At 42.4% G+C, this 144,179-nt stretch overlaps 5 protein-coding genes and 2 long non-coding RNA genes across 15 annotated transcripts in view; 3 read left to right on the top strand and 4 right to left on the bottom strand.

Annotated features, from left to right (window-relative positions):
- The window catches only part of LOC118358155 (spermatid perinuclear RNA-binding protein-like), a 59,762-nt gene extending 14,243 nt beyond the window's left edge, over nucleotides 1-45,519 (bottom strand). For 3 of the 6 annotated variants that reach the window (XM_035735645.2, XM_035735650.2, XM_035735648.2), the window contains exons 1-15: nucleotides 45,226-45,519; nucleotides 27,524-27,584; nucleotides 26,402-26,572; nucleotides 18,340-18,581; nucleotides 17,832-17,997; nucleotides 15,807-15,951; nucleotides 10,357-10,451; nucleotides 10,064-10,159; nucleotides 7,499-7,610; nucleotides 7,242-7,339; nucleotides 3,622-3,724; nucleotides 3,457-3,540; nucleotides 1,816-2,024; nucleotides 1,297-1,464; nucleotides 885-1,019 (exon numbers count right to left, since the gene is read on the bottom strand). In XM_035735645.2, coding sequence (XP_035591538.1) covers nucleotides 885-1,019; nucleotides 1,297-1,464; nucleotides 1,816-2,024; nucleotides 3,457-3,540; nucleotides 3,622-3,724; nucleotides 7,242-7,339; nucleotides 7,499-7,610; nucleotides 10,064-10,159; nucleotides 10,357-10,451; nucleotides 15,807-15,951; nucleotides 17,832-17,997; nucleotides 18,340-18,581; nucleotides 26,402-26,404 — 1,656 coding nt within the window. In that variant the 5' untranslated portion in view covers nucleotides 26,405-26,572; nucleotides 27,524-27,584; nucleotides 45,226-45,519. Of the gene's footprint in view, nucleotides 1-884; nucleotides 1,020-1,296; nucleotides 1,465-1,815; nucleotides 2,025-3,456; nucleotides 3,541-3,621; nucleotides 3,725-7,241; nucleotides 7,340-7,498; nucleotides 7,611-10,063; nucleotides 10,160-10,356; nucleotides 10,452-15,806; nucleotides 15,952-17,831; nucleotides 17,998-18,339; nucleotides 18,582-26,401; nucleotides 26,573-27,345; nucleotides 27,458-27,523; nucleotides 27,585-45,225 lie in introns of all 6 variants that reach the window. The other 3 variants (XM_035735646.2, XM_035735647.2, XM_035735649.2) reach the window with 3 other exon arrangements.
- A 545-nt stretch (nucleotides 45,520-46,064) lies between these two features.
- On the top strand, nucleotides 46,065-47,373 carry LOC127911928 (uncharacterized). The gene is made up of 2 exons (XR_008079817.1): nucleotides 46,065-46,210; nucleotides 47,210-47,373. It is a non-coding gene; the product is annotated as an uncharacterized LOC127911928 (long non-coding RNA).
- Nucleotides 47,374-60,537: 13,164 nt separating this feature from the next.
- On the bottom strand, nucleotides 60,538-67,693 carry LOC118357907 (uncharacterized). Of its 2 annotated transcripts, none has more exons than XR_004820377.2 (5): nucleotides 67,561-67,693; nucleotides 66,814-67,029; nucleotides 66,499-66,643; nucleotides 64,248-64,375; nucleotides 60,538-64,015 (listed from the first exon to the last, which is right to left on the bottom strand). It is a non-coding gene; the product is annotated as an uncharacterized LOC118357907 (long non-coding RNA). The 2 variants fall into 2 exon arrangements; XR_004820378.2 differs by having other exon boundaries at nucleotides 60,538-63,980.
- Nucleotides 67,694-79,605: 11,912 nt separating this feature from the next.
- LOC118358154 (SH2 domain-containing protein 3C-like) lies at nucleotides 79,606-93,514 on the top strand. 2 transcript variants are annotated; one of them, XM_052478614.1, is made up of 12 exons: nucleotides 79,606-79,747; nucleotides 80,903-81,680; nucleotides 85,876-85,915; nucleotides 87,447-87,575; nucleotides 87,689-88,104; nucleotides 88,258-88,376; nucleotides 88,617-89,095; nucleotides 89,179-89,294; nucleotides 89,461-89,632; nucleotides 89,784-89,895; nucleotides 90,107-90,313; nucleotides 92,127-93,514. In XM_052478614.1, the coding sequence occupies exons 1-12, from the start codon at nucleotides 79,729-79,731 to the stop codon at nucleotides 92,294-92,296; spliced, it is 2,757 nt and encodes a 918-aa protein (XP_052334574.1). In that variant the 5' UTR covers nucleotides 79,606-79,728; the 3' UTR covers nucleotides 92,297-93,514. The 2 variants fall into 2 exon arrangements, with proteins under 2 accessions (XP_052334574.1, XP_052334575.1); XM_052478615.1 differs by lacking the exons at nucleotides 79,606-79,747; nucleotides 80,903-81,680 and adding an exon at nucleotides 82,847-83,010.
- An 18,665-nt stretch (nucleotides 93,515-112,179) lies between these two features.
- On the bottom strand, nucleotides 112,180-120,377 carry LOC118358152 (probable peptidyl-tRNA hydrolase). 2 transcript variants are annotated; one of them, XM_035735642.2, is made up of 6 exons: nucleotides 120,294-120,377; nucleotides 119,811-119,939; nucleotides 115,620-115,839; nucleotides 113,244-113,343; nucleotides 113,095-113,140; nucleotides 112,180-112,906 (listed from the first exon to the last, which is right to left on the bottom strand). In XM_035735642.2, the coding sequence occupies exons 1-6, from the start codon at nucleotides 120,357-120,359 to the stop codon at nucleotides 112,637-112,639; spliced, it is 831 nt and encodes a 276-aa protein (XP_035591535.1). In that variant the 5' UTR covers nucleotides 120,360-120,377; the 3' UTR covers nucleotides 112,180-112,636. The 2 variants fall into 2 exon arrangements, with proteins under 2 accessions (XP_035591535.1, XP_035591536.1); XM_035735643.2 differs by having other exon boundaries at nucleotides 120,303-120,376.
- A 2,037-nt stretch (nucleotides 120,378-122,414) lies between these two features.
- Nucleotides 122,415-123,313, bottom strand: LOC118357833 (natterin-3-like). The gene is made up of 2 exons (XM_035735152.2): nucleotides 123,122-123,313; nucleotides 122,415-123,067 (listed from the first exon to the last, which is right to left on the bottom strand). Exons 1-2 carry the CDS (start codon nucleotides 123,311-123,313, stop codon nucleotides 122,555-122,557), a joined length of 705 nt encoding a protein of 234 aa, XP_035591045.1. The 3' UTR covers nucleotides 122,415-122,554.
- A 6,411-nt stretch (nucleotides 123,314-129,724) lies between these two features.
- LOC118358151 (natterin-3-like) lies at nucleotides 129,725-134,358 on the top strand. The gene is made up of 3 exons (XM_035735641.2): nucleotides 129,725-129,846; nucleotides 130,055-130,178; nucleotides 133,064-134,358. Exons 2-3 carry the CDS (start codon nucleotides 130,055-130,057, stop codon nucleotides 134,146-134,148), a joined length of 1,209 nt encoding a protein of 402 aa, XP_035591534.1. The 5' UTR covers nucleotides 129,725-129,846; the 3' UTR covers nucleotides 134,149-134,358.
- The last annotated feature ends 9,821 nt before the right edge of the window (nucleotides 134,359-144,179 follow it).

Here is a 144,179-nt window from a genome sequence, read left to right as displayed (position 1 = left end):
AGAGCATTGAAGATGGGTCGTGGCTGGGTCTTCCAGCATGACAACGACCCGAAACACACAGCCAGGGCAACTAAGGAGTGGCTCCGTAAGAAGCTTCTCAAGGTCCTGGAGTGGCCTAGCCAGTCTCCAGACCTGAACCCAATAGAACATCTTTGGAGGGAGCTGAAAGTCCGTATTGCCCAGCGACAGCCCTGAATCCTGAAGGATCTGGAGAAGGTCTGTATGGAGGAGTGGGCCAAAATCCCTGCTGCAGTGTGTGCAAACCTGGTCAAGAACTTCAGGAAACGTATGATCTCTGTAATTGCAAAAAAAGGTTTCTGTACCAAATATTAAGTTCTGCTTTTCTGATGTATCAAATACTTATGTCCTGCAATAAAATGCAAATTAATTACTTAAATCATACAATGTAATTTTCTGGATTTTTGTTTTAGATTCAGTCTCTCACAGTTTAAGTGTACCTATGATAACAATTACAGACCTCTACATGCTTTGTAAGTAGGAAAACCTGCAAAATCGGCAGTATTTCAAATACTTGTTCTCCCCAAGGTACATATACATATACATATATATACATATATATAACATACACAAAGATATTCGGCCCATATGAACTTGTTTAATTTATGCCAAAAAACAACCATACATGATTTAAAGAAAATCAGCAAACATTTTTTTTTCACATTCTTTAATAAGACTCAAACACAAACACGCAATAGGCTACAGCTCGCTTCACAGCTGCTTCCCAACGAAATACAGGGAAACTCAAGGATTTGTAGCCTATAGTGAGAGTGCACTGAGGGCTCTGTATGCAGAGTTGGGCCCTCCCTGAAGCATTTTGCGCAACAAAAAGCAGCTTAAGCGTGTAAGTGTGCATAAAGACTTGCCTCCATGATGAAGCGTTTGTCGCAGCTGCCGCCGGTCTCTGATAGGAGTTCGTACTTCAGGCCTCTGCGTTTCTCATTCAGCTCCATCACTGGGTTCTTGCCCCCTGCCGTAAGGAGAGGGCCTGGGGTGTGGGACTAGAGATAATAATAGAATGAAATCACTACCTCTCTAGAATTGTAAGAGATGGGATTCAGTCGGTGAATCACACAAAACATATCCATTATGGATGTACACCAGTTTAACAACTAGCGCATATACTGTAGGCAATCACAATGAAAGATTTATAATAGGTTTCCATGTTAGTGTGACAGTTGTGTGGTAACATCATGTGGTCAGTGTGATGGTTGTGTGGTTAGCTAGTGTTCGTGTGACGGTCATGTTGTGTTGGGAGTGTGACTGTTGTGTAGTTACCTCGTGTGCGTCTGTGGAGGAGGTGACAGAGTTTCTGCTGGAGCTGGTGGACATCCTGTCATTTCTATCACTTATATGGTTGCGTCCCTCGCCGTCAGACCTCTCGTCAGCACTCAGGGAGTCCAGGTCCACATCGAAGTCAGCTGGGTAACCTAGTGCCTGTAGGACCTGGAGAACAGGAGCAAGAGGAACAAAGATAGTAAAATAATATATAAGATCAAGAGGAGGAGCACTTCCTTGGACACTGTGTGTTGTCATGGTAGAGTGCACCCAATAGTTGTGTCATATCTACAATGTATCAATGTAATAATAGTGTCTGTGTCACAGTTCTACAATACATGTACAGATTATTCTACATCATCTTTCTTAAAAATCCACTCTACTCCATCAATCCAATACAATGCTTCTCTCATGTTACTGGCCTCTGCCTCTCCTAACTGCTAGTCTTCATCATCTTGTAACATGCATCCCTCCATGTATTCTTCCCATGCCATTTACTGAAATAGGTTTGTTGGGTACCTTAAGTGCTACTTGTAGTTTGGCCGTCTTCTTGGAGGCGCCGGAAGCCTCGTAGACAGTGCCGTGGATGTCCACAGACATGGTGAAGACTGGAGCGTGGACTGGGCCGGAGTGGGACAATAGCTTGTACTGCAGCCCCGGGTGGAACTGGTTCAGTCTTATCACGGCGTTCATGGAGTGGTTGGGGTCCATCCCGTTACTGTCCAGAACTAGGAGGAAACATGGAGACCATACAGGGTTTCAATTACATTAATTAAAAGTATAGTAGATAGATTGTGATTTTGAACAGTACTTTATAAACTCTGCAACAACAACAAAAAAGTCCCTCTTTTCAGGACCGTCATTCAAAGAGAATTTGTAAAAATCCAAATAACTTCACAGATCTTCATTGTAAAGGGTTTAAAACACTGTTTCCCATGCTTGTTCAATGAACCATAAACAATTAATGAACATGCACCTGTGGAACGGTCGATAAGACACTTGGACGGTAGGCAATTAAGGTCACAGTTATGAAAACTTAGGACACTGAAGAAGCCTTTCTACTGACTCTGAAAAACACCAAACGTGAACGTGTCTTAGACATGCTGCTAGGAGGCATGATGACTACTGATGTGGCCAGGGCAATAAATTGCAATGTCCGTACTGTGAGACACCAATTTCGGCGCTACAGGGAGACAGAACGGACAGCTGATCGTCCTCTCAGTGGCAGACCAAATGTAACAACACCTGCACAGGATGGGTACATCCGAACATCACACCTGCGGGACAGGTACAGGATGGCAACAACTGTCTGAGTTACACCAGGTACGCACAATCCCTCCATCAGTGCTCAGACTGTCCGCAATAGGCTGAGGGAGGCTGGACTGAGGGCTGTTGTAAGGCAGGTCCTCACCAGACATCACCAGACATTTCTGTTAGTCACGTCTGTGGAACTTGTTCAGTTTATGTCTCAGTTGTTGAGTCTTGTTATGTTCATACAAATATTTACACATGTTAAGTTTGCTGAAAATAAAACGCAGTTGACAGTGAGAGGACATTTCTTTTTTTGCTGAGTTTAAGTCTAGTTCTATACAGTGGATTCTGAACTAGGTTAGCATGGCAGGTGTCAAGGCATGTCTAATCTAAATGCCCAGGCAGACAAGGAGTGAGATTGAGGAAGGGAGCAGGTGTGTCAGATAGTGGGAGAACGTGGTGGTGCTAATACAAGGACAGCGTCCTATAGTGTAGGTAAGTGTCCTGTGAGAGGTGGCGAGATGTAGAAAGAGAATTGTGTGAGAGACTGCCTGGAGGGGGATTAATCCCTAGTCCATTTCAACCCGCTATCTGTCAGTCACCTGCTTTGAACTGTGGAAGATCAAAGTCCTGTGGGATTGGAGTCACAGTGAGGGGAAATTTAATTACTGTGACACAGACAGCCTTTACTAGCCATGAGGGGTAGATGAGAGATGGTATGGGATGAATACCCCACTCAGAATGCTATTTTTGAGTATTGACATTCTGGAATGTACCTGCATTCTATTATAGAGTTCTCATAAGGGCAATTGGCATCTACAATACATAGTAGTTTTCTAGGCTGAACGGAGAGGAAAGGGATTTCCCTACACTCAGGAAGGATTTAGCCGGAGCAGCAGTGAATCTGACCTCTCATCAGGTTGTGTTTCATCCTCTTGAAGAGCTGTCTGTCGTAAGTGCGTCTGTCTTCATGCTGCCTTTTACGACAGGTTCCTGTGTAATACAAATGATGGTTTCACCTTCAGGAGAGCAGAGACAACCTGAGATCTCGAGCACACACACACACACACACACCTTTGTCCAACCCCGAGAGTCTGTGTGACGGTTTGGTTGGAGTGAGAGGATTCATATTCAGGACCTTATAAAGCTGTCCAAAGGCTAGGAGGCGTAGCGCATGCTGAAACAGACAGACACAGTATGAAACCAGACAGAATGAGGGCACAAAACAAGAGTCAAAAACAACCATAAGCCCTATAGAAATGAGTGATGCTAGAAATGCCTACTAGAACGTAATCAATGGGTGAATTAAATATGGAACTATCGATCAATAGCATGTATTTAATATTCTGCTATTTAAGTCTATATGAAGGAAGTTAGCAGTACTTTCACAAGCCAATGCCAGCATGCGGAATTGAGTTACACATGGTCGCAGTTGGAATTGTACAGGCATTGCTATGCCAAAGTCTAGCAGTACCCCATTAATTTATTTGATTAGTATTTTACTAGGATCCCCAATTAGCTCTTCCTAGTGTCCAAATAGGAAACAAAACAAACAAAATACATAACACTACAATTAATAATGTTATACAAAAAAAAATATTAAAATGTCTCTTTAATACTGTGCATTTCCCAGCCTCTGTTCTGGACCTGGGGAATGTGAAGAGACCTCTGGCTGCATGTCTTGTGAGGTACCGATGAGTATCTGAACTGTGTGTAAACTGCTTCAGTACCAGTTCAGTAGATTTGGCATGGGTCCCCAGATCCCCAAAAAGTTCTACAGCGGCACCATCAAGAGCATCCTGACCGATTGCATCACTGCCTGGTATGGTAACTGCTCGGTATCTGACTACAGAGGAGTGTGTATGGCCCAGTACATCACTGGAGCCAAGCTTTCTGCCATCCAGGACCCATATACTAAGCGGTGTCAGAGGAAGGCCCAAAAAACTGTCAAAGACTCCAGTCACCCAAGTCATATACTGTTCCTCTGCTACCGTACGGCAAGCGATACCGCAGCGCCAAGTCTAGGACTAAAAGGCTCCTTAAAAGCTTCTACCCCCAAACCATAAGACTGATGAACAATTCATAAAATGGCCAACCGGACTATTTACATTGACGACCCCCGCTTTGCTTTTACACTGCTGCTACTCCCCGTTTATTATCTATGCATCGTCACTTTACCCCTACCTACATGTACAAATTACCTCGACTAATCTGTACCACAGCACATTGACTCGGTACCGCTACCCCATCTATAGCCTCTTTATTGTGTTACTTTAAATAAATAAAAATTTACTTCAGTTTTTTTTTGTAAATATTTTCTTAACTCTATTTCTTGAACTGCATTGTTGGTTAAGGGCTTGTAACTAAGCCTTTCACGGTAAGGTCTACACTTGTATTTAGCGCATGTTACAAATCGAATTTGATTTGACCTCTTCCCATTTTAACAACCATAGAGTCTACATGTTTTGACCATAACAGCTTGCTATCTAGGCTTTTACCCCCAGCAGTTTTAACTTTCTCAATCACCACATTATTCAGTAAGAGATTTTGGAAAGAGTTGTTACATTGGGAACATATACACAATTGCAACAACCATGACTTACTGTACAGTGCATATGAACAGAACAGATTTCCTCCTACCTGGAGCGAGAAACCGAGAGATCCTCCTCACCTTCCTCTACCCTCCCAATAGTATTACATTGCATTCTGCTCAGGGACAGGGGCAGTCTAGAAGTGTTTTATGTAAGCAGCATTAAGCAGTGCTGGTGCGCTGGGAATGCTTTCCCACGCTCGTTGGTGGGCTAATTAGGCCTCCATCATGAGTGTCCTCAGCTCCAAGGGGCTGTAGAGGTCGAGTCTGGGGTGCTGTAGCAGCACTGATCTAACTATAGACCTTGACTGGGCCTCTGGAGTGGCCTTGTGCCACTTTAAATAAACCTCATCATCGAATCAAAGTGAGGGAGAAGGTACTATAACGAGGAGAGCAGTGTCATTTCTTTCCCGATGTCTGACTTTACAGCATTGTAGGCATGTAATATACAGTTGAAGTTGGAAGTGTACATACACCTTAGCCAAATACATTTTAACTCAGTTTTTCACAATTCCTGACATTTAATCCTAGTAAAAATTCCCTGTCTAAGGTCAGCTATATCACCAGTTTATTTTAAGAATGTGAAATGTCAGAATAAGCGTAGAGAGAATAATTTATTTCAGCTTTTATTTCATTCCCAGTGGGTCAGAAGTTTACATACACTCAATTAGTATTTGGTAGCATTGCCTTTAAATTGTTTATCTTTGGTCAAACGTTTCAGGTAGCCTTCTACAAGCATCCCACAATAAATTGGGTGAATTTTGGCCCATTCCTCCTGACAGAGCAGTTGTAACAGAGTCAGGTTTGTAGGCCTCCTTGCTCGCACACGCCTTTTCAGTTCTGCCCACAAATTTCTATGGGATTGAGGTCAGGGCTTTGTGATGGCCACTCCAATACCTTGACTTTGTTGTCCTTAAGCCATTTTGACACAACTTTGGAAGTATGCTTGGGGTCATTGTCCATTTGGAGGACCCATCTGTGACCAAGCTTTAACTACCTGACTGATGTCTTGAGATGTTGCTTCAATATATCCACATAATTTTCCATCCTTATGATGCCAACTATTTTGGGAAGTGCACCAGACCCTCCTGCAGCAAAGCACCCCCACAACATGATGCTGCCACCCCCGTGCTTCACGGTTGGGATGGTGTTCTTCGGCTTGCAAGCCTCCCCTTTTTTCCTCCAAATATAACAATGGTCATTATGACCAAAACGTTCTATTTTTGTTTCATCAGACCAGAGAACATTTCTCCAAAAAGTACAATCTTTGTCCCCATGTGCAGTTGCAAACTGTAGTCTGGCTTTTTTATGGCGGTTTTGGAGCAGTCGCTTCTTGCTGAGCGGCCTTCCAGATTATGTAGATATAGGACTCGTTTTACTGTGGATATAGATACTTTTCTACCTGTTTCCTCCAGCATCTTCACAAGGTCCTTAGCTGTTGTTCTGGGATTGATTGGCACTTTTCGCACCAAAGTACATTCATCTCTAGGAGACAAAACGCATCTCCTTCCTGAGCGGTATGACAGCTGTGGGGTCCCTTGGTGTTTATACTTTGTTTGTACAGATGAACGTGGTACCTTCAGGCATTTGGAAATTGCTCCCAAGGATGAACCAGACTTGTGGTCTACAATTATTTTTCTGAGGTCTTGGTTGATTTCTTTGGATTTTCCCATGATGTCAAGCAAAGAGGCACTTAGTTTGAAGGTAGGCCTTGAAATACATCCACAGGTACACCTCCAAGTGACTCAAATGATGTCAATTAGCCTATCAGAAGCTTCTAAAGCCATGACATTTTCTGGAATTTTCCAGGGCTGTTTAAAGGCACAGTCAACTTAGTGTATGTAAACTTCTGACCCACTGGAATTGTGATACAGTGAATTCTAAATTAAATCATCTGTCTGTAAACAATTGTTGGAAAAATTACTTGTGTCATGCACAAAGTAGATATCCTAACTGACTTGCCAAAACTATAGTTTATTAAAAAGAAGACATTTGTGGAGTGGTTGAAAAACTAGTTTTAATGACTTCTACCTAAGTGTATGTAAACTTCCGACTTCAACTGTATGTATTGTAGGTATGTAACTGATGTATTTAAGTGTCTCACCTGTGCATTGTGAGTGATAGCCTGAGCTTGTTGGCCTGTGATCACTGACAAGGTGTCTGTTGGCTCCTTCTCACAGGGGTCGTGAACTCCCGGCCCATCTGGAACCGCAGTAAAAATCCACATACATTATATGGGCTTACTGGGCTAACTCAGCCCATCCACCCCCAGTGAATGGGCACAGTAAGCCCCATTGAGGTCAGCAGACCACTTTCCCAGGGGATACCTGGATAGAAAACCTCATAGTCCCTGTGACTGACCTGGGAGGAGGATCCCTGAGGCGATGCACTCCATGACCCTGCGCAGGGCCTCTCCGGGCCCCAGAGGTCGGTTACAGGTTGCTATGGCCTTCTCACAGATCAGCTCTAGGGGCTAGGGGGAAGAGAATATTAGGTATTTTATTAGGATCCCCATTTGCTACTTCTAAAGCTGTATCCACTCTTCCCGGGGCCCACACAAAGCATTAAATAACCTTAATAGGCAAGTAAATCACAAAAAGGACAGAACTACATACATTTACAATACAAATACACGCTTTCGTACATGTATGCCTTAGCATCCCATGCATTATGTACTCATTACAACAACAATACTGCATTTTCCAATATTTTATAACCCATTGCTCCCTTTTGTTCTACTTTACTGCTTAGACAATTGCTTTGTCTAAGCAGGTCCTGATATCTGAATCTCACAGCACCAGTTCTGTGAACACCAGGAGAGAATCTCACAACATCAAGAACAATCTGTGATTTTTCCATTTTGACGTCAACACTATGCACAATCATGTTATTCAAAGACACTAGTGAACGCAAGCACAACACACAAAAGAGAAACTGCAATAATCACGAGGAGTTTCACGGAAGTCATTAACTCCTATTCAGTTACACCGTGAACAGAGCCACTTTTCACGCAGCAACCTTGAATCGTATGGAGTTGCACCAAAGTATCACTCCTGCTACGTTCCCCTAAAGCAAACGCAGCAACAATGAACAGAATAGCGTCTCACGCACTCAGGTAAATTCCTGACGTGAATAAAGCTACCTTGAGAGGGACAACACCACACACAGAAGATATCTTAACTCAACAGCACCAAATATACAGTGCATTCCTAAAGTAATCAAACCCCTTGAATTTCTTCCACATTTTGTTACGCAAGACTTATTCTAAAATGGATCGTTTTTTTCCTCAATCTACACACAATACCCGATTATGACAAAGCTTTGCAAATGTATTAAGTATTCAAACATCTGCTATCTGAGCAGCTAACCGATGGCTGCAGCTGTACATAGTCTATCGGTAAATAGCCCACCCAATTTACCTACCTACCTCATTTATTTATATTTATATTATACTGTTTATATTTATTTACTTTTCTGCTCTTTCGCACACCAGTATCTCTACCTGTACATAACCATCTGATCATTTATCACTCCAGTGTTAATCTGCAAAATTGTAATTATTCGCCTACCTCCTTATGCACACAATGTATATAGTCTCTTTTATTTTTTTATACTGTGTTATTGACTTGTTAATTGTTTACTCCATGTGTAACTCTGTGTTGTCTGTTCACACTGCTATGCTTTATCTTGGCCAGGTCGCAGTTGTAAATGAGAACTTGTTCTCAACTAGCCTACCTGGTTAAATGTGAAATAAAAAAAAGATGAAAAAAAATTCAGACCCTTCACTCAGTACTTTGTTGAAGCACCTTTGGCAGCAATTACAGCCTAGCATCAATGACGCTACAAGCTTGGCACATCTGTATTTGGGGAGTTACTGTTATTCTTCTCTGTGGATCCTCTCAAGCTCTGTCAGGTTGGATGGGGAGCGTTGCTGCAAATCTATTTTCAGGTTTCTCCAGAGATGTTAGATCGGGTTCAAGTCCGGGCTCTGGTTGGGCCACTCAAGGACATTCAGAGACTTGTCCCGAAGCCACTCCTGCGTGTCTTGGCTGTGTTTTTAGGGTCGCTGTCCTATTGGAAGGCGAATCTTCACCCCAGTCTGATGTCTTGAGCACTGGACCAGGTTTTCATCAAGGATCTCTCTGTACTTTACTCTGTTCATCTTTCTCTTGATCCGGAATAGTTTACCATCCCTGCCACTGAAAAATATCCCCACAGCATGATGCTGCCACCATGCTTCACCGTAGGGAGAGTCCTTTAGGTGTCTTTTAGCAAACTCCAAGCAGGCCGTCGTGTTCTTGGTCACCTCGGTCAGGCTCTTCTCCACCGATTGCTCAGTTTGGCCGGGGGGACAGTTCTAGGAAACGTCTTGGTGGTTCCAAACTTCTTCCATTTAAGAATGTGGCAGTGTGTTTTTGGGGAACCTTCAATGAGTCAGACGTCTTTTGGTACCCTTTCCGAGATATGTGCCTCTCCACAATCCTGTTTTGGAGCCCTACAGGAAATTCCGTCGACCTCGTGGCTTGGTTTTTACTCTGCCCTGCACTGTCAACAGTGGGACTTGATATAGACAGGTGTGTGCCTTTCCAAATCATGTCCAATCAATTGAATTTCATCACAGGTGGCCTATCACAAAATGTTGAAACATCTCAAGGACATCAAGGATGATCAATGGAAACAGGATGCACCTGAGCTCAATTTCGAGTCTCATAGCAAATCGTCTGAATACAAATGTAAATAAGGTATTTGTTTTTTATATAAAATGTAAAATATATATAAAATGTTTTTATTTAATCCATTTTAAAATCAGGCTGTAACATAACAAAATGTGGAAAAGGGGAAGGGGTCTGAATACCTTACGAATGCACTGTACATGATGTGCATACACAAACATACACCTCTTCCTCCTCTCCCTGGACCACTTACCCATCCTTTGAGAGGCTCCCACACAGTTAGTCTGTTGCACATGTCTCTGAAAATACGCATGACGATGACACACGACTTCAGATCGGTCACTCTGGCCTACAATGTGAACAGACAATGTGAACAGACTCACAATTAGAGTCCAGTGATGATAAAACACATGTACAGTCCACCATCAGGATTGCTCAATTCTTCAGTCATACAAAGGATATTAAGCCATTTAATGTTCCCCAAATAACCCTCTAGGGAGCAAACAGTTCTGAATGAGGCATGTGAAATCAGAACAGATGTCCCACCTGGAACCATTTGGTGTGTCTGAGCGTTGCCAGGGCAGCCTGGCACCACCGCCCGTCCAGCACCTCATCAAGCCCCTCCACCTCCACGCCTTCCTCTGGAAAGAGGGACGGGATGAGGACACAGATTGCATTGCCCAGGGGGCCTTCAGACAGACTGCAGCACAAACACAGGCTGCATCTGAAATGGTACCCTATTCCCTATGCAGGTGGTGGTCAAAAGGAGTGCACTTTAGGGAATAGGGTGCCTATTTAGGACGTAACCATAGGCACACAGGCAAGTAGGGTGGCTGGCTATAATTAGCTTCCTACTGGTCAGATAATATTTTTAAAATGGGGAGAATGGAAGGTGATAATATCTGGAGATTAGTTCTGTGACTACTGTCTTGAGGATCTCAAGGACGTTTAGAGAAGTAGTGGGAAAGCATTGGTATTGTGAAGTTGAAAAAATGTAATTGAGTCATAATTCAATTCGTTTGTCAGGCATCGTAGTAGGACCCCATGCTGGTATTTTCTGTCTTGCAGGTCAATCAGATGTTTATGGTTACTAAATCACACAGGCTTACTATGGGATCAAACCTACCCTGTCATGGCTGGAACTGAGCCATGGGAGAAAATAAAAAACAACAGTAGAACAAACAGAGTGAGGACGCCACCATGGAAAGAAAGTGAAGACTCAGTTTCCCGGGAGCAGCTACGGGGTGAATGTTTTCTCATCCCAGAGCAGACCACACTAAAGAACTCTGGGCTTAGTAAAAGAGATATCCTCTTCATCCCCTACAAATAATTAAATGTGGAAAATTGGCAATGGAACCAACATTAAATTACAACATCTACTGTATATAGGCTTACAGCTAGAACCACAACCAATTATGGCTATTTCAAAGTTACAAAAAGATAACCCCGCTCCGCACAATCGAATGCCTTTTTTTGGCATGAATTATAATCGCGAGTACCGCTTATTTTAGAATAGGTAATTGTATTATGTGATGAATAAATGACTCCAAATGTTGGGACAGGTTTTTCACTCAAATATTTATATTACCATCGACTAACCAAATTGGATAGTCATAGCCACTTATTTTTAGGTTTTAAATGTTAATTCCTGGCTTGGTTTATTGAGCGAGTTTGGAAATAAAATTGATTTTATGATTTCTTCAATTGCAAATTCTTGGTCTAAGATTATTCGCTTTTGAATTTAGTGGTCACACTGGCCATTTCAAATGTAAGGATAGTAGCCATGTGCAGCAGCATACTGTATTTACGGAGGGGATAGTAAGAGCAGTCGATGTGTGGTTTTGCAGATCTTTGCCATAGAGACCATTGTGAAAGCTGGACATTATGGAAGAGTTGGAACACAAACAAGGTGAGAAAATGATGCAAATGGGTTAACCCATGTCACACTTCCTAATGCTAGACTGAGGGCCTTCATGGTCTGCCCCAGGGGAGACCTGGGAAAAATAAAGTACAGTCATCTGCTAAGGATCTTGGCCCATGCAAAGACTTAAACAGGACCATAGTGGCACAGAATATACACTACAGTGGCACGAAATAGTATGTGAACCCTTTGGAATTACCTGGACTTCTGCATGAATTTGACATCAAATTTGATCTGATCTTCATCTAAGTCACAACAATAGACAGTGTGCTTAAACTAATAACTCAAATTATTGAATTGTTCTTAATGCAATAAACATTCAAAGTGTAGGTTGGGGAAAAGTATGTGAACCACTACGCTAATGACTTCTCCAAAAGCTAATTGGACTCAGGAGTCAACTAGCCTGGAGTCGAATCAATGAGATTTGGTTAGAGCTGCCCTGCCCCATAAAAAGAAACTCACAAAATTTGAGTTTGCTATTCACAAGAAGCATTGCCTGATGAGAACCATGCTTCGAACAAACAAGATCTCAGAAGACCTAAGATTAAGAATTGTTGCCTTGCATAAAGATGGAAAGGGTTATAAAAGTATCTCTAAAAGTCAGTCCACGATAAGACAAATTGTCTATAAATGGTGAAATTCCAGCACCGTTGCTACTCTCCCTTGGAGTGACCATCCTGCAAAGACGACTGCAAGAGCTCAGCGCAGAATGCTCAGAAGGGTTAAGAAGAATCCTACACTGTCAGCAAAAGACTTACAGAAATCTCTGGAAGATGCTAACATCTCTGTTGATGAGTCTACAATATGTAAAACACTAAACAAGAATAGTGTTCATGGAGGACACCATGGAAGAAGCCACTGCAGGTCTGAAGTTCGCAAAAGAGCATCTGGATGTTCCACAACGCTACTGGCAAAATATTCTGTGGACAGATGAAAGTTGTGTTGTTTGGAAAGAACACACAACACTATGTCTGGTGAAAAAAAGGCACAGCACAGCACACCAACATCGAAACCTCATAACTGTAAAGAGGAAGCAACATGGTTTGGGGCCGCTTTGCTGCCTCGCCTCCGGACAGCTTGCTATCAGACGGAAAAATGAATTCAAGACATTTCGCAGGAGAATGTAAGGCTGTCTCTGTCTGCCAATTGAAGCTCAACAGAAGAAAGTACGCCTTCTGGAGTGGCCCAGTCAGTCCTGACCTCAAACCGATTGAGATGCTGTGGCATGACCTCAAGAGAGCCATTCACACCAGACATCCCAAGAATAATGTGGAACTGAAACAGTTTTGTAAAGAGAAATAGTCCAAAATTCCTCCTGCCTGTTGTGCAGGTCTGATCCGCAACTACAGAAAACATTTGGTTGAGGTTACTGCTGCCAAAAGAGGGTCAACCTGTTATTAAATCCAAGGGTTCACATACTTTCTCCAACCTGCACAGTGAATGACACAGTGTTCGATAAAGACATGAAAAATGATAATATTTTGTGTGTTATTAGTTGAAACAGACTGTCTTTTGTCATGACCAATTTATGCAGAAATTCAGGTAATTCTAAAGGGTTCATACTTTTTCTTTCCACTATATATCTCAGTCCCTCCAGGATTTCGCAGGGATTTTTTGTGATATTTACAGGTAAAAAATATTGATTTTGCTGTGGCAATTCCAGCAATTTGAGAGGCAACATGCAATGATCTTGTCCAATTTGTGGTGAAAATGCACTGACGAGGGAAAATGTTTGTTGGCATGTGGTTTGGTTGAACCATATTATGTGGCGATTGGTTAAAATTGCGAGCACTCTTTTAGTACTGCAGTGATGGGTCTCAGTTTAATGCGATAATATTGCAATGATTTGACTGTTTTCTGCATAAATAGTTCAGTGATTGTTCAAATTTTCAAGCCCTCGCATAAAAAAAAAATGATGAAAAAAAACAGGCGAATGGAGCCTCAAGAGTCTTTCCTACGCAGAATTGTCTCCCCAGTTTCCACCAGCTGCAGGTCATGACGAAGCCATCAATCACAAGGAACACATTCTAAAATGACAACCCCAATTAGAGCTCTCTGCGTCATCAGCTTAGACTTTGATTAGTGACCACAAAACGAAGACAATTAATAACACGTATTAATATCTAGGCAGCAGCTAATGGGGATCCATAATAAATACAAATACAACTGGTTTTACAACATGAAATTATGGTATGTCATTCTGAGCAAATCAACAGTAAAGTTAGAGTCGTCAAATATCAATGGGCAAAGAAGTCTTCAACAAAATATCAAATATGTTGAATATCGGCAATCAAGAAGGCAGTTGGATACCAGTTGCCTGTCTTCTGTCGGCTCTCTCAATTGGACATTGACCAGAACTTCATGGTGTACAGCGACCAGAATTTCATGGTGTACAGCAGGGCTGTTCAATGTTGGCCCTGGCAGGTGAAAATACTTCTGGTTTTCATCCTCTCCTACTAATTCAGACCTGGGACAGCTGGTGAGTGCAATTAACCTACGAAGTAGAAACAAAAAACAGAAAGGTTTCGGCCCTCTAGGAACGGAATTGAACAGCCCTGGTGTAGAGTAACCCAGAGAAGAAAAGTACATTGAACAGAGTGGGGAAGAGGAGCGACGTCTAGGGCTAGGCAGAGAGTGGTTTTATAATGGGAGCCCCTTGTACCCGGGCGTCCTGCGCTGGGTCTCGTCCCTATGCTGGCTGGTTGATAATCCAAACACTGGGCTGGGGTGCTGTGGTAAAATAAAGACATTTGCACACTATATAATACTCCCAAACATTCTATGGAGAGAACCGTTTCCGGGCAATGTGTCTTCCTCAGGGTTGAGGATGCTGTGGTAAGAAATAGATTATATGGATAGAACAAACTTCAGTATAGTCAGTGTTCTACTCATGTTGTTCCCCAGAACTAGAGGTTGCTTGAGAGCTTGTGCTGAAGTGACATTGTGTTGATTACACAATTAAAATGAAACCGTGTAGAATATTTAGAGGCTGAGGGCTAAATCTTTCTCTCCTAGCATTCATCTGCTCATTTTGCCCCAATTTCGTGATATCAAATTTTTAGTTACAGTCTTGTCCCATCGCTGCAACTCCCCTATGGACTTGGGAGAGGCAAAGGCCGAGAGCAATGCGTCCTCCGATGCTTCTTGACACACTGCACGCTTATCCCCAAATGTGTCGGAGGAAACACCGCCCAGCTGGCAACCGGAGTCAGCTTGCAGGGATCCGGCCCGCCACAAGGAGTCGCTAGAGCGCGATGGGACAAGGAAATCCAGGCCGGCCAAACCCTCCCCTAAACCAGACGACGCTGGGCCAGTTGTGCGCCGCCTCATGGGTCTCCCGGTCACGGCCGGCTGTGACACAACCTGGGATTAAAACCCGGGTCACTGCAATGCAGTGCTTTAGACCGCTGCGCCACTCGGGAAGCCCGAGTGTTTCACAACTAACACTCAATGCAACATTTATGCTGCGAGGACCTTTTGTACAGAATGCTTAAAATATTTTATTTCAGGTCTCCCCTAGAAGGGTTGACACACTACAATAGGTTTTACATAATTGCTGCTCTTCCCATCCTTGAAGTCATTTTATTTTCATTCTCTTTTTAAAAAGCACAGCATAAGCACTCCTCTCAGTCTCCAACGCTGCATTTTGCAGTTTCCCACTAACTGGATGTTGGGCAACGATAGGATAAGCACCCTGACACTCTGTTAGACAAAAATAATGAGAGAGCGCTGTACGGAGAAATCGGAGACAGATGATTATTTTCACAACAGACCACCTCCGGTCAGCTTTCAACCCTCCTTTATCACCCTTCTCCATTACCTCTTTTCTCCACACCCCATTCTTGTCATCTTTAACCCCTGCTTTGTACATCACTCATTCCCTCAACCTCTCCTAAATTGTCATTTTCTCAATAAAAATAACAGTTCAGGTTTTACATGTTGATACATTTTAAAAGTTATATTGGCTCCAGCTGGAACAGCTTTATGTTTATTTCAATTTTTCAGATAAAATCATACATTCAAATAATTACATTAACAAATAATCTTATTAGAGGACAGACAGAGGGGTAAATACCTTGGTCTTTGGCAGTGTGTTCATCTCTCATGGCCAGTGAGGACAGGGTGACCTTCAGGGAGAATTTGGGGTCGTTGATGTTGACCACCCAGATGGCGGACTGCGACACGCTGGACCGCACCTCGTACTTGTCCTCCGTCAGTGTCTGTAAGGGCAACCAACGAGGGTTGAGGCAGCTCTGGCATGTACACAATATGTTCAACATATTCCCATTACACACTATTATATTATTACAACTTAAAATTATCAGAACATGTTTGAACGTCATAGGCATAACAAAACTTCCAATTCCATTTCCAATACATCATTTTGTAGTGATTATGTTCACAAGGAGAAATGTGTATTATCTCGTCGAGTAGCTAGTTCCTTCGAAGAATGCATAATGTCTCTCCTTGTGTCAACCTCACTCCACTTCCTTTGCTGAAAAGCCGAGAGGTGCAAATGGAATCGTCCCTTGATGATAGTCTGCATAGCAGACTGGATCGGTAATTAACTGGGTGATAAGGAGGGAGCGAGGAAGCACAGGGAGACCATGTACAGTAGTCAGCTCTGCACTGCACTACAGAAAGCAATGGTAGATGTAGTCATGTCTGCACTGCACTACAGAAAGCAGTGGTGGATGTAGTCACGTCTGCACTGCACTACAGAAAGGAGTGGTGGATGTAGTCATGTCCGCACTGCACTACAGAAAGGAGTGGTGGATGTAGTCATGTCCGCACTGCACTACAGAAAGGAGTGGTGGATGTAGTCATGTCCGCACTGCACTACAGAAAGCAGTGGTGGATGTAGTCACGTCCGCACTGCACTACAGAAAGCAGTGGTGGATGTAGTCACGTCTGCACTGCACTACAGAAAGCAGTGGTGGATGTAGTCACGTCTGCACTGCACTACAGAAAGCAGTGGTGGATGTAGTCACGTCCGCACTACACTACAGAAAGCAGTGGTGGATGTAGTCACGTCCGCACTACACTACAGAAAGCAGTGGAGGATGTAGTCACGTCCGCACTACACTACAGAAAGCAGTGGTGGATGTAGTCACGTCCGCACTACACTACAGAAAGCAGTGGTGGATGTAGTCACGTCCGCACTACACTACAGAAAGCAGTGGTGGATGTAGTCACGTCCGCACTACACTACAGAAAATAGTGGTGGTATGCTCAGGTCTGCACTAGAGGTTGACACGGGAACAGGACTCCCACGGGATTCTGGCAAGAATGGGATTCAAGTTCTAAAGTCAAGTTCAGGAAAGGATCAACAGTCCACAGGAACAGGCAGTACAATAATAGTTATAAACTGAGGTTTGGGGAAGGGAAGGGATAGAAATATGTAACGTGCGGAGCATTTAATAAAAATAACTATTTCATCCTCTCCCCTTCCGTCGACTCGCACTAGCGTGCCTCACTCCAGTCGTAGCTGATCCCTACTTTACCTCAGAAGCTGTTTGTGCACTGCGCAGGCAACTGTCTCGTGAGCATGGAGCAGCAGCCAAACGGAGCATTTGCTATTGGCAACGCATTAGTGGATACTCAGACTGGTCTCAGGGCAGGTTTTGACTAGCAGTGACTTTTTCTAGCATGTTAGGAGAACACCCAGCATGTTAGGATAATTAGGTTAAGGTTAAGAAAAGGGTTAGAGTTAGCTAAAATTGGCCCTCGACACACCTAGCTACAACCAGGCCTGCCCTAAGAACAGTCTCGGTTTTCACTAATGCAATTCTGCATGCAGAGTGGGGGACAGACAGACAAGCAGCTAACGGGGGAAGTTATTTCTGATTTCGGCGCCTAAAAATTAGCACAGGACAGGAGTGATTTTTATCAGGACAGGACAGTTCAGGGGTTATAGAAGAACTGTTGCGGGATCAGGACAGGACAGGAATTCATTTTCTCTCTCGTGTCAACCTCTAGTCTGCATTACGTTACAGAAAGGAGTGGTATTCGAAACTCACAGTTGAATAATGTGACATCCCATTCATTTTAAAATGTTATGGTTAGTTTGCTAATGTAAAATGTTTGAGTACAAACGGACCTGTAGTTGCAAGGGCAGGTTGGCACTAACAGTGTACAGAAGTAATTTGGTGGGTTTGTCTCTGCACATCAGGACCAGCTCCAAATCCATGTCTCCTTTAACCAGGAGGCCCTTAGCCACAAGACCCACCCGCATCACCCCACACAGGATCGACACACTCTGGGTCCTGGTGAAGACAGAGCAGTGCAGTAATCAGCCACATTACACCATAGTTTCTAAGGACGTCATTAAGAAAGGACTGAAGAGTTATAAACTAAAATGTTTTTGTTTTCAGACACTTGTCATATGTCAAAGTTACATTTATGTAGTCTACACATTTTCACCAAAACAGAGGAAGAAATAACTACATAACTGCTTTATTAAAACCTACTACGTAGAGCAACGGAATCAGGTGGATAGTGCTAGGCTAAAAACGAAAATGTGCACCCTTTTGGGTCCCCAGGACCAGGATTAAGAAACACTCAAATGTAAAAGTACCTCAAGCCTGAAATTGTACAAGAGAACTCACTTTGTGCTGCCGTGGGTGCCTGTAGAGTCTCCAGCAGCCTTGATGTCGACGGTGGTGGTGATGGTTGGGGCCTTGCTTAGGGAGGCGTTGAGGTTGTCCATCCAGTCCGACACCTGTTTGAGGGCACATTCCACAGTGGACACCAGCTTCTGGACAGCCTCCAGCTCCTCTGGCGAAGGGTAGATGTCGACATGCTTGGCCATGACGTGGCAGTCGTCGTTGGCGAACGATCGGATGGACCTCTGAGAGGAAGGAAAAACAAATAAAAAACGAGTCATTCAGAACATGTGATCCTTTATCAATATTCTGAAGACAAATGAGTTGGCCAGTTACAGTAAGGTGTTTTCTGGGTGCCCAGACATGCCATCTTACGCCGCATACAGTGCCTTGCGAAAGTATTCGGCCCCCTTGAACTTTGCGACCTTCTGCCACATTTCAGGCTTCAAACATAAAGATATAAAACTGTATTTTTTTGTGAAGAATCAACAACAAGTGGGACAACAATCATGAAGTGGAACAACATTTATCGGATATTTCAAACTTTTTTAACAAATCAAAAACTGAAAAGTTGGGCGTGCAAAATTATTCATCCCCTTTACTTTCAGTGCAGCAAACTCTCTCCAGAAGTTCAGTGAGGATCTCTGAATGATCCAATGTTGACCTAAATGACTAATGATGATAAATACAATCCACCTGTGTGTAATCAAGTCTCCATATAAATGCACCTGCACTGTGATAGTCTCAGAGGTCTGTTAAAAGCGCAGAGAGCATCATGAAGAACAAGGAACACACCAGGCAGGTCCGAGATACTGTTGTGAAGAAGTTTAAAGCCGGATTTGGATACAAAAAGATTTCCCAAGCTTTAAACATCCCAAGGAGCACTGTGCAAGCGATAATATTGAAATGGAAGGAGTGTCAGACCACTGCAAATCTACCAAGACCTGGCCGTCCCTCTAAACTTTCAGCTCATACAAGGAGAAGACTGATCAGAGATGCAGCCAAGAGGCCCATGATCACTCTGGATGAACTGCAGAGATCTACAGCTGAGGTGGGACACTCTGTCCATAGGACAACAATCAGTCATATATTGCACAAATCTGGCCTTTATGGAAGAGTGGCAAGAAGAAAGCCATTTCTTAAAGATATCCATAAAAAGTGTTGTTTAAAGTTTGCCACAAGCCACCTGGGAGACACACCAAACATGTGGAAGAAGGTGCTCTGGTCAGATGAAACCAAAATTGAACTTTTTGGCAACAATGCAAAATGTTATGTTTGGCATAAAAGCAACACAGCTCATCACCCTGAACACATCATCCCCACTGTCAAACATGGTGGTGGCAGCATCATGGTTTGGGCCTGCTTTTCTTCAGCAGGGACAGGGAAGATGGTTAAAATTGATGGGAAGATGGATGGAGCCAAATACAGGACCATTCTGGAAGAAAACCTGATGGAGTCTGCAAAAGACCTGAGACTGGGACGGAGATTTTGTCTTCCATCAAGACAATGATCCAAAACATAAAGCAAAATCTACAATGGAATGGTTCAAAAATAAACATATCCAGGTGTTAGAATGGCCAAGTCAAAGTCCAGACCTGAATCCAATCGAGAATCTGTGGAAAGAACTGAAAACTGCTGTTCACAAATGCTCTCCATCCAACCTCACTGAGCTCGAGCTGAATTGCAAGGAGGAATGGGAAAAAATTTCAGTCTCTCGATGTGCAAAACTGATAGAGACATACCCCAAGCGACTTACAGCTGTAATTGCAGCAAAAGGTGGCGCTACAAAGTATTAACTTAAGGGGGCTGAATAATTTTGCACGCCCAAATTTTCAGTTTTTGATTTGTTAAAAAGTTTGAAATATCCAATAAATGTCGTTCCACTTCATGATTGTGTCCCACTTGTTGTTGATTCTTCACAAAAAATACAGTTTTATATCTTTATGTTTGAAGGCTAAATGTGGCAAAAGGTCGCAAAGTTCAAGGGGGCCGAATACTTGAAGGCACTGAATTTGACAGTGACACCTCCTAGCAACTGGTGCTGCTGTAACGGATGTGAAACGGCTAGCTTAGTTAGCGGTGTGCGCTAAATAGTTTCAATCGGTTACGTCACTTGCTCTGAGACCTTGAAGTAGTAATTCCCCTTGCTCTGCAAGGCCGCGGCTTTTGTGGAGCGATGGGTAACGATGCTTCGAGGGTGACTGTTGTCAGTGACAGAAGGTCCTGGTTCCGCCCGGGTAGGGCAACGGTTTAAAATTATACTGTTACATTGATGCTGTTGACCCGGAACTGGTTGCTGCAAAAGGAGGAAGGTTTGTCCTACTTAGTTAGCAGTGTGCGCTAAGCCAGTGGTTACGTGCTTGCTCTGAGACCTTGAAGTAAATCAGCTGTAGCGATGGGTAAATGTGTGCTGTTGTCGTTTGCAAAGGTCCCATGGGCGACAGCACTGCTGCCAATTTCCATTTGTCCTACTTAGGCCAGTGTTTGCTTTCCTAGAAATCAGCTGTACAGCAAATGTGTTTTGGCCCAACAGCACACAGTACAGGAGACACATGTTCCATGTTCCACTTTCCATCCCTCTCTTTCTCCATCTCTCTCCCGTCGCTCCATCCCTCTCTGTCTGCAGTGTGTAGGCACCACTCATTACAGTGGGTTATTTATGAGAGGGTTGAATAATTCATAGGCTATAGTGTGGAGACTGGGGAGGGGAGGCTCAAGTCCTCAGAGGTGGAGGTGGCGAGGTGGGTAATTTACCACGACCTAGCTAATCTCTTTCAGTACCACCAGGGCATTCACACCTCTATATCAAAAGAGAGCGGAGCACATCAACAACACATACAGTACATCTCCTATATTTCTCTTCCTCCTCTCAAACAACCTGTCTTTATTCAAGATGTGACATACAGACGCATAAAAACAGACAGTCAGACCTGAACATACATTATAGCCACAGAAACATAGCCTACTCAGACAGATCTGGCGTAGCAGTCGGACGTGTGTTTTGTCTTGTCCCGTCCTGTCTAGTGTAAATATAGTTTTCTTCGTTTTTTTTTCTGTATATATTTCGTACATATTTTAATCTCACTTTCAAACTAGAGCTGAATATACTCTCCTGCAACCCGCATCACCCAATGTGGTACGGATCTGCTTTTTCTATACTTTACTTTAGAACCGGAACCACCATCAGAAGCTAGCCAGCTAACTAGCTACTAGCTCGTACTCAGTTAGCCATTGCTAGCGGTCTTCTAAGCTAACTAGGACACCAGCGACATCAACCCAGAGCATATCAGACTGCTCTTTCTCTACCACATCTCCGGATTCCTACCGCAAGCTCTGAACCTTTACACCGGATCATCGCAACTAGCTAGCTGCAATCCGAGTGGCTACTCCTGGCTAACGTCTCTGTCCCAAAACAAGCTACAGTTAGCCTTGAGCTAAGCCCATCTCCTGACTAGCCGAAGAGGCCCAACAATACCTCTTTTGCCAATTGGCCTGGACCCTTTACTGCCGACACGGGCCCCGCCGATCCATCACGACTGGTCCGCCGACATAATCGTCCGAGGTGGTTTCAACAGGCTTTTTGTTGCGACATCGCCAAAGATCCATCTGCTGGCCAAGGCCCGCGAGCTTTCTGAAACGCTGTGTCTCCAGCTCACCCAGCGTACTAGAGCTCCTGTAGCATACTCCTGGGCTACAATTACCCGGGCCCACGACCGGTCTGTCGATATCACCGCAAGAAGAGGAATAAACAGACTCACCCCATCGCGACGTCCCCCAAAGGTTAGCTCTCTAGCCCTCGCTATCTCCCTGCTTGCTAATTCGGCCTGCTAACGGCTAGCTTGTCTAGCCCGGGCCTACGAACTGTTAGCTTGTTAGCACAGGCCTGCTAACCATCTGACTCACTGCATCCCAAACACTCTGAACCCATTTACTTTCTATCTCTCTTTGATTTTTATTTTGTTTATACCTTCTGGAAACCTGCCTCACCCACTGTGATACGGAATCGCTATCACTTTTATCATTTTTATTTTATTTTTATGACACACTCAAGAACCTCCAGACGCTAACCAGCTAACTAGCTACAAGCTATTTAGTCATTGTTAGTTTAAAAAATAAAAATTAAAAAAAAAAACCTGGATAACACTCGCCAGCCCAGCTTCCCTGCCCATCCACCGCTGCCCCCTGGACACTGATCTCTTGGCTACATAGCTGACGCACGCTGGACTGTCCATTAATCACGGTACTCCATTCTGCTTGTTTGTTTTATCTGTCGGCCCAGTTGCCTAGTCAACGCCATTTTACCTGCTGTTTGTTGTGCTAGCTGATTAGCCTCGCCTACTGTTTTTAGCTAGCTTTCCCAATTCAACACCTGTGATTACTGTATGCCTCGCTGTATGTCTCTCCCAAATGTCAATATGCCTTGTATACTGTTGTTCAGGTTAGTTATCATTGTTTTAGTTCACAATGGAGCCCCTAGATCCACTCTGCATACCCCTGTTACCTCCTTTGTCCCACCCCCACACATGCAGTGACCTCACCCATTACAACCAGCATGTCCAGAGATACAACCTCTCTCATCATCACCCAGTGCCTGGGCTTACCTCCGCTGTACCCGCACCCCACCATACCCCTGTCTGCGCATTATGCCCTGAATATATTCTACCATGCCCAGAAACCTGCTCCTCTTATCCTCTGCCCCCAACGCTCTAGGCGACCAGTTTTGATAGCCTTTAGCCGCACCCTCATACTACTCCTTCTCTGTTCCGCGGGTGATGTGGAGGTAAACCCCGGCCCTGCATGTCCCCAGGTACCCTCATTTGTTGACTTCTGTGATCGAAAAAGTCTTGGTTTTATGCATGTCAACATCAGAAGCCTCCTCCCTAAGTTTGTTTTACTCACTGCTTTAGCACACTCTGCTAACCCTGATGTCCTTGCCGTGTCTGAATCCTGGCTCAGGAAGGCCACCAAAATTCAGAGATTTCCATACCCAACTATAACATCTTCCGTCAAGATAGAACTGCCAAAGGGGCGGAGTCGCAGTCTACTGCAGAGATAGCCTGCAAAGTAATGTCATACTTTCCAGGTCCATACCCAAACAGTTTGAACTACTAATTTTGAAAATTACTCTCTCCAGAAACAAGTCTCTCACTGTTGCCGCCTGCTACCGACCCCGCCAGCTCCCAGCTGTGCCCTGGACACCATTTGTGAATTGATCGCCCCCATCTAGCTTCAGAGTTTGTTCTGTTAGGTGACCTAAACTGGGATATGCTTAACACCCCGGCAGTCCTACAATCTAAGCTAGATGCCCTCAATCTCACGCAAATCATCAAGGAACCCACCAGGTACAACCTAACTCTGTAAACAAGGGCACCCTCATAGACGTCATCCTGACCAACTGGCCCTCCAAATATACCTCCGCTGTCTTCAACCAGGATCTCAGCGATCACTGCCTCATCGCCTGTATCCGCCACGGAGCCGCAGTCAAACGACCACCCCTCATCACTGTCAAACGCTCCCTAAAACACTTCTGTGAGCAGGCCTTTCTAATCGACCTGGCCCGTGTATCCTGGAAGGACATTGACCTCATCCCGTCAGTTGAGGATGCCTGGTCATTCTTTAAAAGTAACTTCCTCACCATTTTGGATAAGCATGCTCCGTTCAAAAAATGCAGAACCAAGAACAGATACAGCCCTTGGTTCACTCCAGACCTTGCCCTCGACCAGCACAAAAACATCCTGTGGCGGACTGCAATAGCATCGAATAGCCCCGTGATATGCAACTGTTCAGGGAAGTCAGGAACCAATACACGCAGTCAGTCAGGAAAGCTAAGGCCAGCTTCTTCAGGCAGAAGTTTGCATCCTGTAGCTCCAACTCCAAAAGTTCTGGGACACTGTGAAGTCCATGGAGAACAAGAGCACCTCCTCCCAGCTGCCCACTGCACTGAGGCTAGGAAACACGGTCTCCACCGATAAATCCATGATTATCGAAAAATTCAATAAGCACTTCTCAACGGCTGGCCATGCCTTCCGCCTGGCTACTCAACCTCGGCCAACAGCTCCGCCCCCCGTAGTTCCTCACCCAAGCCTCTCCAGGTTCTCCTTTACTCCAGATAGCAGATGTTCTGAAAGAGCTGCAAAACCTGGACCCGTACAAATCAGCTGGGCTTGACAATCTGGACCCTTATTTCTGAAACTATCTGCCGCCATTGTCGCAACCCCTATTACCAGCCTGTTCAACCTCTCTTTCATATCGTCTGAGATCCCCAAGGATTGGAAAGCTGCCGCAGTCATCCCCCTCTTCAAAGGGGGAGACACCCTGGACCCAAACTGCTATAGACCTATATCCATCCTGCCCTGCCTATCTAAGGTCTTCGAAAGCCAAGTCAACAAACAGGTCACTGACCATCTCGAATCCCACCGTACCTTCTCCGCTGTGCAATCTGGTTTCCGAGCCGGTCACGGGTGCACCTCAGCCACACTCAAGGTACTAAATGATATCATAACCGCCATCGATAAAAGACAGTACTGTGCAGCCGTCTTCATCGACCTCGCCAAGGCTTTCGACTCTGTCAATCACCAAATTCTTATCGGCAGACTCAACAACCTCGGTTTTTCGGATTGACTGCCTTGCCTGGTTCACAAATTACTTTGCAGACAGAGTTCAGTGTGTCAAATCAGAGGGCATGCTGTCCGGTCCTCTGGCAGTCTCTATGGGGGTGCCACAGGGTTCAATTCTCGGGCCGACTCTTTTCTCCGTATATATCAATGATGTTGCTCTTGCTGCGGGCGATTCCCTGATCCACCTCTACGCAGACGACACCATTCTATATACTTTCGGCCCGTCATTGGACACTGTGCTATCAAACCTCCAAACGAGCTTCAATGCCATACAGCACTCATTCCGTGGCCTCCAACTGCTCTTAAACGCGAGTAAAACCAAATGCATGCTTTTCAACCGTCGCTGCCTGCACCCGCATACTAGCATCACCACCCTGGATGGTTCCAACCTTGAATATGTGGACATCTATAAGTACCTAGGTGTCTGGCTAGACTGCAAACTCTCCTTCAGACTCACATCAAACATCTCCAATCAAAAATCAAATCCAGAGTCGGCTTTCTATTCCGCAACAAAGCCTCCTTCACTCACGCTGCCAAGCTTACCCTAGTAAAACTGACTATCCTACATCCTCGACTTATTGTCATCTACAAAATGGCTTCCAACACTCTACTCAGCAAACTGGATGCAGTCTATCACAGTGCCATCCGTTTTGTCACTAAAGCACCTTATACCACCCACCACTGCGACTTGTATGCTCTAGTCGGCTGGCCCTCACTACATATTCGTCACCAGACCCACTGGCTCCAGGTCATCTACAAGTCCATGCTAGGTAAAGCTCCGCCTTATCTCAGTTCACTGGTCACGATGGCAACACCCATCCGTAGCACGAGCAGGTGTATCTCACTGATCATCCTAAAGCCAACACCTCATTTGGCCGCCTTTCGTTCCAGTACTCTGCTGCCTGTGACTGGAACGAATTGCAAAAATCAAGTTGGAGACTTTTATCTCCCTCACCAACTTCAAACATCAGCTATCCGAGCAGCTAACCGATCGCTGCAGCTGTACATAGTCTATAGGTAAATAGCTCACCCTTTTTCACCTACCTCATTCCCATACTGTTTTTATACTGTTTTTATTTATTTACTTTTCTGCTCTTTTGCACACCAATATCTCTACCTGTATATGCCCATCTGATCATTTATCACTCAGTGTTAATCTGCAAAATTGTATTATTCGCCTACCTCCTCATGCCTTTTGCACACATTGTATATAGACTGCCCATTTTTTTCTACTGTGTTATTGACTTGCTAATTGTTTACTCCATGTGTAACTCTGTGTTGTCTGTTCACACTGCTATGCTTTATCTTGGCCAGGTCGCAGTTGCAAATGAGAACTTGTTCTCAACTAGCCTACCTGGTTAAATAAAGGTGAAATAAAATAAAAATAAAAAAGACATCCTCGCACTCAGCCAGGCAGATTCTCTCTCTCACAGACACACACATCTCACCATCTCTAGAGGAGAGGCAAGGTCAACAGACCTCTCTGGTCTAGGAGTGTGACTGGGTTTGGTCTAAGTTCAGACCAGGGTCCCCTAATACCGCCTCCTCATGCAGTCACCTCTGACTCATCAGCTAGCCCTTCTGTCCCACGTGGCAGAGATACAGGTAAATCAGCACAGCTGTGGGAGGAAAAAAGGAGGTGGGATACAAATAATGAGCACTTAGCACACTGGTATATGCCATAACTACAAACAACCCACATCAAACCAAACAAGCAGATGTATGCAATCATTGGCAACCAAGTGTACAGTGCATTCGGCAAGTATTCAGACCCCTTGACTTTTACTAAATGTTGTTACATTACAGCCTTATTCTAAAATGGATTAAATTGTTTTTTTCCCCCTCAATCTACACACAATACCCATACTAACAAACAAAAACAGGTTTAGACATTTCTGCAAATTTATTAAAAATGTTAAAAACTGATATTAAATTAAATGTTGAAAAAAAGGAAGGGGCCTGGATACTTTCCGAATATACTGTATAGCCTTGGTATTACTCCAAAAAGAAAGATAGTGAGTTATTTATTTGTTATTATGGGTAACAAAGATGTCATCATAGATATCTGATATTCTGACCTTGACCCAATATCTAGAATACAAGCTATGCACCTCTATTCATCAGAACATTCCTGTTGAACATTTTCAATTTAGATCCGCTATCACATTATGAGTGTCATTATCTCAACCTGAATTGAGAAGCTAGGTGATTTTATTAGGGATAATTAAAAGTAAGCCACACTGATGACTTTTTAAGCACTTTGAAAACCTCTGCACCAGCAGATGGTTAGCACAGCATGAGACAAAGGGGAAGAGAGACAGAGGCTGACACAACCCTCTTTTAAAAAATGTAAGGTTATGTTCTGACTGAAGTTACGAATGTAAAAACTCACATAGTAAATAGGCAGGCCGGCTGTTTTTACATCCATTGAGAATGACTATAGTTCCTCAATGTAGTCTATTTGAAGAATCTTTCCAGCTCTCTCCCTTCCCATTACCACTCAGCTGAAAGGGGAAGAAAAATATATATAATGCTCTGATCCGGTGGAAACATCATAAAAAAAGGCCTACCTGATATGCGCAAGTAGCCTACAGCTGTGTTGATCTGTCCAGAGTTCACTGGCAAGGAAAACTGAGGGCACAGAATATTTTAGACAATGTTGCAAGTTTGCTAGCAAGAGCATCACACCGGACCAAATTAATAGTTGATACAATGTTAAGTTATTTGCAGACAGGCCATGCATAGCCAATGTGATTTATAGGATATTTATTTTTAAATCAGGATATTTTCTACCTGAAGGCTGCATTGTTTTTATTTGTTGGCTTTATGTAGGCTAGACTTACATATTGGCTATGGCAACAGAAGTTACTTTTAGGTTTCTATCATTTAGATATCAATTTTGATTAACCACATGACATTGATTTTGAGGTAAAGACTTTATTATAAATGAAATGAAACTGTGCATATGAAAATCATAAACTTGCACACAGATCAGCTGAAATGGTAGGATAACTTGGCACTCCAAAAGGAAAGAAAAGGTTGCCGACAGCTGGTGTAGCCTATTACTGGTAACTTCAGAAGCATAATGGCATTAGGTCAGCAGCAGGAGGGTTGGGAACAGGTATTTTATCCTTCTAGTTAGGCTATAATCTCTGGCTCCCTCTTCAGTAATGTGTCTTAATTTTTTTATTTGAGTGTTTAAAAAGAACCAGACAAGCTCAGTAGCCTACATACAGTACAGTTGATTTTATTCAAACATAGGGTGTGTATATGTATATACATGTAAAAACTTTTCAAATTAGTGGATTCAGTCATTTAGGCCACAAAAGCTCACAGAACAGGACCATCGAGTGCTGAAGGGCATAAAAATAGTCTGTCCTCAGTTGCAACACACACTGCAGAGTTCCAAACTGCCTCTGGAAGCAACATTAGCACAAGACGGGTTCGTCGGGAGGGTCATGAAATGGGTTTCCATGTCCGAGCGGCCGCACACAAGCCTAAGATCACCATGCACAATGCCAAGCGTTGGTTGGAGTGGTGTAAAGCTTGCCGTCATTGGAAATTCTACTCCAAAATGAATGAAAATCAAATGATGCCGACACCATCCACCTATAAAGTTAAGAACTGGGACGAGTTGCATAAAACATCTTAATGCCTCAAGTAAGAGTTTCCCTAAAACTGATGTTTCATTACAAATCCAGATGCGTTTGTAATCCCCATCAGGGACTCAATGCCCAGCTTGCCTGACACAGCAGGACACCACAAACACTTGAGGGAACCACAATATTTGAGGGAACCACAATATCCTGTAGGCCAGTTGTTGCATTCAAATCAACACACAAATTGCTGTTAAATTGCTGTAAAACTGTCCTCAAATTGCCTGTAACTGAGCGGACTGGAGATTCCTTGGAAAGATGGTTTAGCCCGTGGAGCCTGAGGCCTCCTGTATCACTCCATCAAGACACTTTACACTGCTTTATCAATCTTGTAGAATAAAAGCAGTTGTTGGCTAACCAAAACAGAGAGCCCTATCCCTTTGCTCGATGCTCAAATTGTGTGTACCATTTAGCCTAATCTTTTGTTTTTAAGCAGCCAATTTCTGACAGCTGTGTCTTTGTTACATAAATTAGGACCAATTTCACAGACCTAGATTAAAGCTTCTCCCTGTACTAAAATTTCACAGACCTAGATTAAAGCTTCTCCCTGTACTAAAATTGCAATGAGTTAGGCTAGGCTACATCAAGAGACGTAAAAAAAAAAAATGGTTTCATGAACATGCATTAGGACCTTAGCTGCAATCTCAAGTCCCGGAATTTGACTAGTCCACTAGTCCAGATGATTTGACAGTTGGATTTCAATAAATATTTTTAGAACAGGGCCCGGTTGCATAAAACAACTTAAGTTAATTTCCCCTCATCTTTAAGTGGGTTGCACAAAACTAATTTCCCTCTTTTATATTAAGTGAAAAAGTTAAGAGCACCCATGGTCCCTTAAGTGCTTCATTCAGTAGGGATATCAATGTAAACAGCATTTGTGGAAATGAATGTTGCTTTTCTCTGCACTGGTTTCAAAAGGAAAACATCCACCGGCTTGCTAGGTAGCTAGCAAGCTCCTTTGCTAAACAATGGAAGGTTCACAATCCATGGATACAAAAGCTCTATGCAACACCTTTAAACAATTAAGATAAGGGGAAATGATTCCTTAACCTGTCTAGGAACCCCTCGCCAACAGCCAATGAAATTGCAGGGTGCCAAATTCAATCAACAGAAATCTCATGATTCAAATTTCTCACACATACAAGTATTAGACACCATTTTAAAGATAACATTCTCGTTAATCCGACCAGTGTCCAGTTTCAAAAAAGCTTTTTGGAGAAACATATCATGTTAGGTCAGCAACTAGTCACAGAAAGCATACAGTGATTTTCCAAGCACAGAGAGGAGTCACAAAAAGCAGAAATAGAGATAAAATTAATCACTAACCTTTGATATTCTTCATCAGATGACACTCCCGGGACAAAATGTTACACAATACATGTATGTTTTGTTCGATCAAGTTCATATTTACAGTGCCTTGCGAAAGTATTCGGCCCCCTTGAACTTTGCGACCTTTTGCCACATTTCAGGCTTCAAACATAAAGATATAAAACTGTATATTTTTGTGAAGAATCAACAACAAGTGGGACACAATCATGAAGTGGAACGACATTTATTGGATATTTCAAACTTTTTTAACAAATCAAAAACTGAAAAATTGGGCGTGCAAAATTATTCAGCCCCTTTACTTTCAGTGCAGCAAACTCTCTCCAGAAGTTCAGTGAGGATCTCTGAATGATCCAATGTTGACCTAAATGACAAATGATGATAAATACAATCCACCTGTGTGTAATCAAGTCTCCGTATAAATGCACCTGCACTGTGATAGTCTCAGAGGTCCGTTAAAAGCGCAGAGAGCATAATGAAGAACAAGGAACACTGTGGAATGCGGCAAAAGGTCGCAAAGTTCAAGGGGGCCGAATACTTTCGGAAGGCACTGTATATCCAAAAACCTCAGTTTATATTTGGCTTTGCCTCAAAAACATCCCGTGAATTTGCAGAGCCACCTCAATTTACAGAAACATTCATAATAAACATTGATAAAAGATACAAGTGTTATTCACAGAATTAAAGATACACTTCTCCTCAATGCAACCGCTGTGTCAGATTTTTAAAAAACTTTAAGGAAAAAGCAACACATGCAATAATCTGAGCAGCGCTCAGAGACCAACACAACCCAAAAAGATATCCATCATGTTGGAGTCAACAGAAGTCAGAAATAGCATTATAAATATTCACTTACCTTTGATGATCTTCATCAGAATACACTCCCAGGAATCCCAGTTCCACAATAAATGTTTGATTTGTTCCATAAAGTCCATAATTTATGTCCAAATAACTCCTTTCAGTTCGCGCGTTCAGTTCACAATCTAAACTCACGATGCGCGGGCAGGTCCAGGCAAAAGTTCAGACGAAAAGTAATTTAACAGTTCATAGAAACATGTCAAACGAAGTATAGAATCAATCTTTAGGATGTTTTTATCATAAATCTTCAATAATGTTCCAACTGGAGAATTCCTTTGTCTTCAGAAATGCAAAGGAACTCTCATGTGAACAAGCGTGACCAGCTCGTGGCACTGCCAGACCATTGACTCATTCAGCTCCCATTCCCGCCTCCTTTACAGTAGAAGCATCAAACAAGATTCTAAAGACTGTTGACATCTAGTGGAAGCCTTAGGAAGTGTAATTTGACCCCATAGACACTGTATATTCAATAGGCAAAGAGTTGAAAAACTACAAACCTCAGATTTCCCACTTCCTGGTTGGATTTTGTCTCAGGTTTTTGCCTGCCATATGAGTTCTGTTATACTCACAGACATCATTCAAACAGTTTTATAAACTTCGGAGTGTTGTTTTCTATCCACATATACTAATAATATGCATATATTAGCAACTGGGCCTGAGTAGCAGGCAGTTTACTCTGGGCACCTTATTCATCCAAGCTACTCAATACTGCCCCCAATACTGCCCCCACACAAGGACAAATACTTTTTTAGGCGTAGGAGGGTTAGGTATAGGGTTAGGATTAAGGTTAGGGGGTAGGTTTAGGAGATCGGGTTAGGGAAAATAGGATTTTGAATGGGAATCAATTGTTTGGTCCCCACAAGGATGGTAAAACAAATGTGTGTGAGAAAGAGCGACCCCGACCAATATGGGATTTTTGGGTCCGATACCAATTTTATGAAGTCAAAAGTCACCGATATTTTTATTTTTAGGAGGTGGAATGAAAAACATACCTTTCTTTTATACAACTTGTGCTACAGATACTCTATATGATGATTTCTTAAAAGATACTCTAAATGGTGATTTAACAAAATATTAAAATTAACATTAAGAACATTTTATTTGTAGGTTACAGGATATCCACCAAAATGCAACTATATTCTCTAAATAAGACAGTAAATACAAAACTTGTTTAGTTTACCTTCTTAGGTACACCTTATAGATGCGTCTATGGCAGTGGATAAGAAGTATGCAACATTGTTTGTGCTAAACCACCCCATTGGGGAGTGTGCTGGCCGAATTAATTAAACTTTGTCTCAAAGTAAATCTGAAACTGCACTGTTCGCAAGTTCACAAATAAGCATTGAAATGCTGTAACATGCCGTTCCTAATGTCACCACCATGTGTCGTCAGCATTTTGTCGTGTAGATTTACTAGTGTTTGCAACAGTCAAAGGTAAACAAACACTTTATGGCAACCTCATGTGATGGAAATGGTTATGTTTGTACTTTTCTAATAACCAATTTCTGTGTTCATGTAAGTGACTGAACGAATCCTCACTATCAGTATCTTCAATTTGGCAGTAAGCCCAGAATCTTGTTTTGAGAATGAAAGGATCTCTCAGTTTCAAGGTCTCAGCTTGGAGGGAAGAAGCTTTGTGAGGTATTGGTCAGTCACATGCATGAACCAAACGTTAATGATGAATTAACTATGAATAAGCTAAATCATGCAAATATAACTTGTCTGTCTGTGTAAGCAGAATATAAGACAACTAACGGAACAGTCCCAGTGGAGCTCACTTCAGACCGGTACCGGTAGTTTGACTGTGACCTCTCCAGCATGCTAATAATAAACATTTATTCATTTAAGATCGACTTTGAGTGTCCCTGTGTAGAATTACCACGACACACAAAAGCCATATTACAGTTATTCAATACAAAATGTATTGGCTATAGATTTCAATTGAAAATGGCATGCGCTGATGACTTTAAACGTTTATGCAGGCAAATGGTTGCCGCACTGGTTTGAGTCACACGTTCTAATTTAACTAGCGAGCTAACATTAGCTACTTAGCTCATCATGAATGCAAGCACATGGCCTGAATGATAGCTCTGCACCAATTGTCTTGCTTTTTTGCAGATTCCGCATTTCAGAAAACTAACTAAGCACACTAGCTACAATAATAGGCCCAGACAGTAACAGTATTGTTTTTGTATCAAGGACGAGTGTTCACTTTGGCGCTAGTCCAGTGTTCACACATAAGTATCACAGATTGCTAGCTAAGCTAACTACCTAGCTGGCTACTCACATTATCTAAGTGAGAATGTGAGGACAGGGCTGCTTGCTTGAAGTGTACTTTTTAATATTTACTTAATAAAATTAGGGTTGAATGGTGGGAACCCAATTACAGAGATTTACCGCCCAAAACCACTCCATTTTCCCAGCATAAATAACTGAGAAACTATTAAGAAACAAATAAATGATTTATACCAACAGCATGACGTGAAATGTAACTGTTAAAATTGTATGCAATGTCTAAATCTGGATTCTCTATGGCCTTCTTTCTGGTCACTGCATGATGAATCATCAACGCTCAGCCCATCTCAGTATGTAGACCTATCATCTCATGGTAATCATTTTTTATTGTGACAGGTAGACCTACATTTAATGCAGCATAGCCTATGCTACAGTAATATAAAAGACTGAATGTGTGTCTAATTTACACATCTCTATCTGGCTTTCGGAGGTCACCTAATTTTTTAATTGTAACGTTTATTGTTTTGTAGCTGCAGAGTTTAAAAACACCAAGGCACTCTTCATTTAATTCATTAAAATGCCTTTATTTGTATGGCATGTTCAATGGTAACAAAGTTTAAAAACCGACGCGTTTCAGCTGAATGGCCTTCGTCAGGGAGTACAAAGATATGATAATATAACGTCCTCTTTTGAACAGCTTTTTCGAATCAACCCTGAGTTGAAGAGGGAGTGGTTACAGAATTCATTGGACCACACAGAGTAAGCAACACTAAACACATTAAAAAATTAAATAATGTAGCTATGTTATTAAAAATGCATCTCAAGGCTAGAAGCATCAGAACCCTTAAAGAGGTAGTTCTAACATTGAATATGACTGGGCAAAGTGTTAAGAATAGGAGAGCCATCTATTTTATAGTACACTAGAGCAAAGCAAACATAAACCACAACAGTCAAAACATAGCTGAGGGCAATAGAGCAAAATGTCCACTAGATAACAGCAACGGGACTTCGTGACCCTACAGGAAAGGTGAGAAATCTTTTTTTTCTGCCCTGTAAGATACCACAGCTGTGATGAACAAAATTAAGCAACTGAACAATATAGGTACTGCTTCCTTTTTGGTCACCGTGGATGTGGAGTCTCTACACACCACCATTGAACATGAACAAGGATTGGCAGCTAAGCACCATTTCTTGAGTACCCGGCCTGAGACTGAGACGCCTCCCACAGAATGATTGGACTCCTAATAATAACAACATCTTTGTCTTTCATGAACTTTCAATAAATTCCCTGCTTTGCCCAAAATCCCGGTTGGAGGATTCCCGGAATCAGGAGGGAGTAAAGCAGTGAATCTGGATCCTCTAAGCAGGATTTCTGGAAAACTAAGGAATTTATTGAAAGTTGCGGCAATTCTGCAACCCAATTTAGGACCAACAGGTAAAAGGATGTTCCATGGGAGCTTGCTATAGCCCTTCCAACCCTGGTTTGGATGTAGGTAAATGGGAAAATTCCTTCAATTTGGATCATTCTAAAACCCAATTATTTGACTGGATTATATGGCGGGAGATGCTATATTGATGATGTTTGCCTGTTCTGGTCTGGCTCAGAATTTGAACTTATTTCCTTCCACCAATACATTAAGAGCATTAACCCTAACATCAAACTAACTATGGAGTACAACAAGAATAACATTCATTTTCTGGACCTTGACATCAGTAAAAATGACAATGGTTGTTTGCACACAATCTTTAGGAAGCCTACAGATGGGAATACCATTCTGAGGGCAGATAGCGTCCACCCAAAAAGGCTAAGAGAGAACATTCTATATGGACAATTCCAAAGAGTCAGAAGAATTTGTGATCAGGAAACAGACTACAGTGTCACATCTGTTGAATTAGAGAATCGCTTCTTGAAAATCAGGGCAACAGCGCACAGGTCCTGAAAGATGCAGGTAGAAGAGCCGGATGACTTGACAGAGAGAACTTGTTGTGAAGGCTAGCGCCTCCTGATGTATCAGAGAGAGGGTACTTTGTTACAAAATATAGCACTGAAGCAGAGGACATTAAAATAATTATTTAAAAGAATTGGGAAATCATCCAAAGTGACACGCTACTACGCAAAGTCTTCCCAGAGCCGTCATAAGCTTTACAAGATGTTCTACCCTAAATGACAAATTTGTCCACAGCCATCTTCCTAGCGACTCAAAAAAAACTTTGCTGGACCACAAACCCAGGGGCAATCAGTGCAACCATTGCAGAAATATTGCATAGGAAAAGTATTTTGTTGACACAGCTTCTAAAAGTATCAAGTCAAGCATTTCATTAACTGCAAAACCACTCATGTCATCTACAGATTGGAATGTCCACAGTGCAAGGTGTTCTACATTGGATGGACAAAGACGTCTACAAGCTTCCCACAATAAGTTGGTTAAATCTTGGCCCATTCCTCCTGACAGAGCTGGTGTAACTGAGTGAGGTTTGTAGGCCTCCTTGCTCGCAAACACGTGTTTGGTTCTGCCCACAAATTTTCTATAGGATTGAGGTCAGGGCTTTGTGATGACCACTCCAATATCTTGACTTGGTTGTCCTTAAGCCATTTTGCCACAACTTTGGAAGTATGCTTGGTGTCATTGTCCATTTGGAAGACCGAAATGCAACCTTGAGATGTTGCTTCAATATATCCTCATGATGCCATCTATTTTGTGAAGTGCACCAGTCCCTCCTGCTGCAAAGCATTCCCACAACATGATGCTGTCACCCCCGTACATCAGTTGGGATGGTGTTCTTGAGCTTCCAAGCCTGCCCCTTTTTCCTCCAAACATAATGATGGTCATTATGTCCAAGAAGTTCTATTTTTGTTTCATCAGACCAGAGAACATTTCTCCAAAAATATGACATTTGTTCCCATGTGCAGTTGCAAACCGTAGTCTGGCATTTTAATAGGGGTTTTGGAGCAGTGGCTTCTTCCTTGCTGAGCAGCCTTTCGGGTTATGTCGATATAGGACTAATCTTACTGTGGATATAGATACTTTTGTACTGGTTTCCTCCAGCATCTTCCCAAAGTCCTTTGCTGTTGTTCTGGGATTGATTTACACTTTTCGCACCAATTCCTGAGCGGTATGACAGCTGTGTGGGCCCATGGTGTTTATACTTGCGTGCTATTGTTTGTACAGATGAACGTGGTACCTTCAGGCGTTTGGAAATTGCTCCCAAGGATGAACCAGACTTGTGGAGGTCTACAATGTATTTTCTGAGGTCTTGGCTGATATATTTAGATTAGTGTTACTCCTGCGCAGCTATTTTCAGGTCTCTCCAGAGATGTTTGATCAGGTTCAAGTCCGGGCTCTGGCTGGGCCACTCAAGGACATTCCCGAGACTTGTACCGAAGCCAGTCCTGCGTGTCTTGGCTGTGTGCTTAGGGTCATTGTCCCGTTGGAAGGTGAACCTTCCTCTTTCCCCTTGATCCAGACTAGTCTCCCAGTCCCTGCCTCTTAAAACATCCCCACCACATGATGCTGCCACCACCATGCTTCACCATAGGGATGGTGCCAGGTGTCCTCCAGATTTGAAACATCATGGATGATCTATGAAAACAGGATGCACCTGAGATCAATTTAAAAAGTCTCATAGCAAAGGGTCTGAATACTTATGTAAATAAGGCATTTCTGTTTTTAATTTAATACATTTGCAACGATTTCTAAAAACATGTTTTCACTTCGTCATTATGGGGTATTAAATATATATATATATACATACATACACATTTTAGAATAAGGCTGTAACTTAAAGTGTGGAAAATGTCAAGGTGGTCTGAATACTTTCCAAAGGCACTGTATGTATTGGATAACTGCACAATCATTTGGGCTGGGGCTCATTAAATGTCTTTAATGTAGTATTCATAAAATGTATTTAAATCAGGCTCAGGTTGCATCAGTTTTGAATTTTCAATCAAAGCTCTAATGAAATCCAGACATAGGCCTATTTACATGCTTTATAACACTTTTGAATGACACTTCCATTTTTTGCAGGAAATACTGGGTTACCCGGGAGAAAAGTGATCAATTCTCGGGATGGAAAATTTGTAAAATACTGGGAAAATAAGCAACTACAGTTAAAATACGCTGCCTGTGGCAAGGTACTCCTCGTCAAACCACCATTAGTACTCTCTCACGTTGTGACCTCGAGCTGAATGACGTTCAACGAGCAGCTCGTAAAGTGCCTTTTTCAGGCAAAATTACCACAGACGTATGTTTATATTATTGGCGCTTTATCTGTGGAATAAAGACCAATAAATATTTCGAAAGGCTAATATCGGCCCATCATTTTTTCAACTGGGCTCGTGTGTGTGCAGGCCTAGCTGATTTCCTATACACACACAAAACACAGTAAGAAATAAGGATGTCCTCACTGAAACCAGGTTGGATTTGGGTCTGTGAGTGTATAACAGCTGCAGTAGAGTGCCTCTGCCCGGAGAGGTAAAGGACGCATCATGTTCCCATGCATGAGTGAGCACTGAGCAGCTGCAATCACAGTCCCATCCTCTACACCCATCAGACAGAGCCACAGGGGCTCTGATGACAGTAATGGGGAGGCCAGAGAGTAAATGGCAGCACTCTTTGCAAGTAGGACAACCTGGACAAGGCAGATAGACTAACGTAGCTGAATCTGTGCTTATAAACACACAACTTTCATGCAGATAAAGTGGACACAATCTGCACAGCTTCCAAAAAAACAAACTAGTGGGGCTCTAGCCATATAGGCTAGTAGACCTCCAGATAGCAGCCAATTCAGATCCACAATCAGTGATACTATCGTACACCCCAGGTCCATTGGACTAGCAGCAGGCCAGCCTTGGGGGATATCGCAACAACAAAACCTCTGGATTTTGTGCATGCGTCTCTAAACCACTGATCACATAGGCCTTACCACTGAACTGAACTGGTGCTGAGGTAAAAGACTCAACCACGGTCACCATTACCACCATATTTTCAACTAACTAGCCTGCAGCAACCAGCGACTACCCCAAGGGACCTAGCAAGTCCTTCTTGGGGGAGCCGAAGAATAGCTAAATGTGTCAGAAATAAGAGAGCCTCTTGATGCTTGCTCAAAACACAGCGAAATAAGAGAATGTGGTGCCTAGGGTTGGAAACTTTCTGGTAAATTTCCAACATTTTTCAGAAATGTTCCATGGGAAGATAAGCCCTGGAATTTGGGGGATTTTTATTAAATGTATCAACAAAAAGTTAGCTTATAACAGTGAACCTTTTGTGGGATACACATAAGGCAATTCTAGGTCTTGTTATTTTGGTTAAACTATCCACAATTCAATGGAATTGCAACCCTGTGCATGCAGTGCATTCTTGCATCCCATGTACAGTGCACTCTTCCAGCTGATTCTCAAGATCTTGCACACTAATGAGATGCTATTGAGCCCACACTACTACACTGTCTGAGCCAAGGACTACATGCTTTCTGGTAAGATTTGATTACAATACTGGGTGGGGTAAATATATTTTACATGACATGCATGATTTTTTGTTAACTAATAAATAGTAGCCTACAGCAAAGTGTTTAAATTATTTCTAACTTGTTAACAATTTCTGCTTGTTAGTTTTTGCTATCATTTGGGTTTTAGCTCGCTTGAGCCAGCTAACGGAGGAGTGTTAATTCACCAGTTTCATTTCAAAACATTTATCTTACAAAGGAGTTGTTTAATCTAACTGCTTAACTATTTGCCTGTACATGGAATTGTATTTGGGTTTTTTTTAACTCATTTTTTTCTAATCTTTACAGGAAAATGCAATGGGCACTATCTGAAGTGTTGAGACATTTCACTGCAGCTAATGTAAAGAGCACAACAAAGATGCAGAATCATCTGGCCAAGTGCATAAAGTTCCCTCAGCTCTCACAACATCTGACAAAAGTCCCTCTACTTCTATTTGACGTGAAAATTATGAATCTGACACCTTATCGATAGCAACAGCTCATGGTCCTCCTGGAATCAGAAGTTGTTTTTTGGCTCAATGGAGGAACGTAGTCAGAGATATGCTGATGAATGTCTTGCTCGAGCCGTGTATGCAACTGGTTCACCTCTGATGTTCGCGGGCAATGTGTATTGGAAAACATTCCTGAATGTTCTTTGCCCAGCATACACCCCTCCAACCAGACATGCTTTATCTACTAATTTGCTGGATGCAGAGTTCAACAGAGTTCAAGTGAAGGTCAAGCAAATTATAGAGAAAGCAGACTGTATTGCAATCGTCTCTGATGGGAGGTTGAATGTTCGTGGGCAAGGAATAATTAACTACATCATCTCCACCCCTCAACCAGTTTTCTACAAGTGCACAGACACACCGGTCTCTACATTACAGATGAGCTGAAGGCAGTCATCAATGACCTTGGACCACAGAAGGTATTTGCACTGGTGACAGACAATGCTGCGAACATGAAGGCTGCTTGGTCTAAAGTGGAGGAGTCCTACCCTCACATCACACCCATTGGCTGTGCTGCTAATGCATTGAATTCTCTCCTCAAGGACAGCATGGCACTGAAAACAATGGATACACTCTACAAGGGAGCCAAGGAAATGGTTAGGTATGCGAAGGGTCATCAAGTTATAGCAGCAATCTACTTCACCAAGCAAAGTGAGAAGAATAAGAGCACCACATTGAAGCTGCCCAGCAACACCCGTTGGGGTGGTGTTGTCATCATATTTGACAGTCTCCTGGAGGGGAAGGAGTCTCTCCAAGAAATGGCCATATTACAGTCTGCCAATATGGACAGCCCCATCAAGAGGATCCTCCTGGATGATTTATTTTGGGAGAGAGAGTGGTGAGCAGCCTGAAACTCCTGAAACCTATAGCAGTAGCCATTGCACGGATTGAGGGGGACAATGACATCCTGTCTGATGTTCAGACTTTGCTTGAAGACGTAAGAGAAGAAATCCGTACTGCCCTGCCCACTTAACTGTTGCTCCAAGCAGAGGAAACTGCAGTTCTGAAATATATCAAAGTGTGAAGGCTACTGCCTGAAGCTCATACACGCCGTAGTGTACATGTTGGACGCCAAGTATGCTGGCAAGAGCATCCTGTCTGGTGCAGAGATCAACAAGGCCTATGGTGTCATCACTACCATGTCTTGCCACCTTGGACTAAATGAGGGCAAGGTTCTTGCCAGTCTAGCAAAGGACACTTCCAGCCAAAGGACACTTCCAAGCAAGGGCTTTGGGATGGAGATGCAATATGGCAGTCGTGCCAACGTATCTCATCAGCCACCTGGTGGAAGGGACTTTGTGGATCTGAAGCTCTTTCCACTTTTGCCTCCATCATCCTCCAAATCCCACCAACATCAGTTTCCTCAGAGTGCAACTGGTCATCTTTTAGGTACACACACACACACACACACACACACACACACACACACACACACACACACACACACACACACACACACACAGACCAACACGAGGGTTGAAACATTGGTGGCCATCCGGGCAAATTTGAGGCTTTTTGTGCCTGACAATGAGCCATCCTCAACAAGGTCAGAAAGTGACAGTGAAGATGAGGCCTCAGAGCCTGATGTTCAAGAGGTGGACATTGAGGAGGTCCAGGGAGAAGACATGGAAGCCTGAGAGGAAGACCACCAAAGCTTTAGTTTCTAGACTATCGTTTTACAGAGATGTTGAAAACGTTTTTGGGAGACGCAATGGATATTCCCTTTATTTTGTTGTTCAGTGAAATCATCCCATGTGAAGAATCAACTCATTTAATTAAAGTTAAATTCATAACTACATTTTATATATCTATTGGAAGGATTTAATCATTTGCAATTATGTATACTTATGATAAGGTAGAGATACTCTTAATGATCGGGTATGAAAAGCCAACTGACATTTACTCCTGAGGTGCTGACTTGCTGCACCCTCGACAACTACTGTGATTATTTTTATTTGACCATGCTGATCATTTATGAACATTTGAACATCGTGGCCATGTTCTGTTATAATCTCTACCTGGCACAGCCAGAAGAGGACTGGCCACCCCTCACAGCCTGGTTCCTCTCTAGATTTCTTCATTTTTCCTAGCCACCGTGCTTCTTCTGCATTGCTTGCTGTCTGGGGTTTTAGGCTGGGTTTCTGTACAGTACTTTGAGATATCAGCTGGTGTATGAAGGGCTATATAAATACATTTGATTTGATAAGGTAAAAGGTTTATGTTTCTTTATGTCTCTATATGATATAGTAAATATATCCCATGCAAAAAAAACATCTACATTTAAATGGTATTAATTGCATACATTTCTGTTCATTCCCACTTATTCCCGTTAATTTCCACGGAATGTTTCCACCTCTGAATATTCCCCATAATGTGCAACCCTAGTGGTGCCTGTTCAAAAACATGGGCATGAATATTTCAGTCCCGGTAAAACAGTCAATACAAAAAAGCCTCTCTGGCTCTGATGGTCTACAGTTTTCAGCCTTACTGAAATAGACCATCAGAGCCAGAGAGGCTTTTTTGTATTGACTGTTTTACCGGGACTGAAATATTCATGCCCATGTTTTTGAACAGGCACCACTAGGGTTGCACATTATTATTGTTATTTAAGTGCCGTAAGTGAAGTGGATTTACACCTGGTAATGAAATTGAAGTAACAGAATTTCCTCATGGGTCCCTGATCTGTACTACACAGAAATGCAGAATTATGGATATGAATGTCATTCTCTTCATAGCAATGTATCCTAAATAGGTACACAAAAGGCATAAATACGCAATATCCTCCTTTGCATATTTTTCTACACACTGGCTATTACTTTAATGAGCTCTGACCCCAAACAAGACCAAATTTGGTTGGTTCGGACCAAATCTGAACGAATCATAGACGTCTGTGTTTCACACGTTTGGACATCAAAGTACAGCATAGTAGAGCTCAGTATAGTACAGCACACTACAGTACAGTTCTGTACAGTAAAGGTCAGAAGAACAGTACTCAACTTTAGTGTGCTCTACTGTGTACTGTACTAACCTCTACAACTGCACTTTTCATTTTTTTTACCATAGAGAATCAGACAAAATGTTGCCTACACTGCCTAGTGGCTTCTTTGCATATTCAAGCCTGTCTCAAAATACAACACTACCCTTTAAGGCTCTCCTGTTGGATGGTTGGCCACTCTTGGTAGTCTATAAAACATTACAATTACAACCAAATACCTATGTCATAAAAAAAATGACATTTACGGTGTCCAGTCAACCCTGGGGGAAAAAAAAAAATGTGTATGGTTCAAAATAGACTCTTGGACAGTTTTGGGACGACAGATCCAAAATTCATGAAGCCTTATTAAAAAAGCAATAAGGCTGATGCATCAGATCAGACCGTTTATCTTAAATTAAAATGTTGATAGTTGTTTTTCTTCATAATTTAAGCTCAACAATGTGCACATGGCTGTAGGCTATGCGCAAATGTTCCAAAATGCAATTAGCGGGAAAACATTGCTCTCAAAAGTGCTTTTGAGAGCATGTGACCGAGATGAAAATATCCATTAAAATTGTAAAAGGGAGATCTAAAGATGCATCAACTAGCATGGGTTATTAATATGATATCAGTAAAAACATTAACTAATTGATAGGTCTAACTTTACTTATTACTTCATTATCCTCATGCGGGAGAGAAATGTTAAATATCTTAAAGATATGTAACAGGCACAAGGCAATGTTTCTTAAACTTAGAGAAGACAAATAATTTATCCAAAACTAAATATAAGTGTTAATATTAGTTGGCAAGGGTCTTTACTTCAGAGTTTTGATGTGTTCCTAATACCTTAAGACTTTTTCGTGGTAGATGTTTTCTAAGACCTCTTTTCCATCTGTTTGAGCAGAAATTAAAGCCTTTGCTTATTCCTCATTTTTAGTACGGAAAATGGTTGGAAAATGTACATATAGACTCTTAGCTTTCATTTGATATGCTCCTATGAGCTTCAGGTTGGTGCTCATGGGTCCTTTAATATGGAAATGACCAGAGGCAAATTGATTTATGGCCTTTATATGAAACTCATTTGGGAATTTGGTAAACAATGTGGCTACTGGCTATTAGCTTACTGTACAACCTAAGCATGAGAAAAGCACTGTAAACCTCTTACGGGGCAGCAAAAATCTGCCCACCCACGCTCAAATTATTTTCATAGCACATCAAATGGTTGAGGAAGAAAGAAGCCCAGAGGACATTCAATTCTGCACTCTCTCTGGGTAAAGCACTTATTTCAGACATGGCTAAATGTAGAAGCCTCTGGATTTGTTTCTTTCATCATCAGTGTTCTAAATTAACCTTCTCTATTCCACAGGACTGCGACACAATATGCACTTGATTCAGACAGTCCTCCTCCCTGGTGTGGCATAGAAAAGAGGGGGGTGAAATTGAGTTGAAATGAGAGAAGAGAGATGGATATGTGGGCTGATGGAAACGGGCAGGTTAATACTCAGCTGCTCATGTTTCACATCTTTACTTCGGCATCTGTTCTCAGTTGCTGCTGTCATTGGTGTTTTGCAGTTTCTTCAAATCACTGACGAGACAATCCATTGACTGCACCGTCTTCAGCACATGGCCTAAATAATATGGTGACGTGACGGTCATATTTCTATAAGATCACATCTATACCGGTTGACTAACATTTTATGGGATACTGTATTAGATTTGACAGATTCAGACACCCAAGAATAAGCTAATAAGACTCTTCAAAGATTGTGTGTGTGTGTGTGTGTGCAGTGTGTGGGTGCGTGTAAGACATTATACAAAACAGCAATAATATCCTCAGACATCTTACCGATCAAGTCTGAGAGGGAGAGAACATCTCAACTATTATAGCTTGATTGGATTTACTCAGTGCCAAAAACCTGAGCTACGGTAGACATGGTTTCAGCTATGACACTTATGAAGTGACTGAATTTCAAAACAACCCTCTCTGAGCAGAGGAGTCTTGGTCATGGAAAACCGGAACATGTTGATGGGGAATGAATGCTTTCAAAATTCAAAATACTTTTGACCATTTCCACAGAATATTTTACAAAAACACATTTACTTGAAGAACAGTGCCGATTTCTGTGTGAAATTGTTAAAAGTAGTCATTGTGCATAGAGTGGTATGGTTTTTTAAACTTTGCAATAATTGTTTTTTGTTTGAGATAAATTGTTAAGGGAAAAATCTGAGCATCAATTGCCCTGAAACAAGAGGCATTTGTAACACTAATTACATAACAAAATGTCATACACACTTGATCATCATTTAAAATCTTTGTTGCCCATGCCCATCAACGCAATATCTAGTCCTGGCTGGGGCCATGGAGCCTTGGGAAATTAGGCTCCTGTTAACGTTTCCAATAACATTCCATAGGCAGGGACCAGTACCTGCTAGTCTTTGCACTCTGCTGCTTACTCTGCTGTATTGAGTACTGCACACCAAACCAGTCAACCCGAAACAGCAACACCATGAGGATGTTTTTCAGCTGTTGAGTGTTGAACCAGGAGAGAGCTGATGCAAAGCACCTAAAAGAGCCTTTATTTTGCGTTGTCTGCCTTATTTTATGACATTCACACCTGTTAAATTAGCTAGTTAGAGAAAGAAGATTCCCAATTTAAATTGATGTCATCATTATATGTATTTTGATATTAAATTGTAAGGGGACGTAATTGAATATCAAAATACTTGCGTTGACAATGTAAATTGTAACTCTTCTTTCACAAGAGTACAGATACATTAAACAAGCTAAAGTGAATATTAACTATGCAAAAGCTCGAACCAACGTCAAAGTACATGTCGTCCTCTGTTTTTCCACTTGTTTTGTGACAATCTGGGACAACATTGTGACAACATTAACTAGCTGGGTAGCTATAACGTTAACTAGTTATAGTAGCTAACTCAATGGCATGTCTTCCCAGACATTAGATAGATTGATATAACTAAATAGCTAGCTAGCGAAATGTCACTAGAAAATAAAACAATGTATATTTTTAAGACTGTGCGTAGTAGGTATAATACGTTGGGGGAAGCATTATACTTGATCATTTCCCTCAACGTGTTATCAGAAAATGTTCAGAGATGTGCAGCTGTGAGAAGTTTCTAGCCCCACCGCTGACCAACAGTGCAGCAGGCTAGTGTGTATATGCATCCTTTCTTGCGCTATCTTGAGAAATTGTTATTGAGGAAATACTTACAGAGTTGCAGTACTTGAATCAAGGTATCCCAAATCTGTCAATGGTATAATTTCACTGGTAGGACTTCGTGTTTGCACAAACAACTCCGTTTTCCTCTCGGTTTGGGACAACGTAGTCTCAGCACCCACCAGCACTCGCTTATGTTTTGATCACAACTGTTAAACGCACAGTGGTAGCAATGAGGGGACTCGGTTAATCTCGCCCAGACGCCCGTGTAGACATGTTTGCGCCGGCTGAAAATGATTGCATTCGATTTGGAACAGGGCTGCCTCCAGAGTGTGAAACAGGTGCCGCGCTCTGTCTGACGGCGAAGTCGGCTCAAACAAAGCGGTTCTATGCTGATATATGTTATTGTTTTAAGATGGTCATACTATGGATCATTTAGATATCTGGTTTTGAATGTAGGACCCCTTTAGGTATAATATATATATATTTGATAAAATATTGAATTTGTCCTTTACTCCTGTGGCTCAGAGAAACGGACTGAATAAAACATTAATAAATGGCAAAAAAGACAGGCAAAACATAAGTGATAAGAAACAAGGTTTTGAAGTGTTTGTCCTATATCTAGAAGATATAAGAAAGCTGCTCAGGAAATATATATATATATATTTTATACATAGGCCCTACTGTATTTAACCCCTTTTTTAGGGTAGGCACTAAACGACCTTCATACTTCCATTCATTTTTCATACTTCCATTCATTTTTTTTAAACCGGTACTGGTTACCTTCAAACAAGTTCCGTAACACATGTGGGAAAAACGGAGAACACCATTGTATTCATGATAATCTCCCCTTTCCACAATGGGGTCACTCACATTCAGTGTTGCCAACTCCTCAGTAAGGAAAGTAGCTATTGGCTGTCACAAAAGTCGCCAGAAATCGCTAAATGATGTCATTGCCTAATTTGCATAACTTGCCATGTGCATATAATTGTGATGGACGCTGTAGGAGAGAGGAATAACGTCGTGGGAGAGACAAAAAGTGAGTAAAAAAACACCCAAAATATGTTTAGAACTACAAACAAACTTTCTTCTGTCAATTCTGGGGGGGGTTTATGTCACAATTCCAACATACATTTAGTATTACTTTCTCAGCTACAAGTCGTTCTCAAATTTGGTCATCAAAGTCATTCTCTGGATTTATGGTGCTTTCAAAACAACTGGAGGCCGGATATACAATTCCGAGTTGGATCACCGTTCAAAACCTATTTTCCCAGTCGGAGCTCATTTATTCCTGACTTCCCAGTTATCTTGAACTCACTGAAGTCAAGTTTTCGCAGTTCGGAGTTAACAGTTGTTTTGAGCGCGGAACAAATCACGCTTCATTGACAGCATGGCCAATGTTGAATGTTTATCATTTTAAACTTGGAAAATAGCCCCCTGATTCCTTTCAAACCACTCGTTGAATTTGCGATTTCCAACTTGTTGTGTAATGTTTATGTCCAATGGCCGATGAGCATTGATACGTTTTATCTATAAATTCTCTTCAATATTTCTCTTCATAGGACGACAAATATTGAAAAGAATCTGCCAGTAGATTGTTGACTTGATTCACAATGATGACTGCTAGCTAAGATTATGAAAGTATGATGTTGACAACTGTTAACTCCGGGTTTGCGCCCCCCTTTGGGTTGTGCCATGGGGGAGATCTTTGTGGGCTATACTCTGCCTAGTCTCAGGATGGTAAGTTGGTGGTTGAAGATATTCCTCTAGTGGTGTGGGGGCTGTGCTTTGGCAAAGTGGGTGGAGTTATATCCTGCCTGTTTGGCCCTGTCCAGGGGTATCGTCGGATGGGGCCACAGTGTCTCCCGACCCCTCCTGTCTCAGCCTCCAGTATTTATGCTGCAATAGTTTGTGTCGGGGGGCTAGGGTCAGTCTGTTACATCTGGAGTATTTCTCCTGTCTTATCCGGTGTCCTGTGTGAACTTAAGTATGCTCTCTAATTATCTCTCTTTTTCTCTCCTTTCTTTCTCTCTTGGAGGACCTGAGCCCTAGGACCATGCCTCAGGACTACCTTGCCTGATGAGTCCTTGCTGTCCCCAGTCCACCTGGTCGTGCTGCTGCTCCAGTTTCAACTATTCTGCCTGCAGCTATGGAACCCTGACCTGTTCCACCATAATTTGCAAATAAATTGTGACAATGTGATTTTCTGGATTTTTTTTCTCATTTTGTCTATCATAGTTGAAGTGTACCTATGATGAAAATTACAGGCCTCTCATCTTTAAGTGGGAGAACTTGCACAATTGGTGGCTGACACATTGTTACAAATACATTGTTTACAAACTGATATTTGACACATTAATACCAAAATAACATGCAAAACAGGCAAGCCCTCAGAATTCCAACTCGGGAACTCTGGTCTCTTTTTAGAGCTCCGACTTTCCGACCTGAAGATCACCGGTGTCATGATTTTACCTTTGTATTTTTCAGATTTCACAGTTGTTTTGAAAGTGGCATAATAGAGCTCCACAGTGGAGGTGTCATAATACCCATAACACCTAGCATTCAAACAGGGAAATGGTGCCAATCTTTTTTCCATTAATTTTCCCATAGGGGATTTTAGAAACACTTAATATAAGGGGTGTGTTTCGTGCAGGGGAGAGATTTACACGGTTATCAAAACACCATGCCAGGGTAAGCCTACACAAAAAACACCCTTGTTAAGTGTTTCTGAAATCCCCTATATGTTAGCCCATGAAGATCTCCACCACACAAGCCAGAGGAAGTGTAAAACCGGACAGGAACATCATGTCAGTGACTCAGCACACTCAAGTAGAGTATAGCAGAAAAGCCTGGCACGCATGATGCACCCCTCCTAGGGACTGCAGGGGAGAGCACTACAAAGCCTGTGACTCAGCCCCGTAATAGGGTCAGAGGCAGAGAATCCCAGTGGAGAGAGGGGAGCCGGCCACCTTCACAACCCTGGGCCAGACTACACTCAATCATAGGACCTACTGGAGAGATGAGTCTTCAGTAAAGACTTAAAGGTCGATACCCAGTCTGCGTCTCACATGGATAGGCAGACCATTCCTGAAAAATGGAGCTCTGTTAGAGAACGCCATGCCTCCAGCTGTTTACTTAGTTATTATAGGAACAATAAGGAGACCTGTGTCTTGTGGCCGTAGCGTACATGTAGGTATGTGCGGCAAGACCAAATCATAGAGATAGGTAGGAGCAAGCCCAAGAAATGCTTTGTAGGTTAGCAGTAAAACCTTGAAATCTGCCTTCACCTTGACAGGAAGCCAGTGTAGAGGCTAGCACTGGAGAAATGTGAAACAAATGTTGGGTTCTAGTCATATTTAGTACTAACTGAAGTTTATTTAGTGCTTTGTCCGGGTAGCCGGAGAGTAGAACATTGCATTAGTCTAATCTTGAAGTGACAAAATCATGGATTAGGGACAAAAGTATTGCTAGCTAGCTAAATAGCTAACAAGACTACCTCGCTAACTAGCTAGCTAACAAGACTAGCCAAGTTAGCTGCGTTGTTCCTTGCATGTGATTGGCTGTGATCTTGGAGGCGTCACCAGTGGTGGAAAAAGTACCCAATTGTCATACTTGAGTAAAAGTAAAGATATGTTAATAGAAAATGACTTAAGTAAAAGTGAAAGTCACCCAATACAATACTACTTGATTAAATTTCTAAAAGTATTTGGTTTTAAATATACTTCTGTATCAAAAGTAAATGTAATTGCATAAATATACTTAAGTATATAAAGTAAAAGTATGAATAATTTCACATTCCTTATATTAAGCAAACCAGATGACATGATTTTCTTGTTTTTTAAATTCACAGATAGCCAGGGGCACAGTCCAACACTTAGACATCAATTACAAATGAAGCATTTGTGTTTAGTGAGTCCGCCAGATCAGAGGCAGTAGGGATGACCAGGAATGTTCTCTTGATAAAGTGTGTGAATTAGACAAAATGTAATGAGTACTTTTGGGTGTCAGGGAAAATGTGTGGAGTAAAAAGTACATTATTTTCCTTAGGGACATAGTGGAGTAAAAGTAAAAGTTGTCAAAAATATAAATAGTAAAGTACAGATAAAAAACGATTTAAGTAGTACTTTAAAGTATTTTTAACTTAAATACTTTCCACCACTGGGCGGCATGCAGCCTAGCCACAGGGCTCCTTGATGAGGTGGTTATCGTGCATCTGAACAAATTAATGGATGATGCGTGGTACTTTTGATTATCTTGTGATCTTGACAAAACAACTTTTGTTATCTATTGATCATGCGATAAATAAGATGGATCTCACATAAGGTGGGAATTATTTTGTTTATTTGGTGTCCTCTCTAGACTTCCATAGGATTCTGTTTTCACATGCAAAGGTGAGTGCTTTTGATAAAAATGCTTTATGTGCCTTCCCAATGAAAACTAGTGTATTTAATGGAAAATAGATGTTGTATGTTTCTGGACAATGCATTATATGCGGCTTTGTTGACAACATAAGCCGCATATAGTGCATTGTTTGTCTACGTCTGAATACTGTAATGTTACATTTGTTGAGTAGCCTTGATAATATTTAATTTATAAACAAAATACATGTATCATAACCATTGCACCTTTTCTGTTCTGAGTCCATATTCCCGAAGTAGCCATACAACAAATTACCATGAGCTAGAGGTCGACCAATTAATTTTACACCTTTATTTAACTAGGCAAGTCAGTTAAGAACACATTCTTATTGTCAATGACGGCCTAGGAACGGTGGTTTAACTGCCTTGTTCAGGGGCAGATGGAGTGTCAGCTCAGGGATGCAATCTTGCAAACTTACAGTTAACTCGTCCAACGCTCTAACCACCTGCCTTACATTGCTCTCCACGAGGAGCCTGCCCGTAACACGAATGCAGTAAGAAGCCAAGGTAAGTTGCTAGCATAAAACTTATCTTATGAAAAACAATCAATCAATCATAATCACTAGTTAACTACACATGGTTGATGATATTACTAGTTTATCTAGCGTGTCCTGCGTTGCATATAATTGATACGGTGCGTATTCGCGAAAAAGGACTGTCGTTGCTCCAACGTGTACCTAACCATAAACATCAATGTCTTTCTTAAAATCAATACACAAGTATATATTTTTAAACCTGCATATTTAGTGAATATTGCCTGCTAAAATGAATCTATTTTTACTAGGGAAATTGTGTCACTTCTCTTGCTACAGAGTCAGGGTATATGCAGCAGTTTGGGCCGCCTGGCTGGTTGCGAACTGTGTGAAGACTATTTCTTCCTAAAAAAGCGCATTTGCGAAAAAAGCACAATCGTTGCACGACTGCACCTAACCATAAACATCAATGCCTTTCTTAAAATCAATACACAGAAGTATATATTTTTAAACCTGCACATTTAGCTAAAAGAAATCCAGGTTAGCAAGCATTTTACATTTACAAGCAATGTTAACCAGGTGAAATTGTGTCACTTCTCTTGCGTTCATTGCATGCAGAGTCAGGGTATATGCAACAGTTTGGGCCGCCTGACTCGTTGCGAACTAATTTGGCAGAATTTTACATAATTATGACATAACATTGAAGGTTGTGCAATGTAACAGGAATATTTAGACTTATGGATGCCACTCTTTAAATAAAATATGGAACAGTTCCGTATTTCACTGAAAGAATAAACGTTTTGTTTGCGAAATGATAGTTTCCGGATTCAACCATATTAATGACCAATGGCTTGTATTTCTATGTGTTATTATGTTCTAATTAACTCTGATTTGATATTTGATAGAGCAGTCTAACTGAGCGATGGTAGGCAGCAGCAGGCTCGTACGCATTCATTCAAACTGCACTTTCGTGCGTTTTGCCAGCAGCTCTTTGCAATGCTTCAAGCATTGAGTTGTTTATGACTTCAAGCTTATCAACTCCCGAGATTAGGCTGGTGTAACCGATGGGAAATGGCTAGCTAGTTAGCGGGGTGCGCGCTAATAGTGTTTCAATCGGTGATGTCACTCGCTCTGAGACTTGGAGTAGTTGTTCCTCTTGCTCTGCAAGGGCCACGGCTTTTGTGGAGCGAAGGGTAATGATGCTTTGAGGGTGGCTGTTGTCGATGTGTTCCTGGTTTGAGCCCAGGTAGGGGCGAGGAGAGGGACGGAAGCTATAATGTTACACTGGCAATACTAAAGTGCCTATAAGAACATCCAATAGTCAAAGGTATATGAAATACAAATGGTATAGAGAGAAATAGTCCTATAAATCCTATAATAACTACAACTTCTTACCTGGGAATATTGAAGACTCATGTTAAAAGGAACCACCAGTTTTCATATGTTCTCATGTTCTGAGAAAGGAACTTAAGCGTTAGTTTTTTTACATGACACATATTGCACTTGTACTTTTTTCTCCAACACTTTGTTTTTGTATTATTTAAATCAAATTGAACATGTTTCATTATTTATTTGAGGCAGATTTATTTTATTGATGTATTATATTAAGTTAAAATAAGTGTTCATTCAGTATTGTTGTAATTGTCATTATTACAAATAAAAGTTTAAAAAATTGTCCGATTAATCTGTATCATCTTTTTTTGGTCCTCCAATAATCGGTATCGGCGTTGAAAAATCATAATCAGTCGAACTCTACCATGAGCATCTCTCATTTAATTGGGCCTATTACTTATTTTAATAGCCTATGTATCTAAAAGGGAGCGTGGTTTATAACATACGACAAGGCTACTTTGGGCATCTTGCTATGTTAGCTGGCGAACTAACAAGCTAGCAAGGTTTTTGTTCAATAATATATTTTTTTTATCTGGCCAACTAACATGCTATAATTGAATCTAAATAGAATAAGATAGCTAGAAGTAGCATGTTATGATGGAAACAGTAAGTGACAGGGACACATTGCAAGGCTGTAATGAAGTTAACTGTTTGGCTAGCTAGTTCTGTGAACATGTTTCTAAACAAATTGTTATTTTTAGCAGCTAGATAGTGAAAAACTAAACAAGTTCTATATCACAGACCATTGCACAAAATATTATAAGATAGCTAACTAGCAAGCTAGCTACTTTTATACTGACCGCTTTGCTGGAGCAGCTATTCTGCCTCACATCAGTAGATGTTACTGTTGCTTGCAACACAATTCATCCTATAAAGTTTATACTACCTGCCTGTGCATTTCAAGTAACTGACATTCTGACTGTTCCGATGTTTTGGGAACCTAACAAAATGTTTTGGACAAATGCAATAATTTGTGTTGCTCCTCAGCTCATTTACACATGGTCTTTTTTTTGTAGTTCACCATCCCGATGTCTGCTGGTATGACAAGAAGTAATAATTGTATATGCTTAAATGGTGAGTGGGAGGTTTTATGTGTGATTTGAAAGGGGATTTGAAAAATGTGCTGTGCCCAGTGAGCCAGTAAGCCATTGAAATTGTTGGCCAATATACATGAATCACTAGCACAAACTTAAAGCATAAGAAAACTGCTGCCTACTATAGACAGAGAGCGATTTGCCGTGGTGGGGATTTCTGTCAATTATACCAGCAGATAAAGCTTCCAATAATTTCTTACAGTTGTATAACCTACCGCATAGAGGCTATTAATTGACCCCCCGTACAGTATCTTTCACAAATCCCATACTGATTTTAGCCTGTTACTGTAGCCTATCCGTTATCACATGCATTATAATATTTAGCAATTGCACTCAATGTAAAATTGCAGACAAATACTAATTGAGTAGTGTAGAATGACAATTATTCTTCTGTATTCATTATGTATTTGTCCATTACCAAAAAAAAACAGGTTATGGATTGTTCTGCATAATAAATACAACCAATTTTATTCCTGAAATTATGCTGGATCTAAGGAACAGGCAAATCCGAGATTGTGCCGTTGTCGATCCATGTGGCGGTGGTGGTTGCCTACAAAGGTGATGATGGAATTGGAGGACAGGGGGGACAATGTGCAGACTTTTTTAATCATTAGCCATTAGAAAGACCTATTTGTTTCTCATGGTTAAAGATGGTATTCTGTTTGGCGTGGTAATATTAATACTAATTTGATGCATGCTTATATTTGTCCAATTTCAGACATGTACAAGTGTGTATTATGCATTTTCAACACGTATGAATTGGAAATGTATTTTGCATATCCCATTCTCGTTAAATCCCCCTTGGAGCAATTAGGGTTAAATGCATTGCTCAAGGGTACAGATTTTTCACCCTGTTGGCCCTACGCTTTAACTGCTAGATTATCTGCTGCCCTAAATAGGTGTAACAGGTGAGTAGTATGTGAGCACTGGACAAACAGTTCAAATGGGGCAGAGATTATGTTATTTCCCTTTTTTCATGTCCGCTCTTATTGAATGAAAATGCCTCTAATAATGTGTTCATCAGGTACTGTAGAGAGACAAATCATAATCTAATAATGATGTTCTGCTGTGGGAAATAACTAACTACTGTATACCCTTTTCAAACAGAATTCCCGTAGTTCCTGGGGGTGTCTGTGCCTGGCAGCCTCGTCGGGAAATTCGGGGCACACAATCTCTATTTTAACAGCTTTCAGGCCCTTAATGGGACCAAACAAATACCGGATGAGGTAATGTTCTCTTTACAGATGACTTGTGGTAAACTATTGAGCAGACCTGCGCAAAAATGCTATTGATGTTTCAAAATACTACAGGTCTGCTGTAACCTTATATCAAATATATTAACACAATTATATTTGACTTTATAGGTCATGGATGCCTTCTTTGCCCTAGAGAGTTCAGTATGTATGCAAAATGTATGTTTACGCATTTCCTACTTAAATGGCTTTGCTCTCAAATGTCATTCACATCTCTTAATTAAGCGTCATTAACGACTAGGCTACCTGCTTCCCCACATCACCAGAACAATATTTTTGCATCCCAGACAACTCACATAACTTAATTAAATGTTCTTGTAACCTTTAAAGAACTTAGACCAGGTGTTTTTCCAACAGTCTTACAGCATTATAGGAACGTCCTGTGCAATCTAACTTAAACATTGTATGAATGTCATCACAATTGAGTATGTTTTGGGAACCTCTCTTTTCTAATGTATCCACACTGTTCCCACAATCGAATTAAATGTTCTGGGAACCTTTAAAGAACTGATACAAACAATATCTGAATGTCAGCACAACTGGATAGTTCTAGTGTTTTGGGAACCTATCTCTTGTCATATCCCCACAATGTTCCCACTACGTATGAAACATTCTGGGAACCTTTAAAGAGAAGATTAAAATATGTTCTGGGAACGTTCTTGTAACATCAGGTGAATGGTTTTGCACCCTAAAAGAAATTGTATAATCATCCGCACAACTGAACAGTTTTTGTGTTTTAGGAACATATCTTTTGCAATATCCTCGCAAGGTTCTCATCGGACTGTTCCCACAACCAAATGAAACATTCTGGGAACCTTTAAAGAACAGATTCAATATTTTCTAGGAACACAGACCATTGGCCCCAAAGCCAAGGAAAATCACATGAAGTCCTGAATTAGATCTGGGTATAAATGTTTGATGAGTTTCTGCATGTTCACAATGTCTCTGCTGCTTCATGGGCATTCAAGGTCAAGATTAAGAGGAACTACCTGCTGCTACTGTAGGGGGGGAGAGAAGATGGATGCATCACTGCTGTTCAGCTGACAACAATATCGTAATCCTATCATTATGGGCACTTTTATCAAAAGCAAAATACCGTAATGGAAACATTGACAGTAGCTAGGTTATCATCCAATTGGCAACGGATTTTTGTGCAAATATTCTCAAATCTGCATAAAAATAATATGCACATTTTACATCAGAAATGTGTTTGAATCAAATTGACTTGTTACAGAAATAAAGGCTGTGCGTGATGATGTAGTTCACATAAAAATAGCTTTTGCAGTTAAATTCCCATGTACCGAATAGAAAATGCAAGTTAAATGGGTTTCCATCACATTTTCAACTCCACTGGTGGTTTTCTTACATTTTTTTATATTTTTTATATAGTAGCCAACAGCACGCAGCTGCGCATTGTTGGCTAGAGTGCACATACAGGTTGCTTTCCAAACACTTCAAAGATAAACCCTATCCCCTCAGTCCTCAAATTAAGTGGACACTTCTGATGACGTATCGTGACGTCTGACGAGTACACATTTCTGAAGATTTTACACTATTGTGGAGAGATGTACTGTTTGGATTCTTTACAAACAATAGAAATAAGCTGAAACATTTTTATGTAATTAATTTCATTATTCTTTTGGCCAAATTTCATATACACAAACGTAAATTTACAAACAGGATCCAAGATGGCGTAGCAGTAAGTCGTCCTGTCGTATCGTCTCTCTGTAAATAGTCTCTTTTTCGTTTTAGATATTTTTCTTCGCATATCTTTAAAAACATTTTGCTAAACCTAAGCTTCCAAATACTCTCCTGCAATCCGCCTCACCCAATGTAGCTACTTTTCCTAAAGTATTTATTTTTACTTCGGAACCGGAACACCTCAACTGAAGCTAGCCAGCTAACCACCAGCTATGCTAGCGGTCTTCAGCTAACCGGTCATCAGCTAACCTTTAGCTCGGAAAGCTCTCGCCAGTTCGAACAACGCGACGCTAACCAGAGCATAACGGACCTTATTTTTTATCCCCGGATTCCCTCCGCAAACGGAACATTTTTTTTTTCAGCTGGAACTTCACAACTAGCTATCGAGCTAAACCGCAACCCTGGTTGATTACTCCTGGCTAGCGTTTCCACCCACGTAGCTTGAAGCTAGCCCGGCCAGAGCTCCTGTGTTCCTAGCATACTCCTGGGCTTCTATACCCGGACCCACGACCGGTCTATCGATGTCACTGCATGAAGAGGAATAAACAGACTCACCCCATCGCGACGTCCTCCAAAGGCTAACTCTCTAGCCCTCGCTATCTCCTTGCTTGCTAATTCGGCAAGCTAACTGCTAGCTTGTTTAGCCCAGGTCCGCTAACTACTACCTTGTTTACCCCGGCCTGCTAATCTGTTAGCTTGTTAGCACAGGCCTGCTAACCGTCTGCATCGCAGTGGCCCATATGTACTTTCTATCTCTTCCCGATTTTTAAAATTTGTTTATACCTTCCGAAAACCTGCCTCACCCAATGTGATACGGAATCGCTATTATTTTTAAAACACACTCAAGAACCTCCAGAAGCTAACCAGCTAACTAACTACAAGCTATTTAGTCATTGTTCGTTTTTTTTAACCTGGATAACACTCGCCAGTCCAGCCCCCCTGCCCCATCCACCGCTGCCCCTGGACTCTGATCACTTGGCTACATAGCTGATGCACGCTGGACTGTCCATTAATCACGGTACTCCATTCTGCTTGTTTGTTTTATCTGTCGGCCCTGTTGCCTAGTCAATGCCATTTTACCTGCTGTTGTTATGCTAGCTGATTAGCTGTTGTCTCACCCACTGTTTTAGCTAGCTTTCCCAATTCAACACCTGTGACTACTGTATGCCTCGCTGTATGTCTCTCTCAAATGTCAATATGCCTTGTATACTGTTGCTCAGGTTAGTTATCATTGTTTTAGTTCACAATGGAGCCCCTAGTCCCACTCCTCATACCCCTGATACCTCCTTTGTCCCACCTCCCACATATGCGGCGACCTCACCCATTACAACCAGCATGTCCAGAGATAAAACCTCTCTCATCATCACCCAGTGCCTGGGCTTACCTCCGCCGTACCTGCACCCCACCATACCCCTGTCTGCGCATTATGCCCTGAATATATTCTACCATGCCCAGAAACCTGCTCCTCTTATTCTCTGTCCCCAGCGCTCTAGGCGACCAGTTTTGATAGCCTTTAGCCGCACCCTCATACTACTCCTTCTCTGTTCCGCAGGTGATGTGGAGGTAAACCCAGGCCCTGCATGTCCCCAGGCACCCTCATTTGTTGATTTCTTCTGCCTCCTCCCTAAGTTTGTTTTACTCACTGCTTTAGCACACTCTGCTAACCCTGATGTCCTTGCCGTGTCTGAAACCTGGCTCAGGAAGGCCACCAAAAATTCAGAGATTTCCATACCCAACTATAACATCTTCCGTCAAGATAGAACTGCCAAAGGGGGAGGAGTTGCAGTCTACTGCAGAGATAGCCTGCAAAGTAATGTCATACTTTCCAGGTCCATACCCAAATAGTTCGAACTACTGATTCTGAAAATTACTCTCTCCAGAAATAAGTCTCTCACTGTTGCCGCCTGCTACCGACCCCCCTCAGCTCCCAGCTGTGCCCTGGACACCATTTGTGAATTGATTGCCCCCCATCTAGCTTCAGAGTTTGTTCTGTTAGGTGACCTAAACTGGGATATGCTTAACACCCCGGCAGTCCTACAATCTAAGCTAGATGCCCTCAATCTCACACAAATCATCAAGGAACCCACCAGGTACAACCCTAACTCTGTAAGCAAGGGCACCCTCATAGACGTCATCCTGACCAACTGGCCCTCCAAATACACCTCCGCTGTCTTCAACCAGGATCTCAGCGACCACTGACTCATTGCCTGTATCCGCTACGGTGCCGCAGTCAAACGACCACCCCTCATCACTGTCAAACGCTCCCTAAAACACTTCTGTGAGCAGGCCTTTCTAATCGACCTGGCCCGGGTATCCTGGAAGGACATTGACCTCATCCCGTCAGTTGAGGATGCCTATTCATTCTTTAAGAGTAACTTCCTCACCATTTTAGATAAGCATGCTCCGTTCAAAAAATGCAGAACTAAGAACAGATACAGCTCTTGGTTCACTCCAGACCTGACTGCCCTCGACCAGCACAAAAACATCCTGTGGCGGACTGCAATAGCATCGAACAGTCCCCGCGATATGCAACTGTTCAGGGAAGTCAGGAACCAATACACGCAGTCAGTCAGGAAAGCTGAGGCCAGCTTCTTCAGGCAGAAGTTTGCATCCTGTAGCTCCAACTCCAAAAAGTTCTGGGACACTGTGAAGTCCATGGAGAACATGAGCACCTCCTCCCAGCTGCCCACTGCACTGAGGCTAGGGAACACGGTCACCACCGACAAATCCATGATTATCGAAAACTTCAACAAGCATTTCTCAACGGCTGGCCATGCCTTCCGCCTGGCTACTCCTACCTCGGCCAACAGCTCCGGCCCCCCCGCAGCTCCTCGCCCAAGCCTCTCCAGGTTCTCCTTTACCCAAATCCAGACAACAGTTCTGAAAGAGCTGCAAAACCTGGACCCGTATAAATCAGCTGGGCTTGACAATCTGGACCCTCTATTTCTGAAACTATCCGCCGCCATTGTCGCAACCCCTATTACCAGCCTGTTCAACCTCTCTTTCATATCGTCTGAGATCCCCAAGGATTGGAAAGCTGCTGCAGTCATCCCCCTCTTCAAAAACTGTTACAGACCTATATCCATTCTGCCCTGCCTATCTAAGGTCTTCGAAAGCCAAGTCAACAAACACAGGTCACTGACCATCTCGAATCCCACCGTACCTTCTCCGCTATGCAATCTGGTTTCGGAGCCGGTCACAGGTGCACCTCAGCCACACTCAAGGTACTAAACGACATCATAACCGCCATCGATAAAAGACAGTACTGTGCAGCCATCTTCATCGACCTTGCCAAGGCTTTCGACTCTGTCAATCACCAGATTCTTATCGGCAGACTCAGTAGCCTCGGTTTTTCGGATGACTGCCTTGCCTGGTTCACCAATTACTTTGCAGACAGAGTTCGGAGGGCATGCTGTCCGGTCCTCTGGTAGTCTCTATGGGGGTGCCACAGGGTTCAATTCTCGGGCCGACTCTTTTCTCTGTGTATATCAATGATGTTGGTCTTGCTGCGGGCGATTCCCTGATCCACCTCTACGCAGACGACACCATTCTATATACTTTCGGCTCGTCATTGGACACTGTGCTATCTAACCTCCAAACGAGCTTCAATGCCATACAACACTCCTTCCGTGGCCTCCAACTGCTCTTAAACGCTAGTAAAACCAAATGCATGCTTTTCAACCGATCGCTGCCTGCACCCGCATGCCCGACTAGCATCACCACACTGGATGGTTCCGACCTTGAATATGTGGACACCTATAAGTACCTAGGTGTCTGGCTAGACTGCAAACTCTCCTTCCAGACCCATATCAAACATCTCCAATCGAAAATCAAATCAAGAGTCGGCTTTCTATTCCGCAACAAAGCCTCCTTCACTCACGCTGCCAAGCTTACCCTAGTAAAACTGACTATCCTACCGATCCTTCGACTTTGGCGATGTCATCTACAAAATCGCTTCCAACACTCTACTCAGCAAACTGGATGCAGTTTATCACAGTGCCATCCGTTTTGTCACTAAAGCACCTTATACTACCCACCACTGCGACTTGTATGCTCTAGTCGGCTGGCCCTCGCTACATATTCGTCGCCAGACCCACTGGCTCCAGGTCATCTACAAGGCAATGCTAGGTAAAGCTCCGCCTTATCTCAGTTCACTGGTCACGATGGCAACACCTATCCGTAGCACGCGCTCCAGCAGGTGTATCTCACTGATCATCCCTAAAGCCAACACCTCATTCGGCCGCCTTTCGTTCCAGTACTCTGCTGCCTGTGACTGGAACAAATTGCAAAAATCGCTGAAGTTGGAGACTTTTGTCTCCCTCACCAACTTCAAACATCAGCTATCTGAGCAGCTAACCGATCGCTGCAGCTGTACATAATCTATTGGTAAATAGCCCACCCATTTTCACCTACCTCATCCCCACAGTTTTTATTTATTTACTTTTCTGCTCTTTTGCACACCAATATCTCTACCTGTACATGATCATCTGATCATTTATCACTCCAGTGTTAATCTGCAATATTGTAATTATTCGCCTACCTCCTCATGCCTTTTGCACACATTGTATATAGACTCCCCTTTTTTCTACTGTGTTATTGACTTGTTAATTGTTTACTCCATGTGTAACTCTGTGTTGTCTGTTCACACTGCTATGCTTTATCTTGGCCAGGTCGCAGTTGCAAATGAGAACTTGTTCTCAACTAGCCTACCTGGTTAAATAAAGGTGAAATAAAAAATAAAAAATAAAACAGAAAGCCACATTTTCTTACCCTACAAAAATAAATTGAACTGTATTTTAAGACGGTTAAATGCTCTACTAACAAACAAAAAAAGCTGTTAGAATTGTAAGTATATACATGTCCCTTAAGATCCTTGTGTAATTGTAATGTGATATTGTACCCCCTAGCCCGATTGTCCATTGTTTGTAATCTATGTAGGTGCCAAGATGGCGGCTTGAACAGACATTTTTTTTATCAAGCTCCGTACCAAACTTCAGAAAGATTATGAAAAAAACAAAACAAGTTTACAGTCATTACTATTTTATTTGTTCAAGATATAAGACCTTTCCTGTGACTGGAATGATAATTGGATCATTTATTTCAGCATGTCCATGCAAAGTCGTGACAAAAAAATAAAGGAAGAAGTTTGCCGTTCTATTGCTAATCAACAAGAGAGAAACGTGCTTATAGACAACTGCCATAACTACACTTGGTCTATGGATAATATAATGCTTTCGAATGCTGTTGAAGATAACGAATTCCCCTCTTTACCGGTTACTCCGTGCAAACCTCCACCCTCCAAAAAACCCAACATGAACTCTGACATCGTGGCTACCCTCTCCTTACTCATCAACTCCAGCAACAGCTAAACGATTCAAGACCCAGGGGTATCATCATCCTATTCACTACCAGATTCTACAGGGATGCTGTCTGGAAATCTGCTAGGAAGAACGCCTTCCTTCAGAGCCATGGTATGCGTTTCGCCGAGCATCTCAGCCCGGAAGACATAGAAAGAAGGAACAAGTTGTGGCCAACGATCAAGATAGCACGAAGTGAGGGGAAGGCTGCTTACTTCGTCGGAGGACGAGGTTTCATCAACGGTTCAGAAATCCATATTCCTCCCTAAAATCTCACAGAAGGAACAGGTTGATGCTTTCAGCCATGGTATTCTAATTTTCCTTATGTTGTTTACCTAACAAGCATCGGGTGACTATTTTTCTGGAATACTCATGTATTTCAATTTATTAGTTTGTTCTTGTATGACCAGAAAACCTATTTTGTTTACAAACTTCCGAAGAAGATTGAAAGCTGTATTTATGTTTATGTATACAGTAACTAAGGTACTGTTTTAAAGGGCATACAGGTCTGCTCTGACTTTACACGGTTATTGTTCTATTTAGTTATTAACACCTATTTCCAAAAAAGGTCTTAGGAACGTTTATATGTCAAACATTTTGTTATTCAATTATTTTATGATCTATGTACTTAAAATAGTAGGTACCCTTTTATTTAAATGATTATTTGTTGTTTTATTTCTCAGAATAGTTCCTGATTACACTAAAGAGGGTTTTTAGTCTCTCTTACTACAAGAACCCTTGGTTTGGTCTTGAACATAATTTCCAGTTGAGTTGAATTTCAAAGCCAGATAACATCTAGCTCAAAGGTTATGGAATAATCTATTTTCACTTTAAATTGACTTAAATGGTGCAGATCTCGGTTCCTTATCGTTTTCGTTCACTGCTCCTACGTCTTTGACTCATCCTACTACAGTTTATACTTTTATATAATCTTTGTGGCTTTGTCTTTGTCTATATTATCTCTTAATGCTAGGGGGTTACGAAACAATGTGAAGCGCAAGGCCTTATTTTTATTTGCTAATCAATTTCGAAAATTTTTTTGCTTTTTTCAAGCGTCTCACTCAATTTTGGCTGATGCCAACTTCTGGAGGTCACAATGGGGCAACGATATTTGGCTTTCCCATGGATCTGAACGCTCCGCCGGTGTCACTACAATGAAAAATACCTTTGGTGGTAATATTCTACACTTGGAATGTGACCCCTTTGGTCACTTTATTTGTCTTGTGGTCAGTTACAATGACATTACGCTCATTACTGTAAATCCTTCCTCCCTCGTCCTGCAAGTGTGTACTCGTCAAACGTCATGATGTGTCATCAGAAGTGTCCACTTAATTTGAGGGCAGAGGGGATAGGGTTTATCTATTAAGTGTTTGGACTGCTACCTTTATGAGATTATGATTGACAATTATTTTTATTTGTCATGTCACCAGAATAAAACCCTCGACAGTTATTGGAAATGTGCATCAAGTTCATTGTGAACTTTTACCAGCCTGTGAAGTTCATTATAATTTATTTGTAGGCTAATAATCTGCACGCTTTCTCGATTTGTAGTGGGTGGACCACCCAACATGTCATCGCGTGACTCCACGTTTACTTCCATATGATGGTTATTATAACAATATTTGCGCATAAAAGCATTTCCACTGACATTTCTTGCATAATTCATTTTACTGACACAAAAAGATCCCACCTTGTCTAGCGTATTTTGTTTTGTCGACATTTGGAAAGTTTACCGAAAACCACATCAATCATCATGTCACCAGAATAAAACCTTCGATATTTATTGGAAAAGAGTATCAAACTCATGACATTCACCACCCTGTGAAGTTCATCATTTATTTCACCCATACCTTAATAAACTGCATGGTTTCCCCAAGTCGTACACAACATATCATTGAGTTACTCCAAGTTTACTTCATTATGATGGTTATTATATCAATATCAATATATTGTCATGCGTCAGGTAATTAATCTTCATGAAATGGTTGGATGAAAAGCTGGTTAATGAGATTTGAACTCGCAACCCTAAGGCTACAAGCACCATGCTTACCCTAACGCATTGATCATTGGAACATTTTCAATTGAGAACATTTTCATTCCATTCAATCAATATCTGCACTGAACTCATGCATCATACAAGTATCATCAATACTGAACACGTACAGAATTGAAGCATAACAGACCTGGTGCAGGTCTACAATTTTGTTTCTGGTGTCCTTTGACAGCTCTTTGGTCTTGGCCATAATGGAGTTTGGAGTGTGACTATTTGAGGTTGTGGACAGATGTCTTTTATACTGATAAGTTCAAACAGGTGCCATTAATACAGGTAACGAGTGGAGGATAGAGGAGCCTCTTAAAGAAGAAGTTACAGGTCTGTGAGAGCCAGAAATCTTGCTTGTTTGTAGGTCACCAAATACTTATTTTCCACCATAATTTGTAAACAAATTCATTAAAAATCCTACAATGTGATTTTCTGGATTTTTTTCCTCATTTTTGTCTGTCATCGTTGAAGTGTACCTATGATGAAAATTACAGGCCTCTCATCTTTTTAAAATATATATATATAAAAATATATATATATATATATATCTTATATATATATCTTTTTAAGTGGGAGAACTTGCACAATTGGTGGCTGACTAAATACTTTTTTGCCCCACTGTATTGGATTTAGTATGTGGACAATGGATGTGCTACAGTATGCCTTAATCTTTTGAGTATACATTTCTGATGTTTATTTTTTGGATACAGTCTTTAAAAAACTAATATCACAAAATAACAGAGCTTTTGATTGCTTTCTCTAGAAAACTTTCTCGTGGCTGATCTTTGTCGGACTCAGTAGGACATATTCTAAGTATAGTTGCTGCCACCTAGTGGCTGAAAAATAAAATGTATAAGTGACAATATTTTTTGCATAACCAAGTAGCACCATTTATTTTCTGTTGGAAATGTCCCATTAAAGGAGTTTGAAGCCCAGTCCTGCCTCTATGAGGATGGGTTCAATGGGGCTACCCCTGATTGGGGTGGGTCTGTGGGGGGTAAACAGGCTCCCTCTGGAAGGGTCACCCAGCAGAGGAGCCAGGCACTCTGGACCAGAGGGTTTGGACGGACTAGTCCTCTTCTAGGGCGGTGGGGGTTTCCAGATGAACAAAGAGGCTATGGTTAACAAGACATTGACACAAATTTGATATATTAAACCCCCCAAAAAAACTACATTTAAAAAAGGAAATATATATTATCTTTGAATTAATACAACAAAAAGCACCTACTCAGTATCTACTGTAACTAAGCTACAACATACACTGAGTACATTTATTGCATTTACTAATAAATAAATAGTATTTTTGACAAGCATAAAAAACAGCAGCATAAAAGGCAGCTCAATCACCTATGAAGTTGAAGGCAGGTGCTCTTGGACAGGGGTCCCATCTTGGACAGGATGTGGTTGTAGTTGGGTGTACAACACGGTATAAGGCCCAGGACTCCTGTCTTGAAGTGACACAGGTGGGTGGTGGCCTTAAGAGGAGGAACAAAGAGGCCCTGATGTTCTGGAGCATGTAGATTGCATTCAAGAAGTATTCAGACCCCTTGACTTTACCACATTTTGATACGTTACAGCCTTATTCTAAAATTAATTTTAAAAAATAAACAATCTCAGCAATCTACACACAATGCCCCATACTGACAAAGCAAGCAGAGTTTTAAAAAATTTTTTTAGCAAATTTATAAAAGCTAAAGAACAGAAATACCTTATTTATATAAGTATCCAAACCCTTTTCCTATGAGACTTGAAATTGAGGTAAGGTGCATCCTGTTCCTATTGATCATCCTTGAGATGTTTCTACAACTTGGAGTCCACCTGTGGTCAAATCAATTGATTGGACATGATTTTGAAAGACCCACATCTGTCTATATAAAGTTCCACAGTTGACAGTGCATGTCAGAGCAAAAACCAAGCCCTGGGGTCGAAGGAATTGACCGGAGAGCTCTGAGACAGCATTTTGTCGAGGCACAGATCTCGGGAAGGGTACCAAAACATGTCTGCAGCACTGAAGGTCCCCAAGAACCCTGTGGGCTCCATCATAAAATAGAAGATGTTTGGAACCACCCAAAACTCTTCCTAGAGCTGGCTAACCGGCAAAACTGAGCAATCGGGGGAGAAGGGCAGCGGTGAACAAGAACCCGATGTCCACTCGGACAGAGCTCCAGAGTCCCTCTGTGGAGATGGGAGAACCTTCCAGAAGGACAACCATCTCTGCAGCACTCTACCAAATCAGGCCTTTATGGTAGAGTGGCCAGACAGAAACCACTCTTCAGTAAAAAGGCACATGACAGCCCGCTTGGAGTTTGCCAAAAGGCACCTAAAGGACTCTGACCATGAGAAACAAGATTCTCTGGTCTGATGAAACCAAGATTGAACTCTTTGGCCTGAATGCAAAGTGTAATTTCTGGAGGAAACCTGTCACCATCCCTACAGTGAAGCATGGTGGTGCCAGCATCATGCTGTATGGGATGTTTTTCAGAGGCAGGGAGACTAGTCAGGACTGAGGGAAAGATTAACGGAGCAAAATACAGAGATCCTTGATGAAAACCTGCTCCAGAGTTCTCAAGACCTCAGACTGGGGAGAAGGTTCACCATCCAAAAGGACAATGATCCTAAGCACACAGCCAAGACACGCAGGAGTGGCTTCGAGACAAGTCTCTGAATGTCCTTGAGTGGCCCAGCCATAGACCCAACTTCAACCCGATCAAACATCTCTGGAGAGACGTAAAAATAGCTGTGCAGCGACAATCCCCATCCAACCTGACAGAGCTTGAGAGGATCTGCAGAGAAGAATGGCAGAAACTCCCCAAATACAGGTGTGCCAAGGTTGTAATCACTGCTTCAACAAAGCACTAAGGGTCTGAATACTTATGTAAATGTGCTATTTAAGTGTTTTTATTTTTATACATTTGCTAAAATGTCTAAACCTGTTTTTGCTTTGTCATTGTGGAGTATTGTGACCTAGGGCAAAAAAACTAAACATGCCCATGGGGGGGCAGGACCGAATTTGGGAAACTCTTGGCTAGAGGGCACAGGGAGGGAGAGTATGAGCAGGAGTCAGTGTTCCTGATTGGAACATACATGTTTTATATTGCTGTTGTTGTTTTTAAAGGCTGCAGTTACAGTTGTAGTTGTGCGGGACCCCCTCCCTTTCTGTCATTGAATGACTTTATGGCAAAAATGTTTTTGGAGTGAAAATCTGTTGAGTGCTGAGTGAAGAAAATCTGTTAGATGCTGAGTGAAGGAATGTTTTGAGCAGCAGTGACCAAATACTACAGGGTATATACAAGTATACCAATTATTAAGAAATACCTTGCACCCCCCCCAATACCCTATTCAAAGGCACTTACATTTTTTGTCTTGCCCATCCACCCTCTGAATAGCACACATACACAATCCATGTCTGAATTGTCTCAAGGCTTAGCAATCCTTCTTTAACCTGTCTCCTCCCCTTCATCTACACTGATTGAAGTGGATATAACAAATTACATCAATAAGGGATCATGTCTTTCACCTGGATTCACCCGGTCAGTCTGTCATGGAAAGAGCAAGTGTTCTTAATGTTTTGTACACTCAGTGTACATATGGCACTGACCTGTCGCTGTCCAGCACGGTCTTCCTCTTTAGGCTGTAGTTGACTGTGTGATGCTCCTGTCTCTACTTCCTGAGCTGCTCCTCCAGGCGAGTCATCAGCTCCTCCTTCTGCACAAGGGACTCCTCCGGAGCTTCCTGCTTACCCACTGCATGGGGATGGAGAGAGGAGTAATACAATTGAACGATCAACATTTATTAATCTTGAATTCAAACCACAGGAACAGGTATGTTGGAGCTAGTTGATAAAAATAGAAATAAAAGCCTGGTGGTGGATCATGTTAATGGGAAGATGTGGTATCGAGGTTCTTTATCTCACCAAGAACCATGTTCTCAAAAGGTGAGCTTGTCCTTGTTCTCCTGCAACTCTTGGCGGAGTTGACTGAGCTGCAGTTGCTCTGACAGGTCTGTAAGCTCATCCTCCTTCTGGGCCAGTGAGGACTTCACGTAGAGCCCCATGTCCTTCTCAACAGTAAAGTACTAAGATGGGAAGTCATTGTGTTGCACCTCCAAATCATCACATTTGTGCTGATATCTGCAAAGGCAGTGAGAAAATAGGATGACATTTAAATAGGGGGAATTCAATCATGGAAACTTGATTGGTAGTTGAAAAACTTAATTGATTTAGTTTTATTATATATTTGTATGGTTGATTTCGTACTAATGGGCAGTATTTTATAAATAACAGCTATTTTGATGATTTGCATTAATGAGTGATTCGTGTTTGATTGCCTATTTTTACCGTAATGGCTATGATGGGTTGTCTTTACCCTACCGTACGTGGTTACATTAGGGACACCCTTCACACCACTTCGATAGTCATTTTCGTAGCAAGTTTGGAGAGAATTTTCGCTAACCCTCTGCATAACCTTAACCTCAGTATTCTAACCTGCTTCGTTAATTATCCTAACCTGCTGCGAAAAAGGCTTTCGCGGTTACGTTAGGATATAGCCGTCTACTAGACGTTTCAACAATAATCTGAGTGTGTCCAGGCGCAACATTATTTCTCACGCAAACCATCAGCCTGTACTAGCCTAAAATATATGCAGCCAATGAAAACTCTCACTTTTCCAGTCTCGTTCCTGAGACCTGTAGAAATATATTCAACCTTGACAACGCGTCGTCAAAACACTTTGTCTCCAAATCACATGTCCTCTTTCTCGGTTGATTTATCTCTGCTTTTCTCCAGCGATTAGAACAACTTCTTCTATGGTATAATGGCGTTCTCAACCATTAAATATGCATACCGCCACCTAGTGTAAGGGTGATAATAATTATCCCAAAATATTTTTTGGGGGGTGGGGGTATAAATAAAATATCATACTAACTACCCCCAAAATTATTAACCAAACAAAATCAACCTGCTTTTCTGTAAAAACCTCAGTTGCAACATTTTCCATTCCCAGATTATTCGAAATTGTACTTCTTCTATGGAATAACGGTGTTCGCAACAATTGAATGTGCATTCTCCCACATACTGTGAGGATGGATAATAAGGATCCCAAAAAAGGAAAAACATTTGGGTAAAAAATAAATATCATACTAACTACCCCAAAAGAATTAACAAAATAAACCTGCTTTTCTGTAAAAACGTCATTCTAATCAGGTCCTAACACAGGCTCAGAAGCCTTCTGTGAGGGCAGGACATTTCCCTGCGACAAAAGCACTTGTAGTGCTTCTGCTGTGAAGTCTTGGAGCCCCAAAAACGTCTCGGCTGCAGATATCATTTCCAGCAACTTCGACCTCTCAGACACTTGTGCTGTACAATTAATCACTGCGGCTATAAATGCCACAAAATCCACCTTCTTCACAATGAGTGTATCCAGATCACCCAATTTACTTAAAACACTAGCAACTGATTGCAATTCATACACTGCCATATCTTCAACACTGTTGCCTCTTCCCCCGCGACTCTCTTCACCTCCTCCACATAGGAGATCTCTGGCAGCCCTGATCCATGACCCCTCGACCTCCTTCACCCTAACAGGGCACTCAAGGAAGTCCGGAGTATGATCCACACCACAGTTGCAACATTTTCCATTCCCAGATTCTTCAACATCATACTTCTCCCGTCTGCAAACATTTGACACGTGACCATATCCTTTACGATTTCCATACTGTAATGGTTTTGACACAAATGCTCTCGCCGGATACCTCACATATCCAAGTAGAGTCTCCTCAAACAACAACAATATCGACAGGCTTTTCTCCTTCCTTCCATTTACCATACCGGTCAGGCGACGTGCACTGACCACTCCTGGGATTTTCTGACTAAGATACTCATCAACTATATCCAACGAAACTCCAGCTATAACTCTTTTGGCAGGCGCTCTATTCCAAAGATCAATACATGTTACTTCTGACGGCGACATTTTAGCCAGATCCAGTGCACGCTTCTGTTCTTCATCAACGCAATTAACCAAAACAAGGCCGCTTCTGGTCACTTTGATTGAATCCACCTTTCTCACTGGTTTCTTCACAGTCCTCGATATTACAAAAGGATTTCCCAAATTAATCTCCTTGTCCAAAAAACACAGCCCAATACCAAAATGGATTATTGGACCAGTCCTGGTCTTCTACTACAACTTTTGCTTGTTTTGTTCCATTCTTTGATTTGACTATTTTCCACTCATTATCACACAATTCACTTGCCGCACATTCGGATACAGCCACACAGTCTTTTATATATTTGATTTTTATTGTATAAAATTTTTTATTGCAGAAACACCAGTATACATATAATAAGTATACAAACAGACAATGATAACATGCTTGGAGGTAAAACAAATTGCAGATTGGGCTCCTGAGTGGCGCAGCGTTCTAAGGCACTGCGTCTCAGCATCTCAGATCTCCTACCCCAGCCAAACCCCAACCCGGAAGATGCTGGGCCAATTGTGCGCCGCCCTATGGGATTCCCAATCACAGCCGGTTGTGATACTACTGGAGGCTATTTTGTAGATGACATCGCCGAAGTCGAGGATCGGTAAGATAGTCAGTTTTACTAGGTTAAGTTTGGCGGCGTGAGTGAAGGAGGCTTTGTTGCGGAATAGAAAGCCAACTCTAGATTGGAGATGTTTGATATGAGTCTGGAAGGAGAGTTTACAGTCTAGCCAGACACCTAGGTACTTATAGATGTCCACATATTCTAGGTCGGACCCATCCAGGGTGGTGATGCTAGTCGGGCGTGCGGGTGCAGGCAACGAACAGTTGAAAGGCATGCATTTGGTTTTACTAGCGTTTAAGAGCAGTTGGAGGCCACAGAAGGAGTGTTATGGCATTGAAGCTCGTATAGAGGTTAGATAGCACAGTGTCCAAGGAAGGGCCAGAAGTATAGAGAATGTTGTCGTCTGCGTAGAGGTGGATCAGGGAATCGCACGCAGCAAGAGCAACATCATTGATATATAGAGAGAAAAGAGTCGGCCTGAGAATTGAACCCTGTGGCACCCCCATAGAGACTGCCAGAGGACCGGACAACAAGCCCTCCGATTTGACACACTGAACTCTGCCTGCAAAGTAGTTGGTGAACCAGGCAAGGCAGTCATTAGAAAAACCGAGGCTACTGAGTCTGCCGATAAGAATATGGTGAGTCGAAAGCCTTGGCAAGGTCGATGAAGACGGCTGCACAGTACTGTCTTTTATTGATGGCGGTTATGATATCGTTTAGTACCTTGAGCGGGGCTGAGGTGCACCCGTGACCGGCTCGGAAACCAGATTGCACAGCGGAGAAGGTATGGTGGGATTCGAGATGGTCAGTGATCTGTTTGTTGACTTGGCTTTCGAAGACCTTAGATAGGCAGGGCAGGATGAATATAGGTCTGTAACAGTTTGGGTCCAGGGTGTCTCCCCCTTTGAAGAGGGGAGTGACTGCGGCAGCTTTCCAAACTTTGGGGACCTCAGACAATATGAAAGAGAGGTTGAACAGGCTGGTAATAGGGGTTGCGACAATGGCGGCGGATAGTTTCAGAAATAGAGGGTCCAGATTGTCAAGCCCAGCTGATTTGTACGGGTCCAGGTTTTGCAGCTCTTTCAGAACATCTGCTATCTGGATTTGGGTAAAGGAGAAGCTGGGGAGGCTTGGGCAGGTAGTTGCGGGGGGCATGACCAGCCGTTGAGAAATGCTTGTTGAAGTTTTCGATTATCTGTAGTCTGTAGTGAAGCCTCTAGAACTGAGATGCAGTGCCTTACACCACTTACACCACCCCCTAGCATGTTATCATTGTCTGTTTGTTAGGGGGTACAACAAATTACAGATCGGACTCCTGAGTGGCGCAGCAGTTTAAGGAGTCATAGCTGTAGTTCCGTCATTGTAAATAAGAATTTGTTCTTAACTGACATGCTTAGTTAAATAAAGGTTAAATAAAAAATAAAAATAAGACCTGTATTGATTGTTTTAACAGCTTTCTTATTGGAAGAATGTAGCAAGGTCTTCATGTGACTGTTCGAATTCCTTATAGAAAACATGGAGGTGTGTTGTCTTATTAGTGAATTTACATTTATGAATATGAAATTCTTCCATTAGCACAATTAGATTTGCAAGGTAAAATTGTTTTTCTTTATCCTTATTATAGTTAAGGAAACCGAGCAGCAGATTCTCCCATAAAAAACTAAAGTCATTAAGAACATTAACAATTATAAAACTATAAATATCTTGCCATTTATTTACATGTAGACAATGCCAAAATAAATGCAAAACTGTTTCTGGTTGCTCAACAACAAAAAAGTACAGTTAAAGTTAATGTCTTGAGTTTCTTCAGGTAATACATGGATAATTCTGAAAGAGACCTCTTTGACCTTGTTAACAAGCAGGTATTTGTGTGGTAATAACTATACTTTTTTTCCCCAACAGATACTGACAAATGTATTCCAGTAAGTTGAGACATAAGGAATAGATAAAATATCTCTTCGAAATAAAGCATGTATAGAGTTGTTGTTCTGAGGGAGCAAGGAGAAACACATTTTCCCTATTGGAGAGTCAACTGGATTAAGCGGAGGTAGCTCAAGAAGGTAAGGTCTGGTTACACCTCTAAAAAACGTTCCGGATGGAATATCAGAGACTATGGTGAACTCTCTAGGTGTAACAGGGATATTGTAACAAGATAAAAATTGAGTAACAATCCTTCTGCATGTAACAAATCTCCTCTTCGTCTGATGAGGAATAGGAATCATTGGACCAACACGCAGCGTGGTAAGTGTTCAATGAGAAAAACCAACAAAGAGAGTGAAGACACGAAACAGTCCTGTAAGGTGAAAAAAAACACAACAGAAAACTACCCACAAACACAGGTGGGAACAGGCTATCTAAGCATGGTTCTCAATCAGAGACAACGATTGACAGCTACCTCTGATTGGGAACCATACCAGGCCAAACACATAGAAGTACAAAACCTAGAACAAAATATAGAATGCCCACCCCAACTCACGCCCTGACTGTTACGCACGCCTCTATGAAGAAGGAACGCAACACCCTGCTACAACTAAAATCTCCGTGAAGTGAAAAAGGTATGGACTGTAGGCGTGAGTAAGGATGACAACAGGCAGAATGTGGTACCGTTTACAAGGACTTTATTCCTTTACACGGTAATATGGGGAAAAGGGGCTTGATGGAACCAAAGCAAAGAAAGTAAATCTCAAAGCCCCCCCTCTCCTATCTTACCTGCCTAACCACTACTTACCTAATTTAGAACCACCTGGTGCACTAACCAAAATACAGGGGGTGGTCCGCCCAGGTCTTACCTATTGTGCCTAGACAATGAATATACTACGGGTATATGTATGCCCGCAGGCCTCTTAACTAAACACTACCTAGGTGCCTTCCCCTTCCCCCCTGGGAAGAAATTAAACAGGAGAACAAGTAATTTCTCAAACAAACTAAGAAACAAAGGACATCAAATAAGCTCTAACTGCTACCAACAACTAACATAGTAAATTATCCACAGCCATCAGCCTCCTCTCTCTGCAATGATCTCTCTGCAATGAACCTCTCTGCAATGAACCTCTCTGCAATGAACCTCTCTGCAATGAACCTCTCTGCAATGAACCTCTCTGCAATGAACCTCTCTGCAATGAACCTCTCTGCAATGAACCTCTCTCCTGAACAGAACACTGGCTTTTATATGGCTTCAGAAGGAATAGGTAATTGGAGACAGATGCGTCTTGACGAGGGGGCGGGGTCAGCTCTTCAATTAGCCATGGAGTCGACCAATCAGCTGCTTGAGGGATTTCAGGAAGCCATTTCCTGAAATAAACACATGCAAATACACAAACTACAACACATAATCTGGGGAACGTAACACTGACCAAACCAAAATAGAAACATAAAAAAGGAACTAAGGTCAGGATGTGACACTGCATTAATAAGTTGACTCACCAGCAGGAAATTATTATTAAACCAGTTCTTAAAAAATTAAGATCTGTTTCCATTTCAAAATATCCTTATTGTTCCAAATGAAATACCTATGTTGGGAAAAATTATATTTATATATTAATGACCACACTAAGAATACTTGTCTATGAAAAGCAGATCATTTTGAAGGAATCTTATCAATGTTATAGTTACACAGTAACATGAAATTGAAGCCACCAAAATGGCAGAAGATATGAAGGATGAAATTCCATATTGAACTTTGATTCATTCAATGTTTAGCCCAATTTATCTTAAAAGTATTATTCAAAGTAGGAAAATCTAAACAATTGAGACCACCATATTCATGTGTTCATTGCGATAGATTTCCTAATGTAATGTGTACGATTTTTCCAGATGAAGTTGAAAAGCATCTGGACAACTTCTTTACCTATTTTGTGGTCAAGATGTAGAAACTGGGCTGAGTAAGTAAGACTAGATGCTTAGGAAAAAATATTGACCACATCAACTGCTCTCGGAATCTGGTCAGCATCTTTCAAAAAGAGGGCGGTGTCATCTACAAGCTGATTTCTGATAACATCTCCGTCAGCAAGAGGTAAGGTCGAAATTAAGAAACCAACCTCTTTTCAAATCAAATCTAGGAGAAGTACTATGCTTCAATTTAAATTAACTGTTCCCATTCATATAAAGAATTTTGATTTTAATTTTACAAACAAAGGTTTAATAATCAGGTAGGCCAGTTGAGAACAAGTTCTCATTTACAACTGCAACCTGGCGAAGATAAAGCAAACAGTGCGACAAAAACAACACAGTTACACATGGGGTAAACAAACATACAGTCAATAACACAATAGAAAGATCTGTATACAGTGTGTGCAAATGAAGTAAGGAGGTAAGGCAATAAATAGGCCGATGGTGGTGAAGTAATTACAATTTAGACATTTACACTGGAGTGATATATGTGCAGATGAGGATGTGCAAGTATAAATACTGATGTGCAAAAGAGCAGAAAAACAAATATGGAGATGAGGTAGGTAGTTGGTTGGATGGGCTATTTACAGATGGGCTGTGTACAGCTGCAGCGATTGGTAAGCTGCTCTGACAGCTGACGCTTAAAGTTAGTGAGGGAGATAAGTCTTCAACTTCAGTGATTTTTGCAATTCGTTCCAATCATAGGCAGCCAAGAACTGGAAGGAAAGGCGGCCAAAGGAGATGTTGGCTTTGGGGATGACCAGTGAAATATACCTGCTGGAGTGCGTGCTACGGGTGGGTGTTGCTATGGTGACCAGTGAGCTGATATAACGGTTTTCTTGATTTGAGGGAGAGGCGGACCAAAACGCAGCGTGGTTTCTATTCATGGTTCTTTAATAAAGAACTATACATGAACAGACTAACAAAACAAGAAACGTGAAAACCTAAAACAGCCCTGTCTGGTGCAAACACAGAGACAGGAACAATCACCCACGGACACACAGTGAAACCCAGGCTACCTAAGTATGATTCTCAATCAGAGACAACTAATGACACCTGCCTCTGATTGAGAACCATACTAGGCCGAAACATAGAAATACCCAAATCATAGAAAAACAAACATAGACTGCCCACCCCTGACCATACTAAATAATGACAAAACAAAGGAAATAAAGGTCAGAACGTGACAGCTGAGATAATGTGGAGCTTTACCTAGCAAAGAGGCTACCCTGGAGGGGGTTGTTTGGCAGCAGGGAGCCTTTGAGGCGGCAGGGAGAGTTTACAAGGAGAGTTTACAGTCTAGCCAGACACCTAGGTATTTATAGTTGTCCACATATTCTAAGTCAGAACCGTCCAGAGTAGTGATGCTAGTCAGGCGGGCGGGTGTGGGCAGCAATCGGATGAAGAGCATGCATTTAGTTTTACGAGCATTTAGGAGCAGTTGGAGGCCACAGAAGGAGTGTTGTATGGCGTTGAAGCTCATTTGTAGGCATGTTAACACAGTGTCCAAAGAAGGGCCAGAGGTAAAACAGAATCGTGTCATCTGTGTAGAGGTGGATCAAAGAATCACCAGCAGCAAGAGCGACATCATTGATATTTATACAGAGAAAAGAGTCGGCCTGAGAATTGATCCCTTTGGCACCCCCATAGAGACTGCCAGAGGTCCGGACAACAGGCCCTCCGATTTGACACACTGAACTCTATCTGAGAAGTAGTTAGTGAACCAGGCGAGGCAGTCATTAGAGAAACCAAGGCTGTTGAGTCTGCCGATAAGAATACAGTGATTGACAGAGTCGAAAGCCTTGGCCAGGTCGATGAAGACGGCTGCACAGTACTGTCTTTTATTGATAGCGGTTATGATATCGTTTAGGACCTTGAGCGTGGCTGTGGTGCGCCCGAGACCAGCTCGGAAACCAGATTGCATAGCGGAGAAAGTATGGTGGGAATTGAAATGGTCGGGGATCTGTTTGTTTACTTGCCATTCGAAGAATTTAGAGAGGCATGGCAGGATGGATATAGGTCTGTAACAGTTTGGGTCTAGAGTGTCTCCCCTTTGAAGAGGGGGGATGACCCCGGCCGCTTTCAAATCTTTAGGAATCTCAGACGATACAAAAGAGAGGTTGATCAGACTAGTACTACAAAATAATTCCAAAACCAAATTTCCAAGGGAAAGAAATAGAAACTAATTTTCCACTGTATCGATGTCACGCTGGTATAAAGGATTTGGAGACAGGCGCATCAATACATCATCTGGGTTTTTAATACACCCAAAACAAACACATATACAAAACATTGCGATGTATCCAAACAAAAGAGCAAGGGTAAACATCGGAGAACGACACGGGATGAGACCCGTAAAACCCGCAGCACAGGCTGAGACAACGCATAGGTACTCAAACGACCAACGGACCTGGGAAGAATAATCGACAGCCCAAAGAGCTGGTTTGTAGGCCTTGCTCACACACACACTTTTTTCTATAGGATTCAGGTCAGGGCTGTGTGATGGCCACTCCAATGCCTTGACTTTGTTGTCCTTAAGGCATTTTGCCACAACTTTGGAAGTATGCTTGGGGTCATTGTCCATCTGGAAGACCCATTTGCGACCAAGCTTTAACTTCCTGACTGATGTGTTGAGATGTTGCTTCAATATAGCCACATCATTTTTTCTTTCTCATGATGCCATCTATTTTGTGAAGTGCACCAGTCCCTCCTGCAGCAAAACATGATGCTGCCACCCCTGTGCTTCATGGTAGGGATGGTGTTATTTGGCTTGCAGGCATCCCTCTTTTTCCTCCAAACATAACAATGGTCTTTATGGCTATTATGGCCATTTTTCTTTTCATCAGACCAGAGGACATTTCTCCAAAAAGTACAATCTTTGTCCCCATGTGCAGTTGCAAAGCGTAGTCTGGCTGTTTTATGGCGGCTTTGAAGCAGTGGCTTCTTCCTTGCTGAGCGGCCTTTCAGATTATGTCGATATAGGACACAATTTACTGTGGATATAGATACCTTTGTACCTGTTTCCTCCAGCATCTTCACAACATCACTTGCTGTTGTTCTGGGATTGATTTGCACTGTTCGCTCCAAAGTACGTTCATCTCTAGGAGACAGAACTACTACCTGAGCAGTATGATGGCTGCATGGTCCCATGGTGTTTATACTTGCATACTATTGTTTGTACAGATGAACATGGTACCTTCAGGCATTTGGAAATTGCTCCCAAGGATGAACCAGACTTGTGGAGGTCTACATTTTTTTCTCCTGAGGTCTTGGCTGATTTCTTTTGATTTTCCCATGATGTCAAGCAAAGAGGCACTGAGTTTGAAGGTAGGCCTTGAAATACATCCACAGATACACCTCCAATTGACTCAAATGATGTCAATTAGCCTATCAGAAGCTTCTAAAGCCACCATCCCGTCTGAATGTCAACTCTGCCTAGAAGGCCAACACCACTCTCAACGTCAACAGTGAACCACTTTCTAGGCAGAGTTCCTTTGTCCATTGTCTGTGTACTTTTTCCCATCTTAATCTTTTCTTTTTATTGGCCAGTCTGAGATGTCTTTTTCTTTGCAACTCTGCCTAGAAGGCCAGCATCCCAGAGTCGCCTCTTCACTGTTGACGTTGAGACTGGTGTTTTGCGGGTACTATTTAATGAAGCTGCCAGTTGAGGACTTGTGAGGAATCTGTTTCTAAAACTATGCACCTCTTTCTATTCTGTTTAGAGCCAGTTTGCACTGTTCTGTGAATGGAGTAGTACACAGCATTGTACAATTTTTATCAGTTTCTGGGCAATTTCTCCCATGGAATCATTTTGATGTTATTTTGATGGACAAAGAATTCACTTTTCTTTCAAAAACAAGGACATTTCTAAGTGAACCCAAACTTCTGAACGGTAGTGTACATCCATGTAAGCTCCGTGTGTCCAGACTGTAGTTCTACCAATCTGTCTTACCACCTCTGACTGATTCTATATCTCTGAACCTCTCTAGCCTCTCTCTCTGCACCTGGCATCTACCAAATGCTGCACTGTTTTCTCCCCTACAATTACAGCACTGAACCTCCACATTGCTCCGACATTCACCCTAATCATGGGGCGGCAGGTAACCCGGTGAGTAGGAGCATTGGGCCAGTAACCCAGTGGGTTAACTGAGCAAAGGCTGTTAACCCACTGTTCCCCGGGCGCCGATGACGTGGATGTTGATTAAGGCAGCCCCCCGCACCTCTCTGATTTAGAGGTAAATGTGGGAGACACCATTCAGTTGTACAACTGATTAGGTGTTCCCCTCCACACTTGACACATCTTTTCTTTCCTTTACACTGAGCAGCACATGTCCCATTCTTTGGCATTTAAAACACTGCAGTGCATATGGGAGAAATTCTCAAACATAAGGAATCCTATCTGTACTTTTCCCGGCAAAACTTTCTCAAACCTCAGCATCACTGATAAGCTTTCACTTCATTGTCCCTCTTTCTTACTGATCAACCTTTTGACCTCCACTACTCTGTTTCCCTTCACATTTTCGTTAATATCATCTGTGGACATATATATTGGGACTCCAGTGATGACTCCTCACAACCTAGAATAAGCACCAGGTGGCTTTCAATATTCTTCCCATTAAGCTTTACCATTTGCAGAATCTTCGCTTGCTGAGCCTGGCTACCACAAAATATTAGCAATCTACCATTTTTAATTAACCGGGCTAGTTTAACTTCTCTTTGGTTAGTCGAATAGGGTGTAAATGAGGCCCTGTGGGCTCATCAACCATCTTTCCACTCTGACACATTATTACTCTTGCTTCCTATCTTGACGCTCTTTTTGCTTTCTATACTAGATGCTCCACTGTTTCAGTATAAGGATCTGTCTTCTTCCTATGTCTTTCCACTATAGACCATTCAGATCCTTGACCCTCATCCTCCTGCTCCATAGGATCAGCACTGACACCCATGTTGATTGCATTCCAGCACAGCTGTTGCTTCACCAACTTTCTCTCCATTTCTTCCATTTTGTTACACACTACTCGCCGCCATTTTCCTGGCCCTTCTCCCACTCCTGGCATCCACAACACACGTTGTTACCAGGGAATGACGTCAGGTGCCATTGAATTGGAATGTCAGTCTGCCCAATGAAATGGAACATAAGACAGTTCAGCACCTGTATTACCATACTATCAGTTTAACAAACAGATATTTACAATAGATCATGTTTACCTAGTTAATCTATAGAACCTACTCTGATTACAGTATTGTAGTACATGGTGTTCTCTTGTTCTTTCATATAAGCACATCGATGACATGGGCAAGGTCCAAGGCTTTGGCATTCAAGCACAAATATTTGGGAATGTATTACTGCAAGTATGCACACAAAACAGAAACTGCATATAAAATGGTATATATTTGTCAATTAAATTAACATTCCACAAGCCAACAATTGTTGTCCCCTCTCTCCCTTTTCACAGATCTACTAAACTTCTATTGGAATACTGTTTCATTAATACATCTCTGTTGCGTGTAACAAAGGATTTGCAACCGTATGAATAGGCCTGCACGGTACTTGCCAGGCCCTGGCCGATTCATAGACAAGTCAGCTGTCATTAACAATGTCATCCTTGTGTTGGCTGTATAGGCCTAATTGTGTCAGATACCAAGTCTTACTAAATGCTAGTGAAAATGTCAAAGCTTGTTTCGAGCTAGCATGGTGCTCTTTGTGCCTAGACAAACTGCTTACTGCCTACTATTGCTTATTTCTTTACATATGACAGGAAGTCTCAATAGGAAATTTAGCAACCTAGAGAAAATGATGCAAGTCTTGTGCTGAGTGACTACTCACTATCTGAGTCAAAAACCCCCATCCTACCCCACCCCTCAAAAAGGAGAAGCTCAAATTCCCTCCTGATGCCCTCCTGATGTTTTGGTTTACTTATTTTTTTCGGTGGGACTATTTTGTTGTTTTGCTTTATCAATATTTTTTCATCTATAGATTGTCAATCATTTATAAGCACATTAATAGATCACATCATATACAGCCTTGCTGAAAGCTCCTTAAAATAACATAACAACTGTAGAAATAACACAACAACTGTATGTGACACTGACATGTTTTAACTTATTAGGGTAAAGGTCATGTTAATTGGAAACTTTGGTTTGATAGATTCACTAGAATGTCTGTATTTCAAATGCAGAAATGACTGCTGACGTAAAAATGGATTTGCCAATTCCGCTCTCTCAAGACGACAGGAAGAACATTTCTCTGTTGGGCAAAAAAAATATGTATACTGTTCATCACACTGTGGGCACTGCATGCTGTTCAAAGTTGTGTATCAAAGTTGTCCTCATATAGTCTGTCTAAGAACAAGGATGATAATAGGACCTGTATCCTTACACGTCTGAACCTACCCCCAAACCATGAGCAAACGAAAACTGAGTAAGTTTTGTTTTTCTTAGTAAATGTCTCATTCGTAATCAGTACAGTATATAATAAGAAGGATCACAGAATGCAACAATCCTAGAGCTCTGGCTATTTTGTGAGTCAGAGTTAGGGAAAGGGAGGAGGCTCCTCATCTCTTAATGTGACTATTTGCAATGAATGAGTTCTATTGACTCTTGTTTCTCTGTCAGTTCACTCATTGTCTGCTGTTGCTCCACTTATAAAAACACTATTCAGGTTTATATGCTATTGTAAACAAAAACATAGATGGCTCATTGTTTTGTTTCAAATAGCATCTCAACTGAGCACTAAATGGAGACTGACCATGGCATACAATACAAAAACAGCTCTTACTAATACAAGCCAGCCTGCTATAGACAACAAAGTTATGTTTGTTGGTATTAGGTCATGTATTTGTGTGTGTGTGTGTGTGTGTGTGGTTTGAAGTGTATAATGACAGTAGGTCATTATGTCATTTAAACTTGACCATCAGGATCAAAAACATAATTTGAAAATAATTTGAGTAAAGGAAATCCCTCTAATATTGTGCTGAAGATTAAAATCCTGATCAGATAGTAGCCTACATCTGTTACAGAATAACATGTTTATAGTTCTGCTTCCTCAAGTCTCCCTAGATAACACTCTCAGTGACAAAGATAGCCGTTCAGGTTCAGAGTACACCCCTCCTCTTGCCTAATGTGTCTCTGAAAAGTAAATAAAGGACTAAGCGTAAGGAAAATTATAGTATTCCTCCATTGTCTCCCCCAATTTCTCCCTCTCCCACTCCTTTTAACAGCCCCTGAGGAATCATATTTAGCTGGAAGCAGGCTAGAGGCATTCAATATGTCTGCATCAAGTTTTCATGCTCTAATGGGTCCGCAGGGAAGAAACATAATTAAACAACCACAGAGTTCAGCTCTCAGTTCAGAAATTAATCCGGTGAGGGATTCAGCATGTTCGGCTTGCATGTGAAAACATTCCAGGCATGACTGAGCAGAGAGTACACAAATAACATTTTTCACATGATGAAAAATTAAGAGCAAAATCTCAACTCAAAGCACATAGTCTACCATAGAACACCAATGTATCAGGATATCAAATGAGCCATAGCAACAGTGGATACAGTAAGGAAATCCTGCGCTCTCTCCCCAGGTCTCAAGTGGTTTGGAAGTCTCTCCAATCTCTCCATCCGCCGTTCGTCAGACAAGACAGACCCCAAGATAACCTCGAAGCCTGATGGGAGCCACAGTGACAAAACTTTGGGGGCCAGCTCAGTTGATGACATGGATACCTGCTTACACAGCCCGGGCTATGCTCGCTCCAGTGACATGTACACACACGTAGGTACCGTGGCTCGAAAGGAGAGGCAGAAAAGCAGCAAGGGGTCAAAGAAAAAAAGTAGTAGCAAAGGTCAGATCAGTGGAGGGCAGAGCCAGTGTCAGGATGGGGACTATGTACGAGATTCTCCTCTTCTGAGTGTCCTGTCTAGTACCCATCTTTCAGCTTTAGAGAAGTCATTGCCTGGTGGCCTTACAGGGAAAACACTGACAGTGGTTCAGGCCCCCACTCACTCTCCCTCACCCAGCTGTGACACAGATACACTGCCATCCCGTAAAGGCTCACATGAAGTACCCAAGTCCTCAGCACTTAATAAACCCTCAGGAAATCAAGATCCACCATTGACATGTGAGGACCACTCAAGGGTCAATGCAGCCAGGACCAATGCTTGTGTGCCTGACCCTGCCACTATGCCTTCCTCCCAGAGCACTCAGTACTACTCTGACCCAGTGTCACCCACAGCGCTTACCAAGGACTTGTATGAGGTGATGGACCCTATAACACAGGCGGTCCGCAGAGATACAGAGGAGAAGACACAAGATGATGGAAGCAGGACTCTGGGAGATTCACAGAGGACGGGGACATTTGACTGGTGAGAAACTGATTTATCATAACACAAGGGATGATATGTGTGTGAGATGAATTGATCCATTATGTAACCTTTTATATATTTTTTTTTCAAACGAAATATCAAAAATTGTATCTGTATCTCTGAATTCAAGAATTTGTAACTGACAGATAGATATATGTTTTAAAGTCCGGAATGAACTCTAGTGCCATATATTATCCTGCAAAAGTGCTCTGAAGTGAAGTTGCATTAGCCAACCTACACTGTAAAACCATGAAACGTGTGACATGCTTATAACCTAAACGTTAGTGTTTAAAACTTAAACATCAGGCATTTCGATTTTTCAATAAGTGTTCTCACCTTAAACACAGGCGTTTAGAATGACTAAACATGACAGTCCGCTTTTTCCAGTCAGGTTCCAACCAAGAAAACACCTATTTTAAACACGAGTGTTACATTTCCCATCGTTCTGTTTAGAGTGCATTTAGTCATTAGAAATTCCATGCCTTTTATTCAGATCAGTGTTAGGAATGTCTGTCACCTTACCTACATTCAGCACAACGGAACAGGACATTTGATTCAAGAAATATTTTCCATCGCGTGGTGTGTTGAGTTCATTTCAGTTAACTCTGAGTGAAAAAGAGGGGCCTGATTATCATATTTCCCAGCATGCTTTGTTGCAGGTTGATGTTTAGAATAGTTTTAATATCTGTGTTTCCTCATGCACATTGATCGATTGATTAATTGATCTTATACTATACAAAGATAAATAACTTAGATTTTTCTAAGCTAATCCAATCTGCAAGGGGTTTTACTTATTGCACCTGTTACTGAGATGGTTGTTCCAGTTTAGATTTTTTCTAGGTTAGCTAGTTTTGATTTTGAAATACTGCACAATAGCAGTCATTCTGTGTGCAGGTTGTGGATGGTAAAATATTAAAATTCTTAGTAATCCTCCCTCTGGCTAGATTCCAATAGAAATTACGTGTTTGATGTGGCCCATGAACCAGGATTTTCTGACCACAATGTGGAGTATAACTAGACCATATGAAATGTGTTTGTGGTCATTAAGGACGCTTAATTACTCGTCTTTAAAATGGGATGTTCTCATAAACCTGAATTTGAAAGGTCTTGTAGAATAGCGAAACGATCATTCGACTCCGACAATAACATGCATGGGCCGAAGGTCCCTCCCCTGCACGGTTTTTGCGCGTGGACGAGAGCACCCTTTGCTCCGCTTGTAGTTCAGCTCAGCGCTATGACTTGAGATCGTTACACTGCTAGAGATGTGCGAAAGTCATGATATAGGCTACCGTTCGATTCCGTCTCGAGTATTCACTACCATGGGAATAAGGTGAGATTTCTATATTTCTTATGATATTACTTCATGGTGGATGTACGTTTGAAGGATAAGTTCAGGTTCTAGTTCATAGGTTGTTTATTGCCTGGACTGCCTAGTCATGTTCTCTCTGAGCACTTTCGTTTGAAAACTGTTTTTATGTTTTGGACATTGTAACATTCACATAGTTCACATTGCAGGTGTCATTGTGTTACATGGTAACATCTTGCAGTTGCAGCCTGCACAAACAACTAGTCCATCCTAGTTAATTATATTCATTGTCTGCATGATGTCCTGAAGTGACATACTTCCACACAGTATATCTTGATATACATGAATACATCTATTTTCTTATGAAACATTAATAAACCCTATTCGCATGAACTGTTCAGCTTCGGACAGTGAGCTCTGGGTTTAATGTCCTACAATAGCCTCGCCTATAGTGTCTGTCTGTCATTTGGGGAGCCTGGGATAAGGGTTATGTAATGTGTATTGCTTAAGGAATTTGGACGTTTTCTTTCATTTCAGCGAAAGGATGACATTATTACGGCTCTTTGTCCAGTGAATGGCGACCATACAGTCTATGGCCGAGACTGACTTCTGATTGTCCTAACAGCTAGTGGAAGTAATTGATCTCTCAGCCAGTTGAACTTGACCTTATGTTCACTGACATTCCCCTAGGCCAGGGGTCCCCAATTACATTTAGCGGATGGTCGGGTCTGGAATATAGTTCTAAAACATTTTTACACTGCAAATTGACCACAAGCATCCCAAACATATATAGTATTTGACAATAATAATTTAAAACCTTGACCACATTGGGATACGATCACATATGCCTCTCTATTTATGCGTGGGAATACTTTGGAACAGATTTCCTCAATTAAAATCACTTTGAGCTAATTTCCTGGTGATTTTGCAGCAATGTCCAAAAACAACAATCACTCCTGGGGGGGGGGGGGGGTCACCCGCATATTTGGGAACCCTGTCCTAGACATTATGTGCAGACCGGGATTATACTACATATTAGTCTATAGAAGAGAGGAAACAATATTGAGCGAAATGCCGCTGGTATAGATGAAAGTGAAAATGTGAAGGTTGGAAGTTCAGATCAAGGGTCATTTTACTCTATGCTGAGGTCAATAGACAGCTTGTCAGTAGTGATTCATTTTGCCTGATCAGCGGAAAAAAATCTCATATACATTTCCAACAATTCTACACATTTTGCCATGAGTAGAGAAACTTTTGCATTTTTTGAAGCACATTTTCAGCAATTCCACACATTTTGCCTTGACTTATGCGATGTTCATACGATATCTGGGTGACTTACAAAATCAATGGGGACCCACTGTAGGCCAGGAACCCTGGGCCCCTGCCCTTTGTGCCCGGTCGGTAATTCAGCCATGATTACTACAAGGTTTAGATAGCTGGCCAGACTAAGTTACCTAGCAATCTACAGTGTATAAAACATTAGCTGACATGGGCTAATTGAGTGACTGTCAGTGAGTGACATAACAAGAGGAAAACTGCTGATGCACTACCAAATTTAATAATTACTACCTTGTATATTCTACTATTCATACTCTCAACAGTAAGTTGAGACCCTGACTGAGTTCCCCCCCAGAAAACAGTGGTGACGGGGTCCCCTAGTGGCCACGGGGCCTTGCGCTCAGTGCGTAGTCTGCGTATAGGCAGAGGTGGCACTGGTCAAGGGTCTTTAGTGTAAAGCTCTAAACTCTAGGACTCACTGAGGATGTAGCTTTCAGAGTCATGAGTGTGATCTGTGAAACCTCGCTCTTTCCTCGGTTTTGCTGACAATGACACTGCTCCATTATAAACCGTGTCATAAACTACTTACTGTGTCCTCCTTATGTAGATGGGCAGTGTACAATGTTCAGTGTTTGCAGGTCATACTGTATGTGATTCTTCTTATTGTTTTGAGCCACAACCCACTTCAAGGGGTTGTGTGTTTGTGTGTGTCTCCCCCCATACACAGCTGCCTCATGGCTGTTTGATGACGGTAGTTTATGTTGTGAATATGGATCTTCATCTAGGGAAACTCATCCGGCCAAGTACTGAATAGGGAGGCTCCTTAGCTCAAACTGAAATGGCGGTCAGAGGAGCTTGGCTTTATTAGGCATCATAGAAACATGGGAGATGAGTCTGGAGATTCTTCTTCTTGTCAGATAATGAAAGCTAGTTCTACTGCTGGTTTTTGTCATCATTATCTCAGTCTGTGTTATTGTAGTTTGGGACCCCTGTGGGCCATTTATGTGTGTTTGTTAGTGAATGTGTCTTTAGCTGGAAGGAAGGACTGGGGGGAAGAATGGTATGTTGGGGAGGACGAGGAGCAGCTGTGAGAGTGCTTGCGTGCATGTGTGTGTGTGTGTGTGTGTGTGTGTGTGTGTGTGTGTGTGTGTGTGTGTGTGTGTGTGTGTGTGTGTGTGTGTGTGTGTGTGTGTGTGTGTGTGTGTGTGTGTGTGTGTGTGTGTGTGTGTGTGTGAGAGAGAGAGAGAGATTGAGTTCATGGGAACAAGAGGTCATGTCTCTTGACAGTACTCTTGTGGAAACGTTCTGGCTGAGGAACAACAGAAAGTCCAAAGTAACACTTTTCAAAAGCTCCTGACATGCCTCACGTCACCCACGATAGTTTTTGTTTAATGTCACCGGCTGTTGCTTGGAGTTGTCATATTAGTACATATCTTGGAGGTATTGCAGATTTGAACTCCTACTAGACTGTTATGCAATAGGCCTATTTCCCCCGAGCCGAAGAACATAGAGAAGTACATACACAGAGGACAAGGCCCTGAATGTTGAGCCATCACAATGAAGAACATACATTTCCATTCTAACATGATGTTTTCCCCCTCTCTCTTCCAGCCAATTGGATCCCATTGAAAGCAAAGGCGAATATGTGAAGGTAAGATCTTTTACCTCCTCCTCACTACTACTATGGATCGATTCATAATAAGTGGTCCTTTTGAGACGTTCTCTCGAACAACTCTGAGGTGCCTGTTTAGCATTGCAAAACAACAAAAAGGAGACTTGTTTACTTCTTCCTATAGAGTGTGTTGTTTTTAGAAGCCTCTCTCTTGCTGTGTTTGTGTGGAACCAGGAGAACTGTGATGGGGATCACAGTGTGCGCAGCGGTCAAGCTCTAATTGAATTAGGTTCGGTGACATAAAAGAGTTGGGAAGCCTGCCCATTCCAGAGGAATAGTCTAGAGATGACTGTGTAACTGTGGGCAACTGAGCCTGATCTGGATATGACTGGTTATGCCTAGTGCAGATGGAAAGACTGAAGGAATTCAGATACATTCATTCATTGGATCCTCTCTAACTTTACAACCATACAATTGATTCTACATTTTAAATCAACTTTATTTGATTCTTTATTTTATCAATATATATTACATGATATACCTAAGCCCCCCAAAAAAAAAAGTGACTTTCCAAAAAGCAAGACCACCCTGCATCCCACTGCTGACCTACCTGTGAAGCTAAGTGGGGTTGGTCATAGTCAGTCCCTGGATGGGAGACCAGATGCTGCTGGAAGTGGTGTTGGAAGGCCAGTAGGAGGCACTCTTTCCTCTGGTCTAAAAACAAATCATAGGACAGTGATTGGGGACATTGTCCTATGTAAGGTGTTGTCTTTCAGATGGGATGTTAAACATGTGTCTTGACTGTCTGTGGTCACTGAAGATCCCATGGCATTATTGTAGGAGTTGGGTATTAAGCCTGGTGTCCTGGCTAAATTCCCAATCTGACTGTCAATCATTCAATTTGTATTTAAAATTAACACTTCCCTCCTTGAAATGCTAAATTATCTTGATGCAACAAACCAGTATGTTATTAATTCAATCCAAAGTATTCATGAGATCTGTAGGTCTCCTCTTCATTTTGTAAGTGTTTTTGGAGCTATGTCAATCAGTCCATGGGACAAACCATTAAACAGAGGGAAACGTTGTTTGAGAAAACAACATGTCACCTACTGTAGTTGAAGGCTTGGGAAGGGAACAGTCGTTAGGACCAGCAGATCCGCCCATTTAAAATTAATTCCAAGAAACATTTATACAAGTGGTGATTGGAGGGTCAGGGTGCTTGATCTACTTTGTCTGGGAGACTGTGTGTAAATAGGTGACAGCTTGGCTGACTAATGGCTAAGCTACACAATAACGTTACCGCAACAACCTGCCCAAGACTGTGCTCTGGTGACATGCCAGTGTGGGAATGCCTGACTTCTGTTCTCTAACCTTCCCTGCTTCACTCCATCTACTGAATTTCACAACAGACTAACCGGGGGAAAGGCAACAAAGTGACTTGTTTCCACTGTCTGGTGCTGAATCTACGCAGATGCTGTAACTGTTGTTTCACAGGGTTTATGAAGTTGAAATGTTTTTTTTTTTTTCAACTCTTCTCTACGTCTTACCTTTGCTTCCTATGTCTTTTAAGTTCTCCAAGGAGAGGTTCTGGTTGGACGTCCCGTCTGAGAAGCTGCGCAGGGAGCTGGAGGAAGAGCTGAAACTAAGCAGCAGCAACCTGTTGAGCCATGGCTGGTACCATGGACACATCCCCTGGGAGGTGAGGCTCCCCTGCTCCCTCAAACATCTAGACATACTTATGCGCACGTACACACGCATGACATTCGTAGTAATCTCGAGCTCTACTTAACTGATGTGTCCTTTGACTGGCAGGTGTCAGAGACTCTGGTGTTGCACCATGGGGACTTCCTCATCCGAGACTCTCTCTCCAGCCTGGAAGACTATGTGCTGACCAACCGCTGGAACCACCATACCCTGCACTTCCTAATAAGCAAGGTCCTGCTTCAGACCAGTGAGACCTACACCCGGGTCCAGTACACCCTGGAGGGAGAGGCCTTCGACTCCGTGCCTGCTTTGGTTCACTTCTACGTGGGGAACAGGATGGTTTTGACTCAGCAGAGTGGGGCTCAGATCCACAGTCCCGTTAATCGTACTTTACCACTACACTACTTGGAGGCAGCCTTCCCTCTGGCCAACCACAAGGGCTATCTGAACTCTCCCACCTGTCAGAAAGGGGCTCTGGTCAAGACCCAGAGTGGGAATGGGATGGACAAGATCTGCCCGCTTAGGTGAGACTGGTTCTCATCTGCACTGTCCTCTGCTCTTTTGACTACAACACCAGTTTGTCTGTGAGCAGTGCTTTTTTGCTGTGCTTCAAATATAGCTTGTTGATTTTGACTAAAGGTGTGTGTGTGTGTGTGTGTGTGCGTGTGTGCGCGCAGCCCTTCTACTGTTCACCACAGGGAGGCGGTCAGGAGCTGTAGCTTCAATATGGATCAGATTGAGAAAATCCATCAACCCTCTTCACCTATTGGAGAGAACTTTCTCTCTTCACCATTTAGTGAGTATGGGGTTCTTTTTGTACAGCAAAGCATCACAAGCACATGATCAAATATCTGCACTGTGAGAGTGCCACACAAAAACTCTTCAATTGCTTCCCAGTGACTTAAGTTTCAAATGAAACACGTCCATAGGAAAGGACTGACAATATGAATTTGATTTTCAACCCTTATTTTCTGAAGTGTGACAGAGTGTGACATTGTAACTCATTATTGTGAATTTCCTCTGCTTGTATCTGAAGTCACCCAGCAGCCCAGGAGTCCACGTGTCATCCGAGTGCCAGAGGTGGCTCCCTCCCCATCTGTCTCCAGATGCTACAGCAGCAGCACCCAACCCTCACCCTCACCCAACAACAACACACAACAGACCACCAGAGCCCAGGCCTCACCAACCCACATATATCTGACTCCAGACACAGACAGCAGCTACAGTCAGCTCTGTCCTGCCACCCCACCAGCTCAGAGTTATGTGAAGCGGCTGTGTACGGAGGAGGAGGAGGATGAGGGACAGAGTGTTGTAGACCCTGTGAAGGAGGAGAATGTGTATGAGGTCCCTATAGTGGAAACAGCCTCTGCCTTCATGCCTAGTAGGTACCAGTCCCCACTGATGCCCAAGGAGAACAGGCCCCTGGAGGTGGGGGTGCTGAGGAGGGTCAAGGAGCTGCTAGCTCAGGTGGATGCCAAGACAGTGGCTAAACACATCACCAAGGCTGACTGCATGGTACTGACACACACACACACACACTCCCTCCCTCATTGCACAACCCAAACCTATCCTTTTCTTACCATGTCTCTGGTCCTCAGGTGGCCAGAATATTGAACGTGACTCCGGAGATGCAGAGGAAGATGGGTGTAAGTTCTGGGATGGAGCTACTGACGCTCCCACACGGTCACCAACTCCGTCTGGACCTGCTGGAAAGGTGAGGAGTGGCATTACTTTTCACAATACTTCACACACTTTTTGGTTCTTCAGATTTTTGGGTATTTCTGTGTCAGCTTCCTTGTATTTCTAAGTTCACCAGTGTAATTAATGTCTTTGTAAAGTCTCTGTTTTCTCTGTGCCTCGACTATCCCTCTATCATCCAGGTTCCAGACCATGTCCATCATGCTAGCTGTGGAGGTGCTGGGCTGTACAGGCAGCACTGAGGAGAGAGCTTCCCTGCTGCACAAAACCATCCAAATGGCTGCTGAGCTCAAGAGCAACCTGGGAAACATGTTTGGCTTCGCCGCCATTATGAGAACCTTAGAGCTGCCACAGGTACAGCACATACGTATGGGCATTGAAACTGCAAAGTTACTCATACATAACTACTGTAACTAGTATGTGGAGCAGGTTACATTTAGGGGAGGTAAAGCATGAGTTATACTGATCAGTGCATTTATGAGAAATTATCTTCTTTGCCTCTTAGATCTGCCGTCTGGAGCAGACGTGGATGGTGTTACGCCAGCGACACACAGAGGGCGCTATCCTCTATGAGAAAACCTTGAAGCCTTTCATGAAGCGCATGAACGATGGGAAAGGTACTTCATCCTAATTTATCCCCAAAGACATTCAGCCTACATTCCCTAAATAGTCTCCTTTGAACTAGAGCCTAGCAAATAGGGTGCCATTTTTGACACACGCATTGTTTCACCCCCTAAAAGCAGTGAATGCAAATATTGACCTTAGTGAGAGTATACAGTGTGTCAAATGCAATGCCTAATAGACCTCTTCCTCTCCTCTCTTTCCAAGAGAGCTGTGCATTCTCTAACACATCTTTCCCGCACGTGGTGCCCCTCCTATCCCTCCTGGAGAAAACTGTGGCGGTGGTGGACGGGGCGGAGCCTTGGGAGACGGTGGAAGCGGGGATGGATGTGGTGATGAGTCATCTGGCGGCGGCACGTACCATGGCACAGCTGGGGGGCAACTACTGCGCCAACGCAGAGAAAAAGCTACAGGGTGGGAGGAAGTCTTTGTACTATGTTCACCAAAACTATATTGAGATACAGACCAAAACCATATTGAGTTACAGACCAAAACCATGTTGAGATACAGACCAAAACCATGTTGAGATACAGACCAAAACCATATTGAGTTACAGACCAAAACCATATTGAGTTACAGACCAAAACCATGTTGAGATACAGACCAAAACCATATTGAGATGCAGACCACAACCATGTTGAGATACAGACCAAAACCATATTGAGATACAGACCAAAACTATATTGAGATACAGACCAAAACTACATTGAGATACAGACCACAACCATATTGAGTTACAGACCAAAACCATATTGAGTTACAGACCAAAACCATGTTAAGATACAGACCACAACCATGTTGAGTTACAGACCAAAACCATGTTGAGTTACAGACCAAAACCATATTGAGTTACAGACCAAAACCATGTTGAGATACAGACCAAAACCATATTGAGATGCAGACCAAAACCATGTTGAGATACAGACCAAAACCATGTTGAGATACAGACCAAAACCATATTGAGATACAGACCAAAACCATGTTGAGATACAGACCAAAACCATATTGAGATGCAGACCAAAACCATGTTGAGATACAGACCAAAACTACATTGAGATACAGACCACAACCATGTTGAGATACAGACCACAACCATGTTGAGATACAGACCACAGCCATGTTGAGATGCAGACCACAACCATGTTGAGATGCAGACCACAACCATGTTGAGATGCAGACCACAACCATGTTGAGATGCAGACCAAAACCATGTTGAGATACAGACCAAAACCATATTGAGATGCAGACCAAAACCATGTTGAGATACAGACCAAAACCATATTGAGATGCAGACCACAACCATGTTGAGATACAGACCAAAACCATATTGAGATACAGACCACAACCATGTTGAGATACAGACCAAAACTACATTGAGATACAGACCACAACCATGTTGAGATACAGACCACAACCATGTTGAGATACAGACCACAACCATGTTGAGATGCAGACCACAGCCATGTTGAGATGCAGACCACAGCCATGTTGAGATCCAGACCACAACCATGATGAGATGTAGACCACAACCATGTTGAGATGCAGACCACAACCATGTTGATACAGACCACAGCCATGTTGATGCAGACCACAACCATGTTGAGATGCAGACCACAACCATGTTGATACAGACCACAACCATGTTGAGATGCAGACCACAACCATGTTGAGATGCAGACCACAACCATGTTGAGATGCAGACCACAACCATGTTGAGATACAGACCAAAACCATGTTGAGATGCAGACCACAACCATGTTGAGATACAGACTAAATCCATGATGATACAGACTAAATCCATGTTGAGATACAAACTAAATCCATGTTGAGATACAGACCACAACCATGTTGAGATACAGACCACGACCATGTTGAGATATAGACCAACACCGTGTTGATACAGACTAAATTCTTGAGATAGACTAAATCCATGTTGAGATACAGACTAAATCCATGTTGAGATACAGACTAAATCCATGTTGAGATACAGACTAAATCCATGTTGAGATACAGACCACAATCATGTTGATACAGACCAAAAACATGTTGAGATACAGACTAAAACCATGTTGAGATACAGACTAAAACCATGTTGTGAAATTAAGTATTTCGTAAAGGTTTGCCACCACGACACCAACACAATTTACCACATATGAACAAATTCGATATGTATTAGTGAGGCTTCAATGGTGATCTCTTTATGTTGTTGTGTGTTGTATTCATACAGGTTTCCAGGAGCAAGCTGAGGTTCTAGAACTCTTCCTCACAGAGTTCCAGATGAGGTTGCTGTGGGGGAGTCGGGGGGCGGGGGAGAACCAGGCAGAGCGATACACCAAGTTTGACCAGGTGTTGACCGCCCTGTCCAACAAACTGGAGCCCCCCCATTCGGCACAGTGACCTTTAACCCCAACCCACATTGGACTTTAATGGTTCTTTGTCTTGCCTTTGTCTCTTGAAATGAGAAGCAACTCCAGTCAAATACTCCGTGTTAACTGACATGGCTGTACCAGCAAGACTGAGTCAGGATATATTGTTTTGCCTTTATGGTTCTCTTGAGAGATGCTATGATATGGCTTAAATTCATGGTTCTGGGCAATAAGGTAGGCTACTAATGCTGCTTCATCATTTCACATAAAAATGTGCTTCACTACACAGACTTGTGCTGTGAAATAGTAAACAGAGAATCATGCTCTGTTAGCATATGGCCAGTTCAGGGTTGTTGCTGCTCCTTTCAATATCAAATACCACTGTTATAAAAGTGAAGACCAGCCTTGCACAGAGTGCAAAGGTCTCACTGCCCTTCCCTTAATGCCTATGAGGCTGTGCCTTATGTGTGAGAATAATCTGAAGGAGATTTGGTCAATCCTTTGTCAGGATCAATAAATGTTGCTCTTGTATGTTATAATAAGCCTGCTTATGAAGGCTGTGCCTTACGAGACTAACTAGCTGATAACAAGAAGGGAATTTTGTTCTTTGCTCAGTAGCATTGTATCTGTTACATTAACCATGGTACACAGAGGATGAAGAGTGCACTTCAGACAGGTAATATTCATGGTCAATCAACACATGCATTCCAAAACCTATTTAGCACATCATAGTCATCTCTGTGTGTACATTAACTTATACGCTAACATTACTTACATTAAGCAGAACATTTACTTGCTTATAACTTATTATAAGGCAATAAGTTTGTAATATATGTAGCAAAAGTGTTCAAATGAATAATGCCACTCGTATTTGTTGTTGTCCTAGTTCTGTGATCAGTGACGAGAGACAAGAAAACCAACCACTCAATCATGTATGATACTGTATACGTCACTATGCAATACATATTTACTGTTGGTGCTATTCACAAAAATGGGTCTTTAACGTGTGTTTAGCATTAGTGTATTTTATCACAAATTTGATCAAGCTGGTACTACATCAGAACATGCTTTGATAGGGTCAGTTATCAAACAATGCACTGATCTTAGTTCCAAAAGGTGCAAGTTATTTAATTATATGTTTGGAATCTAAGCCTATTGGTCAACGTAAATGCAATGGATATATTGACTGACCTGACTATATGACATATGTAATATAATTTAATAAAAATCATTTATTGGTGTTGGAACACGTCTTTGTCACACAAAGTCAACATTAGGAAGTTATCACACCAACAGTCACATTTTATTGTCATCATAATGTGCTTCCCTTGCAGTGGCGGTCGGTGCCGATTAAGATGAGGGAGACTATTTTTCTTATGAGCATGGTCTTTATTACAGCATATCATTCATATTCCATTCACCCAACTCAATGTAACATTGATAGGTTTAGGTTAATACATATATCCATCATGAGGTTGCTACAACCTAGCCTATGAATTAAAGTTTACAACGTAGGTGCACAGGTTGAGAGAAGATTGAGTAATCAAGGTGACACAGTGACACATTCAATACCGCCTTAAACTCTTGCCTGCATTCAGTTGATTTAGGGTGTAATCATTAGTCCAACAGTTGCAAATGAGAGTTTCTATTGGACAAATTCAGGTATGTTTCTCCCCATTTTGTTCTGTTTGCTTCCGTTTAAGAAACGGTTTTCAACAGAATGGGCAGGATGAATACACCCCATGATCACTTTGCTTGTTCTGTGACCAGACGCCTCACAAGTCCTCAACTGGCAGCTTCAGTACCCGCAAAACACCAGTCTCAACGTCAACAGTGAAGGTGCGACTCCGGGATGCTGGCCTTCTAGGCAGAGTTGCAAAGAAAAAGCCATATCTCAGACTGGCCAATAAAAAAAGATTAAGATGGGCAAAAGAACAGACACTTGACATAGGAACTCACTGTTGACGTTGAGACTGGTGTTTTGACGAGGTTTGCACACACTGCAGCAGGGATTTTGGCCCACTCCTCCATACAGACCTTCTCCAGATCCTTCAGGTTTCGTGGCTGTTGCTGGGCAATACGGACTTTCAGCTCCCTCCAAAGATGTTCTATTGGGTTCAGGTCTGGAGACTGGCTAGGCCACTACAGGACCTTGAGATGCTTCTTACGGAGCCACTCCTTAGTTGCCCTGGCTGTGTGTTTCGGGTCGTTGTCATGCTAGAAGACCCAGCCACGACCCATCTTCAATGCTCTTACTGAGGGAAGGAGATTGTTGGCCAAGATCTCACGATACAAGGCCCCATCCATCCTCCCCTCAATACGGTGCAGTCGTCCTGTCCCCTTTGCAGAAAAGCATCCCTAAAGAATGATGTTTCCACCTCCATGCTTCACGGTTGGGATGGTGTTCTTGGGGTTGTACTCATCCTTCTTCCTCCAAACACGGCGAGTGGAGTTTAGACCAAAAAGCTCTATTTTTGTCTCATCAGACCACATGACCTTCTCCCATTCCTCCTCTGGAACATCCAGATGGTCATTGGCAAACTTCAGACGGGCCTGGACATGCGCTGGCTTGAGCAGGGGGACCATGCGTGCGCTGCATGGTTTTAATCCGTAGTGTTAATAATGGTTTTCTTTGAGACTGTGGTCCCAGCTCTCTTCAGGTCATTGACCAGGTCCTGCCATGTAGTTCTGGGCTGATCCCTCACCTTCCTCATTGATGGCCCACGAGGTGAGATCTTGCATGGAGCCCCAAACCGAGGGTGATTGTCCGTCATCTTGAACTTCTTCCATTTTCTAATAATTGTGCCAACAGTTGTTGCCTTCTCACCAAGCTGCTTGCCTATTGTCCTGTATCCCATAACAGCCTTGTGCAAGTCTACAATTTTATGTCCTTACACAGAGTCTGTTTGATTGAATGTGTGGAGAGGTGTCTTTTATATAGGTAACGAGTTCAAACAGGTGCAGTTAATACAGGTAATGAGTGGAGAGCAGGAGGGCTTCTTAAAGAAAAACGAAGAGGTCTGTGAGAAATGGAATTCTTTCTGGTTGGTCGGTGATCAAATACTTATGTCATGCAATAAAATGCAAATTAATTACTTAAAAAATCATACAATGTGATTTTCTGGATTTTTGAAGTGTACCTATGATAAAAATTACAGACCTCTACATGCTTTGTAAGTAGGAAAACCTGCCAAATCGGCAGTGTATCAAATACTTGTTCTCCCCACTGTGTATAACACAGGGCTGTAATCCAAACAAAGAGCGAGGTGTAAACCTCTAATAAATACACTGGACGAGACCCGTAATAACAATACACTGGACGAGACCCGTAATAACAATACACTGGACGAGACCCGTAATAACAATACACTGGACGAGACCCGTAATAACAATACACTGGACGAGACCCGTAATAACAATACACTGGACGAGACCCGTAATAACAATACACTGGACGAGACAACAGTGCACAGGTACTCACAAGACCAACGGACATGGAACAATAATCAACAAGGACAATGGGGAACAGAGGGCACATATATACACATACTAATCAGGGGAAATGGGAACCAGGTGTGCGTAATGAGACAAGACAGTCCGGGGTTGGTGGTAATTAATCCAATTCAGTGACACCTTGAAGGCTGGTGACGTAGACCTCCAGAGCTGGTGAACGGAATGAGCAGCAGTACCAGGGGAATACATGACACACTAACAGAGATGTTAACAAATTTGTGGCCAAAATATTAGAGAAATAAACTGTTTGTGCGTATGGAACATTTCTGGGATAATTTATTTCAGCTCATGAAACATGGGACCAATACCTTACATGTATACTGAACAAAAATATAAACTCAACATCAGGTAGTGGGCTGGCTGATGAAGATAAAGCTGTTTTCTGAATATTTATCTCACTGTTACTGTAACATTTGAAGGCTTGGACGTTGAACTATCATTGTGCTTTTCAGTAGATCCCATGTAGTGTTCCTGTGACTATAGTCCTAGTTCATGTCTGGTCGGGTAGCTAATGCAGATGGCCTGCCAATAATTTGTTCTTCATCATCTTCTGGCTGACCTGTGACACTGTCTTACTTGTACTAGATATCATTTTTTTCAAGGCTTGGATGTTGAAATATCAATGTGATTTTTAGTAGATCCCCTGTACGGTATTCCTTGTTATTGTCCAGTGAAATACTACTGCCGCTCAGTCTAGTAGAGCTCATTTTGTGCCTTGAGAGGGTGATTCTGTGTGATGGCTTCTGGTTGTTTTTTTTAAACTACAAGGGCATATCATGGACTATTTGTAAAAATGATTTGTATCACAAAGCCCCTGCTATGAGGTTATGAGTTAGCATTCACTGTGGTTCTGAAATGGAAGTGCTTATAGTGTGTGTATTTGTATTGCATTTTGAGTCTAATTTTACTGTTTGCATGAGTTACTTGATGTGGAATAGAGCTCCATGTTGTACTGTGTGCCTCCCATAGTCTGTTCTGGACTTGGGGACTGTGAAGAGACCTCTACTCACATGTCTTGTGGGGTATGCATGGGTGTCTGAGCTGTGTGCCAGTAGTTCAAACAGACAGCTTGGTGCATTCAACATGTACCTCTCATAAATACAAGTAGTGATGAAGTCAATCTCTACTCCACTTTGAGCCAGGAGAGAATGACATGCATATTATTCATGTTAGCTCTCTGTGTATAACTAAGGGACAGCCGTGCTGCCCTGTTCTGAGACAATTGCAATTTTCCTAAGTCCTTCTGTGGCACCTGACTACACGACTGAACAGTAGTCCAGGTGCGATAGAACTAGGGCCTGTGGGACATGCCTTGTTGAAAGTGCTGTTAAGGAAGAAAAACGCTTTATTCTCCCCATCTTGGCAACTGTTGTATAAATATATTAGACCTTGACAGTGTACAATCCAGGGTTACTCCAAGCAGTTTAGTCACCTCAACTTGCTCAATTTCCACATTATTCATTACAAGATTTAGTTGAGGTTTATGGTTTAGTGAAAGATTTGTCCCAAATACAATGCTTTTAGTTTTTGAAATATTTAAGACTAACTCATTCCTTGCCACCCATTCTGAAATTAACTGCAGCTCTTTAAGTTTTGCAGTAATTTCAGTCGCTGTAGTAGTTGATGTGTATAGTGTTGAGTCATCCGCATACATAGACACACTGGCTTTACTCAAAGCCAACAGCTTTGACTCTGGCTATATTTTGTGGTTGAAGCACCATTGGGTAGGAGATGATTAACCACGAGGCCCTGGAGACTCGGCAGGCTGGCAGGGAGTGCAAGGAGATCAGACTGGTGGATCTGGAGGACACCATCTCACAGGCCATGTTCAACAACAGCAGAAGTAAGAACCTAATTCACTTAGCAATCAACAGCCCCTTCACTTAGAATCCAACCGTTCTAATGTTTAACAGTTCTAACCAGTCCTGCCCTTCTCCCAGAGATTGATTATTCCATTCCAGTATAATCCAGGAGAAGTTGTTCCTGAGCCGGCGCCACGTGGCGCGCTGTGCCCACAGGGAGCTCTGCCAGTGGAGTGAGTGCCAGCGCACTGACGTTGTGGAGGCAGTAGGGGGAGCCATTGTCTACATGCCCGAGCAGGGACAACACTTTTGTTGCACCGGCTTCAAGTCTGCCAGCCAAAGTCAACCTATTCCTATGAGATAAGCTGAAAGCCATTTTAATTGCTCAAATTAGAATTGTGGCCAACTAGAAGAAGGGGAAGGATGGAATTGAACCTCAAAGACTGATTGATTGGGTTGGATTTGATTTGATCAGATGGTAAACTGTGCTTCTGACTGATGATCATCTCTATATCCACACTACAAAGAGAGGAGAAGATTCAAACAGGACCTTTAAGGTGATCTGCACTGAGCACTTAATTAAGGTCAGAGTTAACAGTGCATCTCTAGTGAGGTATCCCCTTGAACAATGTACATAAACTTGGCCAGGATTCCGTTAAAAAACAGTGGGAAAGATTTCCTGGAGTGTCCATCCCCTCATTGTGCTCAGGAACCGAGAGCCCGCCTCTATCTCCAACCCAAAACAACCTTTGCTTTTAACAGCAAATTGCATTATTGAGTTCAGAGTGTGGCCGTTGGGTAACGCAACATGGTTTCAGAATGTTGATTATTGCTATTAGCTAAACCCAGGTTGAAAGGAGACTGGTCACTACATCTTGTTAAAATGGAACAGTGATCTAAGACCATTCAATGTGGTGCTCTTCCTTCAATAGGGAAGTGTAATACTGACCAAAAGTCAGGCCATCTTTTAAGGGGAAAGTCAGAGGTAATGTTAATGTAAGCATTGCAGAGGATGTATCATTTCATTAACGACCAGGTTTTGTTAAATTGAAACAAAATCTGTTATTGCTTGAAAGTCAAATGATCAAGCCTTATCGTGATGAGAGGACCACAACCAGTAGAAGCAGAGCGACAGTCTGCTTCTCTTGCCAGAATGTAGCAGTAAAGGGTCTTTGAATTGCCAAGAGGAGGAATGCATCTCAAAAGTTGGTGCTTTTAAATTATTTAAGATTCATTGTTATTATTTAAATCACTATGTTTTTTAAGAATTTGTTTGATTATTTGATGATGAAAAGAGAAACAAAGATGAACGAGAAGTTGGTTTATAAATGATGATATCCATACATGTATTGTATATCTAGCAATGTGTTATTTATTTACAAGACTACTATTGGATAGAGGGAATCTGTCCTTTCATAGTAATCTCTGAACAGCAGGCTGTGTAGTGTGTAGGTCATCAATAATTGTTTGCTAGTTGAAGTGGGATAGTCAAAGCATTGCCATTTTTATACTTGAACTATTGATTATATTATTTTTAGTGTCTTGTGTCAACCAGCCTCAACGTTTGTCTCTTAAATATTTGATTAGATTATGGATGGGATTCTAAATTGTTCTCCTCCAATTTTCGCAGGCTAGCGTTTTTCGTCATGAATCTTGTTCTGAAGGCAGCTGTGCAGAGTGGTCACTAGCTGGCCCAGCCACAAAGTCATAAAATCTGATTTTTAACATAACCTTAACCACACTGCTACCCTAATGCCTAACTGTAAGCTTAAATTAATACCGAAAAGCTAATTTCTGTTTTCATGAATTTTTACAATAAAGCCACGTTTGACTTTGCAGCTGGCCCATCTAACAGGAATTGCTCAGCTCTGCCTCCAGGACAAAACTCATCCCAATAAATGTAAACTTGCTAAACGTTCATTCATTCCATTAACCATGACTCTGGCTTTATCAACTAAGTAAGGTGCGTTTCTGGACACGGTTCCATGATGTTATGACGAGACCAGGTCCATTATTCACAGTGAGTTTCAGAGCAGGAGTGCTTATCTAGGATCAGTTTTGCCTTTTGGTTCATAATGAATAAGATTATATGTACGGGGGCAACCTGAACCTAGATCTGAAGACGCTTTATGAATACTACCCCATAGTGATAGGAATGACTTGATCTGGCTAGCATAGCAAATATAAACTGACTTGCTGACATGTAATGTCGCGTTCTAAAGGCTTGCACACATTGCACGGTGTGTGGATCTAGCATTCGTCTGCCGATCGTTCAACACTACATGTAAAATCGATGCGCACTCCGTTCGCAAATGATGGCCGGTGTTGTGCCCAAAATCTCCCCCTGCCAGAATCCCCCCTCCCTTCATTCATTCTTTCTTCATTGCTGCGACTTGCTTTCTAGTTGAGATTTCTGCTCTTCACTCCGTTGTTAGTTTAGCCTACATTTCACCGATTTTAGTAGCAGAAAGCATTATTATTTGTGTCCTTCAAGGCAGCTGTCAATTATCACGTTAGGCTGCGTTTCATATTTTTTTTATATCGGTTTGATCGCGGGGGAAGTAGTAGTAATGTCTGCAGTTTTCGGGTTGGATATTTGTTTCAAGTGTATTAGTCTATAAATAAATCTATTTGCCAAAATTCGTCATCTCTCCCATGTCTTATTCGACTAGTAGTTGTTCTGAAATGTTTATTACTTGCCTACATTTTACTCCCTCTGTTTAAAAATGTCGGTTGCAATATCCTGACGTGAAGTTGGTTCTATATAAAGTATTTGACTCTGATGTGTGCCACAGAAAGTATTGACTCTAGAGTCAAAAGTATTTGAAAGTATTGACTCTAGAGTCAAATACTTTCTGTGGCAAGCGAAATTAATCATCAATGCATGTGTTTTATATTAATCATAGAGGGGGGAGTAAAATGTAGGCAAGCCATAATAATTTCAGAGCAACTATTAGTCTAATAGGACATGGGAGAGATGACACATTTTGTCAAAGATATTTATTTATAGACGAATACACTTTAAACAAATAGCCAAACTGCAGACATTACTGCAGACATTACTAGGCCTCCCCAGCGATAAAAAAAAAATGAAACACAGCTTAACATGATCATTGACAGCTGCCTTGAAGGACAAATAATAATGCTTTCCGCTACTAAGATCAGTGAAATGTGGCAGGGGGGAGATTTTCGGCACAACACCGGCACAGTTCAGAGGTGCTAAGTTCTCTCGGTCAGCAAACACTATTGGTGTGTCTGAACCCTAACACTGTTTGCTCAGAATGCATTGGGGTTATTTGACATGTTTCCCAATATCCCCCCTCTTTACACCACATTAGACTGGGACCCACATTGGATGCCTTATTACAGTATCCCCACACTAGAATGCCAAGCTAGCGCTTGTGGTCTTCATCTCTGTTGTATGAACATCTCGTTGCTTTAAAAAACATAAATGTTTTCGAAAAGATTCTCTCCATGTAATCAAAAGGGTTCTGACTGATTCAGGTCCCCGGTTTGTAGATCACTTCTTGAGGATAATGTAGCACTGAGTATATTTGAGTTAAAGGCTGTTATACAGAAATACATGTTCTTGGAAACTGATATCAAGAAATTATAGTCTTTAAAAAACGACCCTTACATTCATGGTTCTGTCTTTGTCTCCAGTGGGACTATTCCATTTCATTGTCCATTTGTCCACACACTGAGTGGCACGGTCCTTATTCCCCCCACTGTGTAGAGAATGAATGAGAGTGAGAGCACATAGCCTGAGAGCCAGTCTGTTTCAACTCTCATACCAACTCCTTATGTCATGCCAAACATGACATGATAATTCCATAAGGAGCTGGCAAAAGAGCAGAAATAGACTGGTCCTCAGGCAAGAGAGAGCACAGTGCTGCTGGTCACCTTTATCTAATGAAACAAAAAGAACAGGAAATGAATGGGTTGTCTACAGGAAATTAACAGGTGTCAAAGGTTCTGTTGGGGTTTGTGTTTATGTGTGTGTGTGTGTGTGTGTGTGTGTGTGTGTGTGTGTGTGTGTGTGTGTGTGTGTGTGTGTGTGTGTGTGTGTGTGTGTGTGTGTGTGTGTGTGTGTGTGTGTGTGTGTGTGTGTGTGTGTGTGTGTGTGTGTGTGTGTGTGTGTGTGTGTGTGTGTGTGTGCGTGCGTACATGGTGTGAATGAGAAAAACCAGAGAAGAATACAAGCACTGCCGCTAGACTCGACTAGAGTTTCTCTTGTCGAGCTCAACTCTTCGCCACTAAAACCAGCAACTTGTTTCTACTTACAACATTTGGAGACCCTTGTCTTAAGACTATTCAGACTCCCTCACACATATATGCCACTTCTCTCCACCCAGCCCTACTGTGATGACTTCATTACCCTCTCCACCCCTAGCCCCCTGTCAGTGATGAAGATGAGGGGCCTAAAGGGTGACTGCTCTGAGTGGCCTCTTCACCCCAGCCGGACTAAAGGAAAGGCTTTTCTGTATCACCATCCCTGGACAAAAAGACGCACAGATAATTCCAGGATGACCCCCCCATCCCCCATCCCTCTCCAACACTCCTGGCCTGACCTCTGGGCATGTTAGGGCCTGCGTTCACACGCTCCCCCTAGGACAGCTGGACCAGCCTGGGTCCCAGCCTTTATCCAGACCCTCTGTATGGCTATCTCTCCCTTCCGCTCCTCCATCACAAATCGGGTTTAAAAAGGCACTGTACCACCTCCCTCACCCCCCTTCCTTCCTTGGGCAACAATGGGCCGCCCCAACCCCTCTTCTCCCCCTCCTCCTCCACCACATCTGTGAGTGCCCCTCTGTCTCCTTATTCTTCCCCTAACCGCTCCATTATAGTCCCTCTTTCACTTGTAAATGTGGCCAGCGATACTTCTGATGGGTCTTTTATCCACACGGCCGGGGTCAGAGGAAAGGTAGGGGTTGGGGAAGGGAGGAGAGGGATGCAGTGGGTAGGAGGGTGGGCCAGAGTGGAGGGACAATTGCGGCAAAGAGTTAAATCCTTTTTTTGTGTGCAATCATTTGGGACGATTGGCCAACCAAACTCTTGCCTGCATTCCTGTAAGCTTCCGAGCAAGACATTGCAGAGGCAGCAGAGACAAGACACAGGACAAGCATTTGGTTTGGTTTTCATGGACACTTGCTATATCACTACCATTGAAACCAATGGAGTGTGAGTGTAACATGATCCCGAGTGGTTCAGTGGTCTAAGGCACTGCATCTCAGCGCTAGAGGCGTCACTGCAGACACCCTGGTTTGAATCCAGTCTGTATCACAATCGGCTGGGGTTGGGAGTCCCATAGGTGGAGCAAAATTAGCCCAGAATCATCTGGGTTTGGCAGGTGTAGGCCATCATTGTAAATAAGAATTTGTTCTTTTACTGACTTGCCTAGTTAAATAAATAAAAACATGTCATTTAAAAAATCCCATTGGCCTTATTTGAAACTATTGGGATGATACTGTTGTGACTTCCTACCAATTACTAATTTAGCTATTCAATCATGATACAGTGACTGTTTTTTCTGTTGATAGACTTAATTTGGGAGTAAAAGTTAGTGTCGAAATATCCTGCTCACCTTGTTGATAGAACATGTCTCACAGATTTTTCCTGTGTGGGTGCATGTTGCAAGTGAGTGCAAGGGAGGAGGAGAAGGAGGGTGGTGGAACGACCACCATGGTGTCATGTCTTGGTCAGTGTAGAGTGGGTTTATTTGTTATTTTAGCTTCTGTTCTGACCTCAACAAAAACCCTCGCACACAACAAAGGCGTGGTCTCTTTTGTTATAGTCTCCACGACAACAGGTGGACAAAGAGGGAGCGGTGGGGGGAATGTGGGGCGCAGGGTAAAAGGGGGTGACGGGGGGGCAGGGGGGCTGACCTTGGCCTCTATGTGGTCAGATGGGGTGTGAGGGCCTCAGGCCTGGTGGGTTTAGGGATGAGGAGGAGTGAAGAGGAATAATATCACGATGCCTCTCATTCTCTTCAAACCTGGAATGATTAATAACAACACAAACCCCTCACCCCCTCTTTCTCCACACAAACCAACCTTCCCAAACCCCTCACCGCACCACACACCATCCCATCTGATCTCTATAGGCCTGCTGCTGCTCAAACACTACCCTGTCCTTTGACATGGTCTCTTTCCCAACACTGTTGATTGATGAATGACTCCATTCCCACCGACACATCATGGTAATGCTGCAAGGAACGTGCAACTGTGGACCTGCCATGTCTGTGGACTAATGCCACCCAAAGTAGAAACATCTGCATCACACTTTAGGGTTTAAATCCTCTCTGCTAAAGTGTTAAAGGTTTTATGCATGTTGACTAAAGTTCATTGTAGTATTTACAATGTCCTTTAGTAATAATATTGAAACAATTCTGAAGATTAGATGAGATATTGATGATGACACAGGCAATAAAAACGGATTGCTTCACTTTCTGTCCCTCAATATAAAATCTCTCCCTCTGGTTGGGAAAATGGTTTCGCTCAACAACAAAAAAAAGAGCATCATGGCTGTTATTGTCTCTAATCAATGATGTCATCCCTCTCCTATACAGTCAGAGCTGTACTATAAACAGAGTATGTCTGTAACTGTGACTCCATGGACAGGTGGAACAATGGTGGAGTGTGAAGAGAGAGAAAGCGACAGGGAGAGTAGAGAGTCACTGTTCTCAGAGACAACAAAGCAGGGTTCCTCTTTGGTACCAAAGGGTGGTGATGGAGGTGGTGAGGACAAAGGGGATGTAGGGGACACTGAGAGTGCTCTGGCTCTGTGAGTGGTCAGTCAGCCTCAGTGATGGCTCCAGACATCTCAGACATCTCTCACTCAGACTCACACGCCTGCCTGCTGCCACGGATGGAAGACCAAGAAAGGTCTAGTGGCGCTTGCCTGCACAGCTGCACCGCACAATGACACATGTATATGGATGGACACAACCACACATGCATACAATAGGTGCATATTAACAAACCACATGCAAGGCAAGCTTACTAAAGACTTCTTTATAATTTCTCTGTTTGAGAACAACAGCGTACCACCACAGAGAAAACTGGCTGGATCCGGCATAGGCGGCTAGTGATGACATATCCGGGGTGGGGGGGATGGTGAGGCGGAAGGGGGTGGTACATCATCATATGGATATCTGCAGTCCCTGTCTCCCTCAGCTCTGCCATCACTAGGTAGCTGTGGTGGTATGCAACTCAGACTACGTTAGGATGTAAGGGGATATATGAAGACAACAGGCGGGGGGGAATGTACACACACATAGTGTTATTACCTGGTGGTCTCTCTCAAGATATGTTACTGTGTCACTATGAAGTATAATGGAGGATCTAAGAACAGCCTGGAGGGGTTTCAGGTTATCCCTGGTGTGCTGTACCATACCCAGCACAGGAGTTAGTCTATGTGACCAGACAGTGGATAATGCTATTCGGCTGTAACGTCAGCTCAGCAGCTCTGTGATGCTCCTCCGCCTCTCCGCCATCCCCTGCTCTTACACAGTGGTGTTGTGTCACCCATCGCAAAGACACAGAAGCCTGGTCACGTGACTGGGGTGTCCAAGGGACATGAGGAAGGAAGGAAAGAAGCGACTGACCCTGATCACAATGAAGGCTGCTATAGTATCAGCTGTGTGTGTTGAATGTATATGGAACATGGTGATCCAGCAATGGAGGTCATGGTTTAAAGCAGTAAAACTGTGATAAAGATAAATAACACATCCAACCTTATCTTTTATCATCTTATTTTCATTCACAATAATACACTTCCTGTCCATGTACGTCGTCCTCTAAATGTACTACCAGCTTACGGAATACAAAGTCAAATTAGAGCTGTTTTCTGGCATATAAACCCTAGTTGGATATTGATAAAGGTGTTGAAAGACTTGTTTAATGAGTGCAGTTTGCAGCTGTTTCATGTTGAAGTGTATTTCTATCATTACAAGAACGTGTTCAACAGAGAGGGCAGGGCTCAGACATCCGAAACACACTGCTGTTGAACTGTAGATAAAATAAATCACATCAAAAGACATGCTAATAGTGTACAGTATATCAGATAATAATCCCAGTCATTACATGATCTCATAAAGACTAATTGACTATTATCAATCCATTTCTTATCAATACACACTGATCACTAAGAATGCCTGTGCAATATAATTAACTGGGCTCCCAAGTGCGCAGCGGTCTAAGGCACTGCATCTCAGTGCTTGAGGTGTCACTACAGACACCCTGGTTCGAATCCAGGCTGCATCACTACCGGCCGTGATTAGGAGTCCCATAGGGAGGCGCACAATTGGCCCAGCGTCGTCTGGGATTGGCCATGTAGGCCGTCATTGTAAATATGAATTTCTTCTTAACTGACTTTCCTAGTTAAATACAGGTAAATAATAATAATAATAATAATGTGTCAAAATATGTACTTTAATGTTTCTATATCATCCTCTCTGTTGTAAAAGATTCAGATTTGAGGCTGCTGGTGGAAGGTGTTTAGGCTTGCGTGTTGGGTGGGAGTGAGAGGACCACACACATGTCTGTCTCAAGCAATAATCCACTTTTTATTATTATTTCATGTATAAACTGAACAACGAAATATCCTTGCTGAATCACACCCATTTACCTGAGACACATTTCCAATAGATCCTCATATTTGCGTTCCATGCTTACAAGAGAAACAAGAGACGAGTTTGATGAATGAATTACTGAGAGCAGTAGTTACCAAAACTGTGTTGATATTGTGATGTAAAAAAAACAAAATATATCACCAAGGCAAAAGCGTGTCTGTTTATCCCACACTGGAGACTTGGGACGAATTCCATACTGGCATCTCTGATTAGAGCAACAATATTACATTTTCATGGTTTTAGTTCATATTTAGTACTTTACTTCTGTTCATACTAATAATGCAGTTATTCATAACGTCCTATATGACCTTATCATGAGATGGTATAGAGATGAGTGGTTGAAAGGGAAATGTCCAAAGAAGAATGGCAAAGAATAGGCAAGAATGTTTTTCAAAGCATTGACCAGTCTGCCCCATTACCAACACTTATATCAATGATGGGCTGATACATTTTTGAGTTGATGAGTTGAAATGGCATAAACACAGGAGTTTACACATATCCATAAAAACATACTGGAATAATTGAATTAAGAAATTATTTGAAAGGTCTATGTGACAAAAACATTTGCACGCTAAGTTAAAACCAATGACTGGTCAAAGCAAGAAATAATGAAATGATGTTTAAGTTGTAATTTTATTATTATATATATTTTTTTTAAAGCATCGTATTTCAATATCACACATGTGCAACTCAAGCTTACAGTAGTATGAAATCAACAACACATAAACAGTGATATTTCCAAAAAGTTCAACAAAATCAAACAAAAAATGAATAAACCTAGATGAATAATTGAATTATTAATGATGTAAAACTAGCTATACCTTGAAATATAAGTACAAACGAATTCCCTCTTAATTGGCTTGTAATGGTGTTTTAAAATGATAAAGAGCTTGCAAAGGTCACGGTTTGTTAAGCAAAATTCAAATGATACATTCCTTAAGAATTATGCAAATTGTAATCCTAAAACAGCACTAGGAGCCACAACAAAAGCTCACCAGTAGAGCAGCAATAAACCCATCCTTGCCTAGGGGCAATCGAAAGTAGGAAGAGGGAAATGGAAAACATTGAAAGCTTCTCTTCGGGGGATTGGACCGAACTCTTCTCAAAATAACTGTAGGCCTACTTAGTCCTAAATAAAGCATTGTTGATTTATAATGTTATAATGCAATGAATGTACACGTGTAGGCTATACTGCAGGCTATACAATGACTTTTAGTTGACATAATCGTCTAAAGCTTAAGACCAATAATGACTCCGTTTTGGATAATTGGTGGTATTATGAATACATCGAATAATCAACACTTTAAGGCAGATTTCCAAAAAAGAAATATCACGACTATGGTTACAAGACTAAGGACTTGTATTTACGACACTGATGTGAAAGGAACCCCCAGCAACAGATGTCCAGATACAATTCTCGGGTTGTGTTTTAAATTTCACAAGAATTGCGTTTGGACAATCAACTGCAAGGGCTCAAAGTGTGTCTCAAAACGAATTGCTCTCATCATTCAAAACAGTTCTTAATTAATCCATTTCAATTCATCATATAAATTATCTTTGAATCTGTAGAATATATAGACCTATAGAAAATAGGGAGGCACTATCAGTAATTGTCATTCCAATCATGTACCTGACCAAGGATCCTCATCTTATATGGTAAAATGAAATATCATCAATTGCAGGATACAGAAACATAATGTAATCTGGATATGTGCAAATTAAACTAATACCGTTTAAAAAGCAGTGGACTATTGTTTTCTTATATAGCAAAACTTTTGTTTTCTCCTTTAAACATTTTATAAGTCAGCAGGTCTAGTAACAAACATGCACATTTCAAATTCACGATATCTACGATTTTCGATACTCTGATCTTTGATAGCCTATACCAATGGCATGATTTTACCAGAAGATGTTTAAGTCGACGAAGGCCTCAACGATTATACAATTTCCCCTTGGAAAACGTCAAAAGACTGTAAAAACTTCTTAAATTCAATACCATAATATGACAACATGAAAATGGTTTGCTCTAATCACCAGCATAGGAATCAGAAGAAACGAGTCGTTCAAACTGCGTTTCGACATATCTGCACCTGTAAGACGCATCTCCTTGCACATATAGTTTCCACACCATTATTTAGCAGAACACAAGCATTTTTAACTCGACTTCAAATTCTTCCAATCATACAAAAAAAACTCAATGTTTATATTAATGTTAAAACGGTATAAGGCGACAAAGCAGAACATTGCTGATGCGAGAAAGCCGAGGGGAAATTGTTAAAACGCGAATGCACCTGCTCCTCCGCCGTCCCCAAGCAGCATTTCTTGTATACTCCAGCTTGTAGAAAAATTATAAGACGCGAAAAAAGGGTTATATGAGTCAACTCGTGGCGCTCCTTTAACTGGCTATTACTTAATATGACGACTGCACTGGAATGGCACTGCGTGCTCGCTATTCTGTTATCCAAAGGCTTTTCTTGAGCTTCACTAACAATAACGGTGTTACCGAGATGGACGGCGAGAGGGAGTGGGGATGGTCTTCGCTTGGTACTGAATTTGAATAACACCACGGGGTGATAAATGTCCATTGTGCTGAAGAAGTAATGCATCTGCACTAGCTCTGATAGCACACACAAGCCAGCAGCTGCGAATGAAGGACCAGTAAACATTTTAAAGACACAACAGACCTATTTTGGCTCTCCAGGGCAATTACAATCAAAACACTGTTATCCTTGTAAACGTATTGTCAATACGAAATGAACTTTCCTCTCTGTTGTTTCACAATAATAAACCAGGGGTATTCGTACAATGCAGCCAGGCACTAACAAATATCAACTTGTTTATTCATTAGTTTATAAAAAAAATATTAATGAATGACCTATTGGCAGATGATTTGCCTGTTAATAACATGTTAATTACATATTAATTAGTAGAACCTATAAGACTTTGAGGTCAATTTGATTACCATAAATTGAATAAATGCTCGTGTAGTTTAGGTCTATGCCTCATCTATCTGATAAGGACATTGTAGTCGTTTTCAGGAAAATCTTCAAGACACATACTAAAGATTTCTTTAGAGCTGTATGACACAGGTGATTGACAGGTGAACCACAAAGTGCGAGAAGGTAATGTTGTGCTTATGGGTCTAAAATTGTGACCTCATTCTGAAACAAACTTACCAGTAAGTGTCCAGATCCCCAGAAGACCTGCAACTATTCTGACTAGCCTACTATTCTTCAAATTTTTGGACCCAAACATCTCTTTCAAAAGGCAATTAGATCGACTGGATCAAATGATTTGCTAGGTTCAATTGCTATATCGAATCACTTCCCTTATCGAATATGCATCGCATGGTGTGGAGGAAGGTAAACCTTGCCCAAAAAGGCATGCTACTTGCGCTTCCCACACTCCAGATGCTTTAGGCCCATGATAGCTCGGGTTAAAAGCCTACTTCTTTCTCCCTGATACATTATTAAACAGTGATCGCATTCGGGGTTGGACTCTTCTCCCCTTTTCCTTTAAAGACATCTCAGTTGGTTTCATCCATCGCATCGCACTCCTACAGGGGAGTGAGTTAACATTTCCTTTGCTGGGAACATCTTCTCACTGTCGATGCTCATTTGCCTCTTAAAGGGCCTGCCCGCTGCTGCCTTTTCACGGCCATGTCAGAATAATTTATTGCGGGAGGCGCGAGATCACTGGAGATTATGGCTGAAGGGAGGGAAAAGACGCGTTATTAATGCTTACTTATCGGGAATGCAGGCAGGGACTTCACTGATTCACTAAACTAAACCCATTCAGTTCATTCGAGAGAAAAAACTATATTAGGCCTACATTATGAACCCACTTTATGAAAGTCATTGAATAGATATCTGTATTGGGAAGAAAGATTATATTTCTCAGATAAACCTGTACATTTTCTTCTGTAGTTTACTACATCATGGAAATAGCTTGAGAGTTTAACTAGTTTTTTTCTTTTTTTCCAGAGATTGATACTCCTTTCATACATGTTTTGTTATTGTATGTAGTCAACTTCGACATTTCAAAAGTTTCAGTGCTAGCTGATGCTTCCTAGTTCGTCACCAGTCACCACTAAATGAAAAAACACATAGGCCTCTTAATTTGATCATTGTTTTCCCTGAGAATTTTCCTGCGCAGCAGAAAATGCTAAATGTAATTTATTCAAGGTTTAAAAAGGCTTCTAAAGTGTGAATTCCCCCTTTAACATATCAGACTTGATTTGCCCTAACGAAAAATGTATCAACCCTAAAAAAAATCTCCATTAACTTTAATCCACAAAGTAATTCACATTTCCTGTTGCTGCATGATTATTTTCCTGCTGTGATTAACATGGTCAAATTAAGATAGCAGGTCTGTAAGGACACTCTTTCCCCAGTGCAGTGTGGATTTGAGTAGGCCTAGCCAATTTTTCAAGGTCTGAATATATAATAACATTTATTGTAACAATTTTTGTAAATCTGAGAGGTATATTCTAGGCCCAAAGCTTTGCCTCTTTCATTGGAAATACATTCTCTTTAGTTTTCCTTACTTTGATATAAGTTAATCCCATTTTGTAGGCTTATAACAGATGCAACAATACAAACCAGGGCCATAGCCCATGTGTAAATCTTAATGTAGGGCATCAAGTTATCATATATATTTTCTGAGACCGACTGTGTTCATTTTTGGATATAGGGAAAAAAATCTTCGCAGTCTTTAAGTGAATGGGGGAATACATTTCACTCTCCAAGCCTCAATGTGAACCAGTAGAACTGGAGAATCCTCTTGTTTTCACTTCTCGTCATATTCACCTTTTTCTTGACTTAAAACAGCATGCCAATACTGCACGGTTCCTAGGTAAGGAGAGTATAATGGCCCCAATAAGCTAGGTGAAGGTGGCTGGCTGTGACATATGGCATCACTAAACCAGAGCCTCAAAATAAGATCCTACACTAAACCATTAGGATTAGTTTGACGGTCTTATCCCAAAGAGAGGGAAGGAAGACAGTATCTTGCTTGATATTTACAAAGGACTACTTTGAGAAAGTTCACCTTCACAACCAGTGAAATCGATCCACATTCCTATACTGATAATGTCCATATTATCGTTCCCAGGTCATCTGTTGGGGATCATGGTGAATAACAAATCCACTTTAAACTCAAAGCTTAAAAAGCCTCAACCTCAAGAAATCTCTGAGGTTCTGCAATTTGAGTGACAATAATGCAGTTTTTTTGTGTGTATCCATCCCCCATCCCTGTCTTTTTGTGTATCCCTGGTCTTAGCACATCTGTGAGCTTAGGGGAAGACCCCCCACTGGGCTTTGGGCTAGTGCAGCTCAGCCTATAACTGCTGAGGGGAAGCCATTCCTGAATAAATTAGCCCAGTGTCCAGCCTTATTAGTGACCTCTGACCTTTCAGAGAAAAGTTAGAGGCCACCACTGCACTCTCCCAGGCTGACCACTCAGAGGGGCTGGGAAAGTGCCCTGGTAGGTGAGATGGCTGGCTCAAGAGGGTCACATGAGAGAAAGCGAAAGGGGTAGAGAGGTGGGGGTCTGTCATGAGTGGAGATTCCCTTTGAGTCCCATTCCCCACATCCACAAGTGTGGCCCTGATGCTTTGTTGTGACTCTGAGCTAAGGCCAAACAGAAGGCTTCAAACAGCCCTATCCTACAATGTTTGGCCCCCATTGTTTTCTCCCCCGCCCTTTCTTTCGACCTGCATTGCAATCTATTTGGCCCATTCTATCAGTTTCTCTCTCATTCTGCCTCTTTCTGTACTTTTTATATGGTCCTTGCTCAGTTTTTGTGGGCTGGTATTCACTTTGGTGAGAATCCTACACTTATTGACTGTTTGCTATTGCTCATTAAGAACGCTCGTTGATTAAGAGTGTGGTTATAGGCTGACAATTAAAGGATGGAATCAATATGTTGTATCAGTAAATACACCAAAGACAATGAGTTTAGAAGATGTGAGAGTTTGGGTGGCTGAAACATGTTCTTTTATCAGGAAAACCCATTTATTCACTATTAGTTCCAATTCTTCTCAATGCCTTTGGTAAGATGGTTGTTTAATAATTTTAAAATCAAGTATTGGTCTCTCCTTCGACCTTGCACATAATTAGACCACCAAAAGCCATACACATGGTAGTTTGGGAAACTTAAAAATAAATGCATACTGCATACCAATCTAGATCTATGCGATGATTATCTTATACACATCTAAATTCTTCGTCCTTGAAACGAAGTGTGCTTACTTGGCATTCATTTCACATACATCCTAAACCAGAGCATAAACAAAGTCATAATAAATAAAAACATGTACACACTTTCATATTTCTGCAAGAGGCAGCTTTAATTCAGCAGCAGCAAAGCTACTATCCCAGAGTAGTCATAGTTTCACTGGCTCTGTCAAAGTCTCTTGTTAGTCTCAGGTCTGGCCAGTGGTCGTGTCCTTTCGTGGAGCGCTTAAACGCTCCCTTTGTTTCCCAGTCTGTGATGCTAGTCTGCCTCCAGGTGGCGACACTGGGGACTGCACATTCTCCTTGTCAGTGAGCTGGGAGAGGAGAATGTCCACACTCTCTTCTAAAACCCCACTCAGAACCTCCTGTTCCTCCTGAGAGAAGCGGCCCAGAACATGCCTGTCCACTGATGTTTTACCTGATGGTCTGCCAATCCCAATACGCAGTCTGGGCATCACCTGGGGGGCACAAGAATAGAATAGTAATTTATTGTCTGTCTTTTTGCTCTGCCCCCCCCCCTTTGACAGACATGATATTTCTCTAGATTCTCTAGCACTTTCCACAAATTTGTCAAAGGGAACAGTCACCTCTCAATTCCTCCCAATGTGGGAAGGGAGAGTATTTGTCTATGTGGAAAGTTACTTACATCAGTCTGCAGACACTCGACACAGGACCGCACACCATTGTGACCCCTGTCAATCAACAACATATAGAATGAGCACAAAGTTGGGAAGATCACATTGTTGTCAGATAGCGTCAATAATCATGCTGCTATCTGTCTGGGAATCAACTCACCTGGCGCTCCCTCCTTGTTTCATAGCAAGCTTTCCAAGAGGCTTATCCAACTCATCATGAACCAGCAGTATGTGCTCAGGCTTGATGCTGTATTTACCCGCTTGATTCAAGGTAATTAAAAACAAAATATCATTAACAATGATATCATTCATATGATCAACTATCATTAACAAACAGGAAAGCAAAGGCTAGCTTTTTCAAACAGAAATTTGTATCCTGTAGCACAAACTCCAAAAAGTTCTGGGACGCTAAAGTCCACGGAGAATAAGAGCACCTCCTCCCAGCTGCACACTGCACTGAGGCTAGGAAACACTGTGACCACCGATAAATCTGCAATAATTGAGAATTTCAATAAGCATTTTTCTACAGCTGGCCATGCTTTCCACCTGGCTACCCCTACCCCGGTCAACAGCCCTGCGCACCCCACAGCAACTTGCCCAAGCCTCCCCATTTCTCCTTCACCCAAATCCAGATAACTGATGTTCTGAAAGAGCTGCAAAATCTGGACCCCTACAAATCAGCCAAGATAAACAACCTGGACGCTCTCTTTCTAAAATTATCCACCGAAATTGTTGCAATCCCTATTACTAGCCAGTTCAATCTCTCTTTCGTATCGTCTGAGATCCTCAAAGATTGGAAAGCTGCCGGGGTCATCCCCCTCTTCAAAGGGGGAGACACTCTAGACCCAAACTGCTACAGACCTATATCTATCCTACCCTGTCTTTCTAAATTCTTTGAAAGCCAGTTAAACAGATCACCAACCATTTTGAATCCCACTGTCCCTTCTCTGCTATGCAATCTGGTTTCCGAGCTGGTCATGGGTGCACCTCAGCCACGCTCAAGGTCCTAAACGATATCATAACCGCCATCGATAAGAGACAATACTGTGCAGCTGTCTTCATCGACCTGGCCAAGGCTTTCAACTCTGTCAATCACCACATTCTTATCGGCAGACTCAACAGACTTGGTTTCTCAAATGACTGTCTCACCTGGTTCACTAACTACTTCTCAAACAGAGTTCAGTGTGTCAAATCGGAAGGCCTGTTGTCCAGACCTCTGGCAGTCTCTATGGGGGTGCCACAGGGTACAATCTTCGGGCCGACTCTTTTCTCTGTATACATCAATGATGACGCTCTTGCTGCTGGTGATTCTCTGATCCACCTCAGACGACACCATTCTGTATACTTCTGGCAGTTCTTTGGACACTGTGTTAACTAACCTCCAGACGAGCTTCAATACCATACAACTATCCTTCCGTGGCCTCCAACTGCTCTTAAATGCAAGTAAAACTAAATGCATCCTCTTTTCAACTGATCGCTGCCCACACCTGACTTAGAATATGTGGACAACTACAAATACCTAGGTGTCTGGTTAGACTGTAAACTCTCCTTCCAGACTCACATTAAGCATCTCCAACCCAAAGTCAAATCTATAATCGGCTTCCTATTTTGCAACAAAGCATCCTTCACTCATGCTGCCAAACATACCCTCATAAAACTGACTATCCTACTGATCCTTGACTTCAGGGATGTCATTTACAAAATATCCTCTAACACTACTCAGCAAATTAGATACAGTCTATCACAGTGTCCCCCGTTCTGTCTCCAAAGCCCCATATACTACCCACCACTGCGACCTGTATGCTTTCGTTGGCTGGCCCTCGCTTCATATTCGTCGCCAAACCCAATGGCTCCAGGTCATCTACAAATCTCTGCTAGGTAAAGCCCCACCTTATCTCAGCTCACTGGTCACCATAGCAGCACCCACCCATAGCACGCGCTCCAGCAGGTATATTTCACTGGTCACCCCCAAAGCCAATTCCACTTTCGGACCCCTTTTCTTCCAGTTCTCTACTGCCAATGACTGGAACGAACTGCAAAAATCACTAAAGCTAGAGACTCATAACTCCCTCACTAGCTTTAAGCACCAGCTTTCAGAGCAGCTCACAGATCACTGCACCTGTACATAGCCCATCCAACTACCTCATCCCCACACTGTTATTTGTATTTTTTATTTTGCTCCTTTGCACTCCAGTATCTCTACTTGCACACTCATCTTCTGCACATTTATCACTCCAGTGTTTAATTGCTATATTGTAATTATTTTGCCACTATGGCCTATTCATTGCCTTACCTCCCTTACCCTACTTCATTTGCACACACTGTATATAGACTTTTTCTATTGTATTTTTGACTGTATGTTTATTATTCCATGTGTAACTGTGTTGTTGTTTGTGTCGCACTGCTTTGCTTTATCTTGGCCAGGTCGCAGTTGTAAATGAGTACATGTTTACAACTAGCCTTTTGAACTAATTCCTCAGTCAAAACTCAAAATGCATAAAATGTAAAAAGGCATCAAGAAGACAAGATTCCTCACCTGCTTTGGCCACGGATACACCATTTATGTTCATCAGTAGTCGTGGTCGGAGAAGCACGATTTGGGTGTCCTGGATGTCAGATACGATGACCTCACCGGACACATGCCTATCACCACGCCAGTTATCAGCTACCCCAAGCCGGGAAGCAAGTGCTTCCAGCACTGCCATGCCTATGCTGTGGCGTGAACTGTTCATTCCAGGGTTTCCCAGTCCCACAACCTGCACAACGACAATAAATACATATTTTCCATATTTGCATATTATATTTCTCTAAACGCCATTGGTGAGCACAGTGGTTCTCCTACCACAAGAACATACTGATTTGTGTCATGTTCGCCACACATTTTTAACTAACAATAACACAAAGTCTTGTTTCAAATATATGATCAAAATCCGTTTTTGGCTCATAATTGTGACAGGGAGCCTTGTTTTTGGAGCTCTTCATGTCTAACTTATAATTATGAAGAATAAAAATGTAGAAGCCCCAGGTAGCCTACATTGCTGCTACCCCACATAGCAAACTTTAAAGACATATAACCCGCCTGCGAGAATCCCTTGATGTGTCCTAATACAAGTGCATAAAAATCAGCAAAATGGACAGCGTGAACTAAATCAAAGGACTGATCGCAGGCGAAGCGAGCCCTTCATCACGGCTTATTGTGAAATAGACACGTAGGCCTTAGCGGACTGAACTCCACTCAATGGTGTAGGAAGTTTCTGATGACTCCACCAACGCAGTGGAGCGGAGACCAGGCTTTGAGGAATCTAGCTCTGATTACATAAATTCGCCCAAGGTCAGTACTTCAAAAACTGTAAATAATGAAACCCCCTGTCTTGTACTTGTTTGTCCTATGTAGTTGCGTGCTTTACTTTGCTGAAATCCATACTTTTTCAATAAACATGAATCAAATACAACCAACGACTGTTTCCCTGCTGAGATTCAATTGGCACATTCGAATTAGAGATGATTTTCCATCTTTGTGCAACAGCAATGAACAAAGAGTTGGTGGTTGCATTTGGTTAACGTTTATTGAAAAATTATGGATTTCAGCAAACAAAAAAAGGCACCCAACTACAGAGGACAAATATAGGTACACAGTAGGCGTTTCATAATAAAAAAATAATTGAAGTATTGACCTTAGGTGAATCGATGTAGTCGGAGCCAGATTCCAGATTCCACAAAGCCTGGTATCTGCTCCACTCCGTTGGTGGAGTCATCAGAAACTTTCTTCATCAAATCAAATTTTATTTGTCACATACACATGGTTAGCAGATGTTAATGCAAGTGTAGCAAAATGCTTGTGCTTCTAGTTCCGACCATGCAGTAATATCTAACAATTTCACAACAACTACCTTATACACACAAGCGTAGAGGAATGAATAAGAATATGTACATACAAATATATGAATGAGCGATGGCCGAACGTCATAGGCAAGATGCAGTAGACGTTATAGAGTACAGTATATACATATGAGATGAGTAATGTAGGGTATGTAAACATTATATAAAGTGGAATTGTTTAAAGTGGCTAGTGATACATTTATTACATCAAATGTTTCATTATTAAAGTGGCTAGAGATGAGTGAGTATGTTGGCAGCAGCCACTCAATGTTAGTGATGGCTGTTTATCAGTCTGATGGCCTTGAGATAGAAGCTGTTTTTCAGTCTCTCGGTCCCAGCTTTGATGCACCTGTACTGACCTCGCCTTCTGGATGATAGCGGGGTGAACAGGCAGTGGCTCGGGTGGTTGTTGTCCTTGATGATCTTTTTGGCCTTCCTGTGACATCGGGTGGTGTAGGTGTCCTGGCGGGCAGGTAGTTTGCCCCCGGTGATCCATTGTGCAGACCTCACTACCCTCTGGAGAGCCTTATGGCTGTGGGCGGAACAGTTGCCGTACCAGGCGGTGATACACCCCGACAGGATGCTTTCGATTGTGCATCTGCAAAAGTTTGTGAGTGTTTTCAGTGACAAGCTGAATTTCTTCAGTCTCCTGAGGTTGAAGAGGCACCGCTGCGCCTTCTTCACCACGCTGTCAGTGTGGGTGGACCATTTCAGTTTGTCCGTGATGTGTAAGCCGAGGAACTTAAAACGTTCCACTTTCTCCACTACTGTCCCGTCGATGTGGATAGGGGTGCTCCCTCTGCTGTTTCCTGAAGTCCACGATCATCTCCTTTGTTTCGTTGACGTTGAGTGTGAGGTTATTTTCCTGACACCACACTCCGAGGGCCCTCACCTCCTCCCTGTAGGCCGTCTCGTTGTTGTTGGTAATCAAGCCTACCACTGTAGTGTTGACTGCAAACTTGATGATTGAGCTGGAGGCGTGCATGGCCACGCAGTCATGGTGAACAGGGAGTACAGGAGAGGGCTGAGAACGAACCCTTGTGGGGCCCCAGTGTTGAGGATCAGCGGGGTGGAGATGTTGTTATCTACCCTCACCACCTGAGGGCGGCCCGTCAGGAAGTCCAGGACCCAGTGGCACAGGGCGGGGTCGAGACCCAGGGTCTCGAGCTTAATGACGAGTTTGGAGGGTACTATGGTGTTAAATGCTGAGCTGTAATCGATGAACAGCATTCTTACATAGGTATTCCTCTTGTCCAGGGTTAGGGCAGTTGGCAGCGTGATTGCGTCGTCTGTGGCCCTCTTGAAGCATGTGGGAACAGCAGACTGGAATATGTCCGTAAACACACCAGCAAGCTGGTCTGCGCATGCTCTGAGGACGCAGATGGGGATGCAGTCTGGGACGGCAGCCTTGTGAGGGTTAACACGTTCAAATGTTTTACTCACGTTGGCTGCAGTGAAGGAGAGCCCACAGTTTTTGGTAGCGAGCCGTGTCAGTGGCACTGTATTGTCCTCAAAGCGAGCAAAGAAGTTATTTAGTTTGTCGGGGAGCAAGACATCGTGGTCCGGGACGGGGCAGGTTTTCCTTTTGTAGTCCGTGATTGACTGTAGACCCTGCCACATACCTCTCGTGTCTGAGCCGTTGAATTTTGACTCTACTTTGTCTCTATACTGACACTTAGCTTGTTTGATTGCCTTGCAGAGGGAATAGCTACACTGTTTGTATTCGGTCATGTTTCAAGTCACCTTGCCCTGATTAAAGCAGTGGAGTGGAGTTTAGTCCGCTACATAAGCCTATGGCTCATTCTAAATTCGTGACAGGTCACATAAAAGTCTACTTTTTCTCAAAGCACAATGGCCACAAAAAAAGGTTGTAGAGTTGTGGCTGCAGAAAGGCCTGTTGAAAGACTCTGCCATGCTTTTGCCATTGTTCCCATTCTCCTTCCCATAATTAGAACTATGAACTTATAGAAAATAAATAGAAGATTTATTTTCTGTATTGCAATAGCCTGCTTTCAAACTGATTGGTATACCGCTACACGCCTAGTCGTTATCAATAACTAACATAACTTGTATGCCTAAAACAATGTAATTATCCATCTAATAATAAAAACAGAAATTTGTCAAGTTAGTTAAAAGCCATCGTTTATTTTAAATACTTTTTGCCTAGTGAGCTTTGCAGCCCAAAAGACACTCATACCTAGGAAGGTGACGCTACAGTAGTAGGCTAAGGGACCTAACGTCTCCTCCTGCCAAGTCTCCTCCTGCCAAATCTCCTCATGAGCCAGGTGTCCTATTCAAATCCCACGGTGAAATCGGCTCAAAACAAGTGAGTTAGCCTAGGCTAGATTAAGCACGTGGGGTGATCAGTATGATACTGTTTTCACATGCAAAACTTTTGATTTAAAACATGCTTTATCTGCCTTCCCAATGAAAACTAATTTGTAATTCTAACATCTATTTTATGAAAAAGAGATGTGTGTTTCTGGACGATGCACCATACTACATTGTTGACAACATGACTCCCTCACCAATTTTGTCCGTTCACGTCACAGGTCATAGGCCGGTGCACCGTAGCTCAGGTTAATACTGACAATCATTGACAATAACACACAGGAGCAAAAAAACTTTTATAACGTAAAAACACAAGATAAAGTTTGTCAAATGTATGTCAAACATTTAAAGTGTTTGCATTTTAGCAAACCTTAACCTAATTGCTATATTAATTATCCTAACCTGCTTGAAAAGTCAACACTGACCAACTGTATCCAATCTAGTCAAAACAGTGTATGCAATGTACTGACTACAACATATTTGGGTTGCAATAGTTTTTCTTTAATAATTCACTTACCAGTCTCCGGCGAGAATTTGTGTGGACTCCAGCTTCACTGCCCATCATAGGTCCAACGGGTCCAGTCAGCATCGCTCGATTTATCAGTTTTAATAAAAGTCGTCTCATTGTGACAAAGTTCAGCAGAGTCTTGAAAAACGGTGACACACAAAGCCAAAGTTTAGACCTACCAACAACAGTGACGTTTCCCAGGCTTTAATGTCTATTGACGTTTCTCATAAGCACAGAAAAGGCAACGTTACAAACACTTTTACGTTCATAACTTCATGTTCTCTTGGAGCCTAGCGTCAAAAGCCTACTGTCTGTGACCACCATCAATAGCTTAGATCCAATAACGTACTCCTGACGTTTCAGTTCAGTAATAAACTAATATATTTGAAATGTCTATAGTTTAAAAATCTCGGTCCTCGCTATAAAATTGAGAACACAAAAGAAGAAACATTGGAAAATGATATCTATATAGTTATTTTGGTAAAAACAAACCTGCCGTACCATGCAACTTTGACATGAATCAAAGAGACCGGTGGACAGAAAACTGAGAGGGTTCATTGTGACCAACTTCTGATCTTTTCAACCATACCGCCACCTAGCTTGGAGGTTTATAAATTCACTTACGGTGTCTTCAGAAACTACTCACACCCCTTGACTTTTGCCACAGTTTGTGGTGTTACAGCCTGAATTTAAAATGGATGAAATTTAGATTTTTTTTAACGATCTCCACACAACACCCCATTAGTCAAAGTGGAAAATGTGTTTAGAAATGTTTACAAATTAATAAAAATGAAAAGCTGAAATGCCTTGTGTCAATAAGTATTCAAGTCTAGATGAGTTCAGGAGTAAACATGTGCTTAACAAGTCACGTAATAACTTGCAAGGACTCACTCTGTAAGCAATAATAGTGTTTAACAGGATTTGTAAATTACTACCCCATCTCTGTACTCTACACATACAATTATCTGTAAGGTCCCTCAGTCGAGCAGAGAACTTATAGCAAAGTTTCAACCACAAAGACCAATGGTTCGCAAAGAAGGGCACCTATTGGTAGATTAGCATGCTGCAGTTATTAATTACATTTTGGATGGTGTATCAACACCAACTCAGTTGCAGGATGAGAAGGAAGCCGTACAGGCATATCACCATGAGGCCAATGGTGATTTTAAAAAAGTTAGAGTTTAATGGCTCTGATAGGATAGGAAATAACTGAGAATGGATCAACAGCACTGTAGTTACTCCACAATGCTAATCTAAATAACAGAGTGAAAAGAAGGAAGCCTGTACACAATAAAAATATTCCAAAACATGCATCCTGTTTGCAATAAGGCACTGAAGTAATACTGCAAGAAAAGTGGCAAAGAATGGATATTTTTGTCTTGAATACAAAGCATTATGTTTGGGCCAAATACAACACAAACATCACTGAGCACCACTCCTCATATTTTCAAGCATGGCGGTGGCTGCATCATGTTCTGGGTATGCTTGTCATCGGCAAGGACTAGGCAGTTTTTTAGGATAAAAATAAACGGAATAGTCTTCTTTCCAACAGACACTGGGAGACAAATCCACGTTTCAGCAGGACAATTACCTAAAACACAAGGCCAAATATACTCTGGAGTTGCTTACCAAGATAACATTGAATGTTCCTAACTGGCATAGCTACAGTTTGACTTAAATTGACTTGGAAATCTATAGCAAGACTTGAAAATGGCTGTCTAGCAATGATCAACAACCAATTTGACACATTTTTTAAAGAATAATTGCCAAATATTGTATAATCCAGGTGTGCAAAGCTCTTAGAGACTTACCCAGAAAGACTCACAGCTGTAATCGCTGCCAAAGGTGATTCTAACATGTATCAATTCAGGGGGTTGAAAATTATTCTATTGAAGATATATTCATGTTTTTTTGCCTCTATTAATTATTTTTTTCATTTTCTTCCACTTTGACATTACGGAGTATTTTGTGTATATCGTTGACAATTTTTTTTTTTAAATCCATTTTAATCCCACTTTGTAACACAACAAGATGTGGAAAAAGTCAAGGGGTGTGAATATTGTAAATGCACTGAAAACACACCTTAACACTCGTAGCAAATGCACAGTGTAATATACATAGGCTACTGGTTTGGAAAAGGGATTTTGGACCATTCGGCATTGTGAAAATTTATGTGTTGAAATTATATTTAATTTCAATAGGCCATTGAAACTAATGATGATGATACAGCATTAGGTGCATGTACCTCAATCAGCCTGACTAACCGGTGTCTGTATGTAGCCTCGCTAATTTGATAGCCTCAATACTGTATATAGCCTGTCTTTTTACTGTTGTTTTATTTCTTTACCTACCTATTGTTCACATAATACCTTTTTTCACTATTAGTTAGAGCCTGTAAGTAAGCATTTCAACGTAAGCCTGTTGTATTCAGCGCACGTGACAAATAAACTTTGATTTGATTTGAGCTGGTGTAGCCTACAGGAGTAAATGAGTTCAATGAAGAAAAGAGAAAAACTAAATTTTGCACCAAGATCATATTTATTGTCTAGAAAAATACTGCAAACATTTATTTTCTTGACCCAATAACACACTATTAACTGTCTGTTTAATCTTAATATGGAGACACAGTATATCAGTTTATTCCTGTTTGATGAAAAATTATTGCGACACAAGGGTTCTAATTTCTTCACTTTGTGTCTGCAGAGATACCACAGGCACATTAGAGTTCAAAATTCACACATCTAGAATCTGTCTCAGTAGTCTGTCACATCAGGGTAGCAGGGGATGGCATCAGGGACAGGCTGGCATCTCTCTACGGCAGCATTAATCTCCCCACCCTCACAAGTCCCTGTGATGGTGGTCCAGTGGCTGTCTCCATTATGGTAGGTCTGGCTCAGTCTACCCGTGAAGGGGATGTCAGCTGTCATCTTCCTGTCCTCCATCTGCACGGTACAGGAGTGGTTGGGAGGGACCAACAGCTCCACAGAGATGGAGTGGCTGATGGACTCCACCATGGTGGTACTCACTGAAAAGCTCACGGCCTGCTGCTTGGTGAAGTCCATGGTGCCTGAACTGAGGATGGGCACCTTGGCTGTCATGGTGGTGGAACTGTTGTGGCTTTCCCAGACAATGTCCCAGGTCTTCTCAACAGTGCTGGTCTTCTCCAGCAAGACCGTCTTCTCTACACTGCTGCACTCCAGGTTGGTGACCCTGACGAACTGCAAGGCCTCAAGAGGGTGGTTGAACAGCTCGATCTGGTCGTTGGCCTACTCCAGGTGAGAGATGTGCTGGCTGTAGGCATCTGTGTTGATGGCCAGGACCTGGTAGCTCTTGTACCAGTAGTCATCACCCTCCAAGGGCAGGAAAAAGGCTTTATGTTGGGTCACAACCTTTCCCAGACTGTATTTGTTCTTGCCGACATATATCTCAACGTCTGGGCAGGTCTTGACAGTATGATGAGGGACAGCACCGTATTCCTCCTCGATCCACTCCACAAACTCAAAGTTGTCCATGTTGACCAGGACTTCGAACTTGGAGGATGAATACTTCAAGTTCGAAAACCACCATAGTCCCTGTGCTCAAGAACAATAAGGTAACCTGCCTAAATTACTACAGACCCGTAGGACTCTCATCTGTAGCCATGAAGTGCTTTGAAAGGCTGGTCATGGCTCACATCAACATCATTATCCCAGAAACCCCTAGACCCACTCCAATTTGCATACCGCACCAACAGAGCCACAGATGATGCAATTTCTATTGCACTCCACACTGCCCTTTCACACCTAGACAAAAGGAACACCTATGTGAGAATGCTATTCATTGACTACAACTCAGCATTCAACACCATAGTGCTCTCAATGTTCATCACTAAGCTAAAGGCCCTGGGACTAAAAACCTCCCTCTGCAACTGGATCCTGGACTTCCTGACGGGCCGCCCCCGTCATGGTAAGGGTAGATAACAATACATCCGCCACGATGATCCTCGACACGGGAGCCCCTCAGGGGTGTGTGCTCAGTCTCCTCTGTTACTCCCTGTTCACTCATGACTGCACGGCCAGGCACGACTCCAACACCATCATTAAGTTTGCTGATGACACAGAAACCTGGCCGTGTGGTGCCAGGACAACAACCTCTCTCTCAACGTGATCAAGACAAAGGAGAAGATTGTGGACTACAGGAAAAGGAGGACCGAGTGTGACAGTATAACTTTAGACGGTCCCCTTGCCCATACCCAGGCTCGACCCAGGGACCCTCTGCACACAGACAACAGTCACCCACGAAGCATCGTTACCCATCGCTCGGTTACACTCACCCCCCTTTTGACCTCCTCCTTTTCCGCAGCAACCAGTGATCCGGGTCAACAGCATCAATGTAACAGTATAACTTTAGTCCGTCCCTCTCCTCGCCCCAACCTGGGCTCAAACCAGGGACCCTCTGCACACATCAACAGTCACCCTCGAAGCATCGTTACCCATCGCTCCACAAAAGCCACGGCCCTTGCAGAGCAAGGAGAACCAATACTTCAAGGTCTCAAAGCGAGTGACGTCACTGATTTAAACGCTATTAGCGCGCACCACTGCTAACTAGCTAGCCATTTCACATCGGTTACACCAGCACGCCCCGATTCTCAACGGGGCTATAGTGGAGCAGGTTTAGAGTTTCAAGTTCCTTGGTGTCCACATCACCAACAAACTAACATGGTCCAAGCACACCAAGACAGTCGTGAAGAGGGCACAACAAAACCCTTCCCCCCCAGGAAACTGAAAAGATTTGTCATGGGTCCTGAAATCCTCAAAAGGTTGTACAGCTGCACCATCAAGAGCATCCTGACTGTTTGCATCACTGCCTGGTATGGCAACTGCTCGGCCTCCGACCCCAAGGCTCTACAGAGGGTAGTGTGTACGGCCCAGTGCATCACTGGGGTCAAGCTTCCTGCCATACCAGGCGGTGTCAGGGGAAGGCCCTAAAAATTGTCAAAGACTCCAGCCACCCAAGTAATAGACTGTTTTCTCTGCTACCACATGGCAAGCGGTACCGGAGCGCCAGGTCTAGGTCCAAGAGCCTTTTAAACAGCTTCTACCCCCAAGCCATAAGACTCCTGAACATCTAATCAAATGGATACCCCCCCTCCCCAATTTTACGCTGCTGCTACTCTCTGTTTATTATCTATGCATAGTCACTTTAATAACTCTACCTACATGTACTTATTACTTCAATTACCTCGACGAACCGGTGCCACCGCACACTCTGTACCTCCAATATGGCAGCCGGACACTGGGTGAGTCGAAAGAAAGTCGGACTATCGAAAGCGCACATGTAATTGGCCTGCCTTTCTGTCAGATATTAGTAGAAACATGACTGCGTCATGTCTACTTTTGGGAAACTCAGAATGATGGTGAAAAACATTGCATGTAAATGCATGTATCTTAACATGCTTTCATCTTGTAAACATGTTACATATAACGTTACATGTATCACGTTTAATTGCAGTTGTGTAGTCTACTGTGCGCAATGTCATTTTTAGACTTGTCGACGTGCCATTTCTAAACACTGATGGCAAGCTTGCGTAAGGGCAGACCTATGGGTTCCTTGCCCGGCTGCCGATGATGACCAATTTACGAAGCGAGTGGCTCGAGCAAAAATAGCCTACAGCCTACGGTGATAACCGTCTCATACTAGGAAGTTATAATATGAGGAGATTAAAATGAGGTTATCCTGGTGGAAGATATTCATGTGTCCTCACTATTGCTTTCATAAAATCTTGAGTTGTCTATGTGAAAACGATTGAGACTGTACAATACAATACCTCATGACACTATTATACCAGTAATAATTTGTCATGTTTGCTTTCATAAAAGTTTGAGTTGTGTTTCCTGAAATACGCTAAGCGGTGAGACTGGCAACAACCCTGTTCAATTCGTTCTACTGCTAGCCAAAATGAAGGTGATCAGGATAGCTAATATATTGCATCTGAAACAGTTATCAAAGTTGTATTTCCGAGCGAAACAGGGGGTGATACGTGATGGAAAACCAACACCTGAGTTTATGGACCTAAATCAAAGGAAGGGACAGAAAATCACACCACCATTTAAATCTGAGTGGTATCAATGGAACGTCTGGCTCTGAGGCTGCGCTGGTAGCAGCCGACTCTACTGTTTCCCATGCCTACAGTTCTACACCAGCGACAACGTGTGGACAAGAGCCAGTTACTGCAACTTGAACTTGCATATTGTGCTCAACAAGAATGAAAAGTATTTCTTACATCCAAAGCCAGATAGCTCTTAATGAGACATTTGGCAGCTCACGGATAGATCTGGCATTGAATGAACAACGGAGATTGAACATCAGCATGCACAATGCAAAGGCAGAAGATAAAATATTTCGAAAGAGCTAATAAATGCTAGGCTACATGCTACCTAGGTAAACAGGAGTCTGTAATTGAGAGTGCCAGATCAACACACGGGCAACTCTGGAACTATTATATGCCTTGGTTTCTATGAGCGACTCGAGCAGAAATGCAATAAACTGGGCCTGGCTGAAAGCCAAACTCATAGAAACAGCCAATGAATCTTCTACAACATACTGGACAATATCAATGTTCAGATGAGAGCCAGGTTTGACCACTGATAGATAACGGTTCTCCAGTTGGGTAGAGGAATAAGGCAACCTCACAGAGAGTTAGTCACACTTAACCACTTTATTTAGAGAGGACATATGAGATGGATGTGGTTCTGTACAGAGAATAGTTCTGAATGAATATGCTAATTGGCTCTAGCCAGAATAGAAAGAGGAGTGGGAGGCGTGGGAGGCCCCGGTGCACAACTGAGCATAATGACAAGTACATTGGAGTGTCTAGTTTGAGAAACAGACGCCTCAAGTCCTCAACTGGCAGCTTCATTAAATAGTACTCGCAAAACACCAGTCTCAATGTCAACAGTGAAGAGGCGACTCCGGGATGCTGGCCTTCTAGGCAGAGTTCCTCTGTCCAGTGTCTGTGTTCTTTTGCCCATCTTGATCTCTTCTTTTGTTTGGTCAGTCTGAGATATGGCTTTTTCTTTGCTACTCGGGCCTAAAAGGGCAGCATCCCGGAGTCGCCTCTTTACTGTTGACATTGAGACTCAAATGTTTCCTTTATTTAGGCAATTTCGACCTGTTGCAATTTGGGCAGCATGCATGCCAAATATACAGCTTGTTGGGTTGTGGCCATAGACATATAATCCATAGGTTTTGGAACCTCTTACCTTGGCTTTTTTAGTGTTAAACTCATAAGTATGCTAGCAATGGCTGCCAGTCCTGACTTGAATGTGAACTGCCATCTATGGATTATATTTCTATGGTTGGTTGTGACTGTCTGTTTTCCTTTTGCAGATTTCAAAATACAATTGTGGGAAAAACATACAGTCGGGAAAGCAAATGCCTACCGCTGAAAAGAGAAGACTAATCGGTCTATAGAACCAATTATTTCTTAACAACTCCCAATTTTTTGCGAACAGCAGCACAGTTTTTAAAAGTACAAATGTTCCCCGTCTGTGGATATCCTATAAACGCCACTGCTCAACTGTAGCCTATGCCACATCGCAAATGTCATCATGGGTTATTATAGGCCTACTCGTTGGCATTTGGGTTGCTGCCTGTGGTGTTGAAAGTTGTCTGTACGTGCGGGCCAGTTGCGTGTGGCACAAGCTATTAGGGCCTGTGAATGTGTCTAATGGTTGCGCTGCATACCTGCTGCTGTTTGATGGTTGGCTGTAGTTGTTTGATGGTTACTTTGTGATCGTGTCATACTGATGACTACCGTAACAAAAATCCGCTTTTTGACCGTGCGTGTGTGAGTGAGAGATGGGGACGTGGGGGGTAGGGTGGTCATTAGAAAGTGCCTACCCGGCCTCAGACCTCACCGCACGTCACTGACACACACACACACACACACACACACACACACACACACACACACACACACACACACACACACACACACACACACACACAAACTTAATGATGGTGTTGGAGTCGTGCCTGGCCGTGCAGTCATGAGTGAACAGGGAGTAACGAAGGAGACTAGGCACGCATCCCTGAGGGGCCCCAGTATTGAGGATTAGCGTGGCAGATGTGTTGTTACTTACCCTTAACACCTGGAGGCGGCCCATCAGGAAGTCCAGGATCCAGTTGCAGAGGGAGGTGTTTAGGGGTCCTTAGCTTAGTGATGAGCTTGCGGGCACTATTGTGTTGAACGCTGAGCTGTAGTCAATGAATAGCATTCTCACATAGGTGTTCCTTTTGTCCAGGTGTGAAAGGTCAGTGTGGAGTGCAATTGAGATTGTGACATCTGTGGATCTGTTGGTGCATTATGCAAATTTGAGTGGGTCTAGGGTCTCTGGGATAATGGTTTTGATGTGAGCCATGACCAGCCTTTCAAAGCATTTCATGGCTGTAGATGTGAGGGATACGGGTCGCTAGTCATTTAGGCAGGTTACCTTAGTGTTCTTGGGTACAGGGACTATGGTGGTCTGCTTGGTATTACAGACTCCGACAGGGAGAGGATGAAAATGTCAGTGAAGACACTTGCCAGTTGGTCAGCGCGTGCTCGGAGTACACGTCCTGGTAATCCATCTGGCCCCGCGGCCTTGTGAATTTTGACCTGTTTAAAGGTGTTACTCACATTGGCTGCGGACAGCGTGATCACACAGTCGTCCGGAACAGCTGATGCTCTCATGCATGTTTCAGTGTTACTTGCCTCAAAGTTATTTAGCTTGTCTGGTAGGCTCGTGTCACTGGACAGCTCTCAGCTGTGCTTCCCTTTCTAGTCTGTAATAGTTTGCAAGCCCTGCCACATCAGACGAGCGTCAGAGCCAGTGTAGTACAATTCGATCTTAGTCCTGTATTGAAGCTTTGCCTGACTAGCAAGTGAGGTTGTTCTCGGAGATATCACAAGCCTTCCTTTGATAAGCCAAGACAAGAACCTCCTTCAGAATCCCCCAGATGTAATGTTGACCCTATTGGGTGAGGGCCAAAAACTTGTATTTGTACCCGATTGGCCAAATCTACTGATGATCCCAAGTGTCAAGGCCATCTCTATAAGTCCTTGACACAGATAGCTATTATCAATGTCTTTATCACGCTAGTTCAATGTTCCTCTGCAGATAATGAAATAGGACAGGCAGTATAAAGGTCTTTACATTGATAGGCTGTATTACGGTCTTTACATTGATAGGCTGTATAAAGGTCTTTACATTGATAGGCTGTATTACGGTCTTTACATTGATAGGCTGTATAAAGGTCTTTACATTGATAGAATCTGTATTTGATCATTCTTTATCACCCCACTTGTCGTCCTTTCTGCCATTCAACTCCATATCAATAATGCACAAGTTACCCTTTGGAAACAATAAAGATCCATTGAATTGCATCATGCTATTATGCCCACAACTAAATTCTCCTTCCTAACCAACTTTGAGGAAACGTATGGGAACACCGATAAGACTGTCTGATATTTCAGGACAGTCAGCTCTGTCCTCGAAGCCTTTTACCTCTTATCTCTGTTATTACTCTGTTTGCGTAATCATGTTAATAATCCCTCGTCTTCAATGTGTCTGTTCTTCCGTTCTCATAGCTGGTGTGACAAGTGAGAAGACAGGACAATTTGTCTTCCAAAGAAAACTGCACATCAACAAGATGGCAACAACAACAAAAATATTCTGAAGTGTCTAAACTCCAAGTTACATTATTTTATCAAGCTAATACATTGTCATGGTGTGGTGCGGTCAAGGGCGTAAGAGAGAGGGGGCTGGAAAGAGAGAAGAGAGCGAGAGAGAGAGATTAGCTCGTACATTTCAGATGATTATGATAATGAAACCAATAATAACAATAAAACAAAAAGAAGAGCGTGTAGCATTTTATCCACTTTCCTCCTGTTTGTCCTATCATGCTAGTCCATGTCAAAGCCCTGAGAGAGTGAGTGTTGTAATTTACGAGTGTCATAAAGGAGCTAGCTATATAACCCTGGAGAACGGACAGGTTCACTGCTCACTGAGGGAAGACTGTGAGGGTGAGTGCACTGGCTCTTCTACTTGTGCATTTAGGGCACTATTTCAATGGAGCTAATGGAAGAAGAATCGCTAACACAACGTTTCAAATGCTACGTCATGTTGATTTAACGTGAATTTGTGTAACACTATAGTGTTATAGCTATAGTAGTAACCACTATTGTACTTTAATGTTTCCTAATATTCCTCCTCTTTCCTGGTCTTCCTCAGATGAAGCTGTTTGTCTTGGTGGTCGTTTCCCTGCTGCACCTGGGGCTGTCCTGTGCCCAGGATGCAGGCTCCCCTCCAGGCAGCCTGCAGGACATAGTGAGGAAGAGCTCACTGAGACAGAAGGGTAAATGATATACCCCTTTTATTCAACCAATCCCAGCGTTCAACCTCTTAGAAAGGAAAACAGAAAACATTCAGAAAGTCAGTTGTTTCAACACAACAGTAATGGGTGCATGTTGTGACAGTATCCGTGTCCGAATACCCATACCAGCGTACTACATACTTCAACTGCATACTATGTACTCATCATCACATACTATTTAGCATGTACCGTTTAGTAAAACGTTTGCAGTATGCCACGGCCTCAATGCAGTACTGGCTCCTGACTGGCTGAGTAGGTGGGCTGAGGCGGGGCCATGTGCGGATGAATTTTTTAAAAATTGAATTAAAATGCATCACATTAACCAACCTGATAATAGCTCATTTCCAATTTGATTAATTTCTCTAAACTCTGAATAGGATAGGAATGGAGTTATTGGCCTACTCAGGCTGGTTGGAGGCAGACTATCACATTCAACCTATAATGTAGCCCATATAGTCCGTCTATCCTATTTAAAGGACTACATACAGAAACTGATAATTTGGTTCCATTTCAACATATTTATTAGGGAAACCAAAGTGCTGTAACATATAGGAGCCACATCATCATGGCGCTATAGGAGCACGCAACGGACGTCATCATAGCACGCAACGGACGTCACCATAGCACGCAACGGACGTCATCATAGCACGCAACGGACGTCACCATAGCACGCAACAGACGTCACCATAGCACGCAACGGACGTCATCATAGCACGCAACGGACGTCACCATAGCACGCAACAGACGTCACCATAGCACGCAACGGACGTCATCATAGCACGCAACGGACGTCACCATAGCACGCAACGGACGTCATCATTGCACCCAACGGACGTCACCATAGCACGCAATGGACGTCACCATAGCACGCAACGGACGTCACCATAGCACGCAACGGACGTCACCATAGCACGCAACGGACGTCACCATAGTACGAAACGGATGTCATCATAGCACGCAACGGACGTCACCATAGCACGCAACGGACATCACCCTAGCACGCAACGGACGTCACCATAGCACGCAATGGACGTCACCATAGCACGCAACGGACGTCACCATAGCACGCAACGGACGTCACCATAGCACGCAACGGACGTCACCATAGCACGCAACAGAACAGTGTACTGCCGGTTTGTTGTTTTTATGTAATAGTTTTTATTAAATAGTTTTTCATCGTAGCTTAAGTTTCTATTGCTTCTGGTTCTGCGAACCGGTCAGCCTTTATGGCTGGGACCTCACATTTTTGTCCCGGATTCCTGTTGAGTAGCAGCTGCTAGACATCATAACAATGGAGCAGGGTAACGTTAGCAGTGTTAGCCCATCTGTATTTTTATCCATGGCTGGGCACAAATGCTTCAGGTGTGAGATGATTTCCACACAATCACAAGTTGAAGATAAGGTGTAACTGGAAAATGGACAGGGACTTGTCTGCCCTAAGAGCACCACCATCAAGCATCTTAGGGAAGTGATTCTCCGGCTGTTAGCTCGGCTGCAAGGAAAAAGGACAACCTGCTTTCTATGTACACCGACCTTTCTGTAACCAAGGGGAAACTGAATATCAGTTTTAAATGCCTCCTGTAGCAAAGCTGTCGATGAGTCAGGTGGCGTTGATCTGTCCTAATCCAACTGACAGATATTAAGCTCAACTGGGAGACTGGACACTCGCAAGGCGTAGGAGATCGGAGAGGCAGTCTGGCCACCCATCTATCCGAGAAGGTCTGATCCAGCTATCAAACAGCTTTTCCCCGCTTAAGACGGACATACCAGGCCCGGGGGTCATTACAGATCCTGGGTGTATACCAACAGCCGGCGGCCGCCCAGTGAAACCCTCCCCCATGACCACCACAGTTCAGTAGGTTGTTTACCCATCGGATTCCATCACGACCACCATCATTGTGGGCAGCTCGATGGTGAGAGATTTTGGCCTGCCTACGGTCTGTGGACCGACCAAGGTCCACTGTCACACAGGAGCCCGTGTCCATGACATCAACTCTCTCCTGTCTACGGTTCTGGCCAATTACTCCAATATTGACACCATCGTCACTCGTGTATGTTTTAACGACCTCAGCCTACAAAACTAAGACAAACCATATGTTCAAATCAAAAGGCCTGATTAACTTGACATCAATCATGCAGCCACATCCTGAGTCCCTGGTGCCGTCACATTCAGAAATCAAAAGGTGGTTTAGTATTTATTTTAAAAGCCCTGATGAAGACCAAGAGGACAAGAAGCACTTTTCAATGGGAAAACATAAATCCACTTTGGGTAAAAAATTTTTTTTTAAAGACTTCTGTTTTCAAAGATGTATCCTACGATGCAATACTTGTGATCATATTCAGGAGAAGAAAAACTACTTGGCCTACATTTGAACACCACCGCAGCAGCTTCGCTATTCGGCGTCTTCCCATTTAAGTAGCTTAATGTTGTTGTTTGGCTACTTGAAGAGAACTAGGGCCTATCACCCCCAGCCCACCTCTTCCAATGCGTTATGGAAAAGTGTGCATCAAATTCTACTAGATGAAGAGCCAAAATGAGTAGGCCTATAACATCCTGACATTTAAACCATACTCGATTAAAAAAAAAACATCACATAGGCTACTATAAAATATCATTTTTTTTCTCATGCTGAGAATGTGTCATGTGCGATTGCGTTGTTTCCTGCTATTCGTTGATTTCGATAGCGCATCCCCATATCTCATTGACAAAAGCCAAAACGAGTATGACATGCGGGCATTTATAGTATACTCGATTTTCGAAATGTTGCATACTATTAAACCAAAAAAATGTGCGTACTCAAATTGCCTACTATTTAGGACTAAAGTATTGGTATTCTGACATGTCCAGTGTATTCTTTGTCTTCCAGTGTCCCTGTTAAACCCAGTGCTGGAAGGAAAGGTCCCCCCACTGTCCAGTAATGGTCCTATCCAGGGTCCAAAGAACCCGCCTGAGTTTGAGGACCAACAGAAGCCTGCTCCATTCATGTTCGGGGACAATGTCAACCTGCAGTGGCTGAGCTGGAATGGTTCTCTCCCCACCGCAGCTATGGGCATCTACAACGGCTACACCGAACGCACCGACTACATCTGCAAATACAACTGCGAAGCCGGCTTCTACACTCCTAGCAAGGGCCCGTACTGCCAATACCCCTACGGTGAGAGAGAGTACAAAGCCTCAGAGTTTGAGATCCTGGCCAACAGAGACAACTTTGAGTTTGTTGAGTGGAAGGAGGACTCATACGGCTCGTTGCCCAAACACTCAGTTAGAACGTGCTCTGGAGTGGGCATCTACGTTGGGAAGAACAAGTATGGCTTGGGGAAGGTGGTCCCTCAGTTCGAGGCTTTCTTTTTGCCCTGGGAGGGCGATGAGTACTGGTACAAGAGCTACCAGGTCCTGGCCATCAACAGAGATGCCTACACCCAGCATATCTCCCATGTCAAGTATGGCATTGATGAGGTGGAAATGTTCCACTACCCCCCTGAGACCATGCGCCTCTCCGGCGTCACCAACAACGAGTGCCAGACGGTGGTGAAGACGGTGACCATCTCCAAGACGTCGGAGGTGGAGAGCACCTGGAACATCGGACGCACCACCATGCTGGGCGTCACCGCCGGCATCACCGCCAAGATCCCCCTGATCGGCTCCGCAGGGGTTGAGTTCAGTGGGGAGAAGACCCTGCAGTTCAACAGGGGCACCACCATGGTGGAAGCCCTCAGCCACTCTGTGTCTGTGGAGCTCAAGGTGCCACCCAACCACTCCTGTAGCGTGCGCATGGAGGGCCGTAAGATCACAGCAGACATCCCCTTCACAGCCAGGCTGAGCCGTACATACCGCAACGGAGAGACCCAGTGGACCTCCATCTCTGGGGTGTACGATGGCATTCAGATTGGCGAGATCCGGGCCGTGGTGGACCGCTGTGAGCCTGTCGTAGACTCCAAACCCTGTCCTTAAGACTGATCTCATCCAAACTGACTCATTACTCTGAACCTAATAAATCTATCTACACTCATAAGTGTACAGTATATGTTCCAATGTATATGGTCTGGATTTCCTGTAACTTCCAAGGCTATACCAACACTGATTAATGTGATGTACATTTTGCATAAGTATTGTACAGTTTGTGGTTCCTGACCAAGTGTAAACTACAATGCAATGGCAAAACTGACTCCTGTGATTCTTCTGTTCAAAAGCTTTTTCACAATTTATGTTTGTGAAAGGAAATGACAGCAAATACACACACGTGCCTTTATCTGTTTCACATAGAAATATTGCACTTTATATTTATTGAATTCCTTGTTATTGTCTTTTCTTATCTACAATTTGATAGGCTTAACAAATTACTGCTACTGACTTTACGGTACAGCTCATAACTTTGCCTCCATTGCAATTACTATAATGGAGCAGCAGAGGGCAGCAACAGCTAATGGATTTTGGAGAGCAGGAATAGTTGACAGCTGGCCTGAGATGGAAGTTGGGATCAGATTACACAACCTGTGTGTGTGTGTGTGTGTGTGTGTGTGTGTGTGTGTGTGTGTGTGTGTGTGTGTGTGTGTGTGTGTGTGTGTGTGTGTGTGTGTGTGTGTGTGTGTGTGTGTGTGTGTGTGTGTGTGTGTGTGTGTGTGTGTGTGTGTGTGTGTGTGTGCTTGCTTGCCTGTGTCCTTGCGTGGACATCTCTGTGTGTGTGTGTGTGTGTGTGTGTGTTTTGTGCATGTCCTTTCCACAGTGTCAATAAGCACTTACTGCTTACTGCAACTATACACCGTGTCTAAGAAGAGAGGTGTATCAGGGTTCTACATGAAAGCTGTGCACTCAGCTGCGCCCAACTCAGAGTTGCTATTGACAATTATTGACAGCTATACAAGTGCTTTCTTAGAGATGGTCTGTACAGTAGAGAAGACCATGATGTGGCGGCCAGTCTGTATGAAACCTCTGGCCTAGAGGACTGGACCTGCAGCCTCCTCCCTCCACTGTGACTGCACTTACCAGTGGGATGAATAAAATATGTCTCATGCCCTCTGTTCTCCCTCTCTCTCATGGCCGAGATGAAATGCTCCAGTAATTTTCCTTCATGTGGAATAATGGCCAAGGTGTGCTCTGTATCACTCTGAATCCTCTCCCCTTATCGATTGCGTCAGGGCAGGGTCTGGTGTCTGTAGCCGTTGGAATGGGAAGGATGCTGTGAGCTGCTTGTATGATGTAATGTTACCACAGTAACTCAGAACTATAGATTTTTTGATTATTCCAGAAAATAGGACACTCTCAATCCTGAAATGTATGCTTTTTAAAATCTTCTATAAAAAGAAAAACACCAGAATGTAGATATGAGAATTGTTATGGCATTGACTCGATCTAACACTGTTTTTTGTTTGTTTGTTGTGAAAGTCCATCCGCTAGTACAGTGTGGTCTGATAGGGTTAGCCCTCAAAGGCCCTAAAAGGCTTTAGTATGGGTGAGTGAACAGATCCAGCTGGGTGGCCAGATACTTGTGTGCACGGTGGCAGGGACAAGGCAGGGGGCTTCTTCACACTTCACATTTCTGTGTAACTTCTGTTAGACATGTTAGTATTAATGAGATCCTAACAGTATCCCTGAATGATCCAAGTGCCCATGGCCTTCCTTTAGCTTGAAGATGGTCCCCATTATCACTCCAGTATTGCAAGGATGAAGTTTGTGTGTGTTGATTGTTTGTGTTGTCAGTAGGATTACAGCTGTGTAACCAGAAAGCAAATTGCACATTGAACACCAGCCTTTGTGTCCCGCTAAATATACACACACACGAATGTGCACAAGCACACATACACACACATGCACATGTGCGGCACCTCAGAGGAGGAAGGGGAGGACCATCCTCCTCAGTGAATTTCAAAAACATAGAAATAGTGAAGCATTAATAAAGTTTCGATAAAACTATGCTAGATGTCATCAAATAATGTATTAAAACACACTGTTTTGCAATGAAGGTCTAGAGCATCCTCAGCAGCACTCTGTAGAGTAGCACCACAGTGTAGACGGAGGACAGTTAGCTTCTGTCCTCCTCTGGATACATTGACTTCAATATATGGTTTTCACCCCCTTCCATAGCATCCTCCTCAGTGAATTTCATAAAAATAGTCAAACATTAACATCAGTGGAAGCTCCTCTGTGTACATTGACTTCAATACAAAACCTAGGAGGCTCATGATTCTCACCCCCTTCCATAGACTTACACAGTAAGTTTGACAACTTCCAGGGGACGTCCTCCAACCTATCAGAGCTCTTGCAGCATGAACTGACATGCTGTCCACCCAATCAAAGGATCAGAGAATGAATCTAGTACTGAAAGCATAAGCTACAGCTAGCTAGCACTGCAGTGCATTAAATGTGGTGAGGAATTGACTCAAAAAGAGAAAAGAACGATAGTTGAACAGTTTTGAACAAATGTATTTCATCCAAAATGAAGGAGAAGAGAGAGAGAGAGAGAGATTGATATATTTACTTGGCTGCATTCACTTAACTAGTGACCAGCTAGCTAGTTTAGCCTACTCAAGCACCCGCCTCAAACACAGCGGGATGCTATGTGAGCAAGCTGAATTTGTCAAATAGAAACTCTAATTTGCAACTGTTGGACTAATGACCACACCCTAGATTAGCTGGATGCAGGCACGGGTGTGAAAGACGGTATTGAATGTGTCACTGTCTGTCACCTTGATTACTAAAAATGATCTTGAACCTACGTTGTAAGCTTTCATTCATAGGCTAGGTTGTAGCAACCTGATGATGGGTAAGGGGAAAATGTTAGTATAGTGTAGTAGCCTAAACCTACAGATGTTACATTGAGCTGGGTGAATGGAATATGAATGACAGTCATCCAATATGCTGTAATAGACACAAGGCAGTCCGTACATGTTTTTATCATCCTCTCTCATCTTAAACGGCACCGACGTGCACAGAAACACGCACACAAGCTGTCTCCTGGGTCAACAGCTTCATTGTCAAATCCACAAACAAGTCACTTCACTGAGACTAAATATTGCGTCTCGCTGCGACAAACTCTTGTGCCTGAAATGATCTGTTATGTTTAGATCCTTACAGAATCTTACATGAGTTAAACCATAAAATGCGGCATCTGAATTGTTCTCTGCTCCCCAGTAGTGCAGCTGGATATCTTCAAGAGAGAGGGTTCATCTGTGCCCGCTACGGCTACAGCCAGGGATCGGCAAAAATGTCAAAATAGAATGACAAAATACAGAATCAAAATACCATAAAGATAAGGTATTTTGAAATGTATTGTATTTTGTAATGTATTTAATTAAAATACATTAATTTTGTATTTTATTATACAAAAAAACATTTGTATTTAGCTAGCCCGAACAGCAACAACGGTTACAAAAGCATTTTTCTTGCTATGACTGTGAAATGTTGTTTATCTAGCATAGATGAGTAATTCACTTTGGATAAGAGTGTCTGCTAAATGAACAACATATAAATGTATCTATGAAAATGAACATACCAAAATGAACTGCAAAGCACACTGGCTATTATTATTATTGCCGTTGTTTTGGGGCGGAGTTCATTAGAAAAATGCTCAGCATGCTTTGCAATTTTTCATATTTACATTTGTCATTTAGCAGACACTCTTATCCAGACCGAATTACAATTCGGGCATTCATCTTAAGATAGCTAGGTGAGACAACAACATATCACAATTATATCAAGTACATTTCCCTCAATAAAGTATTTATCAACATTTTTACATGTACATTTATATTTAGTTCATTTAGCAGATGCTCTTTAAACAACAGTGCTATCAGACTTCTGATACAAATGCAGGGTGAAAGGGGGCCACAAAATGTGAATCACTATTTTTTTTAAATGGTATAGGAAACGTATTTTGAAAATACAAATTACAGTATTTAAAAATACAAAATACATTGGAGTGTAGTTCAGCCCAGTGTAATTCAAATGACCAAATTCGTATTTCAAATACTTGTAACATAAATACTGCCCATCTCTGGCAACAGCACATCCCAGTGAGCACACACAAGTGGCCACTGTCACACAGCAGAAACTAAGCTGCCTTGTTCTCCATTAAATATGCATTGACTTTGTCTTTCAGCACATTTGCATTTCAAGGCCTCAACGTTACTCGGTAACCTCCATCAGAGCTGTGTGCTCAGAGCTGTGTGTGTGTTTGTCTGTGTGTGTGTGTGTGTTTGTGTGCTACTCTACATGCATGTGAATGTGTGCATGACGCATGAGTGTGTGTGATAGTTGCAGATCTAAACCATGAGCCTCATCATCTCAGATAAGCATTACAACTCCAATGAACTTTCTCTGCCACCTCTCTCTCCCCTCCCCAGCTCAACCCTCCCAGCTCAGGCAAGTAACGAATGCTGACCTGTCCTCCCTTTGAGCCAGTTCAGCCCACACTCCCCATGCCATCTGATTCATCTGCCCCCTCTCTCTTGATGCCTTTGTTTGTGTCGGAGGAAATGTTAATCTATATGAGGAAAATGCTAATGTCATGAATGCATATGAATGAGTTTATCATTGGCTTAAAGAGTAAGGACAGTGGAGCCAGAGAGTGATGTCATAGAGAGACTCTAAGGGGGTGTCAGGAGGACATGTGTCTGAGCCTGCTGGACAGAATTACTGTCTAACAACAGCTGCAGCATTACTCACCACTGTACTCCAATAGTACCGTTACAATAACTAACATACCAAGAATGCTTTGATTTGTGGATAATACGGTCCACCATTTTGAAAGTCCAAGTTGAACCCACCCCTGACTATAACGAAATAATATAAGTACACAATGAAGCATAGTATGGCGTATGTACATCACAGAATGCATGTTATTGGTGCTGAGATGTATGTAGTGGTAATTGAGGCTGTGTACTACAGGCCAGGTGCTCTTAAGCGCTGTATACTTTAATAGCCTTCCAGTTCCTCTCCTCCAACGAGAAGTTCCTCCTGGGATGCTTTCCCATGCGCTTCAATGGATACGGGCCTGAATTCTTTGAAAAGCCTCTTCTCAAAGTAGGGGTCGCAGAACAGCTTGTAAGAGTATAACATCAAATTGAAACATTTTGATTCATTATTTATCTCCTGTTGGTTCCTAGTTATGTGCTCTGAGTGGGTTTGGGGAGTTTGTAATCAGTTGGGACATGGATGGTCTAGGAGATTAACTGAAGTGATGTAGCTCGGATTCACAAACTATACTGGTGTTTGTGTTTGAGAAAAGTATTTTTTTTTATTTTTTTTTTTACATATAATGCGGGCATTTCCTCTATTTCTGAGTAGCTGCTCCAGTTATGTCATATATCATACAGTGAATAACTAGAAACCAACATACACACTGTATTCAGTGCTGCTTTGTTATTATGTATACTCAAAGCAAGTGAGGGTCAAATGTCAGCATTCTGCTCTGAGTAAAGTTCTCCAGGGGAATTTAGGTTGAAGTCAGAGACAACACACTTGCAGTGTTGAATTTACTCCAGTCAGTGCATTCAAACTCTTGACCCAAAACAGAAAACCATGTTGAGTGGTTCTGAAAGATATAGATCTAGCAAATTACTGGAAACAAATGAAAAGAAAGGAAAAACACCCTGAACCGCAAAGACAGGTGGAAGACGGGTTCTTACTTTGTTTTGTCTACAGGTGAGGGTGTTTTTCTAATGTCCAGGAGCTGAAAGATGTTTGAATGAATCCAGACTCTGAACCCTCATACCCAGACCCATTGGTGACGCATGGAGAGGGCGCTAAGTGGTAACCTCCCATGCATTCTGACATCAGAGACAGTAACTCGAGGCTAACTCTATATATTTTATAAACATTGAGGTTTGGGATTTTGGGGGCAGCTATGAGGTCTGGTATTTCCTTGCCCGCAGCACTTTTGGCGATTTCAACCAAAGCCGTTTACACCCACAAAACTGAAACCTTCACACTAAAGTCACTGTCTAGCCAGGAGCCTGACCTTTAATGGACTACCTCCTATCCCCCTGAAGTTAACAAAAATATAATAAAGATACACAAGTATGTGGACACCCCTTTAAATTAGTGAATTTGGCTATTTCAGCCACACAGCCAGTTGCAAATGAGAACTTGTTCTCAACTAGCCTACCTGGTTAAATAAAGGTGAAATAAAAAATTTAAAAATAAACACCCGTTGCTGATAGGTGTATAAAATAGAGCACACAGCCATGCAATATCCATAGACAAACATTGTCAGGAAAATGGCCTTACTGAAGAGCTCAGTGACTTTCAACGTGGCACCGTCATAGGATGGCACCTTTCCAACAAGTCAGTTCATCAAATTTCTGTCCTGCTAGAGATGCCCTGGTCAACTGTAAGTGCTGATATTGTGAAGTGAAACGTCTAGGAGCAACAACGTCTAGGAGCAACAACGTCTCAGAAGCGAAGTGGAGGCCACACACGCTCACAGAACGGGACCACCAAGTTCTGAAGTGCGTAGCGTGTAAAAACAAACGGTCTGTTGTTGACTGCAACACTCACCACCGAGTTTCAAACGGCCTCTGGAAGCAACGTCAGCACAAGAACTGTTCGTCGGAAGCTTCATGAAATGGATTTCCATGGCCGAACAGCCGCACACAAGCCTAATGCCGAGCATTGGTTGGAATGGTGTATATCTCGCCGCCATTGGACTCAGTGGAAATGCGTTGTCTGGAGTGAGGGATCACGCTTCACCATCTGGCAGTCTGACGGACGAATCTGGGTTTGGTGGATGCCAGGGGAACGCTACCTGTTCCAAAGCATAGCGCCAACTGTAAAGTTTGGTGGTGGAGGAATAATGGTCTGGGGATGTTTTTCATGGTTCTGGCTAGGCCCCTTAATTTCAGTGAAGGGAAATCTAAACGCTACAGCATACAGTGAATTCGGAAAGTATTCAGACCCCTTGACTTTTTTTCACATTTTGTTACGTTACAGTCTTATTCTAAAATTGATTAAATAGTTTTTTCCCCGTCATCAATCTACACACAATATCCCATAATGACAAAGCAAAAACAGGTTTAAGAATTCTTTGCTAATTTATAAAAATACAAAATAAATTAAATGTCACATTACGTAAGTTTTCAGACCCATTACTCAGTACTTTGTTGAAGCACTGGTGCTACACGTTTGGCACACCTGTATTTTGGAAGTTTCTCTCATTTTTCATTCAGAGCCTTGTCCCAAAGCCACTCCTGCATTGTCTTGGCTGTGTGCTTAGGGTCATCCTATTGGAAGGTGAACCTTCGCCTCAGTCTGAGGTCCTGAGCTCTCTGGAGCAGGTTTGCTCTGTTCATCTTTACATTTACATTACATTTAAGTCATTTAGCAGACGCTCTTATCCAGAGCGACTTACAAATTGGTGCATTCATCTTATGACATCCAGTGGAACAGCCACTTTACAATAGTGCATCTAAATCTTTTAAGGGGGGTGAGAAGGATTACTACAATTACTTCACAATGGAAGAAGTTAAGCTACACTAAAGCTACCCTTAAGAAAAATATAGTTTACTTTTCTAAAGTTACATTGAAAAAGTAGTTCACTACATCCAAACTACTAAGTGATGCATTATCATATCTACATCTGATATTTCATAGACTACAAATTGAAAGACAGATCCCTCTGGAGTCAGATGTTACCAGAATGTGTAATTTAGCCTATTAAACACACGTTTCAAGTGAGAATTAGGCAGGTCGGATGCCGAAAAATAAAGGTAATTCTTCCTTACTTCACCCATATCTTTTCTTTTTGCAAAAATAGTAGTATATAGTTCCGGTAGTTAGCTACACCGCTAAATGGCAACAAAAAAAGTAATTAACTACTGAAAACACTACCAAGATTTGATTTTAGTTCAACTACCACCAAGCTACTGCAAATATGTAGTTAAATAACTAGTTGACTACATGTTGTTTACTACTCCCCAACATGGCCAAGAGGTTGGTCACTGAACTTCTCATATTGAAACTTATACACTACTAGTTGTATGGATCTGTATCGATTCAATCAATCAGGAAAATGGACATCGCAAACAAGCAATGAAACATGTTTTCCCCAATTCTATCCATCAATATGCCAGTACACTCTACCCAGACAGGTTTCAGATAGGAGTACATGACTAAGGCCAATTGGTCTGGTTGCTCATGCAATGTGACCTCTCTTTATAAAGCCCTATAAATTCATTGTAGGTTGGGAAACTGGCAAACAAAGGAGTCAACCACAGCAGCCCTTCTTCTCAATAGCTCTTTGGCTTCTGCGTCTCTAGTCTAAACTCTGTGAAGAACTCCCTCAAACTTGCCTCGTACCTCGTGCGTGGGTTATCTGGATGTGAATCTTTCCCAAAACTGCAGTTCATTAGAGCCTGCCTTGGGCTTGTTAGTCAAAATCTGATTGGGCAAAGCTGGAGCTGGATGCCACAAGCAAGAGGACTCATCTTGTCAGCCTAGTTATTTTGGCATTAACAAACTGCAATGTGTGCTGAAGAACTGTCAGTAACTATCATCATAACTGTGAAATGCAGCGTTGTCCATATGCCAAAAGTAATTGGTTATAAACATAGGACTATTTCTACCCCAATCTTATTCGGACAGTCACGATACACCACCAAAATTCACAAACGATCCTTAACATTCAAATTACTTCTGACTGGTTGATGTTTGAGATAGACTCCTCAGCAGCTGTATCAATCTGTATATCTGCCAGTTGCAGGAGCTCCTCTCATTCAGTCATTCGGTATGAGTGATCAGATGGGATGGGCAGTGCCCAGAGGGAAGTTTTATGGGCCCCGGGTGTCCATAGACTCAGCACTGCAGCACTACAAATCAATACCCGCAGCAGGGAGATAGTGTAGGGTTCTGTCAAGCCCATATTGAGCTCAGTTTTTTCTATGGCTATCTCTTATGATGGATTCTGCATACATGGTTATTGCTATAATTATGGAGAATAAGCCTCAAGTGCAGCCAAAGAGTTACACAAGGAGGTAATATAGTGGAGCTGCAGGAGCAGCTGTGTTTGTACGCTACTGTACTGCAGTGGAGGCTAGTGGGAGGATCTGTAGGAGGATGGGCACATTATAATGGCTGGAATGGAATCAATGGAACGGAGTCTATCATGTGGTTTCCATATGATGTTTGATGTATTTGATACCGTTCTATTATTTCCATTCCAGCCATTACAATGAGCCCATCCTTCTATGGCTCCTCCCACCAGCCCCCACTGCTGTACTGTAGCAAGCCTGCTGTTGCTCTTGTGGTCTCTTGTATAAGGAGTCAGACATGCTTTGGGTTTCAAATCATGTTCTCCGTATCTCTCTGAATGAGCCCATGCGTGTACAACACATCAGTGCTTCGGAACAGGGGACTTGTCAGAATTAGAGATACAGGAAGCGCAATAACAGTTGGTGGGTATCATTATGCCTGGCCACATTAAACATTCACCAGCTTGTTCATGCCTTTGTGTCTTTTTCTCAGTTCTAGTCAGTTAGGTAAGTCATGCATACATCTGAGCTTTGGAATGACACGAACCCAGATGGAGGGATCTTTTTTGAACCTCACATTTTCATAGACAGCAAAGAAAGAAGATCAGAAGGGAACATCACAGTAAGAGAAAGAGTAATGGAGAAATAGTGAACCCATATGATGGATTTGATTGAACAATATAAACAGTTTTACCAACCCTCGAAAAAAGGCATTTATAAGTCAAAATGGTCAAATCGACGTTGTATAGAGATTACATTTATTATAAGCACGCCACAAGCGATTCCAAAGACTCGTGTTTCAGATGAGTGAACATCCATTGAAACCTATAGTGTGAATCGATTCAATTCAGAGGATACAAAGGGTTAGTTAGTGCACCACATATTAAACAGGGTTGGTATCTGTGGACTGGGCTTGTTAGGTGACCTTGACAGTAAGTGTCCGTACCCTAATGTACGACATTACCGATTGAACCAATGCTAAGTAGATGACAACACTGGATCCATGTTTGTTGTATTGAA

Source organism: Oncorhynchus keta, chromosome 25, assembly GCF_023373465.1.
Source record: "Oncorhynchus keta strain PuntledgeMale-10-30-2019 chromosome 25, Oket_V2, whole genome shotgun sequence".
Classification (NCBI taxonomy): Eukaryota; Metazoa; Chordata; class Actinopteri; order Salmoniformes; family Salmonidae; genus Oncorhynchus; species Oncorhynchus keta.
This window is presented reverse-complemented; position numbering and strand designations above follow the sequence as displayed.

Excerpts from the sequence above, each read along its gene's own strand:
- LOC118358151 (XM_035735641.2), top strand. The coding sequence starts at position 130,055 with ATGAAGCTGTTTGTCTTGGTGGTCGTTTCCCTGCTGCACCTGGGGCTG. Across the intron at positions 130,179-133,063 it reads GAGCTCACTGAGACAGAAGG|TGTCCCTGTTAAACCCAGTG; the intron begins GTAAATGATATA and ends TTTGTCTTCCAG.
- LOC118358152 (XM_035735642.2), bottom strand. The coding sequence starts at position 120,359 with ATGAACCCTCTCAGTTTTCTGTCCACCGGTCTCTTTGATTCATGTCAA. Across the intron at positions 119,940-120,293 it reads AAAGTTGCATGGTACGGCAG|ACTCTGCTGAACTTTGTCAC; the intron begins GTTTGTTTTTAC and ends CCGTTTTTCAAG. Across the intron at positions 112,907-113,094 it reads TCGAGTGTCTGCAGACTGAT|GTGATGCCCAGACTGCGTAT; the intron begins GTAAGTAACTTT and ends TGTGCCCCCCAG.
- LOC118358154 (XM_052478614.1), top strand. Across the intron at positions 85,916-87,446 it reads GCAAAGGCGAATATGTGAAG|TTCTCCAAGGAGAGGTTCTG; the intron begins GTAAGATCTTTT and ends ATGTCTTTTAAG. Across the intron at positions 89,896-90,106 it reads GCGCATGAACGATGGGAAAG|AGAGCTGTGCATTCTCTAAC; the intron begins GTACTTCATCCT and ends TCTCTTTCCAAG.
- LOC118357833 (XM_035735152.2), bottom strand. The coding sequence starts at position 123,313 with ATGGACAACTTTGAGTTTGTGGAGTGGATCGAGGAGGAATACGGTGCT. Across the intron at positions 123,068-123,121 it reads ACTGGTACAAGAGCTACCAG|GCCAACGACCAGATCGAGCT; the intron begins GTCCTGGCCATC and ends CACCTGGAGTAG.